This window comes from Acanthochromis polyacanthus, chromosome 12, assembly GCF_021347895.1.
Source record: "Acanthochromis polyacanthus isolate Apoly-LR-REF ecotype Palm Island chromosome 12, KAUST_Apoly_ChrSc, whole genome shotgun sequence".
Classification (NCBI taxonomy): domain Eukaryota; kingdom Metazoa; phylum Chordata; class Actinopteri; family Pomacentridae; genus Acanthochromis; species Acanthochromis polyacanthus.
Genome location: NC_067124.1, coordinates 33843876 through 33975936, shown reverse-complemented (window position 1 = coordinate 33975936; position 132061 = coordinate 33843876). Strand labels below are relative to the sequence as shown.

Genomic DNA, 132061 nt, shown 5'->3' with positions numbered 1-132061 from the left:
AAAAAGATTATCAGGTGGGTCAGAACTACTTGGCTGAAATGTCTGTAAGGGAATAAAGAAAAATGGCTCAGCAGTAATGTTCTGCCAGAAAAATAGTAGTAACTGTATGCCAGAAATGCCGGTTTATGAGTGTCTGTGTGGATTCTCAGTCATCCAGGTCACAGTAATCCAAAGCACATCAGTTAAAATCAACTGGACTTCTCTTTTTGACTAATTAATGGAATAGTAGGGGGGTTATGTGACCTTTGACAACAAGTCATGATGCAAAGGTCTCCTTTGGCATGGAAGTACCTTAGGGCCATAGAAATAAATTTATCTTAAGGCACAAGTAAGATCACATTTTGGTCATACTTTAGAGGCCCATATTTTTTACTTCTGTTAAAGCTATAATGACAAACTTGGTATCAAAGTGTACATTTTTGGGGTCAAGGAATCCAATAAAACAGGTTACAGGACTAAAAAAAGAATAGTATTCATGACAATTACATGTCAATTGTTACATGTCAAATATGCAATTCATTTAAAAAAACAGAATACCAAAAACACAGTCGATTCACAACTCAATAACAATTTAATAAATAACAACTTAAAGTGTTGAATATGTGTATAGTGGATGCAAAAAAACTGAGTAGTGAGACAAGTTCATAACTACAGTCATGGAAAAAATTATGAGATCACCCTTGTTTTCTTCAGTTTTTTCTTTTCTTCTTTCAATTTCTTGTTCACAGCTCTCTGGTAGAAAACGACTGAATCATTTTGGAACAGTTCAGACCAATGGGATGTTGTTTGTTGTTTTTCCAGCAAGTTGATTCCAGAGTTGATGAAGGTCTGATGGACATGAAGAGCAGCCAGAAACTCCTGAACGCTCAGATGGATGAAGCAGAGCACCTTGTCCTGGTACAGTCCTCTCTCCTCTTTAATTATCTGTATGAACACTCCTGAGTACTTTAAGGCTGCTTCCATATCGATGCCACACTCTGTCAGGTCGGACTCATAGAAAATCAGGTTTCCTCTCTGCAACTGATTAAAAGCCAGTTTTCCCAGAGACTCAATTATCCTCCTGCTGTCTGGACTCCAGTGTGGATCTGTCTCAGCTCCTCCATCATACTTGACCTTCTTGACTTTGGTAGTGGATGTACATCTCAGTCAGGGTTTCGGGCAGCTCTCCTCCCTCTCTGGTTCTCAGCAGCTCCTCCAGAACTGTCGTAGTGATCCAGCAGAACACTGGGATGTGGCACATGATGTGGAGGCTTCGTGATGTCTTCATGCAGGAGATGATGCTACTGGCCTGCTGCTCATCTCTGGATCTCTTCCTGAAGTAGTACTCCTTCTGTGGGTCGGTGAACCCTCTGCCCTCCATCACCATGTCCACACAGTCAGGAGGGATCTGATTGGCTGCTGCAGGTTGCGTGGTTCTCCAGAGGTGAGCAGAGGGAAGCAGCTTCCCCCAATCAGGTTTGTCAGCAGCACATCTACTGAGGTGGACTCTCTAATATCAATCAGGACCTCATTGTTGTGGAAGTCCAGAGGAAGGTGACACTCATCCAGACCATCAAAGATCAACACAACCTGGAAGTCTTCAAAGCTGAAGATTCCTCCTGGTTTGGTTTCACTGAAGAAGTGATGAACAAGTTCTATCAAGCTGAACTTTCTCTCTTTTAGTACATTCAGCTCTCTGAAAGTCAATGGAAACATGAACTGGATGTCCTGGTTGGTTTTGCCTTCAGTCCAGTCCAGAGTCAACTTCTGTGTTAACACTGTTTGCCCGATGCCAGCCACTCCTTTTGTCATCACTGTTCTGATTGGTCCACCTCTTTTAGGTGAGCCTTTAAAGATGTCTTCTGGTCTGATGCTTCTTTCGGCTATGTCTGCTTTCCTGGATGCTGCTTCAATCTGTCTGACCTCATGTTCATCATTGACCTCTGCAGTCTCTCCCTCTGTGATATACAGCTCTGTGTAGATCTCATTCAGGACGGTCGGCTCTGAAAATGGAACCAGTTATCTCCAGTTTTAAACCTCATTATGTCTCCTCTCACTGTGACGTGGATGTTCACAACAGACAGAAATGCTTTGGATTTCAGAGCAGGTTGGACAACACTTTGTACAAACTGGTTCTGCTCTACGTAGAATAAGTGACTCTGTCAGTTCCAGCTTACATTTGATCAGCAGATGGACAGATGTCTTAAAAGTTCATTAATTCCTCTTTCGAATGGTCGCTCTTGAAGGACAGACAGCTGGGTGCAGGACAGACAGCTCGGTTCAGGACAATCTGGCCTCTGCTGCTGGATCCTGAAACAAAACCACAACAGAAATTTTTTTAAAAAAACATCTTAAAGCTGTTAAAAAAAACCCAACAAAAACTCTGAGCCTGAAATGTCTTTCTGTCAATTGTACTGTCTCACCTTCCATCTGCAGATCGTCTGAAATGAAAGGGATGCTCCTTTGACCGGTCACTCTTCATGGACGCACAGCTGGATCCAGGTCCTGGCCCAGGTCCAGTAGAGTGTGTGTTCTGCTGCTCTGGGCTTCAACACACAGAGCTGTGAGTGTGAATAATGACAGCAGTGATGTGATGCTGAGCACTGACAGAGATGCTCATCTCACCTCTGGGCTTTGCTCTGGTCCTCATGTTACCCACACAGAGATCTTTTAGAGGGAGGGACTCCCTCCTCTCTGTCCTCACACTGATGCATAGCAGACAAACACAACAACCTGCTGGGAGAGTCACACATTAGTTCTTCTCAGTCACATGACAAAAACACTCAGCTCTGACTGGAGGAAACCTGTACAGTTTTGGGACAGCTGCTTCACCTCAACACTCCATCTAAAAACTGAAAAGCTCTTCAACATCTGACATGTTTCTCTTTGTCCAAGTCCACTATACCCAGTCAGAGGCTGCAGTGGCAGCTGCTCCAATCATCCATGTCAATTATGTTACCTTGATGCTGTTGAATTCACATCAGCTCCAGAGATGTTCTACTTTATCTGTGGAGGAAACAGCCAGAGCAAAGCAGAAACATGACATCTTCTCCCCACAGGAACAGTGAAGTCTGATCTGACCTTTAATGTTCACATGTTGCTGTGATTCTTCCTCATGTTCCCATCAAACACATCTACATCCTTTAGAAAAACTGCTTTCTGTTCACAACAGCCACTGAAACACGACGACTGTGGAGAGTGACGAAGAAGAAAATCCAGAAATGAGAAATTAATTTGACCGCGGATGTAGAAACTTGTCAGTATGAACTTCTGAAAGCAATGTTTCATTGACAGGTAGAAACGGTGAGCCAGACAGATCATTCAGGCTCAGCAGGAGTCAGAGAGACAGTCAGAGTCTGTTGAAGGAAAAACCTGCTCATGTTCACAGTCTGTTACCATTCTGCTGCCTGTCTGTCCTCAGTTCTACTGCTGATACCAAATGAGAAATGGAACAAGGAAAGGAGTTTTACTGCTTTTATCTCCTTTTTTCTACATTTTGACTTTACTGGAGCTGCCATGACTATATGTGATGATGTTCTCAGCAGCCTTGCCTCAGTCCAAAGCTAAATATTTGCCCTGTAATATTCAAATCTTTAACAAACTCTCCTCATAGCTGCTGTTATGCTGACATCTGCTGGACAAACACAACAACTACATTGTACGTAAAGATAAGTACTTGGCTTCAGAAACAGCATTTAGTTATGAATCAACCTGCTGTACATTCTTTACAAAGACGTGTTTGCTGCTGGATTTGTTTCACTGTTAAAACTGGTAGAAAAGCATTTAGGTTCATATTAAGGTTCTTTAACCCTCGTGTGGTCCTGTGGGTCAAAACTGACCCGTTTTAAAGTTTGAAAATGTGGAGAAAAAAAAGTATTTTCACAGAAACTTCTGATGTCCACATTTTCAACACTTTTGGGAAATCTTTGGACATTTTTTGGTGGAAAAGAAGAAATGTTAAAAATGTTTCTTTAGAACATTCACAAAAAATGAACCCAAGTCCAGCAAATTTCGCTGGATTTGGATTCATTTTTTGTGAATGTTCTTAGAGAAAATGTTAGAAGTTTTACTGATATATATGTAATCACTTTAGATATTGTTGGAAGATTTTTACTCATTTTTTGAAACTACAAGAATTTTTTTTGCCAAATTTGGGGGACTTTTTAAAAATTAACTTTTAAGGGAAATTTTTAAGGAATTATTGGAATTTTCTTCCTGAAGGTTTTGCATATTTTCAGAAATTTGGGGAGTTTTTTGCCGAATTTTTGGATTTTTTCAGACAAGGGAACAATATTATTTGGTGCTCATAAATGAGGACAACAGGAGGGTGAATGAAACTGACTGAAAGAGAACACAGAAATTAGCCACTTGGAACAACATTGAGCTAAAAGGCAGCATATATGTGGTATCATTACACAAGTATTTGATGCATGTTTATAATAAAATCCGTATTTCTCTGTGCTTTTCTTTGATATGAGACTATTTTATCATCCTTCCTGCATATTCATACCGTTGGGTTAAAGTGATCCTTTAAACAGATCAGCAGGAAAGATGCAGCTGAACACTTGTGCAGGGATTTACCATGAAGCCATCATGAGAAGGAATCCAAACAATCTTCATCTGCTACTTTAAAGTCTCATGTCTCACACTGGCAGCTCTGTCTCCACACTACATAGATGCTGTCTGCAGCACAGGTGAGACACTTGGATGAATGTCTGCTGTATCAGGAAGTTTCAAAAGTGCTGGAAATCAACTCTTCACTACAATGATGGATCCAACAGCTCCGAGGAGAGTTAACATCTCTCAGCTGTTAACTGCTTCATATTGGAACAGTCTCCAAGTTGGATGCTTCGACATATTAACATCTATCTGAGAATGTGCACAACTCTGAGAGTAAACTGAACACACATCATGTGCATCTGGATGCAACGTGTTCTGTACATATGCTGCATTCCAAATCATTTCTTTCTTCTTTTTACTTCCAGTCTGAACTCCTGCCCTCATAAAGTCCTGATTGTTTCGTGCAACACGGATACAAGTAACAATCACTTCAACTTTCACCGTCTATGGTGCTTGACATGTTGTAGTATAACTGTAGTGTAGTGCTACACTACAGTTATACTACAACATGTCAGGCACCAACACCATCATATGGACAGGACTTTTACTCTATCTTCAGCTCAGTTTTCTGCAAAAGAAAAAAAGATATATCAACAAAATCCAATTCATATAATGCAAAACATAGATTCGCAAGCTGTTTATATGGGTCCACTTAATTGTATGGTTAACCATGAAGGAGGAGAGAAACCAAACTGGAATTTTGCAGGCTTCTAGCAGCATGATAGAAGATAATTTATTCAGGGTTACAGATCTCTACCACCTGTGCCACACCATTCCACCATCATTCAGTTCATATAAGGGAAAACATAGGTTCGCAAGCAGGTTATAGGGGTTCACTTCAGGTGTATGGTTGACCATGAAGGAGAAAATAAGCCAAAACGGGATTTTGTAGGCTTGTAGTAGCATGATGGAAGATATTTTATACAAATTTATAGATCTCTACCACCTGTGCCACATTGCCTTTTGGGCTCACCAAAATTGGTCACTTTTTGTGGGGTCCATACTTTAGCAGCTCATATCTATCTATATGATACCTCCAGAAGTCTCCAACTTTGCAAGTTATCATACAATTTTGTTTAGAATAGGACAGAGTGGTCCTTGGGTCAACATTTATAACATTTCTAGTAATTTTAGACCCCTAAAACCTACTCGCGAGTGTGTTTTTCTTAATTTTTAGCATTTTTAGAAGGCTCCTGTGGTCTGTAGAGAGTAGCTAGGAGGCTGGGAGGCTACCTGCTGTGATGTCAGATGGTGGCAGTCTGCCAAATTTCAGCCATCAATTATGTCTAGAAGCTGAGAAATAAGCAGTTAAATAGTGCAAAATCCTAGGCGAGGATTTAGGGGGTGGGTTTAGGCCCAAATTCTAAAAAATTCAAGATCCCATAGGTTTGGAACTAATAGAGCTAGAGCTCATTTTTTGCATGGAAAGTTGTTTTGTGTCTATCTTCCATCACAAGAAAATGTAGCCAATTTCTAGATGGTGCAGCAACACCCATTATTGAAACCAAATGAAATGACCTGCAAGCTGGATGACAGCATTTACCAATCGAAGCTGCATAACAACATTACCAATCGAAGCTAGCTAGCTGGATAACAACATTACAAACCGAAGCTAGCTAGCCGGATATAAACATTTGCCAACTGGTAAAACACAACTCTGCTGGCTGTTTCACTTCCTAATCTGACAACTCCGATTTGGGGAACGGCTTTAAAATGACAGGCAGAGCAGAGCACCATGTAGCTTTCTTTCTCTCAGAGTAGTGTTTGCTAGGCATCAAGCTAACTGTGCTCAATCTGAGGAGCTGACAGTAGGCGCTGCTCCAGCTGTGTGTGTGTGTTTGTTTTATATGAAGACGTGAAAAATGCAGGGCTGTGTTCCTGGGTCATTGTACCTTTTATTCTATTTGGTTGTTTTTCGCGCTAAAAGCTAGTATAACAGATTAGCCGAGGTGGTGACCTCATCGATCACACTGCCTGCTCTGGACCAATCAGCGCTGCATTGCTCATGCATTCTCCATATAAGCAGGCGTAAACTAACTGTGATGTCACCTGTTGGTTTCAACGCTGAGAAAATGAAGCCTGGATTAGTGACTCTAGAAACAAAAAGGCTTTAAAAACAGTTTTTATATGTACTAGGTACAGACTTTTTGAATGTGTGTGACCTGAATTTTGTAGTACCTGGACGTGTGTTTTTTGAAGTCGATATTGTTTGGACACCCCCTGGCATATTCTAATGCTCGTACTTTAGTCTTTATTTTATTTTTTAATTTATTTTAATTTATTTTATTATTTTATTTTATTTATTTCTTTTCTTTTCTCTCTTACTGTTCAGGTACTTAGGCTTAATTATTGCTGTTGTTTATACGGTGTTTTGAATATGTACCTTTGTCTGTATTATTGACGTTATTATTCATTCTGAATAAAGAGGAAAAAAAATGAAGCCTGGATTTTGCTACTTCCTGGTCGCCATTTTGGATTTTTTGGAGCCAGTGATGTAAAAAGCATCAGCAAACAGGCTGGACCGGAGAGCAACTCCGGGCAGGACCAGTCAATGGGACTGTCAATCAAGTATAGCCACGCCCCCAACTTTAACGATTTATTTAAAATTCAGTATTGATTTATTTTAAGATCGGCCACCTGATCTCTCATTTTGACCATGAAAACTAATGGGAAAAAATCCTGAGCTGTAGAAAATCAGTCTATCAAATTTTATTTTTTCCAAAAATGAATTGGGGTTTATGGAGCAAAAGCTTTTTGGAGCCAACCCAAGCGGACGGCGTGATATTGCAAGTTTTTGACACTTCCGGGTGGGCTTCAGTTTTGGAGCCAGATGCTACATCCATCTTTATATACAGTCTATGGTTATTCCGCTCAGCCGCTCAGATGGAGCAACTTTGTCGGCAACGGAGGAGGACACGTCAACGGAGAAGTTGCTGCTGGTTGCGCTTCTGGCGTGACACACGGTAAGAAGATAAATACTTTTAGCCAGTAGCGTTGTTTTGCTGTACATGAAGTTAGCAACATGTGAAGTGTTGTGTTTTGTTGTGTTTGAGCACTTCTGGACTGCAGTTGGTCTGGACTCAGAAGCAAATTTAGCTAGCGGGTTAATGATTACAGGTGCGTCAGTGCGTGTCGGAGAGCCTGCTGCCGCTGCTGCAGACTTTCCCACACACACACACACACACACACACACACACACACACACACACACACATAGTAGATACTGAGTAGTATCTACTTTGTGTGTGTGTGCGCGCGTGTGTCGGAGAGCCTGCTGCGCTGCTGTTGCTGCTGCTGCTGCTGCAAAAAAAATCCTAGAGGAAACTGTTCTCTCAAAAAGGTTATTTCACTTTAAAGTTAACTGAAACCCATTCTGCTGCACTGGTTTGAATTAAACTGAAATTTCATTACACCCCCCCCGTCTTTTTGAGCTGCTCAAATTTAGTACAGTATGTAAAGTGACATTAATAGTGTATAAACTACACAGCTGCACAGTCAGGGGGAGGAGTTAAATCCGCTTATTTCGTCATAAGTGGATGCAACTCAGACGTTTGAGCAGGCATTTTCACAAAATGTGGTGTAGCAAGGCAGGGAGGAAACAGTTTTCAAATTCGAACCTCATAATGAGGCTACTGCAACACACACTACTATAAGAAAACTTTCACAAAGTGAGATTTGCATAATATGTCCCCTTTAAATCAAAAATAGTGTGAATAGCTCTTTTGTTGCTGGATTGGTTTTGGCAGCAGGCAACTGTTTTCAGAGAATAAGTTCCTAAAAAAACAGTGTATATGTAATGTACTGCAACTATTATACTATAGCTAATATACCATAGCTAGTGTATTGCAGTTAATGGATTACAGTGAATGTATTACAGCTAATGTACTACAGCCAGTATACTACAGTTGATGAATTCCAAATATACTACAACAAATGTCTGATAGCCAATATACTGAAACAATTGTACTACAGCTAATGTGTTTCAGCTAATGTACTGCATCTTATGTCTTACAGCCAGTAGAGTGCAGCCAGTGAGTTGGATCTGTCGGTGGGTTGGATCTGTCTTGTTGTGGCCAGTGGGTTGGATCTCTCGGTGTGCAGCCAGTGGGTTGGATCTGTCTGGGTGCAGCCAGTTAGTTGGATCTGTCGGACCATGGCCAGCAGGTTTGGCCTACTGGACTTGCAACTTGGCGGGTTTGGCCTACTGGACTTGCAGCCGGGCGGGTTTGGCCTACTGGACTTGCAGCCGGGCGGGTTTGGCCCATTGGACTTGGAGCCGGGCGGGTCTGGCCTACTGGACTTGTAGCCGGGCGGGTTTAGCCTACTGGACTTGGAGCCGGGCGGGTTTGGCCCATTGGACTTGTAGCCGGGCGGGTTTGGCCCATTGGAGTAGCAGGTAGGTGGGTTCAGAACATTGGAGCTCTGTCCGACGAAGAGAGGAGCTCCCGCCAATGTAAGGTTGCCCTCTAGGTGGGTTTGGCTCAATGGATTTGCAACCTGGCGGTTTGGACCTGTTAGAGTTGTAATAGATGTATGCCATCTGTTGTACCACAGCGAATGTATAGCAGCTAATTTTTAAAAGTTTTGGATTAGAGCTCATTTTTTACATCCATTTGTTGTACCACAGATAATATTTTAGATCTAATGTGTTACAGCTAATGTGTTATAGCTAATGTACTACTAATGTGCAGGGGTTCCAGCCAAAGAGAGGTTGCTTCTAGGTGGGTTTGGCCCAATGGAGTTTCAACCGGAGCCTTTATGGTCTATTGTAGTGGCCAAAGATGTATCACATCTATTGTACCACAGCTAATGTTTAAGAGCTCATTTTTTGCATCTATTGTAGCACAGTTAGTTTTAGATCTGTGTTACACCTAATGTGTTACAGCTAATGCACTACTATTGTGGAGGTGTTCCCGCCGACGAGAGGTTGCTTCAAGGTGAGTTTGGCCCAATGGAGTTGCAACCGGGCGGTTTCGGCCTATTGGAGTTGGCATAGATGTATCACATCTATTGTACCACAGCTAATGTTTAGGGGCTCATTTTTTGCATCTGTTGTACCACAGCTAATGTATAGGAGCTCATTTGTTTGCATCTGTTGTACCACAGCCCTCCAGCCTGCCAGCCAAAGTGTTCTGGATCTCATTTTTTGTACATCTGTTGTACCACAGCTAATGTGCAGGTGTTCCCGCCCTTAATAAAAACCATGTTGAAAGCTGTGCATGTAGACTGCAGCCAGGTGTGCAGGGAGAGGATCCAGCTGAAGGTGTCTGATCCAAGGGGACGCCACTCCGTTCCCCTCTGCGCCGTTCCGCTCTGCGCTGCCGCTGCACCGTTCCGCCCCGCCAACACCTTGGATCAGATAGCTTGAGCTGGATCCTCTCCCTGCACACCTGGCTGCAGTCTACATGCACAGCTTTCAACATGGTTTTTATTGCGGTCTTTCAGGATTGTTTCTCAGTTTGGAGTTGCAATAGATGCATCACATTTATTGAACCACAACTAATGTGTAGGAGCTCATTTGTTGCATCTGTTGTACCACAGCTAGTGTATAGGAGCTAATTTTTTGTGTCTGTTGTAGCAGAGCGAGGAGCTGATTTTTTGCAACGATTGTACCACAACTAAAGTATAAGAGCTCATTTTTTGCATCTGTTGTACTGCAGCTAATGTGTAGCAGCTATTTTTTTTTTACAGTTTTGGATTAGAGCTCCTTTTTTTAAAAAATCTGTTGTACCACAGATAATCTTTTAGATCTACAGTAATGTGTTACAGCTAATGTACTACTAATGTGCAGGGGTTCCTGCCCTTCTCAATAAAAACCATGTTGAAAGCTGTGCATGTAGACTGCAGCCAGGTGTGCAGGGAGAAGATCCAGCTAAAGTTGTCTGATCCAAGGTGCCGCCGCTCCGTTCCGCCCCGCCAACACCTTGGATCAGATAGCTTTAGCTGGATCCTCTCCCTGCACACCTGGCTACAGTCTACATGCACAGCTTTCAACATGGTTTTTATTGAGAACTTCAGCCTGTTCAAGGACCGTCCCTCACTTTTTAAAAGCTATGGGATTCAGCCGTACATGCATGGGAGCCAAATGCTTTCCTCAATATCCAGCATGTGTCTGGATATTGATCGCAAGTCTGGTGTGGATCGCAAGTATGACTGTTTAATAATCACTCGGCTACTCTGAAACCCTCCTCTCCCACTGCTGTCACATCCCAGGACAAAGTCTCACGATCCAGCCCTCTCCCCTGTTTTCTTTCCAACCAAACTGTCCCAGCTCTTTCACCTGTCACACTTGCATGTATTGAAAGGCAACCGGTTCCAAATTGAAGCAAAGATATGAGTTCTAGAATATTTGTACCGCATTTGTGGCCATTTTTAAAAAAAAAACAAAAACCTGTTTATTTCCAATACAAAGTGTGATCTCACTTGTGTCTTAAGATGAATTTATTTGTATGACCCTAAGGTACTTGCATACCAAAGAGGACCTTTGCATCATGACTTGAAGTCAAAGGCCTATTATTTTTAGCTTCACCTCCCTACTAGAACAAACTTCTTGATAAGTATTGAAATATCTTCAAGAAACAAAAAGAAGTACTGCTGCCACCCCTATAGTCTCCCTTACTGGTAGAGATTCTATCATGAAATTCCAGCCCACTATTTGTTCGGATACTCCCTTTGCTTGGTGTAAGACTTTGCTATGATTAATTCAGTGATCACAATTGTAATCAATTAAGATGACACAATAGTCAATTAGGGAACAAGCCCTTCTCATTAACTGAATTTAAATCCTCAGTTATACTCTAGCTGTAGTCTACAGCCATTTTGACAAAACAGAAATTGTTGCATATGTCACTACAGTGTATAGTTATTGTAGATCGGTGTATAATTCTTAACTAAAATGGTGGGCTTATTAATAAACAGAAGCAATACAATGTGTTATATTACTATCCTAATATGCCACTCTTTAGATTTTATTTGTAAAATGTTGAGAGGAAGTAGTTTTATGTAAATTTTGTTGAACCTCGTTCATGTAGTTTGTACAGGCGGCAAGATTTAGGAGGAAAAGGGATCATCTGTAGATAATTCTGCATCATTCTTACAAACTACTAGCTGCATCCTTCCACCTTTTTGTTTGCTTTTGCATTTTTTAGTTTGCTTTCCTGCAGTGCTAGAAAGGCTGTGAAGCTCTACAACTTTGACAAACTCTCTGTCAACTCAAGTGTCAACCTAAATGCCATGACTTTTTATCTAATGATTTAATTGATCTTCTGCAATATAGAGTAATTATTGTTGTGGCAGTTGTTGCATGTGGATCCTTCTTTGGAGCAACAAGTAGCTTGAAGCATCGTGTGGCCACAGAGGGGCAGTGTTGGTTAGTACATGAATGAGTCCTGTTTATGTTCAGCTATTTAAAGGTCTCTTAGAACTATTCCAAACATAACCAAGATTGTTTTTGTATACAGGAGGCTATAAGTACTCAAAAAGTCACTTTCAGAGAAACTTTAAAATGAAAACCGCTTCAAAAGTCTGTGTGACACGCTTTTAGAACCATCAAGAGGTCGTCATGGGTCATATGCTGCAAAGTCTTTTAGTTGTTTGAAAGGCTTGAAGAGAAAATAAGTAGCAATTTTCATTATTCATTCATGAATGGAATAAATTTAGTGAATGATGACAGTTTGTGGGTGTAGCTCCACTTTAAATCACTTGTCAGAGCAACGCATATGAAAGATTCTTATGTCTTGTTATTTACTTAATCTGACATTTGTTTTCTTATTCGTGCTTTCAGTAGAACAAGGAGAGTGATGCAACCACAGGCAAGACAGAAATAGATGTTTGCACATACATACCACTGACATTCAGACTATTAGTGTAGGACTTTTGAGGTGCGGATCTGCTGCCAATTGGCCAGAAATGCAAAATTACAGTAATAATTCACCAATTTCAACTTTTTCTGGTTACTTTTTTTTTGCATGTATTGACTGTGCAGTAACTCTGAGTCGGTGCCCGATGATGGTGTAATGGGTCGTCACATTTTCATACCAGGCTACCTCAGTGATGGTTAAACTATTTTTCCAGTTCTGCGTGAGAACGCTTTGAAAGCATTACATCACGCTCAAGCTCTTGTTTGAGGAAGCTCATGGTTTCCTTTTTAAACTGCTGGCACTGCCGATGCGCTGTTATTTATTCATGGTTTGGCTTGATGTGTACAACTTCAACTAATCATTACTCTTCAGTTTGTTGCAGTCCATAAATGCAGGTGAGGTAATAGATGTGTTTCTCATTTTTCTCCACCAGAAAGTTACCGAATAGGTTGTTTAACCTCAGCGTGGAAACGCATGCAGGGAAAGCAAGTCACGTTTAACAGCTGCTGGTAAGTGACCAAACCCTTTGGCTCAGAAAAGCTGCACAAGTTTGAGCTAACCAGTAATGCAATTTCCTCCCTCCCACGGCCTACAGAAAAGACAGGCACCTGAATCCTTCTGGCTTCTACATTTTCACATAGAACAGACAATTATTTCAAGCTCTAATCATGAATGTGTCTATTTATGAATGAGTATTCTGTAGTAAATTGAAGGTTCTGCAGACTGTTGTTTAAATTATGAAGGAGAAAATAACACAAAGGCAATACTGCTCTACACATTAATCCAAAAATATTGCCCGTACAATTAAAATAGGAATATATTATCCTTTATTTATATGACAGTTTTAAAGATACAGCCAGAGAGCATTTATAAATGTTACAAATGTTCCTCATGATCCAGTTTGAGCTCATACAGAAGCTCAGTTGTCACAAGAGTGATATACTTAGAGATGCTGAGCACTAAGGACATCCTCCTACGCTGCAATAAATCCAAAGAGCCATCACACACACAGCACAATCACCAGCCACCTAATGTAAATGTTATAGGGCTGAGTGTTTGAGTGTGAAAGCATCACAAAGGTTATCTACTTGGAACCTCCCAGCACATATGTTTTGTTGAACAAAGCTCTCAGTTCCACCAGAAAGTCCAGCAGTGATGGTTCAAACCTTGAGTTAGTTGACCAAGAGTTAGTTGATCTTTTCAAAAAGGTCATTTATAAGATGCAGCCTGAAATGCTGCATTGTATGAAAGTAATTATGACATTTAAATTAATGAATAGAAAGCATTCTCTGTCCTATAATCTTTATGAATAAGTTAGTTCAACACCGTCTCCACGCCTATGGGTGTAGATTTCATTTAAACCTCTGAGGTGGAGACGTTAACCCTCCTCAGAATACTTCCTGCTTTCTTGTGAATTGATATGCACCATTTGTACCTTTTCTACATCAACTTATGATAAAACTGCCTTTAATTATGTAAAGGAAAACACAAAAATCAGGCACTATGGTAATGCACATCTTCTAAATAAGTGTTCTCTTATTAATAGTGACGCACAGATGTTTTTTGAGAACCACTCCAGACTTGAGCTTCAGCAATGTCATACGGTTTGATACTGTTGATTTAGTTCCTGTTAATATACTAAAATCAAAGCAGGATTTCTATGGATCAGAGGTGCTGCAGGTCGGTTGCTTCTTTAAATGCTGTCTGTTGACAACTTATGAACCATCAAAGAAGTTTGCAACAGACTTCAAGCTGGGAGGCCCAGCTCTGCTTTTTAACTACAGCACCTGGACCAGAACCTGGCCTACACACAGAGAGACACAGAAAAGTGTAAATCACATTAGGATAAGTAAGATTTACCATTACATTGGTACTGGCTGCATGCAACAATGCATCTCAACTGACTGTAGTGTGACAAATTATTTTCTGCACAAATGAAAAAGTAAAGCAATGAATTACTTTGAAACAGTAACACAATGTGTATTACTTAAATTTTTTGAGGAACAACACCAAAACTAACATTTTGCAGGCAACAAGTCTGATTTCTCTAACTTCATATGGACATGTAAGTTCATCCTGCTTTTAGATTAAAACAGTTCAAGTTTGATGAAAATGTATGGAAATATTAGCAACTCTTATTTACAAGAAAGAGCTATTTTTATGTTGTAAGAATAGGCTCCACAAAACAGTTTTTCCGCTTTCGTAGATTAAGATTAAAAGCTCAAAACTGTATGGTTGTTGTTTTAGTTAGAAAAGGATTTTAATTTGGCCAGAAATATTTAAACTAACTAGCACTGTTCAAACACTTAAATTCTTATAAGCTGAAGTCCAAAAGCAGAACGTCCTTATCTTATCAAATTTTAGTCTGTGATTTAGGTTGAATCTTCCCAACATGTGCCGTTCTGCCTCAGTGGTCAAAATTTGAATGGACTGAAGAATTTGTTAAGCCGAACATGGTTCAGGCCTGCCGACTGAAAGTGTAAAGAAATGAGTTATAATTGAATTAAAATAGAATTTAATTGAAAATTAGTAAGATCGTCATCCTCTTTCTTCTATGAAGTAAAATTCAAAAGGTTTTTAAAATTCTAAGTCAAATTTCAATTCTTTTTAATTGGGCAATTTGGAGATGTACTTAGTTTCTGAGGAGATGGAGACGAATGTGAACCATTACATCTTAAACAAGACGACATGGTCATCAATATCCCCCGCCACATGTGATGTCTGTGAGTCTATATCCAAAATAGTGATCAAGGGCCATAACTCTGTTAAATATTATCGCACAGGTCTCATTTTCGAACTTGATCAAGGTGTCCATGGTGTGAAGCTACACTCTAAATTTCGTAATCCTAGCTGTAATAGTTTCCGAGAAAAGCTGTCCCCTTCATCTCGGACGGACGGACGGACGGACGGAGGGAGGCCAAACCTATATCCCCCTTTTCCACTTCGTGGAGGCGGGGGATAAAAAGCTATAAAACACCAGTTGTCAGACACCTACTGATAGTATACAGCTTTATTTATTTATTTATTTATGATGGGCTTAAAAAATGAATGCTGTTTTTTTCCAATCCATCATTTTTGGAGCTTTGCCCGTTGGAAAACACTAGTTTGAAGCAAAGCTATCAGAAAACTAAATATATTTGTGTTCCAATGTTGTACAAAGAGCTTCTGTCACTGCAGGCATATCCACTTATGTTAAAATATATGGAAAATAATCTGTTTGAAAATCTATTTTTCATATTTGATCATTGTCCAAAGTATTTATGAAGATGTTTTATATTTTGTTTGCAAATTGAAAACCTGTATGACACTTTTGTTATTTAGCCTCCTTCACCTTCTGCACCTGCTGCAACAAAGCATCCTCACCAGTTCTTATCTTTCCAAGGTGATCTTACCCAAAAGCACTGCACAAAGGCATAATAATAAAAGGTTTAGTATAATATAGATCAAATCTGCTTTAGTATGGGTCACTGACCCAAACTGTATCAGCTCTTTCCAACCTTAATAGTCTGCTCCTCTGGGAGCATAATGTTTGGATTGGTTGGGAAATATATTGGCAATAAAGAGACAAAAGGATGTCATAAACGTTGATTAAAGCTCTGGTTAAAAGACAGAGGCGGAGAGGCTCTGAGTTATGAGGACTTTTCAGACTGCGTTATTGTTTCAGTGACAGAGCTCTTAGTGTGTCTAGTGGAGTGGTCGCAGGCGAGTGGTAAACATTTCTCAATGTGCGAGGAGTCATTAATCCCTGGAGCCGAGGATGGCTTCACTATACCAGCGTCTGTGGCCCAAGAAATCACAGCCAGTTGGCACCAGTGGGTCACATGGAGCTCCAACATAAATGCTTTGCACTCCAAAGCTGTTTAAATCTCTTCTAATGTGCTGTAACTGAGGCACACATTTCACAAAAAGCCAGCGCAGGACATTATGTGTTTTTTCCCATTCAGTTCATTTGCAAGTTAAGCTGTTGATGATGATGATGTATGTGAGGGCTGCCAGGTTATGGCTCTTTTGTCAAAGATAATTTTTGTACAGGAGAGAGAAATGGGATAATTACAAAGGGAACTGAAATATGAAAACTGTCACCAAAGCTGGATTACAATCTGGAAAAAGCAGAAAAGTACTTCATTGGTTCTGATAGTTTCAGACTTACTGGGTCCTGGATGGAAAACTTGTTTGGGAAGATTTACACCACTATAGTGCAATATTAACTGGTATGATGAGAGCTAGAATTGTGGTTGTGTTGTCTAATCTTAAAGCACTGTCTTAAAGAGAGTCTGAGTGTTGTAATTTAGTTTTTTTTTTTTTTAAATTTAGGTTTGTGGTTCTGGATATTATATTTCTAAATTAATTGACCAAATTACCACATAGGAAATCTGAGGCCAGGTTTTATTCCAGCATAAAAATACTTTACAGGACTAGAGCAGCACCATTAAAAAGCCCTGTTTATGAAGTAAATTTCATTCCGTTTTTATCTTATTTATCTATTTTATTTTATTTCACCTTTAAGCTACTCAAAAATTCACTCCTTTATAAAAATTATAAACTGAAGCATGACAACAGACATAAAGCACGTTAAACCAACCACAGGACTAAAGATACATGAAACAAAATCCAATTTAGGAACAGGAATTGAACTCTTCAATTACACATCTTTTGATCAGAGCTTTGAACTCTCCAAGGGAGACAAAATCATCATGCTTTGCTGTATTTTGAAGGTTATTTCAGGAGTAGAACGCAAAATAGGAGCAGCCATTCAGATGAGCAAGAATCATTACAACTGCTTACAAGAGATAGCAAATATACAAGAAAGAGGGCAATTTATGCAGTATTGCTTTAGTAATAAAAATATACAGTGCTGTTGTCTCCCCAGGCTTAACGAAGGCCAAGAAACCAGACTGTAAAGCACATAGTGATGTGTTCTGGACAATGAATTGGATATAAAACGTAAAGAGTCTAGACGGTGAGAGTAGGCAGCATGCATATAAATAATGTCCCCACAGTCTAAAACACTTAAGTCTGTGCAAGCGTTTTCCAAACTGTGAAAATGAGGCAGCAACTATTTTTATAATATGCTGAGCAAGAAATATACAATCATTTTCATTTTAATTAAATTCTATCCATTTTTTTTTTTTTTTTTTTTTGCACAGAGGGGAAGGAGCATTTGAAGTTCCAACACGTGCCGTCTCTACGACAGAACTGCTGGAGATGATACTGGGCAGATAAAGATTGATGTCATAGACCAATAATCGGTAATTAGCGTGTTCACAATTTTGTATGGAGAGTTCCTGAGGTTGTCGATGCTACATGTCAGATTTTGTCTCACTCTTCCTGAAGGGCTCAGTGAAGTTGATGGACATTTTAGTGAACTGGATCACATTGTTGGACATCCGGAGCAGGTGTTGGATGAGTGATGTGTCTGGAGAGTCTACAGGTTGTGGTAGGTCTGGAACATTTTTAACTGCTGCTATAGAAAGACAGTGCTCATTCTGGAGACATGAGGATGCGCATTGTTTTGTTTTTTGAAGCATCAAGTAATGGCAGAAAATTAATGGGCTAGCCACTGGTGTGAGGATTTCATCTCAATATTGTTGGGTATTTGGATTATAATTGATGAAATGCATAAGTTTTCTTTGTCAATAGCATGTCTCTGCACATAGCATCACTCCTACATCCGTAATGAGTCTGCCATCTACTTTGAACAACTGAAAACGAGATTTATTAGCGAAAAGAATCATCATCCATCTTGCTAGTGTCCAACAAACACGACTAGTTGCCTTCTTGAGCTGATTATGATGCCGTTCTGTCATTAGATCAAGACCTTGGTTGCAAACCTGCTTCTTCAGATGATTCGTAACAGTTTATTCTTTAGTTGCTTCCACCAACAAATTCATCAGCTTCTTTGTGGCTGATTGCAAATAATTTTGCAGATGAAGGAGCAACATGTGACAGCCATAGGCTCGGGTGGTGACACAAGTCACCGGTCATGTTGCAAATTGCCATATAATCTTGTCTGAAACAACTTCTTAGATGACAGTTAATGGAGTTATGGATATCCACATGCCTGGTTAGGGCTCTCATATTACATACCAGCATCCATCATGCCAAAAGGCCTGTGGCATTGTCATTTTAAAAAAGTTCCATTTTAAGGTGTTTTTTTATGGTCAAAAGAGTGTCTCTGTACTGGTCAGTTACCTGATCATTGTCCTTTAAAGCCACACTTCACTAGAATGTGGGGTTTGTTTACAATTTGTGAGCAGTTGAACAGCTCAAACTTTTCAGAATCAGTTTTATTGCCAAGTAGATTTTCACATATGACAAATTTGACTTCAAATTGTAGTGCATAATTGTATTTTTGTGCACAATTTGTAATATTTTACCCCTTTTTTTGCAATAAAACAATAGAAATTTGACTTTTTGAGTCAGGAAATCAGATTTGCATGCTATGTTTATGTTTTTTCTTCAGTGTAAAACCCATTTTTATTCGCTAGGAATTTATATTTAATAGTAGTAGTCCAATTGGATATCACCGCTATGCTGCTGGAAGTTTGTCACACTATATTATTATTATTTCTCAGTTGATGAAGTGTGTGATTACATCTTCATCCGTGATGTCACTCAGAGTTGAGATGCATTCACTTGTTTGCTTGTTTCCTAATTGGCTGGTGCCGGTGCTTCCAGCTCGGCACCACACCCACCTCCGGGCTCCAGCACTTGTCCGTCCGTGCCTCTTTGGGCGTGCATTTGTGCGAACTCCACCCCGGTCGCGCCGCCTCCAAGCGGACCGCAATGATTTAGAAGTTCAGGAATCCCACGTGACGTCACCCGGGGGTGACGTTATGCTTCTCTAAATAGATCGTATTGTAATCTTTTCTCAGTCCAACGTGGTTTCTTCTGAGAGACTGCTTCACATTTTCTACACTTGTTTGGTAAGTTGAACGCGCCGCCACCATGCAGAGGACCGTGCATGCGCCTCTGCAGGTTTGTTGTGTTTGTTATAAGCGATTTTTTCTTTACTTTTTCTCGCTTCCACCTCCTTCTCTCTTCTCTTTCTCCTCATGCAACAGCTTGTTTTGTTGTTCGCTTGAGCAACCCCAGCGAAGATGTTTCTTTGTCGTTTTGCGCTTTTACGCGTGCAGCCAGAACAGATCCGGTGGCATGTGAGTTTGGTGCGCTGCGTGTTGTCACCTCTCCGCTCGGTGTCCGTGCGTCCCGGCCTATCTGTTGACTGTTGGGTGAAGTTGAACGCGGAGTCAAGTGCCGCTGCAGCAGCAACCGAGGCGAGTGTGCAGGAATTCATCTTTAACAACAAACACGGGATGGCGCATGTATTTTTGTTGCGCTTGGCACCGAATTTTGCCAAGTTTTTTCCTGCTTTTTTCCCACCGCTCCTTGCATCATTGTCATGCCTGTCCCATCTCGGGATAACGCAGAGCCGGCGTCCTGTGCCGGACTGTGCGTGCTGCGGTTCACCAATGACCGTCTGGAAAATAAAACCTCTGCTGTCATGCCACCTTAGAATCAAACGACTCGTGCTTCTGTTTGCATTTAATTCCCGTTTATTTCTCCTCTTAAACAGCAATGTGACCAACATTACGTCATTCTGCAGGCCAGTCGATATTTGATTAACCGCCGAGATGTTGAGGGTTACTTTCAGGAAGGTTGTGCTGACGAGGCGCGCTTTGTGCCTGTAGCATGGAGAGGGGGAGAAAAAAATGTGTTTTAATTATTTGATTGCACTCCTGTCGCTGTCATTAGGTTTATGTGACAGCACTGTCAATACCCACTTGTTTCTCATCTTTCAATTAACGTGCAAGCCTCTGGTTGCGTTGTGTTCTCAGTGTTGTTTCAATCTGGCCAGGATTTTCTGATCATTTAGTACAGGCTGAGATGGATTTGTAGGTGTCTAGTTGTTATTAAAAGTAGTTTATGAGTGCAACAGTTTGAGGAGAAAAAGCAAAGCTCTTCGTTGTCGTACACAAAAGGTACATTTTCAGTTATCTTACAGGATTTAGTGAACAAATTCTCTAAGAAATAAGTATGTAAGTATAATAAATAAGCTTGTCATTTGTATCAAAATCTTCCTTGTACTGCTGCAGATGTAAATATCAAACTGTTAAAGGGTTGAATGGTTAAATATATAAAGCATAAAAATGTACAAAAAACAATGTAAACTTATTGGATAAGTCAAGTTATGCATTACTTTTAAAAAGTACAATAAGCATCTTTTATATTGCAGTAATGACCTTAAACTGATGTTTAACAGCTTTGTAAAGATATTTCAGCTACCGTTACTGTTATATTAATATAATTTGAGGTAGACTAAAGTGGAAAAAGTTTATAAATGCACTGCCTCAAAAGCAAAAGGTGTTTTTTATAGCAAGAATGGCCTCCACAAAGCTTAATTTTGCTGTTAAAGTTGACCAAAGTTTTGCTGTTTAGTGATGCTGATTCAATTCTTCTCATATTTTAAACAAGCGTGATTTTATTTTGCAGCAGGGAAATACATTAAGTTTATTTGTTGATGGTCGTTTCATGTGCTCAGACTCCTGATGATGTAGTGAAATGACAGCAATCATAGCAGCGATCACACTCTCCAGTCGACTTTTTATTGCCTTTCTTTTTTTAAACTCTGGGACTTTTTCCTCTCTTTTCAGCAGTGGTGTAAAAACTTTTTATGAGCACAGTCAGAATAGTGTGAGTGATGTTAGTGCCATGGCAGCCCTCCGAGGGGGCATTTTTTGTGTTTGTTATGTGGAAGAGACCCAGTAATTGAAAGCTATTGAGGTTTTTACATCACAGCAGCCTTTTTGTCACGCACTCGCTTCGAGAGCAGAAGTTCAGGGCAGACATTGTCTAGGAGCACCATGTTCCCTGCCTCGGGGATCGCCGTAATCCTGCCTTGAACTTGTGCTGTCAAAAGCTCAGGCGATGGGGAGCTGCAGATTTGAATTGCTGCGCATGTTTGTGCTTGCTTTAACCCCATATGCCTTTGCACCCCAACCCCTGCTTTTCCTCACCATATTGTTCAAATTCTAATATACGGTCTACCTGGAGAATTCCTCCCCAGTTCCTCTTGAAATCGAATGCCGGACCCTAATCCTTCCCCTCGCTCACATAAGGATGCAGTTAATGTAAAGTGTAACCAAATTTCCTCTGTTAAACTAAAACATCTATACTAAATGAGAGCCAAGTGCCCTTTTTCAAGGAAAGGGCGTTGAGTACTGATAATTTGAAGTGTGAAAACTATTGGATAATTCATAGAGGCCTTCGCAGAATTAATGGTTGAAAGTTTTATGCATCATATGGTTTGAATTTCCTGGTAAATGTGATGAAATGATCAAGTCCCATTTTAGAAACGGGAACAGGAAGGTAGAAGTTTAGTTTTTTTGCATCTGTTTGAACAGTCAGTCATGGAAACTAGTTAGTTTTGTTTATTATTAATGCTTTCCAGTGATTTGTTATGAAGTTTCAGATTGGATGAAGATGATCAAGAGGAAGTTCAGACAGCGAGTTCGGCTGACAGGAGTTGTGCAAAGTTCTGTGTGACTTTTGGATAAAAAAACGTTGCCTAAAATGGTGATTCAAGGAGGTATAATTAATGCACTGGTTCTTGCTGTCACCCTGGTTTGGGCTTTTTGGTGTTTGTTGTGTCAAAGGAGACCAGGTGAGTTTTTAGGGGCCCTGCAGAAGAAACTGGTGACAGAAAGAGAGAGCAGGGCTCATTGCTCCCTGACAGAGAGACCCTGTCCAGACCCTTTTTCTCCAGCCTCGGTCCTCAAGTACAGCTTGTTAGGAAAACAGCGCTGCTCAGCATAACACAATATTTGAGTGTTTTGACTGTGCTTGAGGAAATAGTCTGTACCCATGAAAAAAGGCACACGTGTACATAGTGTATGACGGCATTCATGCTCGACACTTGACATGTGGCGCTGACTTGAATCCCTCCTGAACTGATATTAGTGGCGGAAAGAGATAAAAGTAATCAAATATTCCAATAGTAAGCGAGAATGATATGGTGCAATTTCAGTGCTGTAAATATTGTGAGTGTTTTAGTCATCGCCAGGAGCACACATGATAAATAAACCACTCAGCTAATGCTAATGATTAAATTATTAGTGAGCTATCAGACGCCTTTGAAGAGCTAGCTTTGATGGGATTGAAGATGGAGACAGAAGAAAACAACGCAACATTTCGACTTCACTCTGTTTACTGTAGCTTCTTTATTCCCAGATTTCTTCTTTCAGCTTTAATTTTGAGGCTTCACAACAGAGATGTGATGTGTTTTTGTACAAACTTTCCTAAATCATCCACTCAAAAGGCTTAGTTCACTTATAGAAGTGCAAAATGAGTGACTGAAGGGCCCTAAAGTTCCAAACTTGACATCGGCTGCCAGGAGTTTGAATATTCATTCCTTTTTTATTGTATGTCCCACAGTGAAACATCTACCTGCTTGTCATGATCATGGTTCTGGCTCAAAGCAAAAAGTGGTCCCTGGGTGTTGTGCTACGGCTGCTCCTAAGTGGGGATTAATAATAATAATACAGATTTAACATCTGGTACCACATCTGTCTGAGAGTGCTGCGCATCTGTACTTCTGGCATGTGATGACTGCTCTGAGGCTGTTTGTGAGGAGAAGAGTTTACACCACAATACCGGGCAATAATTGAATCTTGAAATGTGTACAAAATACCTTGTAAAAATACAAAGAGCACTCAAATAAGAAATGTTGTACTTTTCTTTTCTGAGTCTTTTAAAGAAATGAGATAAACTGAACTGCGTTTGATTAAACACAAATATCTCAGCAAGAACTACTGAAATAAAATGCATCATGATTTTTAAAAAAATAATTTTAAATCAGGATTTGGAATAAGTAAGCAAACAATCTAAACTAACTTTCAGTGTCAGGTTTGGATACTTTACACATCTGTATGCAACTGGGTTTCTCTACTGCTTATGTGTCCCCTAGGAAGCACTAAAATGCCATTTAAAAAATACAATATGTTTCTACTTTTCTGCATAGAGCTTTATGTATTCTTTGCACACACGGTTACATAAGCTGTTATCAATATATTAATATCTAAATGTGAGTTACACATCATGTTTGCATCAGATGCAATGATTGATTTCTGTGCACATCAAACCCTTTGAATACCTTTATTTGATATAGATAAACTGTTAAAGTGCACCTGGTATTTCTGTTGTTTTTCTCTTTGAAATCCTGCACTAAATACATTCTAGAGTTTAAAATACATTTAAGTCAAATGCAGAACGGATACTTTATGTTGTGCATGATTCAACTTCTGTAAACACAGGAAGGATATAACATTTCTATAAGTTAGATTTCGGTCTTCATTTTTGTGTTTCTCCTGTTTCAGTTTGTATTTTTTTACACAGATCATATCTATTCGGCTCTCCTCTTTCTGTAGGTGTTTGTCCTCAGTTTCACTTTGAATTATTAAAACTAAAATAATAGCTGAAGCCTCTTGACATGAGACATGATGCATGCCTTTGGCTCTTGTCTACTGAGCAATTACTCCTAAAGTACAGATTTGGCTGCAGTTGCAGGTAAATAAATATGTTGGGCTCATATTTTAAAACTTCAGAACTAAGTTTTGTTTTTAAGATTGTTGTTTTTTTGACCAAGTAAACTGCATCCTTTGATTAGACACGGCTGCTCTGCCACCACTTCCTTTTTCTCGTTTTCACTATACCAGCTGAATAAATTAATGCAACCTTTAAACAATGACAACTGAAACCCGACAATATAGAGCTGTTCGACTCTTTCAGTGCTTTCTGTTTAAAGCTCATTCTGTCTCACTGCGTTACGTTACTGAAAATGCAGATTTCTACTGAGAAATAGTTGCATTTGCCAGAGCAGCACCACATGTGCTCGACCAGATTCTGTCGCTTTGTGTTGAGAATAAACATTTGAAGACCCCGTGTTGAAACAGCGGTTTCAACATCGTGTTGGTGTTTGATTACAAATTTCAAACACGGTTTATCATGTCCGTGTTTCTGCTCAAATTTTTAGCCGAAACCGTTTACAGTTGTCCCCTCCACATATATACATATGTACCTCTGTAAACAGAGTTGAATGAGTTTAGCTGTAATTGAAAGTTTTATGGGGTGCTATAGCAATTCTTTGTTTTTGTTGGTTCATGGATGGCTTTAGGGTATGTATATATAGCCTGTGTGGTTACGTGTAATGAAAACATACACTTAAAAAGTTTTTCCTCAAGTTATTGACTGCAGTGTTTCCACAAACCTAGTCTTCATGGATTGCTGTAGTGTGGGAAAACTGGTGCAGGTGCAGTGAAAATTTTCTGTCTAGCACGACACAAGGAGTGTATTTTTCCTCTTATGTGCTGGCAAGGAAACTCAAGTCATTCCCCTCCTTGCTTTCTTCTTTTGTCCCACTATGTTTTTTGTAGTTTTATGAGAAGTTGGCCAGAGTGATGAACTCAGACCAGGAAAGGCCGTTCGTGTGCAACGCTCCTGGCTGTTCTCAGGTGAGTGTGTCGAGACAACACAACACAAAGCGTGCATGTGTGTACATAAGTCCGCCTGTAACACGAAGAGGTATACATTGAGGAGGCCGGAGGAGTAGGTTTCTGCCTCTCGCGCAGAAGTGGAGAAACAGAATAGCTTAGAACTGGGTGAAACACTAACTGTAAATAACACTGCAGATGTAAAAATACCTACCGGAGAAAAAGCTCTTGAGTGTTATTTTAGGGCAAGGATTAGCACATTTTTATCATGCAATCCTTCCTTTTTCAACAGCGATTCCCCACGGAGGACCATCTGATGATACATCGACACAAACATGAGATGACCCTTAAGTTCCCCTCCATAAAGAACGACAACATGTTATCAGGTGAGTTATGTCTGCATCAATACAGACTCTGGGGCTTGTAGTTTGTTTGCAGGTGTGTTCCTCGGTGACTCATGCACAGATGCACTTGTCTGTCATCAGAAACCTTTATGTGCGTGTACATTCAAGTTGTTTACAGTAATGTAAGTCATGTGACACACGCTACCTTGCAGCTCGGTTCTAGTCAGTGCATGATGCAGAGACGCTAAATCTAAATTTCTTTGATTGATTTGCATTTTCTCATCCTTCAAGCTGCCACACAGGCAGTAGGAGAGTTGAAAGGGAGTTCTAGAGATTGGAGAGTTGGAGTGACCTGCTGATCTGTTCATTAATCTAGTGTTTGAAGAAACTGCATACATACGTCAACCCAAGGCCGATCCATAGGTATAGATCTCTATTCCTAGAAATGTCCCTGCCAAATCCCTGAGATTGTGTCTTCTTGTATTATTCAGACTCGGCAGACAGCAGGATCAGATTTTCTAGGCCAGGTGTCTTTATCGCCTGCTGTCTGAGTTACAGCTCTGACCACTTCTCTTTCCGAGACTTTAAACTCGGGATAAAATAGCCAGTAGTTATACTGAACACTGACTTACATCTGAGCCACTCTTTAACTTTTAGCACCACACTTGTTGACCTAAAGTTAACCTCCTGCTCTAGTTGCTTTTCCTCATATCCTCAGCTAGAAACTGACATCAGTCTTTTTTTTTAAATAGAGCTTGAGTTATATTCTCAGGGTCTAACACTTTAAAAGGTGTATTTGGAGTAAAACTGTATTTTGGGTACACAGGTCACGATGAAAGTTCGAGTCAATCCCCAGTCTAGCCAGAATGGATAAACAGACCACGAAGTATGCTTTTAGCCTTTGAAACAATCGTGATCCTAAAATCACCTTCAACTGTCTGAAACCTGATCTGTGTGCACCCCCCACAACGTCAAGTTGAATACCGCAGCTCGACTGAGCTCAACAAATGAGACCCCCACTCGGTAGGTGGGATCTGTACTTTGTCAGCCAAAATGGGGTTGTCAAGGGGAGTATCTCTCTCTCTCACTAAGTCAACGGGGGTAATGCTTTCTTAAAAACAGAATATGTAATAACAGTGTACGTTCTGCTATTCTTTAAGTAGATCTCCATTAGCTTGTTTAAAATGTTTTTGCTGGTTTAACTGGGGTCCAGCTAAATATAGAATTCAAACAAATTGTATTTTAACCGTCTGAACCCCAAAACCGACCTCTCAGGTTTGAATCTCACCAAATTACACTATTTATCAGAGCCAGAAATTAAGAAGAACAGCCAAGTGTAACATTGTCATATTTCATCCAAACCCTTTTTTTAGCATCTTGTTCAAAAAATTGCCAAAATAAAGTATTTGCATAAACTAGATTCCAGAAAAACAAACAAAAAAAATCTGCGTTTTACAGTGCAACTGAAAAGCCAAGAGTGACTCACCTACAGCCAACAGTAGCATGTCAAAAAATTTCAGCTGAACTAAAGGTTGTGTTTACACAGAGCAGAGCAGAGATGACAAGAGAGACGGAGAGTAAATTATAGCACACTTGATCAATGAAATAAATGCAGCATGGTTGAGAAATTAACAGAAGTTGTCAGCAAGTTTACGGAAAATACATTGAGCAGGATAAAATGTTTTTGAGTTTGTGAGCAGGATAATGTGATAAATGGTTAGTTTGTGGTAGTTGTAAAATTGACAGTTGGCCTAGTTAAATAGCCTATCTATAGTACATAAGGGCTAATTTTTGGTTCGGCATCGGTAACACCTGTGGGCACTTAGAACACAGTGTACATGCCACTTTCAATATTTTACATTTTTGTTAAATCAAAGAAATTTGAGCCCACAGTAAGTCAAAATGTGACAGGAGCAAAAAGCGCTGGCAACAAACATGTCAAACATATAAAAAAATCTGACAATATGCAAAGAAAATTTGCAAATTAAAGGTCAACAGAGACGATATGCAAAGAAACAAAAGTAAAATGTGATCCATACAAATAAATCTGCTAAAGTAAACAGTTTGTCTTGCTGATGTATGTATGATGTCCCGTTCTGTATAAATTTGTTTATGTGCTCCGTTTGTATGGTGTTGTCATTATGCACTATTATACTAGTATATATATATACATATATATATATATATATATATATATATATATATACAGATGTTTAATGTTGCACTCACCACAGTCACTTTACAACAACTGAATAAGATAAATCTAAAATTGAAAAGAATGAAAAACATAAGGTGCTGCAGGATTCTTTTTTTCCCACACTGATCTAATTCCTTTGCTTCTGCTGTCCACAATAACACTGTTAACAGTGGTTAAAACCTGCCTTTCATTTCCAGACCAGACGCCCACACCAACACGCTTCCTAAAGAACTGTGAGGAGGTGGGATTGTTCAGTGAGCTGGATTGCTCCATTGAGCAAGAGTTTTGCAAAGCCCAAGAAGAGGAGGACAGTAAACAGGTATTGCAGAGTTGAGAACAAAGCCTCAGGCAGAAAAACCCACATGAACCTAAAGCCACAGCCCTCCACAGGGGTTAGGTTAGGTGGTTGTAAATTCATATCTGGTGCAACCATCAGTCATGTCACTAGCAGAAGCCCACACACTATGTCCTGATAACACACTTTTTATAGATTGAAAATGCCTAGACCTCATGTAACCACACTCTGCTCTTCGGATGAAAACCTGAGAATCACAATGTGTATACACCTCTGGTATTTCTCCCCATATTTTCTCCTTTTCTACTCATGTGTTGCACATCCAGACACCATGCTCCATGATCCTCATCTGTCTTGTCAACAGTGACAGACAGGCCAAGCAGGTGGAGATTTGTCACCCACCACAGGTGAGGAGAAAAGATATCAGGTTCTCCACCTGTAACTTCAAACAGCTCTCAGAGGCTTCTTATAGAGAGGGACTCCTATTTCTTCCCAGAAATAAAGACAGACCCCTGAGACAACGTTTTGGCAGCAATAAAAGACCAGGCGAGACAGTCTCGCATGTGAGCGGAGTCGCGAAGCTTTGACATTTGACAAAGGACGTGATCATTTATGCATTATAGATCCGCCCTGAGGCACCTTCACCTGAAACATGGGTACTCGTCAAATCACCACAAGACAGACTGCTTATCTAACGTCTGGAAGGATGTGCAGAGCGGGCTGTAGCTAAGCTGTTGTCTGGGTGGTTTGGCTCTGAAGCTCGTCTGTGCTCAGGTCAGCCTGCCCAGCCTGTGTGGTTTATGACGGGAGGCTCTGCTAAGTCAGCAGGAGGCGAGTCGGAGCAAGACTCTTTGGGAGTGTAAAGCACAGTAAGTAGAGATAAGGAGCATTGAAACTTAAGGAAAACAACAATTGGCTATTATGACTGTAAAACAGTCACATGTTCATATACGACAATGCCCTGCAGACTGTATTCTTCTTTTTAATCTTAGTGATTTTCTGCAGCTGCATGTGTGTTGAGCCCAGAGATCTTTTGTTCCATACGATACAGATGCATATTCATTACATGTGATAGAGGCAAAACAAACAAAGCATCCTGCTGGGTAAATAAAATAAGGGGAACCTGGTCCTCATTAGACTCTCAGTGTTTCCCCAATGCAACACAGAAAAGCCTGTAGATTATAGTTTACATAGTTCCTCATTACCGATTCAAGCTGGGTGTATGGAGCCCAAGGCCAAACAGTCGGGGCACTCGAGTTGGGCTGAAAAATTCAACTTGCTGGAGAGAATCAAGAGATGACTAACGCTGTGTAATCTGCTCATTCTTCTCCTCTGTTCTTTGCAGAACATCTCACTGCACGGCCAAGGAGGCCAAGGCCAGCACCAGCAGTCCCACTCACGGATGGGCAACCACGACACCAGCATAGTGATCCAGCAGGCGCTGCCCTCACCTCAGTCCAGCTCCGTCATCACTCAGGCTCCATCCACAAACAGACAGATAGGGTGAGTGTACAAACATCTGCACAAGAAGTGGTTCTTTGCAGCAATGCTGTGCAAGAAGCATTTCTAAGAACCTTTAAGCAAAAGGTTTAGAAAATGATCCTCAGACAAGATGTTTCAGCTCTAATCCAAGAGGCTTCTTCAGATTTCAAGCAGCTAAAACAAAAGTCTAGTTGCTTTTTCATGAAGCTTTTAGGATTACCATCACCTGGATGGCTCAAAAACCACTCAGATATATCACAAAGAGAACAATTTCTTTAAAGAAACCATTAAAGATACCTCAAAAGTGCATCAAAAATGGTTTCACCTTAAATGGCACTGCAAAGAAGTTTAGCAACTTTTCTTAGTTTTGGTTAAGGAACCATTTTCAAGGTCGTTCATTGTGGACCAACTTGGTTTTACTGAGATGTCAGGATGGGGTAATTGTTTCAGTATTTTTTAAGAAAGAAAAAAATAGCATTTGCAGAATTTCAGAATCCCTTTCATTTTGTCACATTTACAATTTTGGGTTCTTGGTTAAACAGAGCAACATACAAGATGCCAGTTTCAGATTTGGGAAAGTGAGTGGCATTTCTCACTGTTTTCTGATGTTTTATAGAGCAAATGATTCATCTGCAGCTCTGATTTTATGCCAATACCTGCCTCCAAACCAAAAAAATAAAACTCCAGTAGCAATAAAGAACCATATAAAGTACATGAAGAACCAAGTTCTGCAATCAGTGATTTTCTTTGAAGAAACAGGAAACCTTTTAAAAAACATTTTAAAACTTTTTTGAGAAGATAAAGTGAAGTAATGTATGTTATTACATTTGCAACAGAAAGAGAATCAATAGTTTTTTTCATATGTGAGAATTTCTTTCTGTTACCACGGAGTGGTGAGAACTGCTGACAGACTGAAAGTTATCTGACAAGTGCAGTGGTCGGAGTGCATCCTCCCACCTCAAATGTGCCCCTGTTACAGTGACAGCCTGAGGCTCAGCCTGGGCCCTTTGTGTCCGTGCCGGCTGTCATCCCTCCGTAGTCTCTGAGGTAATGTCAGTGTTTTGTTACATTTGAAGCAGTGTGTGTGGTGCTGGCGATTCATGTTTTGCTGTTCATTCAGCATTGTCCCACAGCAGAGCATGCCAAAGAGGGTCCCAGAGGACAAGATGAGGTCATTGTTGAAGCCTCAGCCGTGACTGCTTTTACAGCGGTTTAGCGTTTCATGCTCCAAAATAGTTCCTTTCACAGCATGGGAATGTCAGCCACCTTAGAGCTCCGTTTCTCTGATATCTTTGCAGACAATATAGTATCAGTGATCTGCTGTGTGCTTAGTGTGTGTTTAGTGGTTGGGTGTTTGTTTATAGAGATATGATTAGAGATATGATTTTTCATTTGAGTCATAATCAGATCTTGTGCTAATGACCCATATCTGCATGTACCTGTGGTTTTGTCTGTATTTATCAGAAGCATTTTTTTCCCTTATGAAGACACTCCACTGACCTCATTCATTCCTTATTCCACCTTCAACCTTGTGCCAGGGCTTTGTTACTGTAAACCAGGCCTGTGGCAAGCTAGCTCGACATTGAGATGGGTCAGTCTTAGACCGGCCCTGCGTCGTGGTTGTCCTGTGTAGATTTACAGCTTGAGGAGCTAGTGAATATTGGATGGGAGGCCCATCACTAAGCCTGACTGACACCCCGTCAGGCTCTTTGTCGAGCACAGGGGTGGAATTTCATCCCCTTGGAGGAGCAGCAATCACTGCCAGAAACAGAGACTTTGCTTGGCCTGCTTCACCTGAGTTTACCTGTCATTATAAACTCCTCGCATCGCACCGATTCACCTCACAGCCCTTTATGATCACAAAGCCCTGAGTGCTTTGTTGTGAGAGTGGTGGCTGTGGTGCTGCTGCAATCACATCACTTGAAAATCAGAGCCGCTGCTGTTATCTGTCACACATTTATTGAGGAAACCTCTGAGCAGCAATTATATGAGGTGAAATACCAGAGGGTGTTTATTAGGAAGGTGGAATCCTGATGCAAAAATAGGATGAGGAGATTCACACGAGAGAAAACTGATCTGGAAATGTTCACATCAGCAGGAAAATGGGCTGAGGAAACCCCTCCGCTGAAAAGCAATGCTTCCACAGGAAGCCATCAGGGCTAACCAAAGTCTCTGTGCACAGGGTCTCTCCACAGGAACTTCCTACATGGAGAACATGCTGCACACACACAGGCTCGCTGTGAGTTAGGGAAACTACACAAGTTCTCATCAGTGGTTCCCTATGACATAAGATTTAATTGCCCTGTTATCCTTTTAAGCCACCAAAACTGTCTTTGTGGACAAAAGACGTAAAACTAGAAGCATAGATTGTCGCTGTGCCAATGTTTGTGTTGAATTTTAACCATAATAACCTAAGAGACAATTAAGAAACAGTTATCCTCGTCAGGAATGGTAAGGTTTGTGTATGTGATCATCGTAGGCCTATAAATCTTTTAATCTTGACACACTGTGTGGAGCTCTGTGGTGAATATGTCTCCAAATGAGACAAAATCACCAAACAAAATCAGTTTAATCTCACTTCCATCTGCTTCCTCGGTTTGTTCCTGAGCACAGCGCGAGCATCCAATGAATTAGGATAACAAGTCATTTTCATTGCTCCACAATGTTTACTAAAGAGCTTTGAGGCTTGGAATCAATTAGGATTGGCTTTCCTCAAGTCCATTTACTTTAGGATTGAGCTGGGCCTGCAGCTGTGAAACCTGAGGACCTCTCTCGCTCTCTCTTTCTCCCTCTCCTTTCGCTCCGAGTCCTTAAACAAGGTCTTCGGGGAGCTGCACTGACACAAACCAGTGTTAAAACCAGGCATAAAAAGTGGCCCAGCAGATCTTAATGTCACAGCTATCATTATCACACAAAGGGAAGCGGTGTCCAACAGTTCTCAAATGCTCTCTGCTTTTCAATGACAAACATCTGGCGCTGAGTTATGTCAGAGTTAAATGTGTTGGACGTTACTAGTCAACCATGTGAAATACAACGTTTTGTGGAGACCTGCGGGGAGATCTACGGGTAGATGGGTGTGGGCACAAGGCATTAAAATGACATTCTTGTATTTTGGCTAAACAGAGGAATTCAGTCCCATTGTTTCCATTACATAGCACAGTGGACCTGAAGGCAGCTGGACTGAGTGAGGAGTGATTACAGTACAGATGTGGTGAAATATCTGATCATCAATTTATGATGACGGGCCATTTAAATACGTCTCTCAATTTTGGCTGTGTCTGTAACCAGGTGCTTCAATTGAACAAGGACTTTATCTGTTCGCTTAAATAAGAAAATTTCTAAGAATGTTAAAGACTGTGAGAAACTAAAAGTTGCGATTCTGAGAAAAATGGACTGTTTATGTCAGACAGTTTTGTTCGTGATCATTTAACCCTCCGAACACCAAAACTTGACAATGGCTTTGAAAGACATGTCACCTTATATACTGCCAAAATTCTACCATTAATCAGGGCAGGAAGCTGTGAAAACAGAAAGACTTGTCAAATTTTCAACTTTTTCAACAATTTTGAAGCTTTTCATCAGTCCCAGAACTAATCATCTATGTAGTCATGTGTTGTGAAATTAAATAGTGACACCTAAAATCATGTCATTTCACCAAAATCACTTTATTCTGTGTCATCTAAAAATCTGCAAAAAATAGAACATGTGTTCTAACCAGATTCTGGGAAAAAAAATCTGACAATTTTTCAAAATACGCTGACAACAAAGTCATCTTCAGCTTGTTCATGTCCTCGAAGTCGCTCAGGTCGCTTTCCTCCACTTCTTCTTCTGCTACGAACTCCCTATCATGAAGGATTAAGCAGAAGCCTTCAATTATTACACCAAGGCCATCGATATGTGTCCAAAAAATGCAAGTTACTATTGCTACTACTAAGTGCGACAGAAAACCCATTAATGACTCAGCTGTGACCAACAGTCACATGACAAGAACTAGAAAAGCACTCAGAGAGTGCAGGAACAGGAAACCCATGCAGTAAAGGATCATGAGCTGGAATCGAACTTGTCTGACACAGTTCTGTTTATGAATCACCTTCTTAACCAGTTGAGCTATCTGGACACTTTGCTCCAATTTGTTGGACGACATACTAACCTATGATGTTTTTGTGATATTTTGGACCACATACTAAAACATACTAAAAAATTCAAAGTGATCCAGAATCCAGGATTCTTTCCGGATTGCCACCAAAATCAAATCAGCTCTTCCTCTTACCATAGTCTACATCCCCTCAAAATTTCATGTGAATCTGCCCTGCCGTTTTTGAGTTATCTTGCAAACAGACAGACAGACAGACAGACGGACACACAAACGCCGGGTGTCACATAACCTCCTTGGCGGAGGTAATTAAAGGAGCTTTTGGCTTCGCTGGACTGAACTGAACTGCAGGCAGTGTTCATATAGAGCAGATAGTGGAAATTAATTAAAAATCTAAATATTAAAATGTCAAGAATACGTTCAGTCACTATTTTTTTTCCAGTATTGGTAACACATGTGGGTGTTTGGGAAAATGTTGTACATGCTTTCGAAAAAAATCAAAGGAATTCAACTTATACTTTCTACTTTTTGCATGATTTGTGACATTCGACTGTGTCATACTGCACAAAAGACATGAGAAAAATGAGCCCACAGTGAGTACAAATGAGACAAAAGCAAAAAAGAAGCCTTTAAAATGCTTGGAGATTTGAGTGCTACCCGCAACAATTTTATTTCCCCGAAATATGAATTGGTGTCACTTCTATTTTGTGCAAATGTGCCAACAATTACCCTGACTTAAAGCGAGTCTAGCATACTCATTTCTTGTGTGCCATTTGTATGTAGAGACTTTTTCTTCTCTTTTCTAAGTGGAGCATTTATCTGTAAATATCTATTTGTATAGCTGGGGATGTCCCACCCTGGGTGCACTGCATGCAGCTTAAAGTTTGGCTGTCACATCATCGTGCAGAGCTTTAAAGGCAGTTAATTTGTGGTTTTGTTTCCCATGCTGCTTCGAATGCATGATATTTTCACACCTCTGGCCCACAGCTACTTGTGGTCCTTGTTTTTGTCTTTAAGGGAAGTAGCGCAAAATAGATGCTGATCTTCATGCACTCTCCAAAGCAGAGTTTCATGCAAAGTGTAGAGTGACATATACATAGATTTTCTGCAAACTTCCTGTGTTTTTGCACGGAGATTTGGTGACATGTCCATTGGTTATTAAGGACCACCAGGCTGTTTTTGTTTAAACAAATCTGTTGGACAAAGCACATTTCTTTTCAGTCAGTACAAATTATGATAATCATACCAATCCATGATCTACAAAATTCTCTTCAAGTAGTAAAGCAAATGGTCACATCTTGAAAGCAAATGCAGTTCTTGTGTGAACGTGCACATAAAGTGTATTTTGGAGCTCTGATGTTAATGATAATGCACTGGAACTGAAAGCTTTGATGGCTTTAACAAGAGGATGTATTGCTTGTCACATTTTTTATAGATTGCACAACATGAATGTCATAAAACAACTGTGCTGATTTCTATGTGCATTGTGCAAGTGCAGCGAAAGAGAGAGTGCTATGGGCTTTCCGTGGGCAAAATTTGACCTTACGAACTCCAGAATTTAAACAAAACCTCTTTTATTATTGTTTATGATTAGATTGCATTCACAAAGCTGTGATAAGGAGGGAGGTCCATCCTGAGAGCAGAGGTTCAGGACCTCTCCTGCGCCGACTTGACACCTCTCCTCAGCCAAAATTGGTCATCAGCTGTGTATGATTCAAATTAATGCAGCTAAAGAAGTCAGTGGACAGAAGGTGCAGAAAAACAATGGTGGATGGATACAGTGTAATCACTTGCAAAAAAAAAAAAAAACACAGAAAAGAGAGAGAAAGAAAGCAGGATGTACATCTGACCTGAATTAAGATGAGCTCATTGTGTACTGCAGTGGGTTTAATAGTGCGTTTGTAGAGGAACGCCCAGACTCTGTTCCCTCTCATTCCAGCGGGTCTGTGTCATCCCTGCCCCGGGGCCACCACACATGCAGGCTCCTGCACAAGCAACTCACACACAGGGATGTGCCTCACAGCTCTGGGGAGCGCAGGGATCACGACGTGGGGAAGTGTGGAAAAGGGGGATCAGAGGTGGATGGAGAGGAGGAAAAATGGGATCAGAGGTGGATGGAGGAGAGGAAGAGGGTATTAGGAGGTAGATGGAGGGGAGGAAATGAAGGATCAGGAGGGTGGAGGAGAGGCAGGAGATGTGGACGGGACGTTTTGTAGCGGGATGGAGGAGAGGATAAAAGACATGTCTGCGCAAGGAAAGTTAAAGATGGATCATGTTTGGGATGGAGGCCCGGGAGAAATGGCATCAGAGGAATGAAGGTGTGGGGAAAAAAAATTTGCTGAGATTATGAAAGGAGAGTGCGGACGGAAAGCTGAATGAGAAGTGATGACAGGAATCATGTGGTAGGATGAAAAGAGGAGAAGAACAAACATGCTAATAAATAGTCATGTTTTAGCAGATGAAAAGTGGGAAAGATGAAGTGTCCCTGAAAGCGAAAGGGCCACTGAGCGCCAAATGTTACAACACCAGTCAGGTGCTGCTGACAGATGCCAGGTTAGCTTGTAACAAGATGACACGGTGGTTGCTGAAGAGTTTTCCTTACGTGCTTACGTCGAAAAATGAAAGGCAACCCGTCTTCCTCAGACCGCAGCATCTAATGAACCCAAACAGTATCATATTTGGTGAATAAATACCGCAACACTCACTGTAATTTGCTCGAGAGTATCATTCACCACCGATCCTCAAGTGCACTTTGGCATGGCTTTACTCTGCTCGAGGCACCCCGATGTGAGGACACCCCATCCCAGATCCTTCCCTGAGACGCACCCTCCCAGCATCCATCCCTTCTCTAGACCACTAATAAAAGTCAGCTTGTGTCGTAACCCATTACGGCTGATTTATTTGATCAGATTCGTATTATTTCCTCAGTCCAAACCCCATGGCACTCTCCTCCCACCAGTGATTAAAGGCAGTAAATCAGGGGCAGGTCCTGTGTAGTGTTTACTCAGAGAGCCAGGCAGCTGCAAGCTGTTTGAGGCCCTTGTTTCTCCCTCTGTTTACCTCCGTTCCCATGGCGACTGCACCACCATCTCCCAAACGTCTGGAACTTGGCCCTGGGCTGTTTTGGTTACGTTCAAAAGTTTTTTAGCTGCTGTGTCTACCCAGAGCTCGCAGTGACTTCACCCAGCAGAGGAGTAAGCGCAGTGATGTTGGACGAGTTGAGGAGGGGAAAAGAGGGGAAAGTGAGAGGAGAGAGGAGGGACGAAATCTGGCGGTAGGCAGGCACAGGGTGGGGGGAGGGCGAAAAGCCAAGAGCATTACATCATTGCTGGAGCGGAGTCAGAAAGGGAAGGATATGAGTCAGTGGACTGACTGCACCTCGCTCTCCCTCTCTCTCTCGCTGCTCTTGGATGGCAGCCAATCCCCCTTGTGTTTAAGTCCCCAGTACTTGAGTTGGAGTTGGGACTGTGGGGGGATTGGGACAGCAAAGCCTGGTGTGAGTGCACACTGCAGAATTTGTAGGTTAGAGCGAGCGAGCGAGCGAGTCTCGAGGGGCTCGAGCAGAGGTGTGGGCATCCTGATGGATCCACAAGAGAGTCATAGAGGATTAGCAGAACAATAGAGGGTTGTCAGTTCTGCTCCATCGGGGAGAAAAATATCAGAGGAGAAATAGAGTGTGGAACAAGAGAGAAGCAAAAAAGAAGAAGAAGCAAAAGAGGGATTCAGGGCGGGAAGAAGGTCTAGTAATGATGTCATGGTGGAGTGAAGGTGGGTGGGGGGTGGTGCGATGGTGGTTCTGGGGCGGGGATTGTGGAGGAGAGCCGGGCTGAGAGCGAGGCACTCAGTAATGTGAGAGTGCAGGGTCAGGACTGCAGAGTGTCTACCTGCTCTCCCCTGAGGCCCACAGCCCAGGCTATTATCAATCCCCTCAGTGGAGCCACAGCCTGTCATTATTCACTCACATGCACACACACACACACACACACACATGTTTGTTTTTCTATACCGGTGGGGACTTACCATTGACTCCCATTCATATCTAACTCCTAACCCTTACCCTAACCCTAACCTTAACCATCACCAAATCAATGCCTAACCCTAAACAAACGTTTTTGCACTTTTACATTTTTTATTAACAACAATATGGCCAAGAAAACGGTGTTGCCACCCGTGGGGACCTCATTTTAGGTCCCCGCCGTAAGACAAGTCCCCACCTTTATAGCAAATAGTCAGGTCAAAGTCCCCACCGGTATAGCAGAAACAAGTACACACACACACACACACACACACACACACACGTTCACACACAGCTTGATGAACATTCACACACTGGCATATGCACACAAACACTCGCCATACAGTGTGGTTTTAGGCAAACGGATGCATGCGCACAAAGCACTGGAGACTTAAAAATACAGGAACAGGCTTTTTTTTAAGGCCTAATCTGCGATGAGTGGATGGCGGAAATCCTTATTCGAACGCTAATGAAGCTGAAATCACGCTGATACTACAACTAGAGCCTGACTGATATACAGGTTAGTGATGTTAACTGCTTATATTGGCTTGTCACAGGTCTATTATTGTCCGATATGAAAGAATATAATGCAGATAAAGATGCTTGAGATAACCAACTTTCTTCTTTCTAATACTGGTAGCACTCTCTACAGCACATCTAGCAGAGCATTTGAACTTCACTACAAGTTGCTAACTACTTTATGAAAGACATTGCTGGAAATAAACAAGGACTCCATCTCTTTTCCTTCTCAATATTACTCTGAATCAGAATCTTTAACTTTAAAAGTCAGGATCGGGATGGGCCTCTAAATGCTATCTTCATTACTGATATATGCTGTTCTACTGGTTTTTCTACCCCAAAGAGTCTTTATTAGGTGGAGAGAGAAAGGAGGAATTTGGTCTCAAAGTAGAATCAAAAGTACACAGAGCTCAATGTGGCACGTTCAGATTTCAAGTATGAAGTAGCTTCAGACTAATTTTGTGTGTGTGTGTGTGTGTGTGTGTGTGGGGGGGGGGGGGGGGGGGGGGGTTGTGGGTGTCAGTTGACTCATTGACTAATCTTTCAATGCTATTGCAACTGCAATGCATCTTAAGAATATTTATTATGTTTACATCAAAATGTCAGGGTGTTTTTTAAAAGAGAAAGGATACGTTCGTTCTAAATTCTTCAATTTATTAACCGTCTGAATTTACTGTAGGCTTGTGTTTCACTGCCATGTAAAGTCCTGCACCTCTACAGAAATATCACACCCAGGGCTAGAAGTAAAGAGAGAACTCAAAAATGACCTTTGTGCAATATAACAAAGTTACAATGCCATAAACAATGATAAAAAGAAGAAACTAATGTTGAATTTCTTTATTTCTTTCACAAAAACTGGAATCAACATGTGCAACATTTTTCCAAGTGCCCAAATGTGTCACCAATGCTGGAAAAAAGTGACTGTTACATGATATATGTATTTTACTGCTCACCTTTTTACAATCTCTACAAACTAGGCATTTTTCAAAATACGCTTCGCATTAACTCTAGAAAAATGTTTCACCGTGCTGAATGTATGCTGGAATAATTTGATGACAACTTGTTCCTCTGTGCGCTGTTTTTGAGCAATGCAGCATTTAGTTTATAGCTCAAGTCTGTTTTATTTTCCTTTCCATCTCCTCTCAGCTCTGCATAAACACAACTTGCAGTTCACTCAAGAAGTCACAGAATTTTTGTCACATGAATGTTGTTGCAGCTGAGTCACTCATTTAGTCGAATTTTTGAATAGGACATGTAGAATTAAATGGCTGTTCAGCATACATGGACCAGTGGAAAGTTGAAAATCTAGCGATTTGTTAAGTTTTTACAGTCTCTGGCTTTGTAAATGGTGCAGTTTGGGCGATTAAAAAAAAAAGACTTTTGAAGCCGAAGAACGGGTTTTGGGGTTCAGAGAGTTAATACTTGCCTGCAGCCAGTTTGAAATGTCTTAGTGAGCCTGTATTTATCGGCAGATTCAGCACGAAGCTGAGTAAATCCCCCAAAGGAAGTGCTGTCAGGTATTAGTGTTGTTTTTCCTCCCACTGGACAGGCAGGTTGTGTTTTGGTGCAGGTTGTGGTGACGGACACAGCGTTCGTGTTAGCATTGCTAACAGTCAGGTGCAGAAGTACAACCTGTACACGCTTCAAAGGAGGCTTTCTTCTCTGGAAAGCTGACATGCCTGCGCTGTGTCCTGTCCATTTGAACTTTATTTTTGTTTATTGTCTGTCTGCTCGGAAAAAGTAATGTTGGTGTGACTCTTCTGGTTTAGATCAAGCGTTAACAAAAATCAGGCTCATTGATGTACTTTATGGAGCATCCTACATAGGGTATTTAAATTCAGGAAACATGTCAGATGCAAAACAAAAAGAAATGTGTTCAACAAAATGAGGTGAATGAGCCAATGTGTTCAAAGAAAACAGTTAGGGTTAAAAAACATCATTTTCTTAGAAAATCTCATTTTACTTCAATTATCTACAAAAAAACCCATCAGGCAGTTGGATAAAAACCCAGCAAACCACTTTTTATCCCCAAAATCAACAGCATGTCACTGCCACGTGACTGTTATTTCATCCTCTTGAACGCTGGCAGAGTCTTAAAACGCTGAGGGAAACTTTGTTGATGTAGTGCGTAGCTACACTGCATACCTCATTGTACTTTCATGACTTTTCCCATGTGGAAATGTTTGGATTCGCTGTGTTGCTCAGATGTCATATGTGCTGTTAAATGAGTGCGAGTGTGATAAATTGGGATGTTAGACAGGAATGACACACAGTCAGGATGGTAATGACAGAGTATGTGTGTGTGTGTGTGTGGAGCAATCTAAAATGTCTGGAGCGTAAATGCACATATTTAGGCTCTGGAAAAATACAGGTATTTATTCAGGTGGGGGAACGTTTGTGCTGGTAGACCTCCTCCATTTGGCCTCACTATTACGGTAATCCAGCCTATGATGTGGTCAATTGATTACATTAACCCGCTCAAAAGCTTCTTCTTTGTCGTAATGTCTAAGTGCTCAAGGAAATGGAGCTTTACTGACTGGTTAGTGGCAGCATTCATGCTGATGATACTGATAACTGGAGAATTATTGATTCTTCTCATGCAGGGTATTAAAGAATCATGTAGTGAATACTGTTTTTTCTTTTAGAGAATGAATAGTTTGTGTAGGTGAAGCAGCGCCCTGCAGCTGGGAATTGGTGTTCTTACAAGCGGTGGCAGTTGTATAAATGATGTCACTGCGTGCAGATGTAGCGGTCTGTGTGTTTTGGATGGCTTCAGCCTTAAGCCGGTGACTGAGACAGGGCCTGTTGTCAATAGTTTTGCCTGCGTCTCTGTACAAGTGATTTATTGATGTGGCCTTGAGCGCGGAGAGGCCTGTTGGTCCGCACACACTTTTGTGGTCACCGAAGGAGATTTTCCCCACGGGGCTTCCACCACTTTTCTAAATGTGATTCTCATCATGCACATCTCGTGTGGTTATGACAAATATTATTCATTCATCATCACCAATGTCATTTTTCATCCCTTGCACTAAACATGAACTGTACTTGTGTAAAGTGCATCCAGAAACTCCCAAGAGGCCTCAAGTGCAGCACAAGCCCACGCAGCCCAAACTGTTATTTTTTTCGAGGAGAAACTAAAAAGAAGTTTGGGTTTGCTCTGAAATAACACAGATGTGAAATGAATAAATCAGTTGAATTGCGCTTTAGATGCAAGAGCAGGTTTCTTGAGCAATCTCACATTGTGGAACTGCAACAGTCCAGCAGTGTAATGCTCTGTGTCAAGCCTTTCCTCAGAACACGGTGCTGCAGCCAGCACAGACGTTTGTGGAGTGATTTTGAAGAAGTACACTTTTCACTAGAAATATGAGAAACACTTTGGATCATTTCCCAATTTGTGACTTGTACTGTAAGTTATGAAGAAAATTCATGGAGCGTTTGGGTGTTTTAAAACTCTCCGTCCCTTCTGAGCAACATTTCAGGTCTGTAACAGAGGTGGTTTTTTTATTTTTACGGATAAGGTCAGTGACATTCTGTTTTTACTTATTGTCAAGCCTGATATAGCTTGTTCCATTGAGTCACAGACCTCCATTCTTGTCCAAAATCTATTTAAAAGCACATCGCGGTTGCACTGGGTGACTGCCGTAAATACGCACTAGCACGCCTAATCTGAGGTTGATCTGAAGTTGCCAATATTTGCTGAAACCTGCAGCTTCCAGCGGTTTAATGAAAGTATTTAGAGTTACAAAGAAGTGAAAAAGTATGTATTTGTGAACTGTTTTTAAAGTTTAGAGGCTAAACATATGCAACAACACCAGCTATATTCTTTAAATAGATGATCAGTAGCTCTTTGGTGGCTTCAGCTTTTTAAAAATGCGATTGTTGAAGTTGTCTGAGCCACTGAGCAGTTAGCCAGGATCTATTATCTGTTCTTTCCATTATCATGCATTTTAAAATTTCCCTTACTTTCTGTATTGTCTAGTGCTGTTTTGACGTTGTTGTGTGGTTTCATGGATACAGCTTTTAATTTTGTTTCTATTTGACTCCCTTTAAGCTTCAGTGTACCGCCGGCGGTACACCTACTAATTTGCATAGGAATTTCAAGAATGTCCGACGGCCGCAAACGCGATTATACAAACACTATACACCGATGGAAAGCTTAGATTCTCATGAATCTGCCGGTATAAACCACTTTCAGATGCGATTACCACAGCGGGTGAGAAAAACACATTTGTCCGACAAAAACAAATATTCATCCATCCGTTCTCTATACACGGCTTCAACGCACACAGCGCGACTCACATTTCCGGGTTTATTATTACACACACAAAAAAAGATTCCACAAAAAACGGCCATAATCCAACCTTTTACATCCAGATGACACAAGCCAGGAAACTATTTTGTCCAAAACATGTCCTGAAGTCGGTATAAAATCCCCGAATCGGTCCTTTTCAAGAAAATGCACCTCGAGATGCCCGTCCAATATTCCCCGTATTTTTCGTAATTTTTTTTTATTTAAAAATAGAATATTAGCGATTTTTTGTACTGAAAACGGCTGGAATTGACTGAAGCTTAAAGGGTTAAAACACTTTAAATGCTTTTTAAAAGCATATTATATATATAGATATGGTAATAAGTTATTTTAACTTACCATTTATGATGTAGTTTATAATGTAGTTACAATAACATGTAGATATTTGTGAACATTTTAACTGACTCCTCTTGTAAAACATCAATCACTACTGTATGGATATATAATTAATTCTAAAATGAATTTCCAGCACAGTTGTAATAATTTTAAAAATGTGTTCTAAGAACATTATTCATCATTGTTATAATTAAAATGTGCGAATCATGTCTATTTCTTTACTCTGTAACTGGAAAATTTGGAGGAAATCCAGACTTCAGATGTGCTATTTTTTGTCATGCTGGTTTTTCTGAGGTTAATAATCAACCTTCAAGATGTTTTTATGAGCTTTCAACACACCTAGAAATGATTAATTTGTGTGTATAACAGAGTATAAACATTTTTAAACACACTATAAAGATTTTTGAATTAAACATACATCCCTAAAGATGATTAAAGCTGTTTCAAATTGCATTATCAGTTCTTCATTTTGTGTTTATACAGTTACAAATACCTCATAGAAGAAGTTATACTTAGCATCTTAATGCCTTTAATGCTGTTATATGGCAAAAGAAAGAAGATACTCTTAGATTATTAGCTTAATTTATAACGTAACTGAAGCACAAACTGAAACTAAAAGTTGAATTCAGAGCAAATCAGACAGAAATAAGGACTATTATAATGAAAATAGATTCCAAAGTGGCTTTTTATACAGTTTCAAAAGAACAGTGCTGTTTTTGTTATATATTTTTCAGAGTAAACTTAACTTGCAAACCCAATCTGAGAATGTGTATCTCAGATCTCCCTGTGACTCACAGATATATAGTTACATTTAAAAAAAAAAACAGCAAACAGGGGACTATTTTCAGCTGCAACTCGATCTATATTTGCTGCTTTAGAGAAGAAAGTGTCTGTGGGACTGAAGCAAAGCAAGGGAAATATAGATTGTCTTCAGTAGGGACTCATCCATCTTTATGTGGATACAGAAGCGATGCAGCTTGTATCTATAAGTTGCTTTTATTTGTGCGTCCTTCCAGGCCTGTCCCCGGCTCTCTGTCCTCACTACTGCACCTACGAAACAGACAGAGACAGCCTCTACCAGCCTCCATGCCTGGAACCCTGCCAGACCCCACCATGCCCGGCTCCTCGGCCGTGCTGATGCCTGTGAGTACGACAACTGCTGCACTTATGGCTGCGCTCACACATGCAGAAGCAAAATCAGTCACTCATGCGTCATGCGATGACAGTCCACTGTACATTGAGACTGCGCGTAAACAGTGTAGGTTTGCAGTTTCGGGATGTTTTCTATCACCATTAAAATGACTTACGGCCGTCTATCAAGATAGTCACATGAATCATTCTTCCTATGAGGTTAAAACTTTATTGTAATCAAGTCAAAAAACGGTTTTGGAAACCCTCATTGTGCAACAGGAAAATGATAACACCGCAGCTCCTCATATCAGGATTCTAATGATATAACATATGCTCTCATTGTAACAAAAGACAGGAAAAATCCCTCCCATGTTTATTAAATTAAGAGCTAAGCGATTTTGGGCAAGATTGACGGTTCAGGAAAGGGGTGCAGGTTTGGGTGATATTTTTACACAAAACACACTTACTGCAATTAAGGTTGTGTGTCAGGTTCTAGACCCAAGTCTCTGTGGACATCAGGCAAACGCGGGGGGGTTAGCGGTGGAGACCACCACACCACCCAGAGTTCAGCAGCTGGGAGGCCACAGCGGTTCACACACACACACACACACACACACACACACACACACACACACACACACACACACACACACACACACACACACACACACACACACACACACACACACACACACACACATATATGCACACTGCACATACTCAAACAAAGGTTTCTTCTTTCCTGCATGCACTGCACAACGAACACTACTCACATTATCGCCCTGCACAGGTGACCTCTCACCCCTGTCAGCTTACCCAGCTGATTTCCTCACATTCTAGGCTTCAGCTGTGACCATGCTAAACCCGGGTTAGTCACAGGAATACACATGGAGACTAATTCATTTCTACTACTAGCTTATGTTTAATTCCTGCAGCTAGAATCACACTGAGGTTTGATGTGTTGGTCTGACAGACACCCACCACGCTATTATCAGAAACACACACACACCTCTGTTGCACCGGCTTCCTGTGTTAAGTCCCTCCGTGCTGGCTTCCTGTTTTGGGTCAGCTCCAGTTATCATCACACAGAGCTGTGCACAGGGCAGCCTGTCATGTGAAATCAGGCTCTCATGCTCTCTCATCTTATTCCCCCTCTAGCCTACTGGGGTGAAGGATAAGTCTCACACTTAAAAACTTTTTATGAAAGCAGTGATGGCATCTCATTAGGATATTAAAAAAATCAACCCAAATACTATTCATACATGTTTTGTGGTATTGGAGCACTCTTGTGACTGTATTGTTCTAATCTGCAGATGGAGCGACAAATGTCCATGGGTTCCAATATGATGGGCATGCAAAGCCCCGCCCACAGCAGCTCCTGCTCCTCCACTCACATTCCCTCCATGCACTCAGAGGCCAAACTGGTGAGTATACACAAGTATTCACATGGATACATATTACACACATGCAAGTGCACACACACAGACACACAAGCTGCAAAGTGTTGCAACTTTCTTTTCCACTGGGCCGTGCCAGCAAAGCTGTACTCTTAGGCCTGTGTGGATTTCATCATTTGGTGTGTAATCAAAGCTGTGTCTGAACCTGCCAGTGCAGCACTGGAGACTCTGGCTGGAATAATGGGCCCTTTATGTGGTTGTGGCTCGGCTGCCCACCGACTGCCTGATGTATATCTTAATGTACAGAACATGTTCTGTAGGTCCTGCAACTTGTTAGCACTAGTTTAGCGCAGCGGGGAAAAAATCAAATGACCTCATCCCTCACAAAGCAGGCAGTTATAGCAGTGGGAAAGAGACGTAGCTGAGAGGGGAGAAAAGCCAAAAGGAGACAGGTTTTGAAATTGAAAGAAGCATAGAGGGTGACTGGTAGATGGAAACGCTTAGAGTACTTCTATGGTCAGAGATCTAACCACTGAAACCTCATCTAAGTGTACTAAGGTTACATATTTAGAATTTTCTTCATGAAAATAATCCCTTTCTTCCTTAAAAATAACTTGGATGTAACTCTACACTGCTACTTCTTCTTAAAATGTAGAGATCTATGAAGTCCCACCTTTCTCTTCCTCTACCAAATCCTATTGGCTGCAGCTCCAGCACACCAGCTCACCTGCTCAAACACTGTAAACCTATTTGACACTATGCAGAATAGGCAAGTTGTATTATTATAGTAATTCAGCCATAAAGGTTTTACAGTCATTCTGAAGAAAAGTAATCATACACAAAGTTCAACTGTGCAAGCTGATGCAATTGGTTCCTTATGTTTGCTACATATGAAACCCCAGATGTCTGAATCTGTGATTACAACTACAACAGCTAATCAACTAATTGATTAGTTGTCAACTATTAAATGAATTGCAAACTGTTTTGATAACTGATTAATAACTACTTGCCTGTAGGCACCAAGGTCCTATCACATTTAAACTTGTTTTATGGCATTTATCCAGGTTGTTTTCTCCTGACTAGAGATAAAAATGTCTGCTAAATGCAACAGAATTGTAGAACTAAAAAAAGCAAAAATTCTCAAATTTTTACTTCTTAAATTTGAATATTTTTTTTCTTGTTTCTTTGCCTTTATCTGACAGTAACCTGAATATCTTTGAGTTGTCAACGAAACGAAACATTTCAGGATGTTATCTTGGGCTCTGGGAAACACTGATTGACATTTTTCACCATTTTCTGACATTTTACAGACAAATCTGTCACTAGGAATAATAATTAACTGATTAACTGACAATGAAAATGTTCGATTATTGCATTGACTGCTTATTTCACTCATAATATCATCTTCTAGCATATAAAAAACACAATTTCCACATTTTAACCAGATGAAGCATCTTTAAGAGATGTTAAGTCTTTGCATGCTGCTGAAACAGTATATGTCAGTTACTGATGATTTACCTCTGATTAATGCAAATCAGTTAAACCATAACACTCAAGGTGATATGAACTGATTTATACTGCAGCAACATTTCCAACAACCAGCCTTTGTTTTCCAAAAAATAAGTAGAGAGTCATGACTTGGATATCAAAAAAACAATCACAAAACATAATGAAAAGCTTTTGGCTGCTCTTTTGTGTTTAGAAAAGGTTCTCAGATAGTCGAGTTTACTGGAGAGAAACATCTTAGAGAGAGAGAGGGAGAGAGAAAGGAGGTAGCAGAGGTCATTAGAAGAGTTATTGCTCTGATAGAGGAGAGCAGGAGCAGTCCCAGGGCATTTAATTCTCCCTCTTCCTCCTGCTCTCCCAAGATTGATCGTCTTTGTAGTCTTTTGAATCTCCTCAACTGTTCCTATGGTAACACACTGGGGTAACACAATATTAGTGTATTAGGCTTATCTCTCCTCTGGCCGTCATCCAGACACATCTTACTCTTTTTCCCCCCCTCCTCCTATCTGCGTAATTGAATTGTAAATGGTCTGTTAGGCCTCCCATAAACATATGCACTCACTAAATGGCGGCAGGCCCCTCGACCACGCAACTTTTCTGGTTAGTTGGCCGTTCAGATGCGAGGCAACGGCGACCGAATGCGGATCAATTGAGATTCTGCTCCCTGATATCTGAACGCGACTGATGGAATTCCGCGATTGTGGACAGAAAGTGAGAGACTAATTGTGTTATCCGGGTGCGATCTCCAGCGCGGGTTTCATAAGCATAGACGGGGTCTCTAATGTCTGTAATATCCTCGCCCGGGCCAGGTCGATAAATACGGCCTTGCTATCGGATAACTGGGCCATGATCAGGCCCATGTGTCCCCTGCGACGTTCTCAATCCGGCTCTAATCGCATTACCCCGACCATGTTGACTTTCCGCCAATGGGAAATCTCCGCACTGTAACCCCACACCTCAGAGAAGCGGACCTGGATGCACTCTTTCTGCTCGGGCGTTTACATTGCGAGAGCGGGAGAAGGGGATTGAGTGGGACTTTGATGGACATGTTGGAAACGGATAGACAGGCGGAATGAGGCGAGGAGCTGAAAGGCGAGAGACTGTATTGATATTTTGGAAGACCAAACGGTGAATGAATCTGGGCAAATTCTTGGCCTAGTTTTCTTTGTTTTCCCTCCATGTGTGCATGCATGTATGGGTGTGCTTGTGATATTTTGTGGGAACTGGAGGCATCGGTAGCAGGATTATCCCTCCCCTGTCAGAGAAAGCATGCCCAGAGCCCAGGCTAATGAAGGCTAATTGATTTTGTGGTGGGCCAGAGCAGTAGGGAGGCCTGTCTCTGGTGTAAATAGTTAATGAGCCAAAGGACTGCTGTGGCCCCTTGGGGACTCATATCTCGCTCTAAGCTCTCTGTTTGTGCTCTCTGGGCCAAAGACTGTATCTGCATCAGTGCCCATCTTTGTTCCCCAGATTTTCTTCCTTAAGTGCCATCGCTTAACAGCAGAAAGCCTGATGGTGGAATAATTGACATGTATGTTTTTACCCCCCCCTTAATGCTTCTCAGTTTGTTGTCTGGGAGTGTTGCTGAGATTGGAATGTTTTATTAGTTTTGGTTCGAGTGCCGTTGTTTTTTTTCTTCTTCTTCTTCTTTGCGAAGCACTGGGTGCTCATGGTGCCGGGTGTGGTTGAGTTCTGCTCTGTTGTGGTCTGGGGAATTGAGCGGTGCGTGTTGTGCGCTAGGAGGTTGTGGGATAGTTGACCCTCGCAGCGTGGAGGAAACGCAGCGGAGAGGAGGCCAAGTTCCACAGCACGCCGGCCAAAAGCATTACGTCACCGCTCGGAGCCAGTTCTCCACAGGGCCTCGCAAACAGTCGCACACATGCACCGACACACCGCCTGCTTCGGCTCTGTGTCATCTTCTTTGCACAGTGACACATTCTTAGACAGCTCCACACTCTGTCACCCGTACATAAAAACCAATGAGACATGCAGTGTGCTCAGAATGCACGCATACTTGAATACCTGCACTGTATTCTCCTTCCTCTTCTGCTCAGATTGCTTGATATATTTGTTTGTGTGATGAAAGATGTTCACTATCATTTTTCATCTGGAACAAGAAAAGCCCAAACAAGCCCACATCAAGTTTCTACGAAAAAAAGCTCACTGTGGCACATGACTCAGCTCATGTCAGTGGGACCCTTTCCACTGCGGCCGACTCTGGCATTGTTTTCGTGTCTCTTTTTAAATGAGCTCCATGCTTTCCACACATCCTGCCTGCCTTGCTAATTTCAGACAGAGAGGCCTTGAAAGGGTTTCGTTGCTGGTGTATGAAAATGTGTTATTTATTATCTCCCAATTATCTATTGTTTACATTGTTACTAAGGACAATAAATTTGTCACTAAGCATCAGGCTAGGTGCTGAGATTTTTATGAGGTAAACAATACTATATGTTCTTTCATTGCCGCTCGCTTCGGCTGTGGAGCTGGCACTGGATCGGTGGATGACATAATTCCTGGCATGCTCTAAATATGCTCCTTTTTACTTGAAGAGGGAAAAACTGTGCTTCTCTTAAAGAAACATTTCATAGCACACAGGAGGACCAATAATCAAAGTGTTTCTAGTGGGCTAATGTCACTTTTTCTATTTCATTTACACGAACCTTACTGTTCTTATGTTTCACTATAGCTGCAGAATTGTAACAGGAGCTTGGCTTAGTAGGCTTAAAGATCAAATTTTTTTGCCCTAAAGAGCGAACAAAGAGTTACATCTGTGTTGTAAATGCCAAAAAAGTAAAACTTGTGAGGCAGCCACAGATGTGCCAGTTTTCAACTCGGCTACATGGTGATTGATTGAGAGATTAGCTCAGTATGAAGTCATTTGTAAGCAGTTAAACCATTAGCATACATGGTAACCCTGTTACGTGTTCCATTCATTTTCTTCCCCCCGTAGTAGGGGAGCAATTCATTTTCTTCCCCCCGTAGTAGGGGAGCACCTCTGGCTAAACCTCTTGTTGTGAAGGAGGAGCAGCGCACACAATAGGAGCCTAACTACAGGTTTTGTAAGCAACATCTGTATGAATGGTGGCATTGTCAGGGTATGATGTCACTGAGCGGGGACGGTGAGCTAAGAGCACAGCTGAATCTGCAGGCAGCGCTACGATATGTGTACGTGCACTGTTTATGTTTTGTATGCACGCTTATGGTGGCGCTTCTGCTACTCGTGCTTGGAGTCAAAGCACATCTGTGGGCAAAACAAACCGTGAAGTTACAGTTTGCACATGGTTTTTAATACACATCAGTTATATGCATATGTGTGGCTTGTTGAATAAACACGGATGTGCAGTCAAATAGGGACACAGGACGTTTATCCATACATGTCCTTAAAGTCTTGGATTCACATTTTTGTGTAATAAATATGTTGTGTTTCTTTCTGTTGCCATGGAGGCTGGTGGAGTGTAAGACTGAGGAGCTGCTGGATCAATGTGTCTGCCAGTTTATCAGTGCTGGACATGGACCAGAGAGGGGCCCCTCTGTCTCACTGAGTGCTCTGTGTTGCCAAAGAGCTTGGCAATTTTCAACCAAAACTGTACTGGATGCAGTCAGAAATAAATGGAGATGCTGCACAGAGCTGTCACTAACAATTATTGTCATTGCTGATTAATTTGTTGGTTATTTTCTGGATTAACTGATTACTTATTTGGTCTATAAAATGTTTGAAAAATGACAATCTGTGTTTCCCAAAGCAAATGTTTTGTCCACTACCCAAAAATATTCAGTTTACCAACAGAAAACAGAAAAGAAAGCAGAAAATATTCAAATTTAAGAAGCTTTAATTAGAGAATGTAGACCTTTTCCCTCTTCAGAATGACTGAAATCACTTATCAAAATAATTGACAACTAATTGATTAAATGCTGCAGGTTTAATGCTGCATAATCTTTAAGATATTCTGCTTCCTTCTGAAGAAGTTTAGTCAGTTCTATTCACCCGTACGATTGTTTGATTCCAAAACAAACAGTGTGTTTGCTTTCAGAGGCCGCTTTAAGCCTTTTCATACAAATTTGCGGTCTGTGTCTTTAGCGCCACACAAACACAGTATTTTTTTATGTTTTAGCACAAAACACAGATGGCTGCTTACATTAAAGAAACGGCCTTGTAGAAAACACAATGACAAAGCCTTATAATTGATGAGTTCGCTTTGTTTTTTCCCTCTGCATAAGTCTGCAAGGGATTAAAAAGACAGACTCAAATCCACATGAAATACGCATTTTCTGCCTATCGTATTTCAAGTCTTTTCAGGAATTGTGTGCTGATATATTTGCGCAGCCACATGTGTGACTGTGTGTGGGTTGGGTGTATCTAGATGAGCGTTGTGGCGCAGAGCGTCGCATCTGTTTGTCTTTGGATGACTGCGTGTTGTTTTAAGTGTGCTGATGGGAGGTGTATGTGGAGGCCATTTGGTCATGGTTCAAGGCCCGTGAATGGGACGGGACTCCGGCAGAGCCAAGCTTGGGTAAACCAGCTGCCAACACCACACGGGCCAGACTGGACGGATCCAGCCACCATGAGCCCCCCTGGAGCCTAAAGCAATGAACAAGATGCTGACTGGACTCCAAAATAGCCCTCAAAACAGAGTCAGGGTCACAGATTTTCAGTCTGATAGTCAATACTGTTATTCTCTAACAAGTTAATGCTCACAGATTGGAATCGCTTTCTCTTTGAGGGGAAAATGCATGACTTCTTAGTCACTTTGACATGTTGCAACACAAGAGGCATCTCGTGCCTGTGGGTGTCTTAATGTGTGAATCTAATCCAAATGGTAATAGAAAAATCTTGAATATGTTGATGCAAAAACGTTATTATCACATTAGGAGGTCTGAAAGCAACATAAAAAGGAGCATTTGTCACATTTTACCTATTAACAGACTGGCAGTAAAGCTTCAGCCAAAATACCCAAACACTGGAGGTCTGATATTTTAAGCATCTTTATAATTATGTTTGATTCGAGTCATTTTCATGCCACTTCTGAAGCTATAACTCAACAGCATGTTAGTGTTTATTGTTGCATTCATGCCCTACCCATCTCCCTCACTCTGGGGCATTCTCTGTATTCAAGATTGTGACAGTGGGTGTAGTGATAACCATGTAGGCTGCACTCGAGCAGGGCTTTACAAGAGAGGGAACAGTGGGGATATGCAGACCGGAGTCAGAAGTCGTCCATTAACTTGACAGGCCGCAGAGGCTGCCAAGAGTATGAGCGCATGCTTTGGAGCATGCTCCTCGGTGGGCGTGTGTTCTTGCTGCGCCCCATACTGCCACGGTTCCTCCGAGCACCACCGTAGAGTCTGGCTCCGGCAGAACAGCCACTCTGTGTCCATCTCCCCACGTCTGGAACCACAGGGCAGCTCTGTTCAGCTCAGCTCCGATCGGCTTGGCCCAGAACCTGAGAGAGGAGAGAGAGGGGGCGACATTACGGCCCAGCACTCCCATCAGACTGTCTGCCTCACCGTTCCCTGAGGAAATCAGTTTAACAGTCCCCAGCTCTTGGCAAGCAGAGGGAGAGAGGGGGTGGAGGAACAGGGAGGAGGTGTGTGAGAGAGAGAAAGAAAGAAAGAAAGCAAGAGAGAGAGAAGGGGGGGATGTTACTGCCTCTCTGGGCGAGAGGGAAATCTAATAAAATTGAACTAATGGGGGTGTGGAGTTTTAGGGGACAGAGTGGGTTTGCAGGCAGGCACTGGTGGGTAATGGTGCTGGTGGAGATGAGGAGGATGGAACAGGATCCTCTGAGTGCCTGGCGAAAGCTGCCAAACTCCTGCTTCCAGCTGCAGATGGTGAACCCATGTTGGGTTTAGAGTGTGAGCTAGGATGCCTAGGCCCACATAAAATACAGCCAGGAAAGTTACAGCTATGATGTATTATGCAATTAGAAATACTGTTCGCTTACACTTACGCTGACAGAGACAGACAGAAGCTTTGTTTCTCTGCGGACTCTTTAATGCGAAGTGGAAAAAATCCAATTGAAACTTTGATCTCTTAGCAGTTAAACTATGACTCTACAGACTGGTTAAATCTTTCTAACCTGCTGTAAGGCGCCAGAGGGCCACAGGTCCCCTGATAGTACACTGCTCCACTTTTAAGGGGAATAAAAGTGCTCACCCTGACCTCACTGAATTTGATTTACCCATCCTCAGGCAGGCGTGGTCTGCTCCCTTTGTACCTGCTCCGTGCTCTTCCTTTCTCCTCCCAGGGTTAATAGATATGAAGTCATCTGGTGAGCAGAAACCTGAGTGTGTTCTCAGGATGTGCCCAGAGCACTCACAGGGACATCACTCAAAGGCCCTCGTGTCAGAGAGGAAGCAGCCATTAATAAATATCATTAATGGATGATCACCTGGTATCGCTGAAACCACATAAATGAAAGAGGCCCAAAAAAGGAGTGGGAGTGGAGAGGTCAGGGGGCAAAGGTCTGAGAGGAGATAGCTCCCCTCTGGACAAAAGATGGCTGAATCAAGGATGGTGCTTGAACAGTGGAAAATCAATAGTGCTGCTACTTTGAGTACAGTGACAGAATGCATGAAATGTGGTGTCAAGTGCATGTGCTGACTGTGGGAGAAGCTGACCGTGTCTGCTCTGTTTCTTTTTTTCCAATTTCCAACAACAGCAGGGCAGACAGTGGTAGGACAGGCTGAATGCCATCCCATCTGCGAGTGCTCTGCGCTGCCACAGGCTAACACCTGCACCGATTTAATGACTGTTTTCTGCGGCAGCCATGTTGCTGCAGGAGAAATGTATATGTATGTGTGTGTGTGTGTGTGTGTGTGTGTGTGTGTGTGTGTGTGTGTATTATTAAAGTCAAATGCACATAGTGGTTAAGTTCTTGTGCTTAGCATAGTCTGGGGAAATACAACCATGTGTTAAAGAGTCATTAGGGAGCTGATGAAGGTGTTTGAGAATCACAGCCTGCTCATCATCGCTCTGCTAACGTCCCTTAGTTGCGTCACTGTGGTTCTGGATACAAAGACTTACGTTTTGGCTGAGCTGGGTTTAACTGAGCTGTGCCTCAACTCCAGATGGAGCAGAAGCAGACACTTGTGCAGAGATAGCTGCAGGAATAGGCTTACATCACGGTAAGGGTTTTCTCTTCTTACACAATGTGAACTGTGGCTTTTTCTTTACACTCTACTTCATCTGTGCTACTTATTTTAGATGTTCCTTTACTTGTATAGCACTTTTCAAAACACAGTTGCAAAGTGCTTTACAATGAATTTAAAAAAAAAACAGGAAAAAGCTAAAACACTGTAGCTCAATAAATTCAATACTTTTGGAGCCATAATCCTTGAAAAAACAAAAAGTTTGGTTAAATTTGAGGGTGCTGATGCCTTTAAGTTTTATTTTCTTGCTGGATATTCCTTTATTTCTTGGATCTGTTTCTTATGGGGGATCGATATGTTAATCTATATCAACATTACCCTGTGTTGCATTACATGTAGTTACTTCTGTGCTTTCTCTTTGTCCTGTTTATCACCACGACAGTTTGTGCCTTTGAGCGACCCCTCGGCTCTTTGACCCTGCCTCTGTGCTTTGACACTCTGCGGCCTCTTCGGATGAAGGCTAATTCAATTAATAAACAGATAATGCTGCACTGCCAGCTGGACAGCTCCCCGAGACACTGATAAATGAGCAATCACCGTCCAGGGCTGATGGTGTTTGGGGAAGAGACGCTAGAATCCATCTAATCTCTTCCCACCTCTGCTCTCTCACTGCCGCCTCTCACCTCCCTCGAGCTCCCGCAGCACCAGATCTTACCCACAACACAGACAGCTTTTCTAAGGCTACACAACAGAAACAGGGCACAGACAGATAGACAGGAGACTCCTTTGGCCTCTGTTCATTCAGGTGATTGCCTGCTCTGAGTGGCAGGAGGTTGTCAAACCCTGATTGGTTTTCTCTTTCACAAGAGGGCTGGCCTCACCTCTCTGGTGCATACTGACAAGCTGCAGGCAGAAGGGAAGGTGCTTTGTGAGGGCTGTCAGCCTCAGAATTCATCCTGTGATACTCAGAAGATGTCCTTGTCAGCAGTGGTGGCAATGATTGATCTGTAAGCATTTTAAATCCATTTCTTGCTTTAGTTGCATGTAAACTGGCTTTTATTTCTGCATTTTTATAACGTGTATATACAGCCATCCTGCACAAAAACTTAGAGCAGATACAGACTGTAACTTACAGAATATGTAATGCTGCTTGTTACCCTCAGTAAGTCTCAGTGTGACTCTAATGCTGTGGACAGCTGCAGGCCTGAAGACACCCGCTGTGTGTTAGTGTAGACTCTGTGGTATTTTAACCCCTATCTCGCTGGTCACAGAAAAGGAAGGGCTGTGGCCCCTCAGAGCTGTTCCCCTGAAACTGTGGTGGGTTTGGGTTGGGTGTGACTGCACTGAGATAGCACCGAGATCTGCAATTTCTATTTAAAACAATGAGATATTGACTAAATCATGCAGTACCTGTGTGTCACAATGTCAGGCATCCCCTGGAATGACAAACAGAAACTACACTCAGCCAAAACTGGCTTGGCGAGCTCATAATTTTAGTGCCGGTTTCAATGTGCTGTAAGGACAGCTTAGCTATTTGTAAGTCAAATACACATATGTAATTCGTAAATATAATACAACCCAGTAGAGCATGCTGGTTTTTTGACTTTCCCCCCCCATCTTCCAAAATGATTTATTTGACTGCTCCTCCTCCCTACTTGTAAAAAGCTTTCCACCCATGGACAGTGTGAGAGGAGGAATGGAGGGGCTGGTGTTGTGCTCTGGTCATGTCCCACCATTGTGATCCAGACCAGCTGGATGCCATTCCCTATGGGAATCATGAATGTGAAGGTTGTTAAAAGATATGGAGCCTTGGACTCGGCGTGGACTTCCTGACAGCAGCTGGGAGAAGGGGGAAGGGAGCCGAGAGAGAAAAGAGAGCACTGGGAAAGAGAATAGAAAACTTTGTGGAATCCACAACAGTAGCCTTGGAAGGAATGTCTTTGGTTTCATTTTTGCTGGTGACTTTATGCAAAAAAAGCGGCTCTGAGATGAAATGTAAGATGATTTATTACTATTTTGACCTATGTGCTTTAGGTTCAAGCAGATTTGCATATTGCACATTTACTAGTCTCAACACTCCCATTGCATGCTTTTAAAATGCAAATATGCCGTGTATTTCTTATTCATGTCTAGGTGTCTGCTCTTGTGGTCGACTTTATGTGGCGCCCAGAAAAACAGACTCTTGAGGAGAGCTGCATTCGGTAAACACGAGGAACATAAGCGCACCTTTAGCGAGCCTCTCTCTGGTTTCCCTCCCAGACTGTCAGAGACGGCATCAGTCAGGGCTAAGTAGACCACACAGCTAAAGCAACAAACCTGCTGCTGCTGGGTCAACAGAGAGGGGAGCAGTGTGAGGTTCACACCTTACAAGCATCCAGACATGCACAGAAAAGAGAGAGAAGCTATTAGGAATATGAAGAGGAGGGACTGGTGGAGTGGCAATAATGAAAGGTAAAGAGGAAGAATGACAGGACTGAAGGAGAGGCAGAGGACAGCCTAAGTGGCTTTGATTTGTTCTCCTGACATGTGGATTTATGGAGCCATTTGTCACATCATAGTCGGCACATGAACCGGCTCTCTAACTCTTAATCAGCACACTGATAGAGACAAGGTTGGAAAAAAAACAAAACAACTGAGAGTGATGTTGTGTTTGGTGTCCGTATTGTCTCCTCAGAGGCTGAAGGCTGCACTTTCACACCACCCCGGTGCCATCGCCAACGGCAACATGAACTCCATGGGCCACATGATGGAGATGATGTCATCGCGGCAGGAGCAAAGCGCCCACCATCACATGCACTCGCACCCCCACCAGCACCTGCAAGCCCCGCCCCACGCGTACCAGCACCACGGACACCACCACCACGGCCAGGGCCACGGTCAGGGCGGACACCACCACCCGCAGGGTCACAACCCCCACCATAACTCCCACAACCCACACATGCATCCCGGACACCCGCACCAGACCTCGCCGCACCACCCAATGCACTCGGCCTCACAGGTAAGCAAAAAACACGTTTCCCCTGGGAGAGCAGGAGCTTTTAGACAGCCTCAAAGGCAAAACCACAAGTTCAATAACACATTAACTACACTGCACATTAAAATCTGAGCTAGAAACCACAGCCTATATGCCATGACTGAAACAAGGCAGTGCTTTAGTACCCTTTGAGTACTTTTGAAGTCAGCTATTAGTGGTTTAGCATAGAGGCATGGCTGAAATGATGCTTAAAATTCATAGTGGACAAACACATTTTCCCCCTCGCTGCAGCCATAATGCCAAGTGGTTTCCTGGCATGCATCTCAAAGGTAGTTTTTTTTTTTTTCCCCCCTTTGGGGTTGTTCAGCTACAGGTCAGTGTTGGCTGCCTTCCATGCAGAGAAGGGGGTCACGAAGAGGTCATAAAGTGGCAATTATAAAAGATGCTCGTGGCTGTCTTTTGGAAACTTTGCTCCACACCCTACTGTACCACCAAACCTGCAATTATGTAGCCACAGCCTGCTGTAGGTGCAGAAGAGGGTTTTATAAATGCTGATGAACAGACAGCCTTGGCTAATACTCCTGGAACATCTTAGCAGTGAATATATTTGGTCTAATTTGAAGTGAAAGTGCTGCTCGTGGCGTTAAAAATAACATGATGTGAGACACTTTGTCCTTGCATTGTCTCGCGCCCTTTGAAATGCCAGGCATTCTGGACGAAGGACAGTCCGACATCAAGAAACGCAATTCACTGTATGTTCCAAATGTACCATTAAGGCATTAAAACAACACTCTCTGTATGAGCGGCGGCCATTAAAGCAGCTTGTATTTTCCATGGTTCACATAAAAATGGTAATGATCTGAAGACTGAAAACACTTGACCTTGCCAAGTATATGTCAAGATCTGTCAGTGCACGTACGGTTTTAGAAACGGGCCTTTTGACTGCGTCTGGTGGTGTTAGCCTGAGTGGAAGTGGGCGTCGGAAAACTGCATCCTGACACCTCTTTAACAAGGTGGGCAGGCGGGTGAATCAGCCCAGTCACTCACTCATTCACTCCCGACGCCCACAGCCTGGCTCACGAGGCACGCGGTGCGACCAGATGTTGTTTTTGGGGAGGTTGCCAGACACTAAATAGCCGCAGGAGGTAACGTATAGATTGTTGTTTAGATGGGAGGAGGCTGTGAGGGTCTTGGAGTGTTGACAGCAGACAGGTGAGGGGCTGCTTTCCAGCTGTGTCAGGATGGTTACATATGTTTGGATGTGGATGGTGGCAGACAGACGCTGTCTCATCAGAGGCCTCAGTAATGCTGATTCTTACTCCTCTCTCCCTTGCGTTTTGCAGATGTCACCTGCAACCCAGCAGATGCAGCCCACGCAGACGTTGCAGTCTCCCCCACCCAGCGGCGGGCGACGCAGGCGGGTGGTGGACGAAGATCCGGACGAACGCCGGCGTAAGTTTCTGGAGCGAAACAGAGCAGCGGCGACGAGATGCAGGCAGAAGAGAAAAGTGTGGGTGATGTCGTTAGAGAAGAAAGCAGAAGAGCTCACTCAGACCAACATGCAGCTTCAGGTACGAAATCAACCAATAAACCCCAAAATGTCTACATCTGTGCACAATATCCCTCCAGAAATCCATTTTGCAAAAGCGAGAATGACAGCGGGGTCCAACACAGATGAAAATAGTCTGTTAAAACAAAGTTAATTCAGCAGGTCTAGTGGTTATAATATGGGCTCGTCCTTCACTGCAATATTAAGTCCTGCATTTCTATGAAAACAGCACAACCATGGCTAGAAGGACAGACAACTCCAATATATCTCCTATGCGGTATGACTCAGTTGTAAAGCCAGAAACCATACAAAAAGAAAAAAAAAAGAAAACTCAATTCCTTGTTTATTTATTTCACAAAACACTGAAAAATCCAGGAATCATGATGTTCAGCAGCATTTTTCCAAGTGCCCACAGGTGTTACCAATGCTGGATCAAAAAGTGGTGACTCTTGAGACTTAACTGCTTGCAGTTTTTAATTTGTTTCCATCCTTTTCTCCTCTCTGTTCTCTGTAAACACAGCAGTGCAGTTAGGCCGAAAAAGTCTCTGAATTTTTGTCACATGACGACTGGTTATAGTTGAGTCACTAATGGCTTCCCAGTTGCAGGGAGGAGCACAGATTTTTTTTGTTTTTACAGAATGTGGTTTGGGGAAACAGTTTATTTTTGTCAAATGTTTAAATGAGACATGTAGAATAAAGGGAATGTGATGAAATGTCTTGTTAGTTTTCCCAATAGAACTGCATATTACAATTGTTTGGTTCAAGGACCATCAGAAAGTTGAAATTCAAACAATTTTTTTCTTTTTTTTTCTGTTTCTGACTCTGCTTCGTGGCTACACAAGCTGTGGATTCTTTGAAATCTTAAAATATTTGTGTTTTTTCCCCTTTTATTTCAGAACGAAGTGACCATGCTAAAGAATGAGGTGACCCAGCTCAAGCAGCTTCTCCTCACACACAAGGACTGTCCCATCACCACTATGCAGAAAGAGTCCCAAGGTTACCTCAGTGAGTAGCTCAAATCTAAACACAGACACACAAACACACACTTGGGAATTTGAACCAAAAACACACCTTCATCTGTGTGCCCTTAGCCCTGCAGTGGAAAGGTATAAACTGTACAGACGTTAAGTCTGATGGACACACAGCGACTGCCAAGACACTTCAGTGCACTGTGCTGCTGTCCAGCTCCCACGCTCGCTGCAGGACTCCTCCTTTGACATATGGGTGTTGCACACTCTGGTAGCCGGCATGGACTGGGAGTTGGTAGACTGAATCCCTTCTGAGACTTATTTTTCCATCTGACAGCACCTCTGCGCACAGAAGCAGCCGAGAACGCAACGTGAGAAAGACATCACAGGCTGCACGTTGGCATCCAAACTCTCACGGATGCCCGGGATCTCACTGACTTTTTTGGACTGCGCCGCACATGACATCAGAGCCCCTCCCTTTGATACGGATTCGAGTGACATTTCCATGTAATTAGGATAAGGCGCCTCCCTGTGTGGCTTTAGAGCAGGAAAATAAGGCTCACATCCCCCTTTGGCTGAATGGTTCTTTTATGCAGGAGAAAGCCAACTCCCAAACTGGGCTGGAATGACTTTCATTGATGAGGCTAGCTTGTGTACCGATGTCACCTTCAGCGTGTCCAAAATTCATCGGGCGTGTTTACGGAGTTGAGTGATTCACTTTTCCACTTTTGTGCCATCCATCCCGGCCTATTTTGCCGTGGCAGATGAGCAGTTAGGTGTGAATTTAGTGTGCCATTTGTTTGAGATATATGTTCTTCTGTTAATAAAGCTGTCTTTTTGCAATAATGGCATTTGGTTGGTGCGTCTTTATTTTGATGTTTTATCGCTGTCGTAGCATTTGCACTTGCGCACACACACCTACTCTCGACACATTCTGTCAGTGTTAAATAACGTCTAACTGCTGTCTCCTCAGGTCCAGAGAGCAGTCCGGCAGGCAGTCCAGCCCCAGCATGCTCCCAGCAGCAGGTCATCCAGCACAACACCATCACCACCTCCACCACGACCGTAGGGGGCAGCAGCGTGCACGGCCAGGCCAACCACCGCACAGACATTAACCCCATCCACTAGGGACGACAAAGACTATATAACCTCGGCTGCAGCCATGAAACCCCACCCTCACCACCTCCTCCCTGCTTTGTGAGGGGCCGCCAGATGCACCTGCTGCCCCTCTTCCCGCCATCATGAAAAACCTCAAAGGCCTGTGAGGCTGTTCTTTATACAGTAGCTACAGTATCTATTTTTATAAATCTTCCCTATTAACGCTTAAATGTTCTATGGTTTATCGGCTCTTCTTTTTTCCTTTAAAGCCTGCTTTTTTGTGCTTAGCGGAAAGAGAGTTTTGCTAATCTCATGTGACGTTTCAGTGACTTTTTTTCTGTTGTGTAATGGTACAAAATTGACCGCGGCGGTCATGGAACCAAGAGGAAATCATCTCTACAAACAGATCTTACATCTCTAATGCGCCTAATGGACTGAGTCAAATCATAGAACAACTCTGAATAAGTGAGCGGGATGTTGCTGCATTTTAGGTTGTTTTTTCTGAACTGTCGCCATGATGTCTTGAAAACAGGAATATGCAAGCAGATGTAGTGATCCTTTTCCTTTCCTAGAAACATATATGACTGTTAACGTTTGCCCTGTCAGCGGTATGCTTAAAGAGCTTTATGATATACAGCATGACAGTGAAAATACCATATGATCAAATGGAAGCAATACATCACAGTATTGATTGTCTTCTCTACTGTATGCCCACATTATGATCAGAATGGCCAAGGATGTCCCAAGGACATGCAATGCTGTTACAGCTACAGAACTGTACACTGTGATAACCGGTGAGGCAGCTCAGGAGTTGAGACCAACTCCGCCGCTCTCCAGGACCAACTGAAGCTTTAATCATTGAGGCCTCTTTTTGTGTGTGTGTATGTGTGCGCGTTTTGCATTTGGATCCACGTTTTGGATTTCAAATTGACTGTGTGTGTCTGCATAGTTTTGCATGTGATTTAATTTTCCTTCTTTCCACTGCAGAACAAAGTTCAGCAGGTGTGTTAAAAAGGAAAAAGTGTGTGGGAAAATTTCTGAGCATCCTGCTTTTTTTTTTTTTTTTGTCTGGCATCTCACAACTTAAGGAGCAGTTCATGTCTGTGCTTTCCAGGATGTCACAATGTGCCTGAATCTTTCTTAAAGTCTTTTCTTTAAACCACCAGAATGATAATTTTTTCTAGGTAATCTTTGTTTTTGGCTTTGTCAGATGTCTGCTGCATGTAAGGTCAGAACTCCTCTGTGTTTCAGATCGGCAGTGGATACAGGCTTGACCTTTTCTATCTCCCTTCCAGCCTCGAAACTCAATGCCTTCTCATGTTTTTTTCCCCTCCCTTCTTCCCTATGACCAGGAATGTCAGTTCATTAGCATGATGACCATAATGCACTGTGTTTTACTGCAGGATGGATGAAATACATTCCACTGACAGGTGGAGCGATCGCAGAGCTGTCTATGCACTTTGTCCTCTGTTGTGCCAGAGGGTAGAATAGCCATATTTAAGGTCAGAGTAATTCTCAGTGATTCCCCCCTCCGTCTTCACACACCAGCGAGAAACGAAACTGTGCTTGGCTCTATGGAGAGAACGTGCCTGGCTTGCATTACATGCCTACAGATTAAATAAAAGAACCCAGGCTCGAATAAAGGACCCTGCACCGTTTAATTTGTGTAATCTTGTCAAAGATGAGGGGAAAAAAAAAACTCTCCTAATGGGTTACTTCCTGGTTTAGCAGAGGCATTTCTTCACCTTGGAGTCTGAGTGTGTGATGACGATGAGTGAGAGAAATTCTCTCCAAAAAGGGCTTTGTTGTTGTTGTTGTACCCACACTCTGAACTGAAGCTTGCCTTAGTTTTTTTTTCTTTATTTAGATCAGATCATTCCAAAAATCAACCTCTTGCATGTGAAAATGTGGCAATGACCTCTAAAATACTTTCAACTGGAATAATTCATCTTCCACAGTGGATCCAGGTTTGGGAAAAAAAATACATTTGTTACTGAATAGGCAGACAAAAAAAAGGACAGATGGAAGTGCAGTGTGAGTGTGTCTGTGTGGACCTGTGTGCAAGAGCGAGGTGGAGAACAGTTCCTTCATATTAATGATGTAATTGTATTATTTTAAATCTAAAACTATAAATATTGTACATATCATCAATTTCTATAATCCTGTACATGTAATGCAACCACCTTTCTTTTTGAAGGGAGTATAAATGTGTGGTACGTGTGTAAATAATGTTTTTCATAGCACTTGTTGCCTTCCGTTGTATGTCGAGGCTCATTTCAGCGCTTAAATACATTGTCGATATGTAATGAAATCCATTCTTGCCTGCATAACTTTGTACATTTTTTTTTTTGCGCGTGTGTGTAATTACATCGTCTCCATTTTATTTTGCATTTGTACAGATGTTAAAAGTATCACTGCAGTTACATTACGGTATGAAAAATAAAGCACTTGTTCTGTAACATACAATGAACTTACACGATTAGATGTCATCGTTTCTTGAAATCTGGCGACACCAAAGACTCAAACGCCATTTCCCAATGCTTGTCCTTGACAAATAACTGCTCATTAAATAGTTAGATGCTTTAAAGGTTTAGAATACTCATTAATTATTGAAACGTCTAGACAGCTTGATAGATGCCTGATGAAATAACGTGGCAGTTAACTCCAGTGCACAAACATCTTTGAGGAATCCTGTCGGAACCAAATCACTACAGTTCCAATTAAATCTTAGCCACAGCAATGAAGCAAAAACCAACAAAATAAACAACGTTGCGTAAGACATTAATTTCCGACGGCTACTGTCAAAACACGCAGAGGAACATCTGGAATAATTCATTATTTTTCAGCATGATCAAAGATTTAATGATATCAACTTTGCTGTACATTGTATTGATTAACTAAAGAGTACTTTCATATCTGCAGTCATCTTTCAACACACCATCACAGAAGTCCACTTGAAAAGGTTTTCAGACTGACATGAAAACAATCTGACGTAAAAATGCATCTTTATTTCAAGTCATTTCTCCACTTTCAAGGTTTTACAGAGCAGTGAAAAAGTATTCATTCCCACTCCATGTCACATGTCAACTTTTCAGGAGTACAATTACCATTTAAAACTTCTATTTTAGGTTTACTCCGATTACATTTGAAGGTCTGACAGTTTAGTGTGAAAATCACAAAAAAGAAATCAGGAAGGGGTTGAGAACTTTTTCATGGCACTGTGTCTTTGCATTTCGTCTTCAAGCATGTACTCATTGAACACAACACAAATTGTACCACATATCTGATGCTTAGAGATGCAATGACCCATATTTAGACTGTTGCCATGGGCCAGATTTACCATCCCTTTTGCTCCAACTGCCTCCTCTTTCATCATATTCAGTCCCGTCCTGGGCATGAGCACAAAACGTACACAGGATATGCAGTAATACTGGTGTATAATTCAACCTGAACCATTTTTTCCAGTTTCAAAGTTAAGGCTGAGTACAAGCGCACACAAAGAAAACACAACCAACAAACTGTGGGGAGATATTGGCTAGACCTGGACAAAAACGTACCAAATTAAAACCACTCACCTGAGAATCAGACAATTTGTCTCTACTTCGTTTTTTAAGATTTTAGTTGCTAAAACTCATGTAAAACATTCTCAGTACTTCAGAGATCTGCATCCCAGCTAACAGAACTTACAGCATACAAAAAATGATCCAAACCAAAAGTTTCATCTGCTAAAACCCAAAAAATTGAAAATCTGCTGCATAAAATGCAACATGCTGATTAGCATGGCTTCTGACAATCAGCAGTCTTTAAAATCAGCAGTCAATGATCAGTGTTTCTTTAAAGTCAAGGTGCTTTTCTCGGCTGTGTCTCGGCACCGGTACCTCTCATACCCAGCCCTGCGTAGACAAGAATCTGTCGATCATATCAAAGGACCTGGCTGGTTGGTCGTAAGGCAGAATGTGTCCTCCTCCTCGAATGATCACCTGAGTGACAAAACACGTTTAGAATATTCTTTATTGGAACAAGCATATGTGGCGTTTATTTCACATTCTGTCAGCTGCTCACCTGGTAAAACTCTCCAACTTGTCTGACATAACCGGCCACCTCCGTGTCTTCAGGCTGAACCTTCCAGTGGAACCGAGGGGCTGTTTTGTACTCGGCAGCACCGGTCCAGTTAACGGTAGGCAGGAACCTCTCAGTCAGAGGGGCAGCTACGATTATATCCAGCTGACCGCTGTACATCAAGACCTGGAAGGATAGTAAATATCAATCAGCGGAACTAAAAAAACTGTGACAATATCAATGGTATTAAGACTCTTAGATCGGCTATTTTTAGCAAACACGCAAAAGAAAAACAACCTGGAAACAGCTACAATTGAACACTAACATTTATAACATAATGTCATTCCATTTTTTGTCGCTTGATTACATCATTTCCATCCAGAAGAATCCTATTGGCCACATTAAAATTCACTATAAATCCAAATCTCTAATCTACAGTTGAACTTGTTGCTACCGTGCATTGAAGACAAAAACACACAAACAGTCGACAATCGTGCACCCCTCACCCTGTAGTTGTCCATCAGCACCCCCAGCCATGGCTTGACGCTCTTCATCACATCCTGCATGAGGTGCTTCTCCACCTCCGATCCCTGGTGGAACGTCAGGTTGCCCACGTGGATGGAGCGTCGCACCTCTGACTGGGTCACAAACTGGCTGAAGTACTCCTGGTCTTCAGGCTCCTGGGGTGAACACGAAAAAGCAGTGACTGTTAAAGGCAAAAACTGCTTCATTTGTCCAAAAAAGGACAGCGGATTTTGCACGAGGAAGCTCTTATTACCCGACACATCAAGTAGTTGTAGTAGTTGGTGCAGCCTGTGGAGTTTTGGAAGAAGGAGGGATATGGCACCAAGTCACCATTCAGCAAACTGTCAAAAACCTGAAGGTAGAGATGTGACAGTTAAGGCTTATTCTTAGTGTGATAGCACAGTTTGTTTCAGAAATACAATGAAAATTCCATCTATGACATGCATTCCTTGAAATTCTGGCATCTCTAGATAATAGTACTTGATTAAAAAAAAAAGAATATCAGCTTGTGTTTTGACAAATCTAGGAGACACCAAACATCTGTTACCTGAAAAGCCTCCACCCACTTCTGCTGCTGGATGAGCCGAACGCCTAAATCCGTCTGCTTGTCAACATACTGCCTCTGGAGTTCATCTATGAGTCCTATTTGATACAGGAACTCTCCATAACCGCCCATCATCTGACGCAGGAAAGAAGGAAAATATCGCATATTCATTCCACATCTACAAACCAATAACACCTGAAAGCACTGAAGGGAAGAGAAAAGTAAAACTCTCAGCATAGCAACCATGTTTATTACATAAAAGTCAGATTGTTTGGAGATTAAATGAGAGATAAGATGACACATTCAGTGAGATTTTGGATTAAAGATGAGAACAAATTGGACGATTTCATGGGAGCATGTCCAACAGTATTTAGAGAAATGTGTTTAAAGGAATTTAAAGAACATCAGAAAATGAAAGTTTGGATACAAACCCCTTCTGGATCACAGAGTCCGTCACCAATAGCCATCCCCTTCAAGTTGATTTTCACCTTGGCAGTGGGGTTGTTTTTATGGATGTAGTAAGAAATGGCAGGAACGTACTTCCCTGCATACGACTGCATGGAGACAAAGTATGAACACGGTGACGACAATACTGTGCCTTCGTAAGCTAGTTTTATCTGTTGCCAGCATTTGTTCAGTTGTCACCATAAGAACGAATCACATGTCAAATTAGGCAGAAACTTTCACTGTTCTTTCTTTTCAGTTGCTTCACAAATGGATAATTGTCTCGGTTTCATTTTTAGCTGTTCCTGTTTGTTTTGTTGGTTCGTTATTTTATTTTTGAACAGAAATAAAGCATGACTCAATAGTTCTAATTTTCCATTCTGCACTTGTGGTTGGACTGTACCATCAGGGCCAGCCAGAGATCAAGCAGTGCAGCACTATTATGCATGTGCATCTGACCACGCAATAATTCATGGGTACCCTATTTATGGAGGGTTTGTGGACGTATGTGAACATTAAAAACAGCCATAAGTCAGTCTATGTTGCTGTTGCTGTTGAGGTTAAACATAGAGAAGCAGCCTTCAAATACCTTTTTAAACGCATTTCTATCCACCGACCAACAAATTAAGCTGAAATTTAGAGTCTATGTAATGATACAAATTCTAAAATACAGCTTATAGGCTAAGAAATGAATGTATGGGTGAGTAAGGGCTATAAATGAGAAAAATAAACAAATGAAAGTAAAGACAAAATTGTCAGAAGAATGTTTTAGACAGCCAACCCCACAGGCTAATGGTACAGTCCAGCCACAAGTGCAAGTTAAAACCAAAAGCGAAAATCAGAATAATGAGTCATTTTAAATTTTTGTTCAAAAATCTAATTCTGAAACAAAAACACAAATGTGAGCACGTCTTGCAGGAGACATTTTCACTTTAGCCACAAAGCATTACAACTCATCAGCTATCATTATTCAATGTATAAATATCCACTTTTGCAATATTGACGCTTAAAATATACAGATAATATCATTTTTGCAAAGATTTACAAGGGAAAACTCACCTCTCCAGTTGCATAGAAGTCATTGGACTGATATTCAGGAAAGATCTGGAAGAACTGCGTCAAAGCACTTTGAAACAGAAGAGGAGGGAAAAACTTCAAAGTTAGTAACAATCCAACACCAGCATTTAAGAACGTGAAAGAAATACTGGAGTTGTGTTTCACCTGTACAGATCTCTGCCGACATCATCCTGGTTCTGAGCAAAACCTCTGTCATCATCTGTGAAGCTGAAACCTGTTCCAACCTAAAGAAAAGAAGAAGGCACCTTTAAAGTAGGGACTCAGTGTGAAAGAAGATATTTGTTTGTTTAAGGAGGAGTAATAATACGTACTGGATTGTCGATGTATAAAACTGAATATCTGGTCGTCCAGGCATAATCCCTCAACCCGACTGCAAAGACAGACAAACAACAAGGTGTTCTGACTCAAATTACACACCTTAAACACATCATGTCTCTGTCTGCTGCTGTTGGATTAAATCGGTTCTTACCGGTCAGGTTCTTGAACACCACATACGGCCCATGTTCCACAAACAGACCGAACATGGAGGTTCCACCAGGGCCGCCTTGCAGCCACAGCAGGACTGGAGCTTTCTCTTGGCCTGCCTGTTGGTCATATAAAGGGACATTAAAGGTAAGATCTCAGCACCACCTAGTGGAGACTTTGGCTTATTAACAAGACGGCGGATTTGAACACTCTTTATCTTAAGTGTGCTGTGCTATCACTCAAGTTCTTGATCAGGTTTGATCTAATCAGACTGCAAAGACGTAAAAACTAATCAGAATACAATCTGTCTTGTTGAAGAAAGTCCCTGTCACACATGTACAATTCTATAATTCTACAATTTCATTTAGCAGATGCTTGTATCTAAAGATAGCCACAGAATGGGTGGTTTGAAGCTACACTGTATTGACAAAAGCAGTGGGACACCCCTCCAAATTATTTATTTAACCAGTAAGTCCCATTGAGATTAGAGACCTCTTTTTACAAGGGAGGCCTGGCTAAAGTAACAGCCGTACAGAAATGTAAAAGTTATCTAACACCGACACATGATACACAAATGAACAGTAAAACGATAAAAAACACTGACAGCTATTTAAGGACAGTGACCTCAAGAAAAACACTGACATTCCTCCTTCACTGTATGAAGACAAATAAGTTCATTAAATAACTGAATTCAGGTGTTTCAATCATTTCCATGGCAACGTGTGTATAAAATCAAGCACCCAGGCATGCAGACTGCTTCTACAAACATTAAAGAATGGGTCGCTCTCAGGAGCTCAGTGAACTCAGCTGTAGTACTGTGATAGGTTGTTACCTGTGCAATATGTCCATTCAAGGAAAACTGAGATTCATCAATAACAAATGCAATCTTGGTTTTTGTGGGAAAATGTTATCAGGAGCTGAAAGTTTTTTTTGTTGTTGTTGCTTCCAGCTGTTTGTAGGAGTTTTTTTTATCTGAGTTTATTAAATACCTGCAGCATCAGACAGCAGCAGGATCCACACAAGTGTCTCCAAAGACTGATAGTCACGTGCATTTATGGACATGGAACAACAGCAACAAAAAGGAAGAAATAAAAGCTTCTTTCGGTATCACAGGATGACATGTGGCTCACTTCCACCGCAACATCATTTCAGACAAAACTCTCGGTTACTGATTTATGAACTTTACAATCAAGGCTCAAGTTCCCCAAATAGCTGGAAAAGTAGTCACTTGTTTTCCCTGTAAGACTGATATAAAAAAAAATCCCTGACATTAAACAAAACTAAATCTGCAACCAAAGCAGGCATTCCCGAGCTGCAGCTGACCAAACACACACGGTGCAATCACAAGACGACTGAGGGGCTGAAGGTAAAGGGAGTAAAGTGCTGAAAATACACACAAGAACTGCAGAGCTCGCAGTCATGTCAGTGTGTTGTTTAGAAAAGAGAAGTTACCATGAGTGCAGGGAAGAACCAGAAGAAGAGGTTGCTGTTGTATTTTTTGTTCACTGTCAGGTATCCAGAGTAGCTCTTGACATTGGCTCCGGGCAGTTTTCCCACCAGACTCAGCTTCCTGGCTGGAAAATAAGAGTTTGACGTGTTGATGAGCACATTAATATCAATGCAAACTGATGAAAAGAATTAGCATGTGCACATATTTCAAGTATTTTAATAGTTATCATCCTGTTTTGCTTTGTTTTAGTGGTATGATTGCGTTATTTAGATTAACAATTGTTGCTTTTTGAACATTTTTGAAAAACATTTTTGAAATTAGTCATGTTTAGTGTTTAAAAGGAACCTAACAATTGTAAATATTGAGGTATTCATGGTGCGATTTTAAATGTGTAATAAGATGTGATATAAAACACTACTTACCTGCCTATAATACATATCAGGGTGAAATTATGGCAATACAGAATGACAAAGCATTTTTGCATTATATTCCATTATTTATGTAAAGGCACCAGGTGACATTTAAAAATATGAAGACATTTCTCAACATAAGTTGATGCAAAACTTGCACAAATTTGTGTGTAAAAATCACCAGAATGCAGGAAATTTCATGCAAGTTTGAATGAAACACGCACCAAATGTGAGATTACTGCTTAATTTAACAATGTCTACTGCAGTCTTGATGCATTATCCTGCACTGTGGGTGTAGTTCTACCTTCATCTATGGCCCCTTTCTCCAGGTAGGGGGTGAGGAACAGAGGGGAGCCCGGGTCCACTCCATCAGGGCCGCTGACGGAGTGAGATTTCCGGCAGAAAAACGTGGAGCAGCCCCTGGAGTGTGCAGACTCTAGACAGATCCACAGTAACAGGAGAAGCAGAGTTTCCTGCAACAACCTGCCAATATTTACAGAAACACAGATCAGATTGCAGGCCTGATCGTCCGTGAGTGAACCTCAAACACCGCAGCTCCACTCACATTACAGAACAGTCCCTCCACGGGGACCCACGCTGCGGCTGAGGACCAGGAAAGGTGGAAAAAGCTCGTTTTAATAAGTAAAAGACTCACCTCATGTTTACCGTCGGTTCTGTGAAGTTGGACCAAGTTTCAGCCTCCAAACACAGATACAGTCAGTCTGAAGCTCCAACCAGAAGGTTATAAACAGTGAACACGGTCAGGCTGAGTCACATGACCTGCTCAGCTCCGGTCATGTGACTCCATGGATCACATGGAACACTTTGATGTCCTTGTTTTACAGCCCTGAGCTCTGTCTTGCAGGAAGCTCTTAGCCCACAGGGAAAATGTTTCTTTCACCACCAAATATATTTTACTTTGATTTGATGAGAAACCCAACCTTAATAGACCTGTTTCTTATTTTAATTTACTGCATGTAATTTATACCAATTTTAAGTTGATGACAATATCCTCTAACCAAGTAAAACTAAAACTGACAGTATGTTCAGTATGCCAGAAAAAAAACAAACAGTATGTCCCAATGCAGTGTGTCAAATGTGGTAGCCAAAAATACCACGGCGTCCTACTGTGCTTGGTCTTATTTTGCAGTATGCAAGCCAGCATACCTTTCTCTTCTGCTTAAATATATCTGTGAGTAACAAGCATATACCATATATTTAAGATGGATGTAACCAGTGGGCATGAAAAGGGAAGTGAAGTTTAAATTTCTGATTTTCAATATCATTTAAATCACTTGTTAAATTTATGAATTGGCCAGTAGAAATTCTACATAACTATTTGCAGTCTAAAGGACTCTGCACCATTCAATCTGTGTAATCTTGTCAAAGATGAGGAAAAAAACTCTCATGGGTTACTTCCTGGTTTTGCAGAGGCATTCCTTCACATTGGAGTCAAAGTTTGCAGTTCAGTTAAGAGTGTTGGTACAACAACAAAAGCCCTTTTTTGAGAGAATTTCTCTCACTTATCACACACACTGAAGCTTGCCTTTTTTTTTCTTTATTTAGGTCAGCTCATTCAAAAATTAACCTCTTGCATGTGAAAATGTGGCAATGACCTTGGAAATAACTGGAATAATTATTTACTTTTCAGCATGATCAAAGATCTGATGCTATAAACTTTAACATGTAATTTATATTAGTTTGCACAATCTCCAATCATCTGATGCTGGTCTGGCCCATCTGTCGAATTTCAAGTCAGTGTGGCCCCTGAGCCAAAAAGCTTGTCCACCCCTGCACTAAATAGTACGCAAGTATCAGCTGTCATCTTTAAACACACCATTCCACCAGAAAAGGTTAAGTAGAAAACAATTTGATGTAAAAATGTATCTTTATTTCAAGCCATTTTTCTAATTTCAAGGATTTACAGAGCAGTGAAAAATTGCCCCCCCCCCATATGTAAACATTTCAGGAGTAAAATTGTCATTTCAAACTTAGATTATTTGACACAGTTAAGTGAACATTTCATCTTAAAGCATGTACTGATTGAATACAACACAATACTCCAAAAACAACAACATGAAATGAATCCTAAAAATGAGAGAACTTTAATAGATTTAAAAGATTCCAAGAGTCAGGAGAAAGTCAATTCCATCTTCTGCATGACTACCTCTGATTTGCTTGGAACTTTTAAACCAAAATAATAAAATTTTCAAAAAAATGTTTTCTGTTAAAGGATTTATTAATTGTTTTTAACTGTAAATTACCCAACATTGTATGGGGCTGCAAATGTGAGGTTATGTTTGGACAAACTAAGAAGAAATGCACAGTTAATAATCATTCTATTAATTCTGCAAAAACGAAAACAAACATGCTAAAAGGGGGTTGAGAAGCAATTTTTATAAAAGTTCTTTGAAAATATTTTCTATATCAAGCTGGAATTTCAAATATCTTTAAATATTCATGCTAATAAAGTGAGAAAAAACAGACATTGTTGAGTAAAAATTGTTTTTAAAAGTTGTTGATTTGAGATTAAGTTTTTATATAATTGGATATAAAATGACATGCTGATTTGCATGGTTTCTGACAATCAGCAGTCTTTAAAAATCAATGATCAGTGTTTCTTTAAAAATCAAGGTGCTTTTCTCGGCTGTGTCTCAGCACCGGTACCTCTCATACCCAGCCCTGCGTAGACAAGAATCTGTCGATCATATCAAAGGACCTGGCTGGTTGGTCATAAGGCAGAATGTGTCCTCCTCCTCGAATGATCACCTGAGTGACAAAACACATTTAGAATATTCTTTATTGGAACAAGCATATGTGGCGTTTATTTCACATTCTGTCAGCTGCTCACCTGGTAAAACTCTCCAACTTGTCTGACATAACCGGCCACCTCCGTGTCTTCAGGCTGAACCTTCCAGTGGAACCGAGGGGCTGTTTTGTACTCGGCAGCACCGGTCCAGTTAACGGTAGGCAGGAACCTCTCAGTCAGAGGGGCAGCTACGATTATATCCAGCTGACCGCTGTACATCAAGACCTGGAAGGATAGTAAATATCAATCAGCTAATTGTTATACAGGATTTAAGACATTGAAGTTATTTTTAAATGTGATGTGCAAAACCCAGAATAGTATGAGTTTTCATACTCAACTTTAAGTCTTCACACAGTTAAAACCCAAAAATCTGAATTTTCATTTGATGTAAAGGTTTCTTCTGGCTGGAAATGAAATAAGTCACAAAAGACAGTGAGTGTCCATCTCCAGATCTTTGAGTTTGAAGGCTTCCTCTCCATCACACCGCTCTTCACTTCCTCCACAGATTCTGGATGGACTCTGGTTGGGCCACTCCCAACATCTTCTGGTTGTTTTCTTTTCACTATTTCTTCACCACTTTGGCTCCATGTTTCATATTGTTGTCTTGTTGGAAGCCCCAGTGCTGCCCAAGGAGTAGGTTTTCTGTCCACAATGCCGTTTATTATGATCAGGCTGCCTGTTCCATCCGGTAAATCACATTCCCCAGTGATAATTTGGGGATTCTGTTCTTGGCCTTGAATGCTTCTCCTTTCTTTGCGTCCATATTCGGATACCAAATTAATATCCGGATAGTGCCGTAGCGAACGGATATTTGGGTCCAGCCCTAGAAATTACCAGGAATACCTGGAACGGTACGGAAGCTGCCTTTTCTCAAAAAAACTGTCACAATTTAAAATGGTATGAAGAATTTTGGATATGGTATTTTTAGTAAACATGCCCAAAAACAGAAATGGCTAAAAGTTATCATTCATGTCTTAAACACAATGTCTTCCTGCATTTTGTCACTTGTCATTTCCAGCCTGAAGAAATCCAATGGTCACATAAGACTTTGCCGTAAATCAAAATTTGGCAAGGTTATATGCAATTATCAGCTTAACTTAACTGCATACTCCAATTTGCAACTGAACATGTTGCCAAAACACAGAGTGAAAAATCGTGCACCACTCACCCTGTAGTTGTCCATCAGTACTCCCAGCCACGGCTTGACGCTCTTCATGATATCCTGAATGAGGTGCTTCTCCACCTTCGACTTATCGTGCAATGTCAGGTTGCCCACGTGGATGGATCGTCGCACCTCCGGCAGGGTCACAAATGGGACAAAGTACTTAAAGTCCTCAGGTGCCTGGATTGTCCACGGACAAGCAGTGACTGTTAAAGTCAATGACTGGTACATTTGTATAAAAAGATACTAAGTTTAGCTCTAAACAGGCACCTCTTAGTACCTGACATGACATGTAGTTGTAGTAAATGTAGCGGGTGCAGCCTGTAGCGTTTTCAAGGAAGGAGGGATAATGCCACAAGTCACCTTTCAGCAATGTATCAATAACCTGAAGGTAGAGATGTGAAAAGTTAGGTTATTTTCCCCAATTGATTTAGGATTGTATTATTTGTGTTCTTATTTGTTTAAGAAATATAATTGAAAAGTCCATCTATGACCTACATGATGAATATTATTAGCTTGCGTTTTGAAAAATCTAAGAGACACCAAATATGTTACCTGAAAAGCCTCCACCCACTTCTGCTGCTGGATGAGCTGAACGCTCAAATCCGTCTGCTTGTCAACATACTGCCTCTGGAGTTCATCTAGGAGTCCTATTTGATACAGGAACTCTCCATAGTCGCCTATCATCTGACGCAGGAAAGAAGGAAACTATCACATATTCATTCCACATCTATAATAATAGCACTGAAGGGAAGAGAAATATAAACCTCTCAGCATAGTAACCAATTTTACTGCAGAAAAGTCAGATTGTTTGGAGATTAAATGAGATGACATATGAGATGTTGGATTAAAGATAAGAAATTTGATGATTTCATGGGGGCATGTCCAACAGAAAGCTTGGATACAAACCATTTCTGGATCACAGAGTCCATCCCCAATAGCCATCCCCTTCAAGTTGATTTTCACCTTGGCAGTGGGGTTGTTTTTATGGATGTAGTAAGAAATGGCAGGAACGTATTTCCCTGCATACGACTGCATGGAGACAAAGTATGAACATAGTGACAACAATTTATTGTTTATTATTGACATTACTACTATGGGCTCTAATCTGAGGTGCTAAAATGCGTTTTCCGAGGCTGGTAGCTCATGAACCTATCCTCTTCAGCAGAGGTAACTCTTGTCCTTCCTTTCCTGGGGCGGTCCTCATGAGAGCCAGTCCCCCCCCTCAGTGTTTGATAGTTTTTGGGACTGCACTTGAGGTTACATTCAAAGGTCTTCAAATTTTCCAGATCAACTGACCTTAATGTCTGCAAGTAATATAAATTATTGTTTCTCTTTACTGAATTGTTTGGTTCTTGCCATACTGTGGATTACAACAGTAGTCAAATCAGGCTATCCACTGTGTACTAACCCTACCTCTGTATAACAACTGATGGTCTCAAACACAGTAAGGCAAGTAATTCCACAAATTGACTCTTGATAAGATGCACCTGTTAATTCAAAGCCATTCCAGGAGACTACCTCATGAGCCTTTTGCAATATTGACGCTTAGAATGTACAGATATTACTTTGCAAAGACTGAAAGGAAAAGATCACCTCTCCAGTTGCATAGAAGTCATTGGACTGATATTCAGGAAAGATCTGGAAGAACTGTGTCAAAGCACTTTGAAACAGAAGGAGGGAATAACATCAGTTAGTAATAATCCAGCATCAGCATTTTAAAACCTGAGAGAAACATTGGAATTATGTTTCACCTGTACAGATCTCTGCCAACATCATCCTGGTTCCGAGCAAAACCTCTGTCATCATCTGTGAAGCTGAAACCTGTCCCAACCTAAAGAAAAGGCGACACCTTTAAAGTTGGGAAACATTGTGTGAAATAAGATTTTGTGTTTGTTAAAGGAGGAATAACAAATACGTACTGGATTGTCGATGTATAAAACCGAATATTTGGTCGTCCAGGAATAATCTCTCAACCCAACTGCAAAGACCGAGAAACAAGGTGTTCTGACTCAAATTACACACATCATGTCTCTGTCTGCTGCCTATGGACCAAAATCACTTCTTACCAGTCAGGTTCTTGAACGCCACATACGGCCCATGTTCCACAAACAGACCAAACAAGGAGGTTAGACCAGGGCCGCCTTGCAGCCACAGCAGGACTGGAGCTTTCTCATGGCCTGCCTGTCGTCAGATCAGGTGACATTGCTACACTTCCATAATTTCATTTAGCAGACACTTTTATCCAAAGTGACATGCATCTGAGAGTAGATACAAACAAGGCTCTAGTCAGAGAAAACAACCTGGATGAGTGCCATAAAACTAATTCAAATGTGATAATAGGACCGTGGTGCCTACAGGCAGTGTGAGAGGGAATAGGATTTTATGCCTTTATTTTTTTCTTGTTTGTAGTCTATCAAGTACAGAGGTGTTCAGTAAAGAGCTGGGTTTTTAGTATTTTCTTAAAGATTGAGAGGGACTCTGCACATCAAACAGACTTTGTAGTAACTCGTTCCACCACCAGAGCCACAGAGGAGAATAGTCTAGCATCGACTGGTCCTGTTGTGGTGGTTGTATCAGCCACCTTTTGCTGAGGGAGTGTAGACCTGAAGACCCAGAGAGAGTTCAGGTAGGATTGAGCTGTTTTCATTGTAATTTTGAATGCAAGTGTCAGAGTTTTGAATTTTATGCTGGCAGCAGCTGGAAGAGTGTGAAGCGATCTGAACAGCAGGGTGATGTTTTTGGCTGATTAAAAACCAAACATGCTGATGCATTCTGGATCATCTGCACAGGTTTGACTGTTTGCAGGGAGGCCTGACAATAAGGAGTTGCAGTAGTCTGTGTAATATTACGAGAGCCTGTACCAGGAATTGTGCTGCATTTTCAGATAGGAAGGGTCTGATTTTCCTGATGTTGTACAGGGCAAATTGACAAGATTGAGCAACAGAGGCCACATGAATGTTGAAGGTTAGTTGGTCATCAATCCTGACACCCACATTTCTGGTAGACTGAGGGTTTGAGTTAGGTTAACATTAAAGTTAAGATCTCAGCACCACCTTGTGGACACTTTGGTTTGTTAACAAAAAGGTGGATTTCAACACTTATCTTAACAGCACTACGCTATCGCTGAAGTTTTTGAGCAGTGATGAGGCATAACAGCAGCCTCAGGTTTAAGCCATAAGTCTGGTAACTGGATTACACAGATGTAAGAACTAATCAGAGGTCAATCTGTCTTGTTGAATAAAGCCCCTGCCACATATGCCCTCCTTTTTGTTAATCAGACAGAATCTGTCTGAATGAGCAATCTGTTGATTTTGTATGTAAAAGACGCTACAGCAATCTAATTAAATTGGACCAAGTAACATTTCTGCATCACCCTCAACTCTGCACAGGTGCGTCCCATCACATCCATGGAAAGGCACACGAAATGCGACGAACTTCAGGTTGTTTGAAGCTATTTGGGGAATACTTTTCACATTTCAGCACCAACATTGGTCCAAAAGTATCACAAAATGTGTACTTTTGCTGGTATTAAAAAAACAAAAATGACACAAAACACTTCTCATTCTCTTGGCTCTAAAATTTCGCACATCAATTACAAACTGAAATGTCTGTCAAAATTAAATTTCACAGTGATGAAGACAGATTAATGCAACTCACCAATAATTAATCTAATTCTGGGTTTTTTGGACAAAATGTTAGGAGTTGAAGTGTAGTTTGTTGCTTCCAGCTGCTTGTAGGAGTCTTTCCTTTTAGTTTCAAAATGCCTGCAGTATCCATATGAGCATCTACAAAGATACAGAGCTGTACGCATTTACAGAGTAGTAGTATCTTGTTTTTTAAGTTTTCTTTATTCGGCATAATTCTAAATGCTCCCCAACATGTAAACAGGATTGATCAGGATCTAACCACAGATCAGTGTGTATTTTTCTTCACCTCAGACATGTGAACAGTCAGAGTCACAGTTTATCAGCTGCAGCAAAATCATTTGTCTGACTTTGACTAAACGGACATGGTGCAGTCACAAGATGACTTAGGGGCTAAAGGTAAGGGGAGTAAAGTGCTGAAAATAAACACAGGAAATGCAGCGAGTCATTTAGAGAGGACAAGTTACCATGAGTGCAGGGAAGAACCAGAAGAAGAGGTTGCTGTTGTATTTTTTGTTCACTGTCAGGTATCCGGAGTAACTCTTGACATTAGCTCCAGGTAGTTCTCCCACCAGACTCAGCTTCCTGGCTGAAAAATAAGAGTTTGACATGTTGATGAGCACATGGACATCTGTGCAAAACGATAAAAAGAATTAGCTAGGACACAGATTTCAAGTATTTTTTTGGCTGTTTTCCTGTATAAGCATTATTATGATCATGTTGTTTAGAGTTACAATTAGATTATATCCTGTTGTGCTTTTTGCATGAATTGTGCTGCCTGTCTGATAAAATGGTCAGCACTTCAATCAATTCAGGCTGTAAAATAAACTTGATTTGATACAGAGGATCAGTCAGGTTTTTGGGATTTATATTACATTTGTTAATTTCCCCAGTGTCACAGGTGTCAGAAGGGATAATATTTAATGAGAAAAGTTCATCTTGAGGTGAATAATATAAATAAATCTAACTTTATTTGTGTAGCACTTTTCTGTGCTACACAGTGACAAATAAAAATCACACTCATGATCATACATTATGAGAAGAATAAAACAGTTAAGTCACTGTCTTTTATACAGCATATTTAAGACAACAGCAATTGCATTAAGTGCCTTCCAGTAAAAAATAAAAATCTGATTTTAAATGTGGCTTTTATAAATAGGGGTCAAAGCTCTACAAAAATGATATAAAATCCAACTTTGCATGCCTTTCATACATATTAAGGAAAATTCATAGCAAGAAAGAATGACTGAGAGAATTATATTATAAAGTGTCAAACGGTGCCACAAGACATTTCCACCACGAATTGATGCAAAAGTTGCACAAATGTATGTAAAAATTCTCCAGAATTCAGGAAATGTTATGCATGTTTACAAGAAAAAGTGAGATCATTGCTTTTTAACAAGGTCTACTGCAGTTTTATTGCATTATCCTGCACTGTGGGTTAGTTCTACCTTCATCTATGGCTCCTTTCTCCAGATAGGGGGTGAGGAACAGAGGGGAGCCCAGATCCACTCCATCAGGGCTGCTGACAGAATGAGATTTCCTGCAGAAGAGCATGGAACAGCTCCTGGAGTGTGCAGATTCCAGGCAGTTCCACAGTAACAGGAGAACCACAGTTTCCTGCAACAACCTGCCAATATTTACAGAAACACATATCAGACTGCAGGCCTGAGCAGGAACTTTGGAAAACGTTCATTTTAATAAATGAAAGCCTCACCTCATCTTTACTGTTGGTTCTGTGGAATTGGACCAAGTTTCAGCCTCCAAACATAGAGAAACAATCTGAGGCCCCAACCAGATGGACTGATTTTAAACAGGTGAACACAATCAGACTGAGTCACATGATCAGATCTGATTTGGTCATGTGACTCACTGGACCACTGGTTGTGTTTGACACTTTGGATTAAGAGCCCTGAGCTCTGTCTTGCAGGAAACAATATAAGACCTAATAACAATATACGCTTTTTATTTTTTTGTCTCTTTGGTTGTAATTTATTCTCAACAATTGCACTGACACTTTGACATTGCCAATTGGATACAGAAACGGCAGTTCATCATTAGCATTGTAGATCACTGCATTGGGTCCAAAGGGTCCAAAAAACAAAACAAAAAATGTTTAAAAGATGAATGACTGGTACTTGTGTTGTTCATCTACCTCCGCCAAGGAGGTTATGTGACACCCGGCATTTGTGTGTGTGTCTGTCTGTCTGTTAGCAAGATAACTCAAAAACGCCTGGGCAGATTCAGATGAAATTTTGAGGGGATGTAGACTATGGTAAGAGGAAGAGCTGATTTAATTTTGGTGGCAATCGGGAAAGGATCCTGGATTCTGGATCACTTTGAATTTTTTTAGTATGTTTTAGTATGTGGTCCAAAATATGACATAAACATCATAGGTTAGTATGTCGTCCAACAAATTGGAGCAAGGTGTCCAGATAGCTCAACTGGTTAAGAAGGTGATTTGTAAACAGAACCGTGTCAGAGATGCAGGTTTGACTCCAGCTCATGATCCTTTACTGCATGAGTTTCCTGTTTTCCTCTCTATCCTTGGCGGAGGTCTGCACTCTCTGAGTGCTTTTCTAGTATACAGTCAATGGTTAGTAAGCACAGTTTGAGAATAAATGTAGCTCTTCTCATGACCCATGTGGTACCAAATAGTACTTTTTTTTTTTACACCAGTTCCTTGAATTTTTAAACTGTCGTGTAGATTTACACAGCAAAAAGTCAAGAAAATCCTCAAATAATACTAATAAATGCTAAAACCATTTAATTCTTCAGTGCTGTGTTGACATGATGCAGCTGGAAAAAGTGGCAATTTATTGCTGTGGTGATGGTGACAGACACAAAACAAATAAATGGAGAATATTCATGAATTAACTGACTACTTTTCCATTTCCATAAAAACTGATTATTGATTAAATGTTGGAGTTGTGATCGCGGTTTAACATTAGCACCGTGTATGTACTGAGATGGATTCTCTGAATACATCCATGGTAGGAACACATCTTATTATTTCTTGTTTCAGCCTTAAGTGTTAAAATTCTTCCTTCAGTTTGTTTACAAAAATAGTGCCTGGCTGTTTTTTTTGCCACCTGCTGTTCGCCTGATATAATTAGACGGCATAAAAAGTGGGACACATTGGCGGTTTAGGATTTGCTTCACACTGCCACCTGGAAGCTGGAGGATAATGGCCAGGATGAAATCTGTGTGGAGCTGATGTAAAGTGGATGTGAAAGGTGGCAGACCGGACTCTGATAGGCTGAGACACCTGTCAGTCAAACCAACACACCCCAAAATCAAGTTTCCTCAAAAGTTCCCACAGTTCAAACAATGTACAAATAAAGCTGCATTGTGTGTTTTCACCTCTGTTATTCAATCCATCACACAATTTGGCAAATACCTTCTAAATTATAAGTTAAAATGATTTCTTTTAGAAGTCGGTGGAGACTAAACCAGAGATAAAAGACTTGAATAATGCATATTTCACTTCATCAGGATAAAACTCCAGTGGGAAGATTATGACAAAGCTGATCAAACCAGATGTGAGATTTGTGTTTAAAATTGATTGCAGCAGCTTTAAACAAACACTAAAATCTGTAATTTTTCTACCATTATTAATTGTTATTGTACAGGCAGTCATTCATGTTACTTTTCTAAGTGTCCTCTTTCACAGAATAAACAAGAATATAAAGGGAAAAAAGCAGGTGTTTCATGTTAAATCAGTGATTTCTATTCTCTGTATTCTTATAAGACAATATGACGGTGAGCCAGTGTGTACAACACCAGGACCCTGAAACTAAAGCAGCTGAAATAAATTCAGTCTTGATTAATTTTATTAGTAGCAGCTGTGGTTTCTGTGCTGTAACATGTCAAACTATCTTCAGGGAAACGGGCTTCTTTATGAAGACACCTGTAACTGTAAGTGGAGCGGACTCGATATTAATGTGATTAATTACATCTGTGTGTGTGTCTTGCTGAACGTTCATGAGAATCTCATTTAAATTACAATTTTTAGAACAGATTCTGGCATTTTTAGAGCTGCAGTTATTAATTTGTGGGCTCAAGGGGCCAGAAGAAGTCCAAAGTAAACTGGCAAACTCACCGCTCTGACATTTCTACTTTAAATGTCTCTCATCTTTCATTATTTTTTATTTTACACGTTTCTTGAGACCTTAAACCTGCTCAGTGCAACCACACCGCACACAGCTGAGCAGCAGTTAGGCGTTAAATGCCTCGTTAAAGGGAAGATTGTTGGAGGTAATTAAGGGAGGAGAAAACTGGCTAAAGAGACATTTGGTAAATGCAGGCCAACCTGTGGTGCCTGAGGCTATAACCCCAGGTCTAACTTTGTTTATTTGTTTGTTTTTAAGAAAAGTAATGGTAAAAACAAACAAACAAAAAAAGCTCTGGATCTATTTTTCTCTCATTATGGCCATAAAAAGGCTCTTGAAAATCATGCAATACAGTTAATCAGAAATGTTTAGATATTATTTTCCTGTTCCTAAAAGTCTGTCCTGTTTGCTAAATTGAAAATGTTTTTCTGTCATGTCTGCGATTTCTCCATTTCACTTCTGCAAATATCTGCAGCAGAAGTGACATTATTGTGTGTATGGATGTTTGCCCATAACCACATATGAGACGTGGCCTTTCTGATCATTAAACTAACTACCACAATAGCTGAGTAGCAATGAAAACACATTTTATTGTTGCATTAAATAGGATATTATTAAACTATTACAGAATTTTAGATGCTTTTGCTCAGCTTTTTGGCCTGATTATTATGATTGTGGTTATTTACTTGGGGTTTTGTGTTATGAGACTTTATGGGTGAACTTTTTCGACTTACAAGCATCTGCATCTTTTATTCTGGACTATTTACCGGGTCACTTACCCCACTTACTATTAAATATAACACATGAAAACTAGTATCTCCAAGGCACATCTTTATGTATGATCATAGCTCCGTAAATCAGCATAAATGAAAAGTGTTTCCAAAATTTAAGACAGTGAGAGAAAGTGGGAGGACCTGTGAAAAAGAGCTGAATCATGAGCACTTAGTTTATCATTTATTATCTATTTATTCATTTTATGTGCATGTATCTTTGTTGCTTCATGTTAGTAGAGTAGCTTTCATGTAGCTCAGCTTAATTATGGAAGAATTGCCTAAGGGGTCAAAAGGTTCAGAAGATATGTTTACACCGCTTAAAAATTTTTGCTCTTGCAAAGATGGACATTTATTAGATTGTACTAAAACCTATTATAAGGTTTAACCAACAAAATATTTACAAGAGCCAGCAGGAAAAGAATTTGTGATCACTATAAAGATGTTAGATTTGGATTTCTTCTTAGGGGCAGAGAGGTGTAAGATCTGTTCCCAGTTGCAATGATTTATATTCATTCTCCATATTGTATACAACATTACATTTACGGACAACCCAGCAGTGTGTTTTATTTATTATTTAAAGGTAGAATTCAGGCAAAAAAGACTTTAGTTTGAAGAGCACAGTGTTTCACATTTTAGATTAATTTTACTCTGAAATCACTTGAAAATTGTGCAGTTACTGGAATCAGTTCCAAAGATTTCTGAACTTAACCCAACTTTCTCAACAATTTTTGTGCAAAAACTGTAAATTTAGGGGGGGAAAAAACCCTCTTTAAAATCTGAAAATTACCAGCATCCTTCTTCTTCTTCTTCAGTTTCTGATCTCTTATTTAAAGGTAGAATCCAGGCATAAAATTTCCCCATCAGACCTCACTTTGCAGAGAGCACAGCGTCTCAAATTTTAGATTAATTTCACTCTGAAATAACTTGAAAATCCACAGATTTCTGGACTGAACTAAACACCCAGAATGTAAAAATCTCAACTCTCAGCCCAACCTCCTCTACGGTTTTTGTGCAACCTGTGAAATCTCTGAACCTCAAAACCCCTTCTTTAAAATCTGAATATTAATATAACCAGCTTCCTTCTTTTTCTTCAGTGTATGAGCTCCTTGCAGAGACAGGAGCCCACCAGATGGCGCAAAAAAACACAGAGTTCCTCATGGCTCTTTGAACGCAACATGACATAACATGACATCTGAGGAAAATATGCAGTGCCAAAGCTGGATGTGGTTTAGTCTGCTCTTTGCATGACTCAAACTGTGGATTTTAAAGAGATAAAGTGCAGTTTGGGATTTTGCAAACAGAACTGAAGTCGGGCTTTTGTTTTTTTTTGCCACTCTTGGTTGCTTACATCTGGCAACGCTGCTCCAAACTTTCACTTTAAGAAGGCGCGTCTACGCTGCGGTGTAGTGTGTTTATTACGATCCTTAAAGTGGCACATGGAGACAGGAGCTGACTCGTGCATGGCACGGAGATGATTTCTGCCTGCAGATTGTGTCGGGAGTGAGGAGATGCCGTGGAGAAACTGATCCACGGACCCGTTTTCCTGTATGTGTTTTTGTGTGTGTTGAATCTGTGTCTGCTCCTGCGTCTGCGGCAGCTCCTCGCCAAAAGGCGCACAGCGAGCGGAGGGAGAAGAGGATCAGCAGATTCACACAGACGAGGAGGTGGAGGTGGAGGTGGAGGAGGAGGCTGGAGGAGGTGGTGAGGGGATCGAGATCAAACGAGACATGAAATAATCAGCAGTGAGCCGTTAAAAAAAGAAAAGAAGGTGAAGCACACCGGGAGAGACATGGAGGCACCACCGGGGACGAGCTGCTGTGAGCCCACCTTGGCCAAACAGGAGTAACCGAGACGAGAAACTGGTTGGGATGGCAGCATCCAGTAACTCCAGCCTCTCAGGTTCATCTCTGTCCTCTGGTAAGAGTTCTGGCACTTCTAACACATTTTAACTTTGCATGTTTGCAGATAAAAAACCCAATAATTAATCTTATAATCAGACTGGCATCCTGTTTTTTTGGGGGAGAAGTTCATCATTTTTGCTTGCACTTTGCTCTCATTTGCCAAACTTTTTTCCTATTAAAACAAAGAATCTCAGCACAGAAAATAAGTGACATCTTCATATTTCCTCACAGGTGCTCAGTAAAACACACCTTTCATTGAAACATCCTCTCAGATTGAGGAGAACTGATAACAGACAAAGCATCAGCATCTGCTATGAGTGGATGCAGCAGTGGAAATATTAGGAAGCTTTTGGTGTGCACAAGGATTATGAGGTTTCACGCAGTCAGTGTGACGCTGGGTTTTGGATGTTATCATTAGATTGCCAATCATCTCCATAATTCCCTTACTGGCTTTCCACTTGGACGGCTTTACGGATTATCTTTGGCCTGTGTAGTCTACCATTTTCCAAAACGCACCTCCAGGACGAGATGTTTTCTGTCAGAAAATTCTAATATGTTAAGGTTCAATGACATAATACATTTGGAACTGCTTCAGTGTGCACAAAAACTCCACTCCAATCCTCCCTCTTTTCTTTTGCATGGGAGAGAGGCGCAGTTCGCCGATGAGCACCTATTATGTGTTTGGGGCGAAATGTAATTTTCAAGGTTGAATTTTCACAGAATGAGAACTGAAAGTTGGTCGTGCAGCTGTTCAAATAAACCCTGAGCAAAGGAGCAGCCACCCAGTGCTCGTCTCTGTGAAATTCTGTGTTGATAAAGCGTGTTGCTGCTCATGTTTGCCAGGGTATAAAGTACAAACTCCACTATCACAGCGTTTGTTTGATGTGGAAGCCCCGCCAACAACCAGAGGCGTGTGCGACGCTGTTTATAATAACAGACTCAGTGGTTTGCTTTGTGGAAAGTAGCATCTAGAAAATGCACTTTTTCCACCTCAGAAAAACACCTGCAATAGATTAAATATTGCACGGAAAAGCTGGATTTATTACAGGACGAGGACTATACATGTGTAGAGCTGTTGTTTTACTCATACTGTCCCTGCACCCCAAACCACACCACACAGTCGGCGTCACATTTCCCAAGGTACAGCCCAATGGGAGGGACAGACAGTCGTTTCCAAGCTGATATAGCCTGTGGTAACCGCAGGCTTCACAAAGCATTATCTCATGTGTGCGTTTCAGAAAGCAGCGGATTTACTGTTTGACCACTGCTGCTTTAAGAGGAAAGTCTTTTCTTTCTGTGGCATTGGAGGGTTGTCATTACTGTTGGGCTCTCAATATAATTATCAGAGGTTACAAGCTGCTCTGCTGCCAGGGATAGAGTGGTTGTCACAAGGGTATTATTATTTTCATGCAGAGCTCTTTGGCAGCCAGACACAACATTTGAATAATCTTGTCTATGAGGCATATGAGTCAAAAAAAAAAAAGAATCTGTGCTCAGTTTTTTGCTCCATATTAAGGTCCCGACTGCAATTAAAGCGCTGGCTGTGTAGTTATTTCAGCTTGATGAGTCGGCCTCGTAATCATGGGGGGCAACGTGTAAATAAAGTTCACCTAAGTTGTCTGTGTGAACAATCAAAGTGTCACTGATGGAGCACCGATGATAATCATGAAGGTAATTCTGTCACGGAAGCTAACATTGATTTATTCCTGCACTTCATGCAAATAACTGAACTAAAAGGAACAATTGAGTGCACACAAACTGCCTTGTAATGTGTGGATTGCATTTTGCAATCTATAACTGCTGAAAAGCAATAGATAAGATGTACAGTAACAGATGTAGTAACAGATAAGTCAACAATATTGCACCATGGTTGCAACATACGTGTTCCAATCTCTTTCTTCTCCCTGGAAAGATATTTTCTGGCTATTGGTCGAGATCAGGGAGATTCCTGCACATTCTTGGCACGGGCGGGCATGGAAGCATGTACTGTACCAGCAGCACACCATTTGCCAGACTGCTCCAGGAAATAAAGCTTTGAAAATAAATTGAGGGCTAGAGCGTGAAAGTATGTCTTCAGCTCCAGGCCTTAAATGACAAAATTGGTCAGGGAGGCAGTATTACAGCCATGTATTACAGAGAGGCTGTCTGCTCCACGCCATCCTGCACATGTTTCTGGCAAATGCTGCAGTTCACCTCGAAATCTTTCCATTACCGCTGTTTCTTGTCCTCTGTAGTGTAAATCATGCAGGACTGGATTGGTGTCATGTACACTGAGTGACTTGCAGAAATTACCTGCATGTTTTAAAGCATCAGCGAGGAGGCAAGTTTCTCTCACAAGTATTCCACTTCTGATTGTTCCTATTCCAGCCGTCAATGTAGGATTGATAACAAGAACAGATGCTCTCCGCGGCAGACATGGTGAAATGTCAGAATGAGGTTATCAAATTACACTTTTCCACATTTAAGCTCACCTACAGTTCTTGTTAACAGCACTCTGTCCCTAAGGGTGTCTGCCCCAGCAGCACACTGCAGAGAGGCATACCTGTCACATGCTATCTGGTCAGTTCCAAGACAGTGTTGAAATTCTTGTTTTGGACCAGTGCAATACACAGATGGTCTCCCTGCTGCAGCTCTGCTGCATCCCACTGACGTGTGTGTGTGTGTGTGTGTGTGTGTGTGTGTGTGTGTGTGTGTGTGTGTGTGTGTGTGTGTGTGTGTGTGTGTGTGTGTGTGTGTGTGTGTGTGTGTGTGTGTGTGTGTGTGTGTGTGTGTGTGTGTGTGTGTGTGTGTGTGTGTGTGTGTGTGTGTGTGTGTGTGTGTCTTTGCACTCAGAGTTCTACTCCACAAAATGTGTGATTTCTTAAAGCCAGTTATGTATGTGAAGAAGTCTCATCCGTATATGAGCAAAAAAATTGCCTGATACTGTATCAGTAGATATCTAAAATACCAAAAAAATATGCATAGCCATATTTGCCATCTCAAAAGGCTTTACACGCACCCAGGTAGCTCAACTGGTTGAGCGGGCTATAGTCCTCTACACAGTGGCCTGGATTTGATTCCAGTTCACACCCTTTGCTGCAGGTCTTCCCCTGTTCTTCTGTCTTGACTAACCAATCTAATAAAGCCAACAAAAGACCAAAAAATAATTTTAATAAACAGGCTTTACCACAGACTGTATATAAAGATGGATGTAAACCCAACCCCCCCCAGACGTTACCGGGCGGAAAGAATATGCGGCGTTACTGTTTTCCCTCCGCCTTCGGCCCACATCGGCTCATCCCGTCGTGTGATCACATAAACATATGTCTATGACATATACACATATGTCTATGCGATCACCCCTTCCTCCCCCCAGACGAAAATCTTCAGAGCTCGTCTCTTCCCTTCGCCTTCGGCCCACATTGGCTCATCCCGTCGTGTTCAGCTCATCTCGGCTCCTGCATTCGTGCCACCACCCGAATGGCCAGGTGGCTGCCGACTCTGACGTCACGCTTCACTTCGTTGCATAATCACAAGACAAGATGCTAAAGACCTCTGCTGTTTGGGAATTCTTCAATTTAACTGAAGACAAAATGAAGGCAAAATTTGGACCCGGGAGACCAGACGAACGGATCCGAATATTCGGGCCGTCTCCGCCACAAGTCGCCCCCCCAAACCAACCACCCACCCACCCCCGGATGTCGGACGTTACGGGGCGGAACGAATATTCGGGTATTCGTCCTTTATAGGGCCCGAATATTCGGAGGCCAGAAACCACTATTCGGGCCAGCCCTACCTCTGCGTCTGAACAGTGAAGATAATACCAAAGTGCCTTAAACCTGTATTATTTCTAGTAGCCAACAGGGGGCGACTCCTCTAGCTGCAAAAAGAAGCCTAATGGTTTAGATGTGTGTGATGAAATGACCCTACTTCTCACCTGATTTCTTACCTCACTAAACATTTACGTGATGAGATTATATTCACAACCGACAGCTTTGTTAATTATGCGTTCCATTCAGGGTCTTTATGCACATGTTGATGCAGACTTTAAAAATAGACATTAGTAGTAGTTGTTTGATACTACAGAAGGTATACGTTGATTTCATCGGCCCTTAGATCGAGCACAGAAAAACACATGGGACTCATTTATGGTCAATTTTTTATATACAGACTTATCAGCTTTAAAAAGCAGTGTAATGACAGAGTTAATTCGCGTGTTCTTTATCTTTAGATCATTAAAATGATGGAAATTTGATATAATTTGAAAAAACTTTATATGGATTTCGAAGGAGGGACTCCTGCTAATTCGTGAAATGAACAAAAAACAGTTATGTTGCATGTACACATATTTGTCTGCAAGTTTTTCTAAATAATCTGTTAATTGCAATGTAGGCTCAAGCTGAAAGCATTCCTGTGAAAATGTGTTTTTGTCATTGCTGCTTGTCCTGCTTGTTTGAGCTTTATTGAAAGATGTAGGTCAACTGGAAGGCTGTTTCCAAATGTCCATGCTGACTGTAATGTTTGTCCTAAGATCTCAGTTCAAGGCATCTATCTGCAACCAGGATTTGAAACTTTACAACAGACACTCCTTGTCCAATTCACAGAAGCAGCATGGTGTGGAAAATCAAAGTCTACATTCTCCTTACATTGAGATGTAGCAGACATCTTGTGTTTAGTGATTAAAGTTTTGAAATGAGGATGTTTGCATATTCATAGATAATGGATTTTTCAAGGAGGCAGGAGATGCTATGTTCAGAATTTTTAACTAGGTAACTGAAATTTTCATAGATAATATGAAAAACATAGGAAATGCCTGAAGGGATGTTGTATTTTTTTTATAGGGTTTTGACTTCATTTTTCATAGAAAGAGTGAAGAGAGACAGGAAACTAGTGGAGTAACATGGAGCACATTGTCCAACCAGCCCGGACTTGAGCCAGGGATCCACTTCTGAGGGTGTAAGTGCCCATATGGTATACACCCCAGATACTCGGCAATCAGGTCGCCCCCCGCAGAGGCTCTTTAAAGTTTTTTCACACCCTGTGAACAACACATAACAAACAGTGAAAATCTAGGGGCGAAATATTGTGCAAGACATCAGTAGTTACTTCACACCATCACAAAACCATCAGCATCATAGCTTTATGGATAGTAAGTATGGCCCTAAGGATCAGTTTCTAGACGAGCCAAGGATCCCAAAGGGTGTCATTATTACAATCCAAACTCATAGCATGAAATGAAAGAAAAAATGTAAAATAGAAGATGTACCCATACAAACAAAAAACTGCAAATTGTGGGGGTTTTTTTGTTTGTTTTTTGCCATTCGGTCACAGCGGACTCAGCCTACAGTAGATGGACAGTTGGATCATGGAAAAATGGGACAAACAGAACTCATGATTAACTACCTGGTTTTGCTTTTTTAAACAACGAGACTGATTCATTTCCACTGTGTGTAAACATTAAAGGTTGATGAGGTGATAGTGAGAACAGTCAGACTTTAAGAGGTTTTATTTTTAGCTGCCAGGTTATATATAGAACTAAAACTACAGGGAAAAACCAGCATAAAGTGTCTCAGTAAGGTGTAGGGTCACCACGGGCCACTAAAACAGCTCCTCTACAGTAATTCTCCAAATCTTTGGAACTCCACTGAAGGGATGAGCACAATTCTTCCAAAGGATGTTCCCTCATAAGGTTTTATGATCATGGTGTCAATCCAAAGTTTCTCGTAGGTGTTCAGCTGGGTGGAGATCTGCTGACTGTGAGGACATTCACATATGATTCACTTTTCATTTCGTCAAACCACTCATTGACCCTTTGTGCCCAGTGGATGGGGACATTGTCTTCCTGGAAGAGACCTCACCCATCAGGATAGAAATGTCTAATCATAGGATTAAGGTCATCACAAGTTTGGATTGTATTTGCAGTGACTCGTCTCTGTTAAGGGGCACCCGAATCTTGAAGCACAACAGAGCTACGAGATCCTAAAAGGAGTCCAGGTGTTTCCTTTAATTTGTCACCTATCTGTATGTGGCCAGTATTTTAAAGTTAAACAGCACACACAGTATGATGAAATGACAGCTATGCACTTCTAAGTAAAATGATCATCTCCATAGAATTTTTGTCCCATAGACTGTATATAAAAGATAGATGTAGTGGCTGTGAAGTCACCTGTTGGTGTGAGGGCAATTGTTTTTGAGTTTGGCTTTATAGCATTCGCTATCTTTTGAAAACAATGACAACAAGCTGCCAGTCATCTTTTATGGCTTGATTACCTCCGCCAGGAGGTTATGTATTCATCGGAGTTTGTCTGTTTGTCTGTTAACAGCATAACTCAAAAAGTTACGGACGGATTTTCACCAAATTTTTACAGAATGTCCGGAAGAGCAAAAGTAACAACCGATTAGATTTTGGAGGTGATCCGGATCACCGTCTGGATCCAGGATTTTTTTGAAGGACTCTGTACAATTGGCCTGGCGGAAGTCTGCGCTCTCCGAGTGCTTTTCTAGTTGTCTATTTTAATCTAAATGGGGGCATAATTTACAAAATGACAAACATTCTGTATTAATTAGGTCTTAAAACTAGAGACTAAGATCATAAATTCACTCGGAGAACATCTACTGAAATCACAGATAAAGTGAGAAGGAGGCTCATTTTGTCATAGACTTCCATACAGACTTCTTTTTGCAAACAGAAAGAGCTGCCCCCTGCAGGACATTATAAAGAATGCAGGTTAAGGGCACTTTTTAGACCTGGAGGCGACATCCATTTTTTAAAAATACACAGTATTTGCTGTTTTATTGTCCATATGCAGCAGTTAAGTGCCCAAAAAGTACATTATACATTGCCAGTCACATGCCATTACGTCAAACACTTGTATTGTCTTGATTCTGCTGGTATTTTCTATTTTTGCATTTTCTCCTCTCCACTTACATCCAGCTCTCCATACTTAAACAAGGATTCTACATAGATCACGAAAGGCTGAGAACTTGAGTTATTTCCAGCCATGTACTCAGTGCACTTCAGCACAAGTAGCTGTTTCATGTGCTGAACTTGAATATTTTTTTGCGTGTCCACAGACTGAAGAGCAGACGTTATCTCAGGGGATAAAAGTCTTAGCTTGATCTTTATTCATCACATATTCTCTTTGTCACCGAAGCAAACACCCGCCGGTAATTATTTTATTGAATGCTTCTGACTGGAGCGTAATGGAGGGCAACACAATTAATAGCTGTTTCTTCAGGGGAAGAACCCTCTGGCTGCTCCAGAATTTTAAATTCTCCCTGATCATCAGCCACCACACAAACTCTGAGCTACTTAGAGATTCTTTTTGATGTTCTTTTGGGTTCCTGTGTGTTCGATGTGCACATGTGCGTGCTCGTCTATACGTGCATGTCTGCTGTAGGAGTGTGTAGGTGCAGTGCAGCCTGATGTATTTGCACATGCATGCGTATTTGTGCGAGTGCGTGCCAAGTGGCTGCATCTGAACCGACCCTCAAGAGCTGCCTTTTTGTAGCTGTAGCTGCTGCAAAATTCCAGATTGAAATGCCATTCGTCATTAATAAGAATTAGACCGAAAAGAGAATATTTGGCAGCCGCCCAGATGAAATCACATTCTTTAAATAAGCCGCAGTGGAATAAATCTTTCAGACTTTTGCCAGTGCGGTACACAGTGACAAAGCCTCAGTGTCAGGACAATACATTTTCCAAGGCAGCTTGGCCACACGTCAGGGAACAAAGCCTGAAGGCTATTTAGTTGTATTTGCAGGCAGGCGTTCTGTGGAGGCTTTTAGCAGCAACATTTACCCTCAGAACATCCACTATTTCAGTTGAGAAACCGTTTACATAATTATTCAGCTTTTGATTCTTTGCACCTGTCTTGTCTTTGCTCCGTAATAAATCCAGCTCTTTTCACAGGAGCTGTGTTAATATGATGACAAGCAATGATGAGCGTTTTTTGTTTGATAATGTTGCTCCCTGCCTCCAGTCAAACCGCTGCAGCGAGTAGAGGCGACAGCATGAAGGAAACACTCTGACTGCCTGCGCTTCAAATCCCATCAGTTAAATGCACAAAAATAAAGCAGGAATATGCAGAGTTTACTGGTACAGTTTTAACGCTGGCGTTTATATGAGTAATAAGTTTGTCTGTGATCACATCCAACAAGTGCTCACTGGTTTTCGTTAAGTGATTCCCGTCCCTTCTGAGGTGTGCTTGATTTCTTTCCCTCTGGCCAGAGGGGTGTGGCACTGATCTGCTGATGAATACAAAGGAATGCTTTACATCAACAACATGTATCATCTGGACCAACGTGATTCATTGTTCAAACAGTCAGATGAATCTTTCAGGAATGGCGCAGACAGTTTAATGAGAGATATTACACTTAACTAAGAGGCAGGTATTTATTGTCATAGCAGCTATTTTGTGCATTTATCATCTGCACAGTGTAAAGACACACTGAGTCTTAACTCATAGGTTGTTATTTATTCATATGTCATTTATCTATTCGTGATAAATTACTTATATGTTTACTGATTTTCAGAGAAACTAAATGTGTTTTTAGGTCAAAGTTGACTGCTGGTTTTAGCGATGGGACACGCGTGTTACATAAGTAGGGTCAAAAATAGAGATCTAAGGCATGTATGAGGAATGAGGGTTCGTCATTTGTCACGGACTCTCTGATACGGTCTAGAAGAATTCCACCAGTTAAACCTGTCAAACCATTCAAAACATGCAAGTGGAAAAAAAGTTCTGTCATCACCGTCATGCTATAAATACTCTCCTAAGAGAAAAATTATATCTTTCTCCCTGTGGCATTTTCCAATGACCAGCATGTGTTTTTGTGTTACTAGATTTGTGATATTGTGCATACTGGCTCTCTGTCACTGGACACGGACAAAAAACATTTTATTACTGACACCTCCTCTTTTCTTCTATGCTGTGAGAAAGGAAAATTATAGCACTAATTTGAGTTATCGCTTATTCAATAACATGCAACATTATGCCTTTATATATGCATATATTAGTGTGTTCGTAGGGCTCCATCCATACTGTTCATACTGTAACATACTGGATATGTCATACTCTAAGTAATGCACTTTACTGCTGCTTTTACACTTCCAGTTAGACGCTAAACTGCATTTCGTTGTCTTAGTTCTCTATTAGCAGCTTATATTATGAAACAAACATCTTTTAGCTCTGGTTTGGTCTCCACCACCTCCTGAAAAATACATTTTTAACTTCGAAACTAGAAGGTAATCACTAAATTCTGTCTGGTGCTATAGATGCAGCTCAATAAAAGCAAATCAGAGGTGAAAACACAGTGTGGCTTTAAAAATCTTGTCTGGATGTTCATTGAACCACTAAAATCTTATCTTTATGTATCAAAATTACGTAGTTTTCCATGAAAAATAGTCTCTTTCTGCCCTAAAGTAGCTTAGATATTACTGTTACTATGAACTGTTGCATCCGCTAAAATGTGCAGATGTGTGAAGTCCCCGCCTCTTTATCTACTCGGCCCTCCCCATTTGATCACACTCAAGCACACCCGCTCACCTCCTTCTGTGCTCAGTGACTGTAAAACTACTCTGTGCTGCACAATAGCTAGTTGTAATATTCGCGTAATTCCACCATACATGTTTTAAGTGGAAAAATGGTTCAGAAGAGGAAGAATAATGACACAGAAAGTTCCACCTTGCAAGACAAAAAGTTTGGTTCTTTAGGTTTGTTCTGTTTGAAACCCTGGAGGTCCTAATCTGGGCTTTTGTGACTCTCACTGGTTCGCTGCATTTTCAAGGTGGAAATACTCAGCCGGCTTCTCATTTCACTCTTGGTATGTCTTCCAGCAACATAAAAAACACCATATGGAGGTTTTAACAAGGAATAAACACCAGAGGGGATCTTTAAGGTCGCAAGAGTCAAAGAATTTTTTTCCATGTAGTAGCTATTGATAGTGTGTGAAGGTTACAGTGTGAGCATACTGTCATATTGAACACCGGGCAGGATGTGACTTTAAACATTCAATAAAAAAGTCTTCCTGCTGAGAAATAGTTAACAACTGTAAATAGCACCAAGTTATTAATAATAAACTAAATGTCTTATTAGAAAATGATTTGTTGCCATGTTTAAACCTGTTATAAGTTTGCAGTGTAGTACATCAGATTATGTTCCAACTAATGTGATCAGAATATTAGTTTGAAAAGGAACATTGTCGTCAGAGTTTGAGGGTTAATTCTTGAGCTTTTGAACAGCAGCTTGGCATAAAAATTCTAAGCACAAGACCTAGTTTATTTGGTATTTCCGAACTGTCTGTATTTTCCGTCTTCCTCAGAAGAAGGAGTTGCCTTGTGAGATGTGATTTAAAACAACAAATAAGCTGTGTTAAAAAATTAAGGTCAAATGAAATCACTTTTTTTTTAATATAGCACATTTAAAACAGCAGTGCAACAACAGTAGCAAGTGTAGCCATTGGGGTTAAGACCATATGGTGTTATTTATGGTGTGTCAGCATCATTATTCGTGTATATTATGAGTAACAAACATTACTGTATGTTGCATCAGTGAGTGCCAGGCAGCATCGGTGTAGATTTCAGTTAGGTTGCAGGTATTACATTTATCATTAATCCTGAATTTTGCATTTTATTTTGCATTAAAAAAGGAAATTTCTCGCCAAAATTGGTGCAAAAATGGCACAAATTTGTCCGTGACATTTGATCACAATGCAGGAATTTAAGTGCCGTGTTCCCCAATACTCTAACAAAAGCTATCTTCAAGCCAGACAGCGTATTATATTACTTTAATATAAAACGTTGCCACATTTTTGACTAATTTAACAACACGTTCCTAAAGTATTACAAGCCATTACTTTACTCAGTAGGAGTTGCAGTAAATTATAACTTGCTGCAGGGCATTTCCTCCATCACCTCTGCTGCTCCTCCTGAGCTAATATAAAAGCACACTCCATCGTATAATTCAGCGCCGAGCGTTCACATAATCATAACTCAGCCACCACATTTCCCCTGAGGGCGTCCTGCTGTGGGTGGGTGGGATTCAAAATGTATTTACTTCCTCTTAATTTTGATTGGCGTGCTTGTATCTCTGGCGTGGAGATGTTGTGTTTTCCTGCCGGTGGTTAATATAGACGAGTCGTGCGCTGATGTTTAGCAAAACTGTCGGACACCTGTATCGATTGTCCTTGAAGCGGAGACGCTGATTAGAAAGTGTATTCTCTGGTGCGTGTCAAGAGGCAGCTGCACAGCGTGAAGCCATATGCGTAATTATAACAGAGAGATAAACAGCAGTGACATAACCGGTAAAGGGCTTGCGTTCAATCCACTAGGGAAAAAAGACAAAAATGGAGTTTTTAATGAGAGGAAACAGGGCAGTCTATTGACACTACTGTGGGGTTATAACTAAAACCTGCTTTATTTCTGTGTTTTACAGACCCTGAGGATTATCAGCCGCCCATATGGAAGTCCTACTGTGAGTATTTAATTTTATACACAGATTATCAGTCCTGTAACCTGACATTGTCCTTAAGTGCTTCCTTAAATAACTCCAGTTTTATCTAGAAGTGACACAGAGGCATTTTCTATATTTTGAAGGTTTTATGCCGCGCAGCCTTCCAAAATGCACCAACACACTCGCCTACAGAAGGCATTTGCACATGCACAAATGCAAAGCAGCGGATTCCTGATCTCTGAGTAAAATAGGTTACCAGCACCCAGGAAAAACAGGATTTTCTACCTGCAAAGCGGCTCAGCTAAAAACGGGGTCCTCAGAACACCCACCTCATTATACAGTGCTTTTTGCCAAGTGGGAGGAGATGTTTTGACTCCCGAGAATACATTTGATGCATTTATTGAGGTCGAGCGTGGATCATTTCAGCTGGGAATTGTGTCTTTTTCCTGTAATTAAATGTGTCATATGTAATTTTACAACACAGGCTGCTTTTCTGAGGTCTTCTCCGGTCCTCTGCTGAGGTATTTTTAGAGGTCTCAGTGTCACAGAAATGGATGAAGTCCAGATCTGTGCTGGTTGGCTTAAGTCAGCCTGACAAAAAAAAAATTCACAGTCAGGAGTCTTCCTTCCTCCTGCCTGGAGAATCTGCTGCGTTGAAGACTTCGCTCAGCCTCACACAGCGATTTCTTTGCTCCGGCACCGGCTGTTCGTAATGAGGACACCGTTGTAGTGTTCTGTCCTCACCCACATCTTGCAGGGTTTCCAAACGTGACACTGAGTGTATTCCAGTATGAACAGGAACGACTGTTATTCTGTAATTATTGCAGTTATGGTGTCTTACATGTAAGAGAAACTGCAGTTATATTCCCACAAAGGATTAAAAATTGGATACAGAGAAAGACACGAGGCTTACAGTAGCGACTGATTCTTCCATTGTGGCAATATTTCTATCCTGACAGACACCCAGTTCTGGAAAAAAAAAAGCAGAAATAGCAGCAGTGTCTGTCACATTTGAATCGCTAATTAAATATAGTAATTCTGGCAGGCTGCTGAGATGTTTGTGGTGATTACTCTTCTTGCCACTAGCCTCTCATTTCCATTTTTCTCTCAGCTTCACTGGTTTACTTCCAGTTCTCTCAATACTTCAACGACATCCAACACTTAGAAGCCAGGATTTGCACCATGTGTGCAAATGTAAGTGGAACTACTTTTGCTTGGAAGTTGGGAAGAATGTGTGCAGTTATAAGTGCACATTAGGTAAAGGGTCTTAACTCACACAAATGGATTTCAAATATATGGCCTCTGTCATGTAAGCCGCTCGCTGCTAATCACTGCATACATAAGCTAATGGCTTGTTTTGTACCTCAGAGCAGTGGTCAGAGCTACAGTCAATTAAATGAACACTGTTTTCTGTCCAGAAGAGTCCTCGGTGTGATTGCAACATATTGTACCTGTCCTCTGTGTGTTAACTATGTGTATTTTTGGTGGCGAATTTGCAATATGCATGAAATTAAAACTGGCACTGAGCTGTGTGCAGTTGAAGGAGCCTTCATTAACATGCATGTTTCTCTAACAGTGTACCAGCTACAGCAGGAGGCGCCAAGACCAAAGAGGATCACGTGTCCTCAGGAGGTCAGTGCATCTGTCAGTCTATACACAGTAGACAACTATGCAGGGCTCAGATGAGTATTTTCTAAACCATTTAGTTTGCAAAATGTGGAACAACAATGTCAAATATCACGGTTAACTTGACGGAGTCCAAAGAGAGAAAATCAATAATATTACTGTGTATGTCACTCATGAAAAACTGGAAACAACTTCAACACATGAAACATATCAAACAAATTCTGCATGCTTTACTCTCTAAATTTCAGTTGTTGCCTCTTAATTGTAGCCCTCCACTAACTAGCCATGTTGAAATGTACATACATGTCTATCCAGACTTGACCTTTGACCTTATGGATGTAAAATGTCAGGACGTCACCATTTTATCCTCTTAGATACTGTGTGAAATTCTGTCGTGATGGGTTCTTGAGTTATGCCCAATATGTGTCACGGTGACCTTTGACCACCGACAGCCAAATCTCAATCAGCCCATTCTCAATTTTAAGTTCTCATTTGTGCCAGATGTAGAAGAAATTCCCTCCAGGCGCCTCTGATTTATCATAGTCACAAGAATAGGACGGATGTGAGGTCAGAGTGACCCTCGACCACCGAAATTTAATCAACTCATCCTCGAGTCCAACTGAAAGTTTGTGCCAAGAAATGTGAAGAAATTCCCTCCAGGTTTACAAGAATGTAACAGATGAATGGACGGACAACCCAAAATTGTAATACCTCCAGCTTCAGGTGTTGCCCGCACGAAGGCATCCTTTTTCTTTAGCAAAATAATCAACGAAATGTTTGATTAAACATGTAATTCTGGCAGCATCGCAACTTTTAAATTAACTATTCAAATCGCAGACACAAAGGCCATGCCGACGCTAATGTGTTTTTTTTTTTTCAATATGGATATTTTCTCCATTGAACTAAAAATAATTCTCATAATCTGTCTGCATGGGCATCCTTTAATGAAACATCTCCATGCCAATGAGAATGCAAAATAACTTTAAACGCCCTAATAGGCATGCCAGAACAACAATCTGTCGTTTTGTTGTTTCTGTGTACTTCTCATGCTGCCAACTGAAGTGGTGCAGCAATGTTAGCTAATAATCAATTCATAAAATATCTTTTTTTAAAGCCGAGCTTCACTTTAGTATTCAGATTTAAAACGTGATGGTGCATTACCACATGAGATACTATCAAAAGCGTGACTGACACAGAAAGAGGATCATGCGTTTGTAAAAGCGTTGACACAACAGTTTAAACTGGGTCAGATGTGCTGCAAAATGTAGGAGATGTGGTTTTTAAATAATGAGATTGGGCCCATGTCAGTGAAACTACAGCAGGCGTGAGTGAACCACAGAGTTTATACTGATCAATGGGTGGCGTAGTCTACCTCTGAAAGTTCCAATCTGCTTCGATTTAATGAAAATGAATTACAGCATTTGTCTCAGCATTTGTCTCATTATTTAATAGCCTCATTTTAAACTGCAGCTTTGCAGCGATTTGACAATGACAGTGTTTCAAACTGTGATTTCAAATTAAAATTTCAATGTAAAACTCTTTATTTTATATGTGCACACTAATACACATTAACCAGAGTTTTTAAAAATCTACACTTTAGGAGCTGTTTGAGCATAATCCCCATTTCAGTGACCTAAAATGCTCATTGTGTATGGATGACAGGCCTGAATTTAGAGGAATGCAGTCTTTCTCACACACAAACCAGTGTTTTTCAAAATGTAGCTTTTTCTGTGAATTTCGGTCTCCGGTGAACATGCAAATGCAGATTTTGGTCACTGAAAATAGATGTTTTAGAAAACTTTCTCCAGGGTATAGGTATTCAGACACTCTGTTTGTGGTGTTGACATGTGGAGAAGGAGATGCTTGCTTCTGAATGGGATCTTATCAGTCTTATGGGGCTTTTACTGATCCATCACACCTTTAGCAACTAAGCAACCATCCCTCCTCTTGTTTACACAGCCACATACAGTCTACATGAATAGTCAAGGGATATTCAGGTGTGTTATTATGGAAGGAGATTATTTCTGTCTGAAAGGAGATACATTTACAACTTCATTTATATATCGCACCCTTAAGAACAGCGTTTAGAAGGTGCTTTGACAGTCAAAACATGCAAACAGACAATCACACAAGACATAAGGAGACAAGGCAGAGCAAATAAATAGTAAAGATGATAATAAATGAAATGAATCATTAACTAGATTTGGATGGATATAAACAAAGGAACTAGACAGTTTAAAAATGAAGAATAAGACTAAAGCTTAAAAGTTAGAAATAAAAAAATACAAAATTAAATAATTAAAGATGAGATCACACCAAAGAACTAGGCAACTAAAATTTAAATAAAGCAAGAGAGAACATGGCACATAAATACAGAATAGAATCACTAAAACTAATTAAGACCAAAATTAAACTTCACAAAAAGCAAGTCTATAAAAGTGGGTTTTAAGAAATTATTTAAAAGAAGTTACTCAGTCCACAAATTAAGTAGTATAGACATGATATAAGTAATGCATGAGTCCCATCTGTGATCATATTCATTATGTGTTTTTAATTGGCAAATCTCCAGTTTCACTATCAAACATGAGTGTGAGCCAAACTGAAACACCAGCTGACCTCCATTTATTCCCTTGTGGAGGTAAGAAAGGAGTATTTTCCCTTCGTAAACCAGCCTGATAGGCTACACTCACACTGCAACTCAGTTTTTTACTCTCAGCTTTCAGCTCTGGAAAACATCCACTGAGAAATGATTGAGTCTGGCAGCTGGAAGCCAAACCAATCAGTAACCTGTGGGGAGTGACTCGCTGCTTCTCGAAACTCCCCCCGCCTCACTGGTTGCTGTTTAAACTCGGCGATATGCCACAGTTAAGAAATTTGGCAGGATCATCTAAGTGCATGATTGAAATTTATTTATAAGCACATGTCAGTGGAGAAATTTGGAGAAATATTTCAAAAGCACTCACTGAACCTGCAGGTGGGTTGTTGCTTCATCCGGACAGAAAAATGAAATCACTCACGTGTTGTGTAGCTGCACATTTGAACCTAATTTAGCGATAAACACCAAGAAAAGTGACAATTATCGGATGCAAAGTGCATAAAGGGGCACTTTAGATTGACGGACAGCCTCCACTTCATTCTTCCGGCGATGTTAATGAAGCTGATGGAACAAGTTGCTTTACTGCCTCCGCTGAGAGTCCTGTCAGTCTTCTATTGTACAAGCAGCAGAACTGATGCATGTCTCATCCTATTTTGAGTCTTGCCACACTTTGATGAGCAAAACTGAAAGCTGCGGGGCTGGTTCTGTGCGATTAGAGGCTGTCCTGTAGCTCAGAACAAAATGATGTTTGACATATTACCAAATTCATTATGATCATGACTGGGAATTAAAAGCGAAATTCCGCATTAGTGTCTGTGAAAAGAGAGTCTGGGTGTTTGAAAAGTTCATAATTCTTTCCTTTTAGATTTAGTCACCTTGACAGTAAATCCCATCTGTGACAGAGAATTTTAATGGTGATGTCTGTTATTTTATATTGTATTCAGCCTATTTAAAAAAAAAAAAAAAAACAACCATATGTTTTGCAAGATTTGTAATCCAGACACACTAACACGATTAATATTAATTTTTTCCAGCTGGCCATCTATTACCAGCCGTTTTACAACACTGGCTGTAATTCATCTCCACACTCTATGATTTGGCTTTATGGTTTGGTAGCTGCGAATAGACACAAAAGGGGAGTACAGATGGAGATAATCTGTCGTGTGGCGTTGGAGTCTTTTATCTTTCGTACAAGGCTGTAAGAACAATTTGCAAAAGTGATTTAATTGAGCTTTCATATCATATTGCTGGCACCAATATTTCTTCTTCTGGTTTACAGATGGAGAGCAGACCCAAATACTATGGCAGAGAGTGAGTGACTTAATTACTGTCATCTTTTTTTAATCCCTTTCTTTTTTCAAATATTACTGGGCAGAGAGTGGTTTTATTTATCATTATTGCCCTGGCATCAGACGGTGGTTAGAGTTTAAGTGGGCGGATATGTATTTTATGGCAGAGTGTGTCCATTTGCTTTGGCAAGATGCTTAGAGCTCAACATTCTGTTTGTAAATTTGATATTTTTAATGTTAAATTATGTTTTAAGAAGACAACTACTGCTTTTTTCTTTGTTGCTAAAGATTTCATGGCACGATCTCTCGGGAGTATGCAGATGAGCTGCTGGCAGGAGCAGAGGGTGCTTACCTCATCAGGGAGAGCCAAAGACAGCCAGGGACGCACACCTTGGCCTTAAGGTACCATCAGTATACAGCGCAGAATCTCGGAAAGGTTGTCTCTTTCAGCAGCCCGCCACTCACTCAGTCTCCCAACCTGTTCATCTCCGAATCCCCACATCTTTGTGGATGAATCTCCATCTAGATTTGGGCACCAGACCCTCAACTACAGACTGTTTTACGATGGGAAGCACTTTGTCGGGGAGAAAAGGTTCGAGTCCGTCCACGATCTCGTGACGGACGCCCTCATCACTCTCTACATCGAGACCAAGGCGGCGGAGTACATCGCCAAAATGACCACTAACCCCATCTATGAGCACCTCGGCTACACGTCGCTGCTTAAGGATAAAATGGTGCACAGACTGAGCCGAGGACGCACCGAACCTCGCAGGGTCACGTTTCAGAGAGACGAAAGGGTGAGTTTTATGACTGTTTACAAAACCTTCTTGTCCATGGCACAGCAGCATCTGAAATGCATCTGATGGGTCCCAGAATCACTCTTCAGCACAAGGCAGCAACCCTAAATATGTAGTCAGAGTCTTAAAGAAACCTAAACAAAAAGAAGAATGAGTCCTGCAGCAGATGGTTTGACCCCCACATGAAGAGGCAGAAAACATTGAGACAGTTAAACCCTCTAAACCCCAAGTAGCTTTTGTATTTTTTGCACCTGTCACATCTTTCCTCACTGTGGGCTCATTTTTCACTGCAATGTTAACTCCTGCACCTCTATGGAAACAGCACAACCATGGCTATAAATAAAGAGAACTCAGACATGTACTTTGTGCAGTTTATTAAAGCAAGAAGGCCATAAATGATTTTTTAAAAAAGAAAAGAAATCTGAAAATTCTGGAAAAAATGAGTCTGGAATCAACATGGACATGAATATAGCAGTTTTCCAAATTGTGTATGGGTGTTAGGAATAGAAAAATGAGCTGTGTTGCGAGAGATATTTTACTTCTCACATTTGTAAGTTGTTTCTATACATATCTTGTCTTCTCTGTGTAAACACAGCCTGCAGTTCAGCCGAAAAGTTCCATAATTTCTGCCACATGATTGTTGGCGACAGCTCAGTCAAACGTGGCTTCTCAGTTGCAATGAAGAATACGGAATTTTTTGTTTTGTACAGAATCTGGCGCAAATAGTTTATTTGTTTCAAGTTTAAATGTGACATGAAGAATAAAGTAATAAAATATCACAATTTAAAACTTAGCCAGCACATCACACGCTGTTAAAACGAAAACTGGAAAGTTTAAATGTTAACAGTCTCTCTGTGTTCATGATGTACTACGTCTCTGATAAATGGCACCATTTTGTTGATTTTTTTTTTTTAAAAAGAGAACATGCCTTTCAAACCTGTAGGCAGGTTTTAACCTTCACGGGGTTAAATCCGCAGAAAAACTGTGTCAAGTTTCCGCAGTTTAACAGTTCACCTGTCAAGTACCTTTAACCAAATACACAGAGGACAATTGTTACTGTTTTTTTCTTGCATAGTTTACACAGTACTGGACGTGCTTGTGAATAGAACCGGATGAGTAGATTTACTTTTTGTGGTTAATAAAATACCAACACAGTTAGCCTGCCTCTGTCCACCTGCCAACGCCTCTAAAGCTCACTTATTAAAATATTATATCTCATTCATTTGAGCCATACAAAAGCCAAAGTGTAAAAATGACGGGCTGTGTGCCAGACCATTTCTTGGCAAGGACCAAACATTTGCTTGAGTTTTGTTGTCACCATGAGGTTTCCAGGCAACCAGCACAGATTTTATGAGAGTGGTATTGATTTTCTCACCTGACTGCACCTTTCCTAAAATGTCAGATTCCTCCTGTCTGACTCACCGGCTCTAGATTTAGTTCTGCCATTTCCACCATGCATTTTCCGCAGCTTACTCCTGCTTTTATGCTTTCTGCATGGCATGTTACTATCCCCCTCTCACTGTGGGAAACAACAGTGCTGACCTCTGAGCCCCAACCTGCATGCTGAAAATTACAACTTTTGAAAGGTTTTGGATCACGCACTGAGCTAAGCCTGCTTGGTTCCTTTCAGTGAATTAGCCATTTAATGATGCTGGTCGCCAGTTCTACCAAGACAACATCTTCCCGTCATTATTTTGCAGGAACACCATTGCTGCATCCTGCGTTAAGCATCTTCCAAAATGATTGTGATTGGTTTAGATAAATACAAGCTCACCAGAGCATTTTCCGCCTGTAACAGAATGATAATGAGGTGCAGCCAGACCATTTTTCAGCTCTGACACAACACTGGGGGGGATATGTCTGGTCAGGCTATGCAAGAAATGTAAAATTGTAATAAACCTTTTCTACTATTACCATCATCCTTGGGAAATGAACTTTGCAAAAAGGAAACTTCCTCATTATATCATCATTGTAATGTTATTCGCACTTGAAGCTTATTGTTTAGCATTTGTAGAATAAAGAAGCAGCCTTGCCCAGCAGCCACCAACTGTTTTCAAGTTAATAAAAGCCCCAAGACACCTTTTGTTTATCCAAAAATTTCAGTCACAGACTCTTTTCAAGAGCAGCCATAATAAGGCAGAATTATGCAACTCGTCTCATTTAGGAAGTGAAAAAGTCTTGGCACATGTAAATTACAGCACCCGGCGCTTTGACAGACTGTATAATGCTGTGATTTTGATCTGCTTCTGCACTAGTTAACATTTCCACTACATTTACAGTAGAATGGGAGCGCTTGTGAGAGGACACTTTGTCCTGTGAGTGAGACGTACATTATCCCTGCAGCTCCTGGGTGTGTTCACTGCTGCCATGCTTCATTGCCTCCGTTGAAAGGTAATGATGACCGAGGGGACTGGAGACTTTGCACTGCCTGCCATCCGTATCAGACACGCTGATCTTGGTTGAGACACATTGCATTCATTGGCATCCGCAATCTGTTGCCATGTTAAAGTCTGCGAATGATTTATCAAGGAGGAACAAGGAATGTCTGTTTTTTTTTGTTTGTTTTTTTACTGGAGAAAAATCCAAAAGTGTCCCTCCACTAGGTGGCAATCTTAACTTGTGTCCGCCTGCTTTTTTTTTTTTTTTTTTTTCCAGAGTGATGGTGCCTTTCAGATTCATGCAAAACACTTTATATCAACTCGTGTTTTCTTGGTGTTTTCTTTTCAGAGAATTCGTGAGCCACATCCTTAATGTCCCCCATGTTTGATTTATTGCTTTGGGGATTCTTTGTCTTCAAAATGTCAATTTACAGTTTGTCAGTCAGTGACAGACTGACAGCCCTGTCAGCAGGAGCATCATTTGCAGTATTAATATCATCAGTCTTCAGATTGGACTCTGTAGCTTGAAATATGAAGCTTTAATGCAATACTTTTGACCTAATAACTACTGGTCAGTCAATAATCTATTGATTTATTGTGGTTTTGATGCTACAGTTGCCATCACCAACCTCTACGAAGCCCCTGGAGCAGAGAACTGCCCACAGACTAACTTGTGTTTGCTCAATACTGCTTGATTTGCAGCTTGATTTAAAACTTTGCAGACTGTTTTCTCCAATATTGGCAACTAAATCTGGAGCATATCTCAAGCTAAATGTCAGATTGTCCTTTATCTGTGCAGCAGACTGTGTATTCATTCCTCCTGCCAAGTTTCATACACGAGGATCTTAGTCAGTGACAGCTGTGATAATGGAAAGCTTTGACAGGCATCGTCTGAAAGCCACCTGCCAGTTATTTCCAAAAGAAAATCTGTCTTCCGTCTCCTCGGATATCACATAAACCTGGCCCAATCGCTCCAAAATCTGTGCTCGCGTTTTTGAACTCCGTGTTTACCAATTGCGCAGCCACACCCTGAGGCCTTAGAGCCGACAGTAGCTTCACTGTACGGTCAGAATTCATGTGTATTTACCCAGTGTCGGGTTGATACCTATATAATGCCACGATTGCTGTGTGTGTGTAATTAAAATGCTCCCAGAAAGTGAAAGGGGGTACTTGATTCAACCTCCTGAGTTTCTTTGCATGCGCAGGAATTCGCTCAGTGGCTGAAACCCTTTGCCACACTGCTCCTGATACTCACCGCACTGGTTTCATCTCAGTCGGGGCTCTCTGCAGACCGTCCCCGCTTGCATGCCCTGGAAAGAGTTTCAAACAAATCGTCTTGTTGTGAGTTGGGATAATTATCTGTTCTCTCCCGAGGTCTCTGGCTATAAAAATGCAAAAAACATCTATTTACATCTTTTAGCTGCAAAATGTAAAAACGCTCTTCAAACAGCATTTTCCAGGCTTATTTATTTCGAGCCACAGACACGGAAAAATGCATTTTCAGTGTCCCTGCTGCAAACAAAAGTGGCAATTTCCTCCGTTTTCAATATCCTTGACTGCTGTACCCCCTTCACAGTGCGCCTATTTTTCTATTTGTTCGACGTGCTGTTAGAGCTGTTTTGTTTGGCGTGTCGTTGGCTGTGTCCTGTTGTCTTACTGTGTCAGGGTCCACTGTGCCGTTTTCCACCATAACTTGCTCAGCTGTGTTCTCACAAAGCCTGGCGGGAATAAAAGCGGCTGAAAAGAGTTCGTTGTGCGACCACCTTTTGTGTCTTTTCTTCCAAGCTCTTCTTTAAGAGACAAGAAGCCATCTGCCTGTAGACAAAGAGCTCGGCCCTGACTCCCTCCCAAGGCTAAAATATCTCTTGCCTATTCCTCATCTGCTGTCTTAGTTGTAGAGCTGAATACTGCAGCATGGTATGTGTAGGTCTTTTTAGAAGAATGCCATTGACAAATGTCTTCACCTGTCCTGTCACTTGTGCAGCCAGTGTCTCATAGTTCTAAGAGACAAAAATCTGGCGCACAAAAAGTCCGTTGCAGCTTCTTTGCTTTGCTTCCCAGACTGTAAGCTGCCAATCCCTTCATTTTTATCTCCGCTTTGCAGTTGCCCTTTGGGTCTTTTTTCCTCTCTGCTTGTTCTCCAGCTCTTTATCATCACAAATCCAATGCTTGCAGGCTCTCTCACCTCTGCCCCTGCTTAATGAAATAAATCAGCTGTTCTATAATATCGCAACTGAAGGAAAGTGTTGCTGAGATATAGTGTTTTATATGATGTGCATCATTTCAAAGCTCGCTGATAATTAGAGGAGCTTCGAGTCTTGTGCTGCTGTTTGCTGGTTGTTTACAAGCAGAGCTAATAGAGACAAATTTGGCGTGAACACAGCAATAGCCCCCCACTGGTAAAACACTATAAGGCTGCAGACCTTCAAATGAGCTTCCTATGGGATTTTCCTTTGGATTTGGGCACTGTGGGATTATTCCCTGTGTTGGGATTATTGCAGTAATCCCTCCCAATCCCAGTTAATGGTCTGGCTCTGTTGGTCCTCCAAGACTGCGACGGTCAGGAGTGGGCTGCAGTCAGACTGTCTGGAAGATCCGGTCTGGTCGGCAGCGTGGGGAATTCCACCGGCCGACTGACATAGCTGGAGGTCAAGATCTTTGTGAATGCGCACAGCCTCAGCTCTGTCTGTCTCGGGTCTGTCTTTGAGCAGGCGAGTGACCCGTTTAGAGGACCCCCGAGCTAGCTGAGAGCTGCTGGCATCCGAGTTTTATCTCCAGTTAAGTGAAGTGGAGTGTGTCCGGAAGGCAGTGCGCTAATGGGAGAGTGCTCTGTGCTATAAAGAGGGTGTCTGCACTATTGATCCTGCTTTAGAGAGCTGTTGAGCTGTGTGAAGCCATTCTGACAGCACCCGACTGCCCTCACTCTCAACCTCCCATGCAGCCCCTCCTGCCCATCTAGGACCCTGGTTTCTCTCTCTCTCTTCCCCTTTCTGGGTGTGTGAAAGAGGACCATTGTTTGAGGCACGTTCCTGCCCTCAGGCCGCCCATTACCGGTGCTCTTCCCCCTGCTGCTGCTGCTGCTGCTTTCTCTCTGCTGCCACTGCATTCAGACCAGATGCAGAGTCAACCTCGCTCTAGCTGTCACCAGTCGCCCTCCTGGGTCAGAGGGGAGTGGAGTGCTGCCGCCGCCTCTGCGCTGGGCTGTTGCCGGCAGCGTCTACTGCACAGCACCCACGTCTCCCCTCAGCATCTTTCCCCAGAGGAGCTGGAGTGTCTCTGGGAACCCGACCAGCCGAGCATGGAGGGGGCCGAGGAGAACAGAGGAGGTTTGGGAGCAGAGCTGATTACCCACAAGGCTAAAAGGCAGGAGAGGAAGCGTCAGGAGCTGCTGGCTTTGGCTCTGGGAGTGAAGCTCGGGAGCAAAGGGACTCTCCTGTGGAAGCCTATTAAACTATTGGCCTCTTGCCCGCAGATCTCCTCACCTCTGGTGCGACGGAGTGCCTTGAAAGACACACCTGAGAAGCAGTGCTCCTATGAAAAGATCCACAACTTCAAGGTGAGCAGCTTTCTACTTTACACAAAGAATAAAGTCAAAAAGAAAAGACTGATAGCTTCAGAGTAGCTGTTCCATTTCATTTTTTTTGTTAAGTAATAGAAAGCTTTTATATTGCCGCTCTCTTTTTGCAGTTGTTAAGCTTTTATAGATCTGGAGATGTGCTTTGTGCCTGCCTCAGATGTTTTCCATCACAGACGTTTGTGTGTATGTTGCTGTTTTGATGAGAACACATGCAGCTGACAGCCATATGCACTGAGGGGAACTAATGGATACACGAAACCACAGCCCATTAACAGCAACACGCATTGATTAGCATTGATTTTAAAGCTGTTAGAACCAACTTTTGTTTTAGTCTAGCAATTTTGTAAAAACTGTTAAAAGAGTAGACAGCAGGATTGAGTGTGTGGTGTAGTACACAAAGGCGAACTTGGGGATACTTTGCCTCTGGGCGCCTCAGCATTCTTGCAATTGTATCTTCGGTTTCAGTTAACAAGCAGATTATAATGACCCCAACCTTTTTTTTGTTTTCTTCTTCTTTGGAACAAAAACTATACACTCACCACCTGCCATATGCACTCTTCACTCACTACCCCGCTGCTGCCTATTCAAAAAAACAAAAGAAGGTGTGTGTGCACGTAATTGTGGCTCCTTTATCTGCTTTTTGGGGGTGCACAGTGGGTCTACATCTGTTATTTTGACTTTCAGGCTCGCCTTGCCTGCATGTATCCGATTGCTGAGGAGCAGATGCCAGACACACTATAGTAAATCCTTTAATCTGCCTTGTATATACAAATGCTCTCATTTGGTTTCCAGTGTAGCAGGAAGCAGAGCGTAATCACTGTCCAGTTTGAACACTAATTTGCAGTATGGGGTGTTTATGAGCCTTGTTTCTGACTCCAGGTTCATACATTTCGAGGGCCGCACTGGTGTGAGTACTGTGCCAACTTCATGTGGGGCCTAATCGCACAGGGAGTCCGCTGCTCAGGTAACTACTATACACTCCAAGATCAAAACTGCATGTGATGGATTACACAAGTCACGTAATGCCTGTAGCTAACGCTGTCTCGTCACATGTTTCTGTTGCATAAACGCTCTGAGAAAGTTTTGCTTTTGCATGGGAGTCACGCCTATGTTCAGTTATTTTCCTTTTTCCCTGCGATTTCTGCGACAAACAAGTCGAGATCCTCCTGTCAGTGACTCATCAAAAGCAGATTCAAACCCAGTGAGGCGCAGACACTTTCATATAATCACATCCATTGCTGCTGTCACTCTGTTTCCCCCTCAAGAACATTTAATCTCAAAATGAATGCAACTAGATGTTTTTACATGGCGTTTTCTAATTCCCTTTATAGCCGTTACTGTGCCGAGTATTTCTGCAAGGATGCAATACGCTGACAGAATTTAAATCAAACTGCATAAATATGTAAATGCATTAAGTGAGATAAAACGAAAGTCAAACACAGGTTAAATGTTGGCCAAATAAAGCAGCAGAACTAAGTGATTGGTTTCGTATCAGAGCTGCGGGGGGTTTCCAAACTCCCACAGGATTCGTTCGTTGTGAAACCGAGGTGCACACTGGTGGATTTGGTCGCTCCGAACAGAGTGTTTGTTGTTGAGACATTTGCCATGCTGATAAGCCAGAGGCAAACACTGGTATCATCAGACACCTCATGTGCTATGGGAAGCAGGAGATACTTCTTTGTCCTCTCCCACTCGCTGTCTGGCCTCTGTGTTCTTTTCTTATCTGCTGCTACATTCTCTCTGCTGAGACCCCAATCAGCAGTCCAGTAACGCCGCTCAGGCAGTAAAAACGTCCCTGTGATGAACGGTTTCAGAGGAACACCCCCGTCTACAAGTGCGGCCCTTCGAAACCTTTCATTCCAAGCTGTGCTTTCACACAAGCAGACTCGCACACACACTCTGTGCTCCTGCCAGCTGTCCAACACCCTCCATGTGACTAAAACTACAACAAGACCCCCCCGCCCATGCTGCCATGTTCGCCGTTATCTACCTTTGGCGCAGCACTCTGAGACAGCTTAGCTGCAGCTGTGCCGACTGACAGAGCAGTTTATCACTGACTCTGGAAAACCTTTTTCAAACTGTTGTCTTAAGCCTGCCGTGATGGTCGTGTTATCGTCAGCGTGAGACTAATCTGTGTCTCTCTGCTCCTCACTGTGTTTATCTCACTTTTGCTTTTCGCTAGATTGCGGGCTGAATGTACACAAACAGTGCTCCAAACTGGTTCCCAGCGACTGCCAGCCGGACCGGCGCAGGATAAAGAAAGTGTTCAGCTGTGACCTCACCACGCTTGTCAAAGCTCACAACACGACCCGACCCATGGTGGTGGACATGTGCATTCGAGAGATAGAACTGAGAGGTAGAATGCAGCTAATCAGGCAATTACTACAGTGAAATCAGAGTACAGTTTGATTAGATATTACTAAATATTTTTCCAGTACTAGCTTGCAGTGTTTACAAATGCGACTGGTCTTTTTTTTTGCAATAGAAGTGGATGGAAGCTTGTAGTCAATACCACATACACCATCCTTCTGCTAAAAATACCTTCTGAATCCCAAAATTTGCCTGCAGGTTTGAAAAGCATGATATCCGGGCAAAAAAATCAACAAAACTACACTATTTAGCAGAGCCAAACCCAACTGTAAAAACAGAAAGAAACAACAGATTTTCAGCATTCTGATGGTCCTTGAACTAATCGTGTTGGGAAAAGCTAAGCTTGACATCATGATGCTACATCAAAATCACTTTATTCTGCATGCCTCATCTCCAGATTTGCCAGAAAACACATTTGCTCCAACCAGATTTGGTAAAAAACAAAACATTCTGTGCTCCTCTGTTGCAACCATGAAGCTAGCAGTGACTCAGCTGTGACCTGCAGTCACTTGACAAAAATTCAATTTGGGCAAACTGCTCTGAACTTCAGGCTCTGCATGCAAATAGCAGAAAGTAGACAAGTATGAAAGCAAATTTACAAATGTCATCGATCCTTCTTTTTTTTGCAACAGAAATGAATAGGATGTGCACAAAAGACTCCAAAATCTGACAAGCTTTCCAACTTTCTCTTCCAGGTATGAAATCTGAAGGTCTCTACAGAGTGTCTGGCTTCTCAGAGCACATCGAGGACGTCAGGCTCGCCTTTGACCGAGGTTTGTTGACAACACATTTCTTTGCCCCATGATCTCTGTGTCTGAGGTTTTGGTTCACTGGTTCATCTTTTCAAATAGGAAGCTTCTTTCAGCTGCAGTACAGCACGAAATGTCATTATGCAGCTTACCCAACAAGAACATTCTGTGTTTACTCATAGCAAATAATATATTTACATCTCAGTCATACATTTTCTGTCTCACATCAACAGATGGTGAGAAGGCTGACATCAGTGCCAGTGCCTATGCAGACATCAACATAATTGCTGGTGCTCTGAAGCTCTACTTAAGAGACCTCCCCATTCCAGTCATTACGTTTGACTTGTACTCCAAATTTATTCAAGCTGCAAGTAAGAGCCGCTCTCTGGGCAATTCCATACCATTACTGTGCTAGCTACCACCCTCAGGTTGCGATGATGCTAATTGTTTTTGCTAATGTGATGTAGAAATTCCAAATGCTGAATCCAGACTTGAGGCAATCCATGAAAATTTGCTGCAGCTCCCCCCAGCCCACTATGAGACTTTACGCTACCTGATGGCTCACCTCAAGAGGTTTGTTCATATACACATCAGTTACACCTACAAATGTTTCTGTAAGTCCCAAGAAAAAACTAACAATGAGTGGATTGAATTAACAGTAACTGTTTCAAAGAGCTACACCGTTGACCCCAAACTATTAAATCATATCAGTGAGTCACACAGCTGCATTGGATGGCATTTTACTTCATTACCATAAACATGGGCAATGTAGGTTACTATGAGGCAGTACTACATATACCATACTGCTGCTAAAAATACTGCTTATTAACCTTCTGAATCCTTTTTGAAAGGCATGTTATCTTGAAGAAAATCAACAAAATTACTCTATTTAACAAAGTCAGAAACTGCAAAGAAAGAAAACAGCTACGGTTTTAAAAATTCCAACGGTCCTTAAACTAATCGTGTTAAAATCACTTTATTCGATATGTTTCATATAAAAATGTGCAAAAATTAAAGCATTTGCACTATCTAGATTCTGTAAAACACAAAAATTCTGTGTTCCTCTGCGCAATCATGAAGCTATTATTCAGTCAGCTGTGACTAACAGTCACGTGATAAAAATTTAAAGGCTTTTTGGCTGAACTGCAGGCTGTGTATACAAAGAGCATAAAGCAGACAAGTATGGAAACAAAATAAAATGTAAGAAGGAGTAAAACATCTTTAATATCTACAACTAACATTTTTTTCACACTTAGTATCAGCTTTGGGTACACGGAAAAAAAAATGTTGTTCCTGTTGATTTCAGGTTTTTCAGTTTTTGTAATTTAAATAATCAAAGAAATTCAACTTTCGCTTGTTGCTTTATAATGATTAATGGCATCACAACTTTCCTTTTACTGTACAAAAAATGGTTTTGAGTTCTCTCTACTTTTATCCATGATTGTGCTGTTTCCATAGAGGTCCAGGATTTAGTATTGCAATTAAATACAAGCCCACAGTGAGTAACAATACAGCTGCAGTTCAGAGGCTTAATCCACATTATTTACTCCTGTTTAAGAAGCATTTCCTAAAAGCTACAAAGCCCCGCTGTTTTAGGAAATGATGTCGCTTGTTTTAATAATTATGCTAATAATCCATATTTAAGGATTTGTGTCTTTCAGGCTGTGAGCAACAGAAAGAGAATGAAAGTTGAAAAGTACAGAGAGATGGATTAAGACGTTATTGGTTTTAGTCTTCTCATGGGATTTGTTGAAAACTAGAATGGAGACAAACAGAGAATTATAGAAAAATGCCAGCATTATTCTTGAGTTTATTCCTGAGATGAATCAACACATGACCCAGAAAGAAAACATTCAAATACCATTCAGGAGCTTTTGGATTTCTCACATTATCTTTTGTTTCACAGGGTGACCATGTTCGAAAAGGACAATTTAATGAATTCTGAGAACTTGGGGATTGTCTTTGGTCCAACTCTGATGCAGCCGCCAGAGCAGAACGCCTTGACAACCCTGAATGACATGAGGCAGCAGAAGCTAGTGGTGCAGCTTATAATAGAGCATGAAGATGTCTTATTCTAAGGACCGAGGCATGAGGGCCTTGTCAAAAAGACAAAAGAAACAAAAAAAAAAGAAGGACAACTATTTATTCTGTCAAAGAGGAAACTCAAGCCACCTTGATTCTAATGAAGATTCAGAACAGTTTGAACTCGATACGCTTCTTTCTCGCATGACAGTTTTAGTTTCAGTTGGTTCGGTGTTGACTTTGTCTTGTTACTGTAAGTTTTGAGTTTCCACATCAGCCAAGACCATCATTTTATATCTGGAAAGGATCCTGTTTTTTGTTTTCTTTTGTTTTTAACTACCTGCAGAGCTGTTCCCTTCTCTCTTTAATTTGAAGACTGTCAAACCTACCTGGCGTAGATTCAGTCATGACGACAGCGCTGTGAGAAGTCCGCCCTGAGCGGATCGTCAATCAGGCCTGGTGCTGTGTAAACTAAACCTCACAGATCGGCCGAGGTGATGCTACATGTGCGCATTTTGATTTTAGTGGGAACGCTGGTTGAAAATGAAAATGGTCCTTTCATTGTAGATAAAATCAGATCATGTAATGATCAATATTTGAACTGTGTGTACTAAAAAAGATCAGAAATGAGACAACTGGACGCTCATGAAGCACTTTTTTGCAACGAGTGTAAAGATTTATTTTGTAAAGATGTTTATTTTTGTCTTTTACTCTGCATTGTTCTTTCGTTACGGTAACATGCTGTTGAGAATATCTGTTGAATTGATGTCTGAATACAAAAAAGTCTGAAAAGAAACAGCAGTTTGTGGATCCGCATTTTCATTTTCAGTGTGTATTTAATGTTACGTGGGAAAAAGGCAGATAGATTAAACACTGGTCATTGATTCATGTCCTGTTGAAGACTGCAGCACATGAGCAAAGCTCCTCTGTACACATGCTGCTTGGCGGTGTTGCAATATTTCAGCCTACATGCTGTAATTTGGAATAGCTTCAAGTGTAAAAACAAGACTACGGTTCAATTTTCCTTCTTTTTTTTAATGCCAGTAACATCCCACGGTGCAGCAGGAGTTCACATTGCCATAACTGTCATGAAAAAGCTGTACTAAGCATGTTCCTCTCAAACTTGGTTTAATGTGATTAACTGAATCCTTTCTACAAAATCCATTTTATCAAATTGTATTTTTGTGACAGTTGCAATTAAAAAAATGTAATTTATGAAATGATGATTTATTAAAGGATGTAAAACTTGAGTTTTAAATGGCATTGATTGCTGTATTTAGTCTCCATGTTGCTGCAGCAGTGGTTCAGGCTGAGTGAAAGCCCAGCCTTGAAGATTGTTTGCAGCCTGCAGCACTCTGAATCACAGGTATGTGACTGTAAAAGCCTCTTTTTAAAAAAAAAAAAAAAAAAAAAAAAAAAATCTTATTTTACCTTGAATCCCTTATCTAATATTCAACCTCCCTCTTGCTATGTGATCCTCCCACTGGTCCAGTTTTACCTGTAGGTGTGGTCAGCAGGGTGGAATGTTGCCAGATGAACTGCAGCAGCGAGAAAAAAAAAGAAAAACAGTGGTGCTCTTTGTGAGAGAAGGCATAGTTGCACCACAGTGTTCACATCCTGTCTTGCTGCTCAAACGCTCCCCTCTCTCTCTGAAACCTGTTTGTGTTCCATGAGAATGTCACTGGTGCCTGCTTGAATTCTCCTGGATGCAATTTTTGCAGGAAAACATTGATTCCATTAGTATAAATTAGTGATTAAAACTCATTTATGGTGTAATACTCATGCATATATGCAATTAAACAAGCGGGATATTAACTTTGCAGCTCCAAACTTTCAGCATGTGACAGTGACGTGCTTGTTAGTGGCCTTTACTGTGAGGAGGGAAAGCGATTGCCTCCTCTTTCACTTCTACTGCATCATCAGATAAATTCTGGAGTCAGTGGTTTGAAGAAAAGAGGAGAATGGGGACAGCACTGACAGCAATACCATGTTTTTGTGGCTTCTTTGATCTCTCAAGCATGGTGCTCCTCGCTGCTGCTGCTGCATAGCTGGTTCCCCTCTAACATTACCAGTCATCTGATTGATCCCTGAACCATAGATTACCTCTGCTCTACATGTTATATAGGTTAAACAGTGACCGCCCATATCATCAATGTTTCACTGTTTTATGATTGTGGCTCTGACACCGTATTTACCAGCATGTCAAGCTATTGTTTATTCAAAAAGCACAATACTGAGATCCAGTTTAGTAATCTGTGACCTCAGTAGCTATCCATTACCTAATGGGAAATAAATAGGAGGTTAGCTATATGCCACTGAAGCACGATAATAGTAACTTGTTATTGATTGCTGAAATAGTTTTCATTCAAAAACTTTGCTTCAAGAAGACATTTTGTACTTGATCAATGATTGAATGTTGTTTTTGCTTGATTTTCTAGGTTTCCTCACTGAAAATGTACTATTCTGGATACAGTCAAGGATATATAATGGTTGTTAAAGGCTCACTGTAAATATAAATGAACAGAATCATTATGATTTGATTGAGACTTAACATGCAGAATTTTGATCCTCCCTATCATAAAGACATATTGATTGTATTGCTATTTCCTCACAATTTTGAAATGAATAATAGCATATGTAACCACTCTCATTTTGACAAACTGGTCAGTGAAAAAGCAGTCTAGCTACTAGGAATAGAGAAAAACACTGCATTGTTGATGTTTGATTGGTTTTTAGATTTGTGGCCAAATACAAGAGTGCCCTCTAGTGACTTAAATAAACATGCACTGCTGTTTCATCTTCCAGAACGTGAATTAAAAAGCCAATAAACATAAAGTCCTTTTTATTTTAAAAACATCTCTGTCATGAAATCGATTAAACAAAGAAGGAAGTCCAAAATGCATCTGTGTTGACATTATCAGTGCACGAATGATGGAAATATAAATACATTACGGATGCCATTTTTAAATAAACTAGTACAAAAAATGATGCCAAGGTAGGAGAATACTGCTCAAATGTAGTGTAAAAAAAAAAAGAAATGGATGGAGGATTTTTGTGTAACACAGTCCAGTAACTAATTCACAGTTCCTCAGTTGTGATTTGAAGGAAGACCATTTTTAAAAACTTGAGAAAATCAGTCGCTTAGAGCTCATCGTGCTGGTAGGTGAACTCCCTGGCAGATATAAAACCATCTTTATCCTCATCCTCGTTTTTGAAGATGTCTTCGACCATCACTTCATGGTGTGTGTCATTGGGTGAGTAGCCATGTTTCTGAAATTCCTTCTTCAAATACTCTTTCACCTGAAATGTGGAAAGAAGAATAATCACTTTCTCTCTCTATGTATGTGTATATATGTGTGTGTAACCTTTATGCAGAAAAAGCAGTTAAAAAGAAATCCGCACCTCGTGTTTCGACAGCTTCCAGTCATCATCCAGATCCATTTCCCGGAAGGAATCATGTGATCTGGGACCATTTCGGATCTCCAGGAGTTCAATGTCAAAAATCAGAGTGCTGCCTGGAGGGATCTTGCCTTTAAGAAAGCAAAAATGTGAAAGATATTTTACAGTGAACATTTTTTTTCTTCTGTCAGCAAAACAGTGAGTTTTTATTGACGATACAAGTAGCCTCGAAAAGACACAGCAGAGGTATCATGATGGCGACTGGGTCGCTCTTTTTGGAGGTTTTCTGGTCATGTCCTACTGAGAGGAGACTCACAACTCAGTAGAGTGGATTACATATCTCATCTAGGCTGGAAGCACATTGGAATCGCCCAGGAGAAACTGGAAAGCATTGCTGAGGACAGGGGCATCTGGAATGACCCACTAAACCAATTGCAACTGTAAAACCACCACGGTTGGTGGCTCACTTCAGTTTTCTTACGGAAGTAGGACTGCCATGTAGATGGGAACCCATATACAGTATATAATCCTAAATTGATTAAAACCCTGAATGCTTGCATATGTAGACTCATCACGCCATTTCTGTACCTATATAAATATATCCACTATATCATACCTGTGCATGTGAAAGATGTACATAGTCTTTATTATATCTTAGTTTTAGCATTAGTATACTTTTCTATTTATTGCTCTGCTTCTTCTGCACCACATTTGTATTTAGCTGATGGAAAATGCAAATTTTCTTGGTGAGACATCAATAAAATAATGCTCTTTCAAACTTGCATAAAGCTTATAAGATTCTAAAATTACATTAGATAAGTACATGTAGGACAACTATGGCAAAAGTATCCTTGTTCTACTCAGAAACCATCTAGCCTGTAGTGTTTAGTTTGCTCTTTTTTTGCATTTTCTTCCATTTGATGGCACATTCTTGCATTGTTCAACAGTTTGCAACGCCTTTTCTGGAGGTCTTAAAGTAGGTTTTATCTCGGCAGTCTACAGAACTTAAATCATAATTATTTAACTGATAAAAACATGCAAATAGATTCTTTATTAACATGAATACAGGTGCATTTTATATTGTCTATACACTCCAATTTTTCAACATTTTCTGGTCGTTAAAATGCAGCTTTATAGGAAAAACAGCGGTGGAGAAATGGTTTTGCAAAAAAGTTCTGTGAGATAAACAGGAGTTATTTGTAGCCCTCTAATAGACTTGACTATTAGCCATGGCCACCTCTCAGCTCTTTCCCCTGACAGTGAAATACATAAGGAAGGGGGATTTGATTCAGAAATTCATGTTTTTTTGTGTCATACATAGTCTGTGTTACCTTTTCCTTCCTTGCCGTATGCCAGTGATGGAGGGACGGTCAGCTTCCTGCGCTCTCCTGTGCACATGTTCTGCAGACCTTTATCCCAGCCTTTGAGCACTTCTCGGATCCCCAGAGTAAACCACACAGGATTTTTGTCACCATGTATGCGGCTGTAAAGAATAAAAAAATGTACAAATTACACACCATCAGCAATATCACGAATACAATTAAGCCCAAAAGTATTCATACCCATGTATGTGGAAAATCTCAAAGGTTGTGGGTTTGGACATGGACTAGGCTTAGCATAGACTTCAAATTTATAGAAAAAAAACGTAACAACAAATTTAAATAGGTTTAAAAAACATATCAACATCTCTAACATAATGTCTCACTAACTTTTGCTACTTGTTTATGTCAATACTTGTAGAGAAAAAAACTGTTGAATACGAATTCACAAAAAAAATGTAATTTTAGCACAAGTGTGGGAAACTTTGGGCTTGGCTGTATGTCTGATCAGGGTCTACTTATTGCCACCTAACTATAAGAATAATGAAGTTTTTAGTGTTGAGGTCTGAATGGACAATGGTACAGATACCGACATATAATGTGCTGCTACATAATCTAGAGCATAAATAGTTTGAACAGCTATAACAAGCAACGTGACTTTTCTACACAGGGAGTGGAGGAAGATTGTGCAGCAACGCATGCAGCATGATCAGAATTTATTACCTGGAATAAAACATGGTGCCATTGCTCTCCAGGAATCCCTCGTGATGAACAAGAAGCATGTCTCCATATTTTGATTTTCGGTAACACATGATTGGCTTGTCTATTACCTCAACTTCAACTTCGGGCTCAGGAAGTTTTCCACCAGTGACAAACGCAAGCAATGAGGGCAGAACCGAACAAAGAGAAATAAAATTCATGTTTAGGGAAAATAGGTCACTAACTAATAAAAATGAACAAGAAGATTATTGAAAAGATTATTTAAATCACTACATGACAAGAATGTTAACTACGTGGCAGCCAACTTCTGCAACCAACGCAGCGGGTATTCGGCTGTCTGCCCTCCTACGTCTCTGATTGGATCGATTCACCACCAAATCCTGCCCTTTATCCGCATTCTTTCATTTCATTGGCGATAATATGTATCTGTCACTTTAAACCCCGCCCACATGCATTAAACCCATCTGTGACGTAGCTGGGAGGAAAGGCTCCTCTGCTGATCGGCTCGAGTGGGATTCACGGAAAAGTTTGCGCACTTTTATTTGCGTAGCTGAGACGCTAAGACGAGGACCTTACTCCGCAAATCTCACTTTGGGCCCAGATGGAGTCGCCGCAATCAGCTGTACGTCGCATCTCTCTATGATAAACAAGTAATGAACGGGAAAAACACATAACTAAACCATGGAAGGTGTACTGCACAAGTGGACCAATTACATAAGTGGTGAGTTAACGCCGCAGCCTTTGCGTGTTTTCGGCTATAACGCTCGTTTTGAGACACCTAGCTAGCATGACAGCGTCGCAGCTCAGTTGTATTGAGTTTCTGATAACGTTAACGCAGATAAGCTAACGTTAGCTAGCGTCAGTTTTCAACTATTGGAGCTTTTCTCGCCGCTTTTCAATGAACAAGCGCCGTTTGACTTTGCTAAGCTAGCTGTGGAGCATAGTAGAGGTTAGCCGTGTTTATAAAGTCTTAACCGGTGGCTAGTTTAGTTTGTTTCCACCATCTGTCATTATAATCTGACTTAACTGATTAGTTGCTGCTAACATACCGTAAACAACTCTCTCCAAGTTTATAAAGCAAGATAACACTAGTTATCAAGACTTCTCATACATTGAAAAATAAAGTAGTATCAAACGCCGCACTTTAAGCATCGATTTACATTATCCTGTGTGTTTTTCAGGTTGGCAACCTCGTTGGTTTGTGCTTGACGGAGGAACTTTGTCGTACTATGACTCTCAAGAAGATGCCTGGAAGGGTTGCAAAGGCAGCATTAAAATTTCAGTTTGTGAAATCCAAGGTCTGTGTAATCCACTTTGTCCTGTGCAATGTTTAATTGCTTAATTATCTTTTAGTGCTGCAGCCATCGACCGGTTAGTTATCAATTGTCAACTGTTTTGATAATTGAGAAAAGTGGAAATTCCCTGATTCCAGCTTCCTAAGTGTGAACATTTTCTGTTTTTTCACCTCCTCTGTGACCGTAAACTAGACACCTGTGTGTTGTAGACAAACTAAGACGTTTGTTGTTTTGACTTTAGGAGCTTTATCTGGCTTTATATAAACCAAACAGCTAATTGATTAATTGGAAACATAATAAATAGATGAATGGACAATGGCATTTAGCTAAAGGTGCAGCTCAAGTGTCTTTTGGATGCTGTACTCACACGATTGTCTCCTTGCTTACTGCTGTGTTTTAGTTCATTCCTCTGACTCCACACGATTTGACCTGACCATACCAGGAGAGCAGTACTTTTACCTCAAAGCCATCAATGCAGCCGAGAGGCAGAAATGGCTTGTTGCCCTGGGAACAGCCAAAGCTTGCCTTACAGACAACCGAACCAAGAGAGAAAAAGGTAATCGGATGCCATAACATTCGCATCGGACATAGTACAGGTCGTACCTGTACAGCTTGTATTTGCTGTAATGTAACATTTGCATAGCTTCCCAAACTTTGCCTAATTTGCTGTTTGTTTGCATTCTGATTACAGAACTTCAGGAGAACACAGAAGCGTTAAAAACTAAGATGTCAGAACTCAGATTATATTGTGACCTTCTTCTCCAGCAAGTAAACAAGATCAAGGAGAATGATGAGCTAGGAGAAACTGCAGAGGTAAGGTTAAGGTTTGGATGAGCCAATGAAATAGGAGAAGCTGCTGTTGGTGTGAAATTGAAGTATAAAGTAGCCTGTTTTTGTAATTGGCTTAAATTGAAATTGTCGATAGACCCGACCAGCAGCTCATGTTGCCAAACCACATATTTACCTGTCAGGATGTCTGAAGCAAGGGGGGAATAAGTTTCAGTTTTAGCTAATTTGTATGTTTCTGTACCCTTTTCAGATGGGCTTAGACACTGGAAACTTGGTGAAATCTACATGCACTACTTTCCTCAAGACTCTGGAGGAATGTATGCAGATAGCGAATCGTACTTTCAGCACAGATATGGCATCACAGAGTCCGCCAGGAACTCCTCCCATCACAGCCATCAAACCCCAGAAGGTATATTTGTCTCGCCAACGCTGTGACTAATCGACAAAACAGCAAGCTTGTAAAACCAGTCTTGCATTGTTTTCAGAAATAGAAATGCGTGTAATCGTCTAATGTTGTTTTCCCCACAGATTAAGCCCATCAATCATTTAAATCAGAACCTTGGAGAAAAGTAGGTCACTTTTTTCAGCTATTATTCAGTGATGTTGTCTTGCCATACAGCGTGTCTTCATGTGTCATGAACTGTCACGTAGATTCCAAAAGTAGCACTAAGCAAAAGCGATTAAAATACCATTCCAAAAGTATTCTGTTTATACTTTAATATGCTTTCATTGATAAGTTATTTATGTTGCATTTCTGCGCAGCTGGTATTTAGATATGTCTAGAAGAATTTCATTCCCAAGTTTCAAAACTGACACATTGTCCTGGAACGTCCTCCAGGTGGAGAGATTTGGCCGAAACCTCAGGAGAAGCAATAGCACATGACAACCAGAGTCTTGATTCTGGAGCAGAGGGACCAGATGAACCAGATAGACCAGAACATTATACTTCCCCATCAGGTAAGTCAGGTTTCCCAAACACTCACTTTACGTGGTGCAGAGTTTCCTGAATTGAAAACTATTACCGCACTCTACAAAAGGGAAAAACCCACACAGCACACAAGGGACCTGCTTGTTGTTTGTGTATCATCTGAAGTGAAGTGGATAGATTATGGCCTTTTAGTGAGGCGACAGTGATGGATGTCCAGTTGTATTATTGTATTTCCATTAGCTGTAACAGAGTCTTTACATTCAGGAAGCCACTGCCTGTGATGGACAGTAAGCCTGGTCTGTTCCAGTTTATTGTTTTCGGTCATTTATAATGCATGTACGAAGTAACTAACTGTAATACATATATACAATGGATGTGGGTAGAGTTTTAAATGTACTGGTGAGGTGTTCTGTCTTTATTTTGTTAAAATGTTAGCATTTAATATAGTGCAGCATTTTATAGGATTTGGTTAAACTGGTCAACCAGGTTTACCTTTTAAAAGTAAAGCTGTACATAAAAGACACATTATGTTTTGGTAAATACATGTTATGCAATAAGTACCAAAACACAGGTCTTGTTAAAAGATAAGAAGTTCAATGCTGCCAGGTTATGGCATAATTGTTTGATAGTCCAATGTTTAAAAACAGTTGTCAGATTTGTAATTAATTAACCCTTCAACCTGCAGGTAGATTTGAAAGGCATGTAATTTTTAAAAAATCACCAAATTTATCAGAGAAAGCAACTTTAAAAACAGAAAGAATCACCTATTTTCAAATGTCCTACAGTCCCCTAACTAATCATGTCTGATGTGCATGATATATAATTGAAATCACTTATTCTAAATTAAACATGTGACAAAAATTCAGGAACATGTTGGCTGAACTGAAGGCTGCGTGTAGACAAAGCAGATAGGAGACAAGTATGGAAAGAACTAAAAATATACATAGTAAAGTATCAATAGTGTATGGAACCACCTTTTTTTTTCCAGTGTCTGTAACACCAGGGTTAATTTGGAAGCAGTCTTGTACATGTACATTCAAAGTTTTTTACTTTGTAAAATTATTATTAAGAAGTAGAAAAAAATAATTCCACTTCAGTTTAATATTTCCTGATTTCTGCCATTGTTACTTCATTTTACTGTGCAAGCCGTTTTTCAGTTCTCTCTATTACTAGCCACATACGTGCTGTTGCCATAGCAGGACTTTATAATGCAACAAAAAATTAGGTCAGTGCTCAGAAAGTGCTTTTGGTTCGGAAGGTTAACGTATTAAACGTTTCTATGTCGAGCCAAAGTCGCAAACTAATAGAGATAAGGTCATGAAAAACCTGACATCTCATCAGACTGGCTATTGTCTGGGGGAATATCTGCTCGTGCTGACGTCTTGTCACTGTTTGCTCTGTCCTGACCTGATGTAGTGTTGCATTTCACAACACTCAACACACCTTACCACACCCAGCTGTCATGCTAGGTCTCACACTGGAAACATTCAATAGAGTAGAGGTCAGTGCAGCAGTATTTTATGTCTATATAGCATTTATGTCGTATGATTTTATTCAAACTCTAAATTAAGATAAGTGCTTCATTTCTCCCCACGCCAGAGGAAATTCACATTGTTACAGCAGCTTATGTAGCAGTAAATGTAGTAATTTTAAAAAAAGTAGTAATATTTTAAATGAAATGAATGTTTTTCTTTAGTGTTGTTATTTAATGGTAGGACACTGAATAATGTGTTGCCATCTTGATGAAGTCAATTTTAATGTTTATTCCCTGATAAAATCTGATATGTTCTGCCATTTATAGATGTCTTGAGTATTCTCAGTATGCTATTAGTGGTGAAAGAGAATGACTAGTTTTGCAAGTCGCTAAAGTGCTGCTTTCACACTTTGCATCACCTACTCTGATGAATACTGGTCTTAAGACAAGCTGTGATAAACATCTTCACTATGCAAACCATATTATGTTTGCTTGTTAGTTTTCAGTCCCTTCGTCTCTTCATGTCCTCAGTGTGTCTGTTGTTTCACGCAGACGTCGAATCAGCCAGCAGCTCAGTTCACGAGGAGCGAGTCCATCCCACTTTCCACACTACCCAGAATACCTCTGAGATTGAACACTATGACCAGCCAGCAGAGGGAGCGGAGGACAATGAAGGAGACGAAGCAGAGGAGCAGACACAGCACAAAGAGGACCAAAGTCAGGAGCACGACAGCAACAACATTGAAGTATCCGCTGTCCAGCTACAACAGGAGGACGTTTCAGACCAAGAAGAGACTCGAGAAGAGGGAGAAAATCCCAGAGACTCAACAGAGTCAGAAGACACAGAGCAGGTGGACACGTTCTTCAGCACAATGAGTCACAGGTATGAAAATGCTACTCAGGAAGGTCACATCCCATAGGACTGTTTAGTTACTGTATGAACTTACTGTATGATTGTCTGTGATATTACAGTATTAGGATAAACCAATTTAAGCTATATGTAGTATTTTTGTCACAAAGGCACTACACTAGTGCTGTATCTTTTAACTAAATTGCACAGTAGTTTGTATAAATATATTACTTGTATTGCCGTGTTGCACAGAGTAAATTAAAAAGAAGTTTGAAACATTTTAACTAAACCCAATTTAAGATGTCCTGATCAAGTGTTTTATATTAGTGTGTTCTCTCTTGATCACATGACACAGAGAGGCCCTCAGCTGATGTTTGGGTTTGTAAATCTTTTTTTGTTAACATTTCTCACTGTATTTCAAACTTTCTTTAAGACATTGGAGAGTGTTATTTAAAAACTAGGGTGTGAACTATCATTTCTGTAACGTCCACTTATGAGGTAACAGTATTATGATAAAGAAAGAAGTCATTATCCCGCTTAACCAGTATTCAACTGCAAGATGACAACTGCAGTACGTGCATTTTGGAGTTGGTCTTTTAAAATTGATGGGACAATTTTGTAGAAAGAAAACACAGTTTGTTTAGTTGCAGACAGTAGCGGAATGGTCTCAGGTATGGTCAGGCCTCGAGTTGCATGACATTCTGTGTGAATCATTTCTCTGACTCGACATTTGTACCCTTTTTCTTTTTCTGTTTGATTCTGTCAAATAAAAACTGCAATGGTATACTCGCCTCTAATATATTCTCCTGTTTGAATCTGTTCTACTTTTTTTAGATTTAGTGATATAAGACTGGATGACGACAATGGTATCCCTACACAAGAGTTTTTGGACTCATGCTATGCAATAGTGCCTGTATTAGGTAGGCCGGTTACTTTCAGTCTCTCCTCATCTTAATCTGCTTCCCTGTTCCTGTTTCTCATGATGCCCATCTCTGGTGATTTCGGTCTTTAATAAGGACCACTTCTTCCCACTATTTCTCCTTTTATTTGTGCATGCCCTGTCATTCATATTTATCTGTAATTAATGAAGTGGCAGCTTTCTGTCTTGAATTCTTCACCATCCTTTTCTTTCATGCCTCCATTGTTTCTTTCTGCATTTGTATGTTTGTCATTGGCTTTATTTATTCATTGGAGCTTAACAGCCTATCATATGACAACGTTTATGAGGATTAGCTCCTGCAAGTTCCTGTGGCTGTGTGAGTTTGTGTACGACACGAGTACAATGTGTATTACACAGTCATGATGGACACAAAAAGTCCTGCCTTGTGTGTCAATCATCATTTTTACATTATTAAGTTTGACCTAATATTAAGTGGTTGGATTAGGATTATTGGTAATAAAGAATTCCTATATAGATGAGTGTCCAATTATCACACATGTAAGATGCTTACGATAATATAAACCTTTGTTTCGTATGAATTGACATCTGTAAAGGGCTTAAATATACTTAAAACAAGGAGTGTTCTGTCTTAAGATAAAACTATCGTAAAAAAATTTGCATATCACCACTAATGTCTTTGAACCGACATGATTTTTTTTCACTGATGAAGCCTTGGGGGTGTACTAGGAAGCAAGGCTTTAGGTAGGTTGAGCCTAAAATCAGACATAGCCTTCTTTTATCCTGCTAGATCACAATAGTAACTCACGCTACACAGTTAACCTGCTCTGGAGAAGGTTCTGTATAGAGTTTCAGCTCTAAGAACCACCAACTGTTCACCAATTGTTTTCCTGGTGATTCTTTGAGTGATGTGGATTCTTAGCTGAAGAAATATCTGCAAACCTGCTGAGCCACAAGCTGGTAATCCACTGAGTGAAAATGTGTAGCTACATTACTGCAAATGATGTACAATTATTTGATGATGTAGAAAAGGCATCAATCATCAGGGAGGGCTGGTGATGGTCACACGCATGCACTAAATAATAATATGGCTGTAAGACTAAAATATGCATTAATCTCATAAAATGTTGACACCCCTTCTGTGGAGTAAGACAATGAGAATAAATGCAGACGAGGAAAAAAAAGGCATCGATATGTTAGGTCCTGATTTGCTGCCAAGTGTGGTTTACACTGCTGGTTTTGCAGCTAATAGAAAATTCATTAGTCTGTCAGTATTTATCACAGAGAATATTCAGTCAGTAGCAATAATTCACTTTGATTCGGCTGTAAAACTAAAGCAATTTCCACGTCTCCTTTATTGTGGGACAGAGTTCGACCTAAATGCACTTGTGGAGTATCATGTTTAAATGTCTCAAGTTTAAAGTTTCCGAGCTCTAATGTGCAGCTGTCACGATAGAAGCAGGCAGCTGTATTGAGAGTGTGCTGAGTGGGAACATAAATCTGTCACAACCTACACGGTTAACCATTTTTACCAGTATTCCCCCTCTTTTGTCTTTTGCGGTGATAATATTTTACATTTTTGTTGGCTGTGTAATAGCCGCCTGTTCCTCTTCAAATGATTCATCAAACACCCTCTTTTGTGGGAAGATGCTCAGTTTGGATAAAAAAAACCAAACTGGATTACAAAGACAGTTGACAAACAACATCTTGATGTACATTATCTCTGTTCGATGTCATTATATCTGATTGTAGTTTGCGTTTTTTTCAGGGAGCCAACACTGAAAAAAAAGCCAGGCTATGTTGAGCGCTTGCTTCGTAGTCCACCCCTTTGCTCACATCTAGCTTTGTTTAAAAGTTTACAGCTTGCATTGATCACATCTCTGTTATATAATCTTGACACAGATCCAGACACCGGTGATATCTCTACCTTTATCCAGTACTTTGCTAAATAAGTAATTTAATTTTATGGCTGTATGGCAACGGAAATCTGGGATATCTTTAATCTTGGTCATGCAGCAGGCTTTCAGAAAAGAGATTTTATGTCCTTTAGTGTACCATAACCTTTGTTTCCTTGTTATATGTACATTACATCCACAGCAAGAGGGAAAAAAATATCTTTAGCATGCTACATGCCTCTTTCATTATTACTTAAATAAGACCATCTGTGACTAATAAGTCTCATCATACACAAAATAAGACACAAAACTGAGAATTTGAAATTTAGACGCGACACACAAATGATGATAGATTCTCTCTTCTTCAGACAAACTGGGATCTACAGTGTTTGCCCCTGTTAAAATGGATTTTGTTGGAAATATCAAGGTGAGTGCGCATGTTTTTGATAAGCTGTGAATTTACTGATCAACTGCATCAGTAAGGCTTATGAAGGCTTACTGTAAAAGTTGCTCTCAGTGTTTTCTACAACATATTTTGACCATACATTTGGTCAATAGGGAGGCATTTGTTTTGTTACAACATTAAATATCTTTGAAATCAAATCTCTTATGTATTAATTTTTCTCTGTTGGTAAGCATAAATAATATATTGCAATGTTTCTTAGATATAAAATCAATTTATTGTTATTAGTTTTTGAATAATGGCAGAGTAGCTTCAGCATTTATTTCATATTTATGTTCCTCCATTCTCTTGTTATTGTAGAAAATTCACCAGAAGCTGCTGTCAGACAACGACAGCTTCCCCACACTCCAGTCCATCGTGCTGCATGAAGTTCAGACTGAAGTTGCCAAAGTGCGCAACTCGGCCACCGAGGCTCTGCTGTGGCTCAAACGAGGCCTGAAGTTCCTCAAGGAGTTTCTGTCGGAGGTCAACGCCGGAGAACAAGACATCCAGGGAGCACTGAGTAAGTCTTTATTTCTGCAGTGAAGAGTGGTGGCATTGTGAGGCCTGGACGTCCAGGGTGCTTGCATCTATTCAGCTCTCATTTCAACATTTTTGTTCAAAAAACACAAGTAGCATTATGTTTTGGGTCCTGCGCCTCATGAGCTGGGGTTTGTCATTGTTTGGATCTAGTAGTTGTTGGTTAGACAGTTCACAAAGGCACGAGTTTGAAGACTCTAGATAGAAGCTTTTTGAAAACTAATGTATTCAGTATGGGAAAAGTGAGGCAAAAGCAGGTGGAGAAAGGAGAAAGAGTTACCTAAGATAAGTAATCATTTGGTTAAATTTGACAGATTTTTCAGTGTTTTTGTAAATAACACAGGCAGCAGATTTTGGGGGGAGATAAGTAGTAGTTATTTATTTGGGCTAATGTGTTAAGTGTTATTCCCTCGCTGGTACCTGCATCTCTTCTTTGAATTCTATCCCTTGAATTATTGAAACAACAGGTCAATCAAATTGTTCTTGAATGAGATTATCATTAAAAATTAAAAATGAAAGTTAATCACCTATAATCTCATTGTGGCTGGTGTCTAAAAGTTGACAGGTTTACATATGGTTATAGCTACAGAGATTAGAGATTTCAAAGCACACCACTGGTCCAGCTAGTCTACACTCATATTAATGTGGGCTGAGGTCAGAAAGAAACTTTGCTTAGAGCATAGTGTCTCACATTTTATGTTTTGTTTTGTTTTTTTACTGTGGAATAACTTGAAAATATTTCCTTTCGAGAAGTTAAAATAGAAAGATTGAAGATTCTGACAATGCCTCTGATGCAGTGTCACACATTAACACACTTAGACTACTTGATGCAATTTCACGTGTTCTTTCACACAGATAATGCTTATGGAAAGACTCTGCGGCAGTACCACGGATGGGTTGTTCGAGGCGTGTTTGCTGTACGTATTCCTTCCTTAACCAACACTCATCCCTTCTGCTGTTCTTGCAGTTTGACAGTTGCACGACTTTTTCTTTTCCCCAGTTGGCGCTGAGAGCTGCCCCGTCTTATCAAAGCTTCGCCGCTGCCTTAGTGTCCAGAGAGGGCGACGAGCTGACGCGCAGCTTCACCATCGGCATGCATAGAGACCTGGGAGTTTACCTGCCCGCCATGGAGAGGCAGCTGGCCATCCTGGATTCACTGTATGAAGAATACAACCTGGAGTCTGATGAGGTGGTGTGAAATGAGAAGTCATCAGAGTTCAGGGAAGGACAGGGCTTGTCTGACAGGGCAGAAAAGTGGCTAACTGCTAAGAGGAAGGTGCCAGATGCTTTAAATGCATCTTGTGTACAAAATAGTGCGAGCATGTCACATGTCAATGTGAGGTCTTGTCAGTGGTTTTTAAACTCTACACCTGTAGAGGGTCTAGGTTTGAAGAAGATATTAATGTCTGTATTTAGAAGCCCACAAGGGGCAAAGCAGGCAAATAAGGCTTTCTGGTTTGAAGAAATGTAGATTCCAGGTCTTGTTCAAAAGACAGGTGACAGTGTAGGGGTTTCAGACCCTACTATGCAGATCCAAACACACTTATTCATTACAGCATCTGTTTGTGGTTTACATCATTGTTGTGTTGCGGCTTTTTATGTACTCTACGTGTTTTAAGGTACATAATCAGAAGGTTGCAGTACCTTCTCTGGAAGATTATTTGTGATTCCTTTTCAAGTGATCAGAACGCCAAGAAATCTTTAATCTATATTGTCCTGTTTCTTTAATTTCATGAAACAAGGTTGATATTTGCAACTAGCACAAAGCACTCTTGACAAAAACAGTGTCAAACTGTTAAAATGCCCTACACTTGTCCTACGTATGTGATGGAATCATATGCTAGGCTAACTTTTAGTAACCTTTTTCTTGCACTGGCTCATAAAGTTTAGTGAAACTTCTAATCAATATTAATGTATATTTTTTCCCTGAGAATTTGATCTAAATCCTGCAGGATGACAATGTATTGTTGTGTTTAACATCATCTCGTCGTAAGTTATTGCTCTGAAATGTTTCCATGGGACCAAAAAGGAAGTGTCATGTGAATGGCTTTAGCCTCTGCTGCCTACAGTAATACAACACAACAATGTAATAATGTTGAAGTACTGACAACTGCTGTTTATGTGGACATCTTCTGCACAAACCTATGCATAGTATACATTTTCACAATGTCTATTTATTATGTCTTAAGTTATAAGGTTCATATAAATGACATGGAGTTCATTTCAGTCTAACTTTTGTGTGAATGTATGAACGTGTCTCCATAGAGCATGCTTATTGATTGCATGTTTTATGCATTAAGTAAAATAGGTGCCAGTCAGTACTGAGTACAGGAGAAGCGCTTGAATTTAACCAAGTAAATTAATAACGTGAAACATAATGGATTGTGAAAGTTAACATGCATTACTTCTTTCTCTCCTCTGTACTGACAGTGAACAGTTGAAATCTGCTTTCCCTCATCTCATCCGTGTTCTACATATAGTTGAGTGTTGTTACCAGGCGTACTTAATATTTTATGATGTCCATTCAGCAATGAAAATAAGTGGTAAGACTCCACTTCCAGGCCAAGTTAAAGAGTGGCCAAAGATTCACTGAGCCATTTGAACAAAGCAGGAACATCGTCACAGGGCTTTTTTAAAACTGAGACTTACCGCATAGTATTTTTAACTTGATTCCTTGTTTTTTTTTTTCTTGTGAGTTTTCAGGAATGCGAACAGTAGAAACTCTTGTACAATCAAGACGTCACTGGCAGTAAGTAGGTTTACATCTCAGATGTGCAATAGGCTGATTTCCAGTTGTAGATGAGTTTCAATGTAAAACCTGAAAACATGTTGTTGTAACATTACAACAAATATTTGATTTTTTTTCTATGGGTGTATATAAGATGCTATTTGATTTTTACATAATAAATATAATTAAATTGTCTTGTGTTTTCTGTCCTGTTGTAGTGAAATATGCTGCCATATGTTTTATTATATGAAACAATTTGGGTGACTTTACTGAATGTTCCAGCTACATAATCAACAGACCATCTCTTTGAATCTCACTCTTCACATTACACTTGTTAACTAAGACACTTGCTTGACCTCCACTGCAGTAGACACTTACTCAGACTCAACTAAAACCGTGATCTCCCAATCCTTTTCTGTGCTGCTGTATGATGATAGGCTTTATTATTAGACAACCTGAAATGCATCATAAATGCAAAGGTTATTCTATGGAACCAGTTTGACATGTTCAGGGGTTCTATGTGCGAAAACCCAGAGATTTCAGGTATCAGAAGGTGGTTTTCAACTTTCTCTGTTAACTTTCTGCTTCAACTTCAAACTAGGCCCCATCCACACGAAGACAAAACGTTTAACAGTTTCAAAAACGATCGCCATAAAGACGAAGGCGTCTCAGAAATTGTGTGCGTCTACATGAATGCACTCGATACGCATAGAAACACCGTAAAACACATGCCAGACCTCTAGGGGCGCTGTAACGATATGACGGAAACAGAAGAAAAAACAGTAGGCATGCGCACTTGCGGCAAAAGTTGTAAACAGAGACCAAGCCGGGAAGTAAATAAAGTGCCGTAACGTGTCCTCGATAATTGTTTGTTCAACTCGGTGGTGATTGAGAAGAAGGAGATTTTGCTGCAACAGGGATAGTAGGGTCACTAGCTTCATTGCCGCATGTGGCGCATGCGTGTCAATGAAGATACGAAACTATTACACAAGTGTATCTGAAAAGTAGCAGATAGCCAGTAAACACGGAGCTGTGTATACGGCGTTTCAAAATCTTTCCACTCTGGAACCTGCTTTCAAAAATGATCATTTACAGACCCCCAAAACGCCGTCTAAACTTATGTGTTTAGACCTTGTTTTGTCTTCGTGTGGATGGGGCCTAAACTTCCTTCACTAACCCAGCCCTCTGGACTTCCAGTAAGCTGTGTTTCTATTGGCTGTCCAGGTGGCTGCTTGGTGTTATCAGGAACACCTGAACAGCTCAGTGTCTTCCTGCTTTAGGTTTGCAGTCAAACATTTCCTCTGCTTCTCTTCACTGAACCGGGTTTGGCTCCGTTGCTTTAGTTTGTTCTTTAGGCGTTGGCTTGCAGCTTCCAGCAGTAAAATTGTCTTTAATGTGTTTCTTGGTGTGCTTTAGGGCTTTGTACTGGGTAGTTGTCTTGGTAAATGTGGTTCTTTAGCCACAGTTATCACATGGTGCTATTGTGTGCAGTGATTAGTGGATTTGGTGCAGCTGAGTTGTGTCTCTATCTTGGCTGTAGTGAGTCTTTAGAGGTTTTTGGTCAGACACATTCTGTGTTCTTGTTTGTGAACCAATACTGGTTGGCCAGAAGGTAAGAGTTCCTGTCCTCATTCTCTGTTTAAAGAGCTTTTCTGGCAGGCTGCAGGAAACTTTAGCATTTGAGTTGTACTAATTTGGTTTTTGTATGCTTTCATTTGGACAACTATCTTGAGGCCCCTCCATGTGGTTTAGTGAGGTTTTCTGGAACAGTTCTACAAAGCAACCTGCAGCAGAAGAGACTTTGAGAGTTTTTAGGAAGTTGTGGAGACCAGACTTTAGAGCAGCAGAAACGTCAGCAGTTTGAGCAGGAGAAGGTGAGCTTCAGTGTAGAAATGAGAAGGAAACCATCTTGACCCGTGTGGTGAGGTCCTGTACCAAGAGTTTGAGCAGGTTGTGAAGAGTTTGTAGTTCTTTGGTCTGAAAGCATAAGAAGAGTCGACTCATTAAAGGAGAAAACAGGAGATGTTGGTTCTTCTGTCGCTCTGCAGTTTCCTTAGACTGAATATCAAGTTTCTATTTCAAACTAGAAAAGCACTCGGAGAGCGCAGACCTCCACCAGGCCATCTGTCTGTCTGTTAACAGCATAACTCAAAAAGTTATGGATGGATTTTCACCAAATTTTTACAGAATGTCCGGAAGAGCAAAAGTAACAATCGATTAGATTTTGGAAGTGATCCATATCCCCATCTGGATCCAGGATTTTTTTGAAGGACTCTGTACAATTGAGAGCTTCATGCCTTCGTCCACCCGGCCTCCGTTGAC

The 132061-nt window shown here is 40.9% G+C and overlaps 6 protein-coding genes across 9 annotated transcripts; 3 read left to right on the top strand and 3 right to left on the bottom strand.

The window, feature by feature from the left end:
* The first annotated feature begins 19200 nt into the window (after positions 1 to 19200).
* Positions 19201 to 62718, top strand: creb5b (cAMP responsive element binding protein 5b). Of its 2 annotated transcripts, none has more exons than XM_022194502.2 (11): positions 19201 to 19436; positions 24890 to 24967; positions 25239 to 25332; positions 27685 to 27806; positions 29128 to 29285; positions 43553 to 43679; positions 44981 to 45091; positions 56334 to 56657; positions 57977 to 58204; positions 59079 to 59187; positions 60124 to 62718. In XM_022194502.2, exons 1-11 carry the CDS (start codon positions 19407 to 19409, stop codon positions 60276 to 60278), a joined length of 1536 nt encoding a protein of 511 aa, XP_022050194.1. In that variant the 5' UTR covers positions 19201 to 19406; the 3' UTR covers positions 60279 to 62718. The 2 variants fall into 2 exon arrangements, with proteins under 2 accessions (XP_022050194.1, XP_022050196.1); XM_022194504.2 differs by having other exon boundaries at positions 19202 to 19384.
* A 365-nt stretch (positions 62719 to 63083) lies between these two features.
* On the bottom strand, positions 63084 to 70021 carry LOC110951453 (probable serine carboxypeptidase CPVL). The gene is made up of 13 exons (XM_051956343.1): positions 69878 to 70021; positions 69527 to 69705; positions 68815 to 68936; positions 67367 to 67481; positions 67209 to 67267; positions 67042 to 67121; positions 66880 to 66946; positions 65808 to 65930; positions 65380 to 65511; positions 65086 to 65184; positions 64814 to 64987; positions 64311 to 64493; positions 63084 to 64228 (listed from the first exon to the last, which is right to left on the bottom strand). Exons 1-13 carry the CDS (start codon positions 69880 to 69882, stop codon positions 64130 to 64132), a joined length of 1437 nt encoding a protein of 478 aa, XP_051812303.1. The 5' UTR covers positions 69883 to 70021; the 3' UTR covers positions 63084 to 64129.
* A 1086-nt stretch (positions 70022 to 71107) lies between these two features.
* On the bottom strand, positions 71108 to 80247 carry LOC110951438 (probable serine carboxypeptidase CPVL). The gene is made up of 13 exons (XM_051956342.1): positions 78558 to 80247; positions 78292 to 78470; positions 77308 to 77429; positions 75263 to 75377; positions 75116 to 75174; positions 74948 to 75027; positions 74790 to 74856; positions 74103 to 74225; positions 73749 to 73880; positions 73474 to 73578; positions 73200 to 73373; positions 72074 to 72256; positions 71108 to 71991 (listed from the first exon to the last, which is right to left on the bottom strand). The coding sequence occupies exons 1-13, from the start codon at positions 78560 to 78562 to the stop codon at positions 71893 to 71895; spliced, it is 1443 nt and encodes a 480-aa protein (XP_051812302.1). The 5' UTR covers positions 78563 to 80247; the 3' UTR covers positions 71108 to 71892.
* Positions 80248 to 82937: 2690 nt separating this feature from the next.
* Positions 82938 to 113712, top strand: chn2 (chimerin 2). 2 transcript variants are annotated; one of them, XM_022194506.2, is made up of 13 exons: positions 82938 to 83642; positions 95041 to 95079; positions 96635 to 96690; positions 100560 to 100591; positions 100858 to 100971; positions 101096 to 101366; positions 107217 to 107300; positions 108201 to 108285; positions 109504 to 109677; positions 110387 to 110464; positions 110674 to 110811; positions 110908 to 111013; positions 112347 to 113712. In XM_022194506.2, exons 1-13 carry the CDS (start codon positions 83594 to 83596, stop codon positions 112516 to 112518), a joined length of 1398 nt encoding a protein of 465 aa, XP_022050198.1. In that variant the 5' UTR covers positions 82938 to 83593; the 3' UTR covers positions 112519 to 113712. The 2 variants fall into 2 exon arrangements, with proteins under 2 accessions (XP_022050198.1, XP_051812305.1); XM_051956345.1 differs by lacking the exons at positions 82938 to 83642; positions 95041 to 95079; positions 96635 to 96690; ... (2 more) ...; positions 101096 to 101366; positions 107217 to 107300 and adding an exon at positions 104024 to 107154 and having other exon boundaries at positions 108199 to 108285.
* A 1575-nt stretch (positions 113713 to 115287) lies between these two features.
* On the bottom strand, positions 115288 to 118237 carry fkbp14 (FKBP prolyl isomerase 14). Its single transcript, XM_022194507.2, has 4 exons — positions 117904 to 118237; positions 117193 to 117344; positions 115865 to 115992; positions 115288 to 115762 (listed from the first exon to the last, which is right to left on the bottom strand). The coding sequence occupies exons 1-4, from the start codon at positions 118098 to 118100 to the stop codon at positions 115604 to 115606; spliced, it is 636 nt and encodes a 211-aa protein (XP_022050199.1). The 5' UTR covers positions 118101 to 118237; the 3' UTR covers positions 115288 to 115603.
* A 208-nt stretch (positions 118238 to 118445) lies between these two features.
* On the top strand, positions 118446 to 129933 carry plekha8 (pleckstrin homology domain containing, family A (phosphoinositide binding specific) member 8). Of its 2 annotated transcripts, none has more exons than XM_022194508.2 (13): positions 118446 to 118621; positions 119082 to 119198; positions 119596 to 119751; positions 119887 to 120008; positions 120235 to 120393; positions 120513 to 120553; positions 120823 to 120941; positions 122918 to 123269; positions 124071 to 124156; positions 126398 to 126456; positions 126793 to 126994; positions 127867 to 127928; positions 128012 to 129933. In XM_022194508.2, exons 1-13 carry the CDS (start codon positions 118582 to 118584, stop codon positions 128207 to 128209), a joined length of 1713 nt encoding a protein of 570 aa, XP_022050200.1. In that variant the 5' UTR covers positions 118446 to 118581; the 3' UTR covers positions 128210 to 129933. The 2 variants fall into 2 exon arrangements, with proteins under 2 accessions (XP_022050200.1, XP_022050201.1); XM_022194509.2 differs by having other exon boundaries at positions 118448 to 118621; positions 122939 to 123269.
* The last annotated feature ends 2128 nt before the right edge of the window (positions 129934 to 132061 follow it).

What these genes read in the sequence shown, in the direction of transcription:
- LOC110951438 (XM_051956342.1), bottom strand. An exon ending in GAAAGGAGCCATAGATGAAG is followed by an intron (nt 77,430 to 78,291) that starts GTAGAACTAACC and finishes CTTATTTTTCAG; the next exon opens with CCAGGAAGCTGAGTCTGGTG. An exon ending in GGTTCTTCCCTGCACTCATG is followed by an intron (nt 75,378 to 77,307) that starts GTAACTTGTCCT and finishes ATCTGACGACAG; the next exon opens with GCAGGCCATGAGAAAGCTCC.
- LOC110951453 (XM_051956343.1), bottom strand. An exon ending in TTTTATACATCGACAATCCA is followed by an intron (nt 67,122 to 67,208) that starts GTACGTATTATT and finishes TCTTTTCTTTAG; the next exon opens with GTTGGAACAGGTTTCAGCTT. An exon ending in GTCGGCAGAGATCTGTACAG is followed by an intron (nt 66,947 to 67,041) that starts GTGAAACACAAC and finishes TCTGTTTCAAAG; the next exon opens with TGCTTTGACGCAGTTCTTCC.
- fkbp14 (XM_022194507.2), bottom strand. Translation starts at nt 118,100, where the DNA reads ATGAATTTTATTTCTCTTTGTTCGGTTCTGCCCTCATTGCTTGCGTTT. An exon ending in GGCACCATGTTTTATTCCAG is followed by an intron (nt 117,345 to 117,903) that starts GTAATAAATTCT and finishes TATTCTTTACAG; the next exon opens with CCGCATACATGGTGACAAAA. An exon ending in GGAAGCTGTCGAAACACGAG is followed by an intron (nt 115,763 to 115,864) that starts GTGCGGATTTCT and finishes TCCACATTTCAG; the next exon opens with GTGAAAGAGTATTTGAAGAA.
- chn2 (XM_022194506.2), top strand. Translation starts at nt 83,594, where the DNA reads ATGGCAGCATCCAGTAACTCCAGCCTCTCAGGTTCATCTCTGTCCTCT. An exon ending in AGGTTCATCTCTGTCCTCTG is followed by an intron (nt 83,643 to 95,040) that starts GTAAGAGTTCTG and finishes TGTGTTTTACAG; the next exon opens with ACCCTGAGGATTATCAGCCG. An exon ending in CAAATTTATTCAAGCTGCAA is followed by an intron (nt 110,812 to 110,907) that starts GTAAGAGCCGCT and finishes AATGTGATGTAG; the next exon opens with AAATTCCAAATGCTGAATCC.
- plekha8 (XM_022194508.2), top strand. Translation starts at nt 118,582, where the DNA reads ATGGAAGGTGTACTGCACAAGTGGACCAATTACATAAGTG. An exon ending in AGACATCCAGGGAGCACTGA is followed by an intron (nt 126,995 to 127,866) that starts GTAAGTCTTTAT and finishes TCTTTCACACAG; the next exon opens with ATAATGCTTATGGAAAGACT. An exon ending in TTGTTCGAGGCGTGTTTGCT is followed by an intron (nt 127,929 to 128,011) that starts GTACGTATTCCT and finishes TCTTTTCCCCAG; the next exon opens with TTGGCGCTGAGAGCTGCCCC.
- creb5b (XM_022194502.2), top strand. Translation starts at nt 19,407, where the DNA reads ATGCAGAGGACCGTGCATGCGCCTCTGCAG. An exon ending in AGACCAACATGCAGCTTCAG is followed by an intron (nt 58,205 to 59,078) that starts GTACGAAATCAA and finishes CTTTTATTTCAG; the next exon opens with AACGAAGTGACCATGCTAAA. An exon ending in AGAGTCCCAAGGTTACCTCA is followed by an intron (nt 59,188 to 60,123) that starts GTGAGTAGCTCA and finishes CTGTCTCCTCAG; the next exon opens with GTCCAGAGAGCAGTCCGGCA.